This window comes from Bos indicus x Bos taurus, chromosome 16, assembly GCF_003369695.1.
Source record: "Bos indicus x Bos taurus breed Angus x Brahman F1 hybrid chromosome 16, Bos_hybrid_MaternalHap_v2.0, whole genome shotgun sequence".
Taxonomy (NCBI): Eukaryota; Metazoa; Chordata; class Mammalia; order Artiodactyla; family Bovidae; genus Bos; species Bos indicus x Bos taurus.
In genome coordinates this window covers 62,779,663-62,923,841 of record NC_040091.1, presented here as the reverse complement: position 1 = coordinate 62,923,841, position 144,179 = coordinate 62,779,663, and the positions used below count along the sequence as shown (strand labels likewise).

The 144,179-nt window shown below is 43.4% G+C and overlaps 3 protein-coding genes across 3 annotated transcripts in view; 2 read left to right on the top strand and 1 right to left on the bottom strand.

Moving 5' to 3' along the window:
* Positions 1-2,623, top strand: part of RGS16 (regulator of G protein signaling 16) — a 5,638-nt gene extending 3,015 nt beyond the window's left edge. The window contains exon 5 of the mRNA XM_027565514.1: positions 703-2,623. Coding sequence (XP_027421315.1) covers positions 703-924 — 222 coding nt within the window. The 3' untranslated portion in view covers positions 925-2,623. The remainder of the gene's footprint in view (positions 1-702) is intronic.
* A 12,838-nt stretch (positions 2,624-15,461) lies between these two features.
* Positions 15,462-35,618, top strand: RNASEL (ribonuclease L). Its single transcript, XM_027565513.1, has 7 exons — positions 15,462-15,584; positions 18,951-20,611; positions 27,199-27,284; positions 28,712-28,917; positions 29,801-29,930; positions 32,054-32,184; positions 32,830-35,618. The coding sequence occupies exons 2-7, from the start codon at positions 19,138-19,140 to the stop codon at positions 32,972-32,974; spliced, it is 2,172 nt and encodes a 723-aa protein (XP_027421314.1). The 5' UTR covers positions 15,462-15,584; positions 18,951-19,137; the 3' UTR covers positions 32,975-35,618.
* Positions 35,619-45,620: 10,002 nt separating this feature from the next.
* On the bottom strand, positions 45,621-106,072 carry RGSL1 (regulator of G protein signaling like 1). Its single transcript, XM_027564129.1, has 22 exons — positions 106,060-106,072; positions 102,629-102,711; positions 98,932-99,006; positions 97,376-97,505; positions 95,458-95,562; positions 94,263-94,424; positions 92,219-93,186; positions 83,716-83,778; positions 83,054-83,276; positions 78,741-78,848; positions 71,848-71,953; positions 67,978-68,171; positions 65,470-65,587; positions 64,963-65,077; positions 62,312-62,438; positions 60,578-60,749; positions 57,508-57,646; positions 57,142-57,266; positions 54,139-54,248; positions 48,676-48,768; positions 47,581-47,647; positions 45,621-46,358 (listed from the first exon to the last, which is right to left on the bottom strand). The coding sequence occupies exons 1-22, from the start codon at positions 106,070-106,072 to the stop codon at positions 46,322-46,324; spliced, it is 3,333 nt and encodes a 1,110-aa protein (XP_027419930.1). The 3' UTR covers positions 45,621-46,321.
* Positions 106,073-144,179: the final 38,107 nt, after the last annotated feature.

Sequence of the window (144,179 nt, the reverse complement as noted above, 5' to 3'; positions counted from 1 at the left end):
GTTAAATAAATATTTCCAGGGGGTGATCTGTGCTCTGATAAAAAGAAAGCAGGCTATGAGAGGGAGTACCAGGGTACAGGGTTGGAGGATGTAACACAGGAAACAGAAAATACAAAGATCAAAGAGTGCCTTTGTGATCACAGGCCAGCAAGTGGGCCCGTGTGGAGCAGGAAGTGAGAGAGAGTGGGAGGTGATGTCACACAGGTGGCAGGCGGCCAGGTGCTGGCCCAGGTAGCCTTGTGGGCTCAGCACCCGTGTCGGCCTTTTCTTGGAGTGATGGGGAACAACAGAACTGCCAGAAAACTGACTTGTGTTTTATAAGGCTCTCTTTGCTGCTGGGTGGAGAACAGACCCTGGGGTTCAGGGGAGGAGAGAGAGACCCAATAGCAGGTGCTGGCACTAGCCTAGGAGAGAGGTGGCAATGACTTGAACCTGGGTTGTCACAGAGAAACAGGTGAAAAGAGGGTGGATCTGTACCCATTCGTAACATCTCCTGGGTTGTTCTGAGAGACAGGAGGGTAGAAGGGAGGACAGGCCCAGAGCTGAAAAGCCCACTGATGGTCAACTCAGCAGAGCCCCAGTTCCTGGTTCAGAATCCAGTGCTTCTTCCACTGCCCCCTGCCAGTCCTCCCAGGCCTGCCAGCCCCCTCACCCTGGCTCTGAGCCCCCCATTCACCCACATGCTTGTCCTGCTTCCCACAGGTGAATATAGACCACGAGACCAGGGAGCTGACCAGGACGAACCTGCAGGCCGCCACAGCCGTGTGCTTCGACGCGGCGCAGTGGAAGGTGCGAGCCCTGATGGAGAAGGACTCCTACCCGCGCTTCCTGAAGTCCCCCGCTTACCGGGACCTGGCCACGCAAGCCACAGCCGCCTCTGCCTCCCCGTCCAGCAGCAGCCCAGCTGAGCCCTTGCACACCTGAGCCTCAGGGCCTGGAAGGAGCCAGCCGGGCAGAGAGATTGAGTCACCCACCCCCGAGGTGCTGTCCCCATGGGGAGGCAGGTTCTGCAAAGCAAGAGAGGACAGCGAAGGAAAAAGCTGACCCGGTGACACCCTCACTTCCAGATCCTTGGGACTGAATTCCATGCGTGAGAGGGTCACCCCACTTCTAGGACCTGTGGACCAGGGCTGAAGATAAGGGTTGTGTGGGGCTTTCAAGGGCGGGAAGAATGATGGTGCAAGAGTCATCATTGGCTCTGGCCATTCTCAACAGGACAAGGGATATTCCCAGGGGACTTTGCAAAATGCATGGATAAAGGGGAACTTGAAAATGAGGGAGAGAAAGACAACCAGGTTAGCCAGTTTTGCTTGTCGAACGGTTGACCTGTTTTCCTAATTTCCAGACTGTCCTGGGCATGAAGGGAGCCATGAATGTGGAGTCTTCCCATCTTGTCCTCCTCACCTGTCTCTGGGCTACTGGTGGTGGTGGGTGGTGGTGGGGGTCCCCTAGCTTGCACTTCTCAGCACTTCTGTGTCCAGCCTGGCAGTCTTGTCAAGGCCAGAAAACCAATGTGATGCTTACCCCGAATGAGATATTTACCTCAAAAACTGGCTTTCAAGCCCCTCTCCAAATCAGTAGAGAGGCCTGAAAACAGGCCATCTTGCCCATGCGAAATGAGCCTTGGTGCTCTTGGTGGGCTCTTGCGGGGGCCTCTGACTCCATGTGTGCTGCCGGGTCCCCCTGTGAGCAGGACCTGCTGAGAGCCTCTTGCTGGGATGTGCCCCATCCCAGAGCCTCTTAGCTCTCAGCTGCCTGGAGCAAGACGTGGGGCCTCTTGGTGAGCAGCTTTAGTCCAGCCCTTATGCTGGGCAGGGTGGAATGAGGGAGAAAGAGCTCCTGGGAGACAAACCTCATGGCAGTTCCAGAAAGTCCTGTTTAAATGAAGCTAATATTTTATTTTTGGGAGGAGAAGAACAGGGAAAAAGAGATTCCCCAGGATGGAAGGGGAACCTTGTGTTTCTTTCCTGTGGATTGCGGGGGTGTACTCACTGGGGGTGTCCATGGAAATGAGGCAGGGACCTTGATGAACTTGGACAGCCTGTAGAAGCTGGGAATGAAACTGGGGTGGAGAGAGGCTGCTGGCAAGAGCAGGACTAGGGGGAATCAGAACCTGCTTGTCACCCCAGGGCATCACCAAACACCCATTCCCTGGTGGGACTTCTGCCCCGGCTGGGCTGGGGAGGTGAATTAACCAGGCAGCCCCTCTTGCCCCCAGGGAATCCACACTGTTCTCTCTGCGCTAGGAGCTCCTCCAGGAGAAAAGTATTTAAGCCTAACATATTGTTGGTTTTGTGACAATGGTCATGGCACATTATTTTTTATTTCTGTTGTCGTGTTGTTGCTATTATTATTTATTGTCATTTGCGTGTCTGCCTCTCCTGGAGAATCCACAGGAGCTGGTAGCCTGGCTGTCTCCCTCTTTCCAGCAGATGCTACCTCTTGAAGTGCTGGGAACCTCTTGGCGCCTGCCAGGAACTCCTCGCCATTTAAATATTTATTTATTGTTGACCACGGGAGCTGGTTTCCTAAATGTGAATGATGTACTTATTCAACCCCCGTTTTCCTATTGCAGCATGTTATTTTATTGTGAAATAAAAATAAAACCCAAACACGAGATCGATCCTGTCTGCAAGGGCCGTATGGTCAGGGGAAGAGGGAAGGGAAGTGCTCAGGGTGGGGGGTGCCTTGTGGGAGAGCTTGTCTCCGGAAATGTCACAGGACACACGGGGAAGCTTGCCGGTGTGTGGGCAGAGGTGCACATCCAAGGCCTGAGTTTGCCTGGTGACTGGTTCTAACAGTGGCCTCCAGGATGGTAACTTCCTTCAGCTGGTGATGGCCCAGCTTGTTGGGGGCCGGCGTGAGGCACTCCGCCCGTGGCAAAGGTCATGAGGAAGGAGGCTCGACATACGCAAAGGCGGGATCGGGCCTCAGGAGTCCCCCTGGAAATCCTCGAGCATCTACCCCGATAACCAGAGCCTGCCTACTTTACTACTTTGTGCTCTCACCTACACCTCTGACTTTACCACCTCTTTCTGAGAAGGAATTAACTCAGAGCTCCAGTTAATAATAATTCCTGGGCGTGACAGGAGTGTTTCAACTTACAAACTCTTCTGAAGTTTCTCTACCCTGCCTGACAGGCTTGTCCGGCCACATGTGATTGCTCACAGCCTCCCAACCGTGAGAGGCACGAGATGCTTTAAACCTTCTAAAAACAGGTTCTTTAGAGAAGTTAGAAAATTATTAGTATAAGTATAGTGGGCTGATTAGAAATTGTATTTGTGAAGGGTTTTTCATTTGTTGAGCCAATGTTTGTTGCTAAGTCTCCACATCCCCTGCCCTTATACACATTAATGAATGTATAGAAGAAATAAGTATTAACCTTTGATATTAATCACGTTGGACCTTAGGCTAAGTAAATTCTTTCCTTAATTAAAACCCACTACACCCTCACCCTATAAGAATGTAACTTTATCTGGTACCTTCGGAAGGTGGAGTCTGTTTTAAGAATAATCACTCCTGGAGGAATAAGTGTTGACTAACCGCTGTCACAAGGAGAGGGTCATAAATTGTCAGCAGGCCCCCCTGGCCAGAAGATGATGTAACACCCCTAAGACCTCTGTATACATTTGTATGAAGCACCTGACTTTAATAAAAGTCAGGACTGCTATCCCCACGTGACTTTTGTATAACATCTCAGTGTATAAAAACAGACTCTGGAAAATAAAGAATTGGGATCAGTTCCTTGAAAGACTGGTCTCCCCATGTTGCTCTCTCTCTCAAACTCTGGTTGAGTCTCCATCTGGAGCGCGGAGCCTGCCATGCTTACTAATTATGCTTGGGCTTCTAAGATCCGACCGGGGAGGCCTCAGTGTCTCCTGTCCTTTGGGAGAATGGAAGGACGCCTGCGGCCTACGTAAGTGGTGCAAGCTTCTTGTCTTGAAGTTTTATTGGTTTCCCGCGTAAACCAAGCTACTCAGCCTCTTTTCTCCACTGAATTTTCCTGCTGAGCTATCCTCATTCTATTACTCTTTATATCTTTGATGAATATTTAAATTAAGTCACCGACGCCATCTCCCCTTATCAGGATACCCTGGATCAGCCGGGGCTGGACCCTGGCACCAGCTCATGTCAAGCTGTTGTGTCCTGTTGATGGTGAGCCTAGCCTGGGACCTGGGACGCTTTGCAGCAAGGCTGCAATGCTTGTACCTGGATACACGTTGAGCAACAAAACACAAAGGCACTGTGGGACTCAACCGTGTGCATGCACAGCTGGGGCAAATTCTGTACTCAAAAGATACAAAGAGACCAAAAAACACAACTGCCACTTTTGAGCAGCCTAGAGTAAAAATAGGGTACTGCACAGGCACCCTGCACACAACACCACCTAAGGGGTGGACAGAACACCTAGGCTACCCCTCCTGCCTAAGCCTCAACAACACTCCACCCTCCCCTCACAAAGGAACCAGCTCCCACTCCTCAGGGAGCGAGCAAGCAAGGGAACCTGCTGTTTGCTCTTGCTCCCCACTGCTGCAGCAGCGGCCTCAGTTGAGCCGTGCCTGAATTGTCTGGCTGCCAGTGAATTTCTATTGATTGGGGAAGGCCAAGAACCCTGGCTGGTAACAGTCGGACCCGGCTCAGCTGTCATTGCAGAGCCCATCTCCTCTGTCCACCTGACCCAACATGAGCTGTTCCCGGTTCTTGGAACAGCAAGGGGTGGCTTGCCCTGGCCAAGTCACCGCACATTATCAGTTGCAGGGGTTGGGGGGGCACTTCTGTGCCATTTTCACCTTTGCCCATTTCCAATTTGCATTAGTGTACTTTTGGGCTTCCTTCATAGCTCAGTTGGTAAAGAATCCAGCTACAATGCGGGAGACCTGGGTTCGATCCCTGGGTTGGGAAAATCCCCTGGAGAAGGGAAGAGCTACCCACTCCAGTACTCTGGTCTGGAGAATTCCATGGACTGTATAGTCCATGGGGTCACAAAGAGTTGACATGACTGAATGACTTTCACTTCACTATGAATTCAAGGAATCAGCATTCCTTATAATTTCATAGACATCTCTGAGATGAACTTTGGGAAGCAACGTGATGCTTGGGACTACTCCATTCCCGGGGAAGAGAATGAGCAGTTTGCACTGGGTTAGAAAGAACTTGGCCTTAGGCTTGCAAGGATCAAATCTGCTCTTCCTCTGCCAGTCACCTCCTTGTTCTCCCCAAATTCCTCTCTAAGTTGAATTATCTGTTTATATGCAAATCTAGGCTTTATATTGACTTTTATTTCTCCCTCATTGTTAGTCTTCAGAGAAAGCAATGGCACCCCACTCCAGTACTCTTGCCTGGAAAATCCCAGAGACGGGGGAGCCTGGTGGGCTGCTGTCTATGGGGTCACACAGAGTTGGACACGACTGAAGTGAGGGGGCAGCAGCAGTGTTGTTAGTCTGAGTAAAGTGACCAGACTTCAGGTACATTAAGTGGAAAAGCCCATGGAATCATATTTGAAGCCCAGATCTAAGGGGCAGTTGTGTGTGTGATGCCAGGAGGGATTCTGAGGTTAACAGTCAGAAAGGAAGATGGGAACAAACACCAGGGCCGGCCCTGATCTCGTTTAGTCCAATGACAGCTCTGTGAGGTAGGTGTGATAACCCTCTGATACAGACAGGGAAACTGAAGCTCCTAGGGGTGGGGTCTGGGGGAACATGCCCAGGGAAGCCAGTTTGAGAGAGGGGCAGAGATGAGATCTGAATACGATTAAACCAAGGGGGGTGGGGTGGGAAGTCCAGTCTGTGAGAGATGGTCAAGGGATATGATGCATGAGGGAAGAAAAAAGATGGTACCCAGAGAGTCAGGAACCTTGTCTCCATTACTTTTCTTCCACCTTTTTGTCTTTTTTTTTTTCTTTTTAGAACATGCATTTATTGTATCTAGTGCATCCTGCATGCCTGGCAGAAAACCAAAAATAGCTGTAACTGTAGGTGGCCTCAGTTAATGGTGGATGGGGATTCTGGGTAAGTTCAGACAAGGGCACAAATGTGTATTTTCTGATGCAGTATAGGCTTCCCAGTTGGCACAGTGGTAAAGAATCTGCCTGCCAATGCAGGAGACTCGGGTTGAGATCCTGGATTGGGAAGATCCAATGGAAGAGGAAATGGAAACCCACTCTAGTATTCTTGCCCGGGAAATCCCATGGACAGTGGAGATTTGTGGGCTACCATGCATGGCGTTGCAAAGTCAGACACGACTAAAATGACTGAGCATGCATGTATGGCTGCCAGTAGGAAATGGTGGGTGTGGTCGGCGAATGGTAGAGCAATGAATGGGAGGAGATGGACTTCCAGGGACTGAGGTGGGTACTAGCAGGCTCCTCATCCAGTAAGTCCATCCTCAAGGCTTGTTGCCCTCTCCTAGCCCTTCTTCACATACAGGATGGTCTTGAAGCCCATGGTGTAGCCTCAAGGTGGTAGATACTCATTAGAGATAAAGAAGACTCTTGGCTGACCTTGGAGACCAATGGCTCTTGGTCTTCCAGGTGTCAGGCATAGACCAAACACGGGACCCCTGTTGTATTGGTTCTCAGAGTGTTTAAGAGATTTCTTGAAAATCTTGCAGCCAGCAAGAAGTCTCCAGCATCTTTAAACTCACCAACTCAGTTCGTCCCCCCAGCACTTCAGGCTTTGGCTTAGCACCCAAAGCCCTTCTTGAGTGGGCCGCCCATGCTTCTCCGGCCTCTGCTCCCTCACCTGCCCCTTGAAAACAAATCGTACATGGCTCCCACACTCACCCTACTGTTCAAGCCTCCTGGCTTCTGCCTCCTGGCCCACCTCCCTGCTGGGTTGCCTACTCTCATCACAGCTACCTATGGCCTCCTTTATCAGCCCAGGGAAGCACCTTTCAACAGCTGGCCCAAGGGTCTTTCTGGGGCGCCGTCCCTGAGCCCTTGGGTCTGATCATGGACGCCTGTGCCTCACCTGTCCCCGCTGTGCCAGTCTTTAGCCATAAAGCAGTGATCAGAGCAGTCCGTGCCTGCATTCAAGCCCTTCAGTGGCTCTCCTTTGACCCTGAGAGAGTCCAGCTCTCAGGATGACATACAAGGCTCTCTGACCCGACACAAGTCCCTCTTATGACTTCCCCCCTGCTCAGGCGGCCCATACCCACCTGCTGTTTTTCTCTGCTTGGAATGTCTTTTTCCTTTTATTTGTTTTTAACAATTAGAGCTTGGGAGCTGTGGAGGAGAATGCCCTCCTCAAAAAGCCTCTCGAAAATCTAGCAAAACCATCACCTTCTTAAGTGAAGCCTTCCCAGACATCCATTTCCCAGAATCTCTCTGACACTTCAATGATTCTAGGACAGCCTTGCCAACTAAAAAAAAAAAAAAAGCTCATAACCTGAAAGTTGAGAATTGTGTTTATTTATTTGGTGGGGATTTTTAGGACTTCAAGCCCGGGAGGCAGCATCTCAGGTAGCCCTTGAGAAACTGCTCTGGGGGTGGGGGTGGGAGTGAGGGTGTGGTGGGGGGGAAAGGGAAGGAGGGGAGCTGGGGAGGAGGATGGGGAAGGGAGTCAGGTTATATAGAAGTTTGTAACAAAAGAGGCAGATAGTCTGAACATTGAAGATTATTGTTAATTAAGGAAAATCAGCTATCTCAGGGAATTTAGGGCTCCTCTATGTATGGGAAGATGAAAGAGTCAGGGCTCATTGAACTCATTCCTTTCATATGCATCTCAGCTATCTGGGGCCTGTATCCTTTTTTTTTTTTTTTTTTTATTTTGTTGCATCCTTAGTCACTGTAGGGAGTGGTGGGAGCTGACAGCTGCTGGATTGCAGGCATTGTTCTCCCTTCTGGGGGCCCTCGAGGCTCAGAAATTCATTTGGAGGGCAGAATCTCAAACCGATGCCTGTGACATCCTTGTTTATAGATGTGGCAGGAGATATTCCTTTTCACACCCTCTTCTTGCTGTGACTACTTCATGTAAGACATGACTCTGTCACTTACCTCTTCACAGCTCTTTTTTTCACTAAACCACTCTTCAAGATTGGGAGCCATATTATTTGATCCAATGGGACAGACAGACCATGGCAGAGTGCAACCCAGCCTGTAGAGTTGAAATGTTGGAGTAGAAACTGGTTCATTCATTGTATGACCTGGGGGAGTTATTAAACCTCTCCAAAGGCTTAGGTCTCTCATCTGTAAAGGAGGATAATAAGAGTGCATGCACCCTTCATAGAGCATGGAATGAAAACGTGTTTGGCACAACACTGATGTCTCATGAATATTAAACTGTAATTATTATCTGATTCCAGGTACTCAGCATGGTCAATAACTATTTATTGACTTTTGAAAAGAATGGAAGAGTCCCAATTCAAAGCCAGGATTCCAAGTCTACTTTTCTTTTTTTTCCTACTTTTCTTAGTACAGCTGTTTCCATACTATATTTTATTTGCTATGAAGGGCATTCCAGAATTCCAGCAGAGGGAATCAAGTGTTGAGACATTAATCCTGATAGTATTCACTTAAAGCCGGGTTGGCTGATGCTGTTTCCCCATCAGTCCTGTTGTTTCCTGTGACTGTGGAGGCCTGGCCCAGCCCGCACCAGGCCATCCCACACTCTCTGCTGCCTCCCTGTGGCTATGTCAAGTCGGGCTATACAAACTTTTTCCTTGGAATCGCCTGTTATTCAGTCATTAAGTCATGTCTGACTCTTTGCAACCTCATGGACTGGAGCACGCCAGGCTCCTCTGTCCTCCACTATCTCCTAGAGTTTTCTCAGTTTCACGACCATTGAGTCAGTGATGCTACCTAACCATTGTATCCTCTACCATCGCTTTCTTCTTTTGTCTTCAATCTTTCGCAGCCTCAGGGTCTTTTCCAATGAGTTGGTTCTTTGCAACACATGGCCAAAATATTGGAGCTTCAGCATTAGCAATAGTCCTTCCAATGAATATTCAGGGTTGATCTCCTTTAGGATTGACTGGTTTGATCTCCTTGTTGTCCAAGGGACTCTCAAGAGTCTTCTCCAGCACCACAGCACGAAAGCATCAGTTCTTTGGCACCCAGCCTACTTTACGGTCCAACTCTCACATCCATAGGTGACTTACTGGAAAAACCATAGTTTCGACTATATGGGCCTTTGTCGCCAAAGTGATGTCTCTACTTTTTAACACACTGTCTAGGTTTGTTATAGCTTTTTTTCCAAGGAGCAAGCATTTTTAATTTCATGACGGCAGTCACCATCCTCAGTGATTTTGGAGCCCAAGAAAATAAAATCTGTCACTGCTTCCACTTTTTCTTCTTCCATTTTCCATGAAGTGACAGGACCAGATGCCAGGATCTTAGTTTTTCTGAATGTTGAGTTTCAAGCCAACTTTTTCACTCTCCTCTTTCACCCTCATCAAAAGACTCCCTTGTTCTTCTTCACTTCCTGCCATTAGAGTCATATCATTTGTGTATCTGAGGTTGTTAATATTTCTCCCAGCAATCTTGATTCCAGCTTTTGATTCATCCAGCCTGGCATTTTCCATGATGTACTCTGCATATAAGTTAAGTAAGCAGGGTGACAATATACAGCCTTGACGTACTCCTTTTTTAATTTTGAGCCACTCAGTTGTTCCATGACCAGTTCTAACTATTGCTTCTTGACCTGCATACAGGTTTCTCAGAAGACAGGTAAGGTGGTCTGGTATTCCCATTTCTTTAAGACTTTTCCACAGTTTCTTATGATCCACACAGTCAAAGGCTTTAACATTGCCAATAAGGCAGAACTAGATATTTTTCTGGAATTCTCTAGCTTTCTCCTTAATTTAATGTCTATTGGCAGTTTGATCTCTGGTTCCTCAGCCTTTTCTAAACCCAGTTTGAACATATGGAAGTTCTTGATTCATGTACTGCTGAAGCCTAGCTTGAAAGATTTTGAGCATAACCTTGCTAGTGTGTGAAATAAGTGCAATTGTGTGGTAGTCTGAACACTCTTTGGTATTGCCCTTCTTTGGGACTGAACTTTTCCAGTCCTGTGGCCACTGCTAAGTTTTCCAAATTTTTGGCATATTGAGCACAGCACTTTCACAGCATCATTTTTTAGGATTTGAATAGCTCAGCTGGAACTCTGTCACCTCCACTCTCTTTGTTTATAGTAATGCTTCTTAAGGCACACTTAATGTTATACTCCAGGATGTCTGGCTCTAGGTGAGTGACCACACCACTGTGGTTATCTGAAGAAATCTCTAGTCTCTCCAACACCATTGTTTTCCTCTATTTCTTTGCACTATTCATTTAAGAAAGCCTTCTTATCTCTCCTTGCTATTCTCTGGAACTCTCTATTCAGTTCGGTATATCTTTTCCTTTCTTCCTTGCTTTTTGCTTCTCTTATTTCCTCAGCTATTTGTAAGGCCTCCTCAGACAACCATTTGGCCTTCTTGCACTTCTTCTCCTTTGGGGATAGTTTTGGTCACTGCCTCCTATACAACGTTACAAACCTCCATCCATAGTTCTTCAGACACTTTGTCTACCAGATCTAATCCTGTTTGTTACTTCCACTGTATAATCATAAGGGGTTTGATTTAGGTCATACCTGAATGCCCTAGTCAAGGCTATGGTTTTTCCAGTGGGCATGTATGGATGTGAAAGTTGGACTGTGAAGAAAGCTGAGTGCCGAAGAATTAATGCTTTTGAACTGTGGTGTTGGAGAAGACTCTTGAGAGTCCCTTGGACTGCAAGGAGATCCAACCAGTCCATTCTAAAGGAGATCAGCCCTGGGAGTTCTTTGGAAGGAATGATGCTAAAGCTGAAACTCCAGTACTTTGGCCACCTCATGTGAAGAGTTGACTCATTGGAAAATACTCTGATGCTGGGAGGGATTGGGGGCAGGAGGAGAAGGGGACGACAGAGGATGAGGTGGCTGGATGGCATAACTGACTTGATGGACATGAGTCTGAGTCAACTCTGGGAGTTGGTGATGGACAGGGAGGCCTGGCGTGCTGCAATTCATGGGGTTGCAAAGAGTCAGACACGACCGAGTGACTGAACTGAACTGAACTGAACTGAATGGCCTAGAAGTTTCCCCTACTTTCTTCAATTTAAGCCTGAAGTTTGCAATAAGGAGCTGATGATCTAAGCCACAGTCAGCTCCAGGTCTTGTTTTTGCTGATTGTACAGAGCTTCTTTATCTTTGTCTGCAAAGAACATAATCTGATTTTGGTATTGACCATCCATTGATATCCATGTGTAGAGTCATCTCTCATGTTGGAAGAAGGTGTTTGCTATGACCAGTGTGTTCTCTTGGCAAAATTCTGTCAGCCTTTTCTCTGCTTCATTTGGTACTCCATGGCCAAACTAGCTGGTTATTCTGGATATTTCTTGACTTCCTACTTTTGCATTTTGATCCTCTGTGATGAAAAGGACATCTTTTTTTGATGTTAGTTCTAGAAGGTGCCATCAGTTCAGTTCAGTTCAGTTGTGTCTAACTCTTTGCGACCCCATGAATCGCAGCACGCAGGCCTCCCTGTCCATCACCAACACCCAGAGTTCACTCAGACTCACGTCCATCAAGTCAGTTATGCCATCCAGCCATCTCATCCTCTGTCGTCCCCTTCTCCTCCTGCCCCCAATCCCTCCCAGCATCAGGGTCTTTTCCAATGAGTCAACTCTTCACATGAGGTGGCCAAAGTACTGGAGTTTCAGCTTTAGCATCATTCCTTCCAAAGAACTCCCAGGGCTGATCTCCTTTAGAATGAACTGGTTGGATCTCCTTGCAGTCCAAGGGACTCTCAAGAGTCTTCTCCAACACCACAGTTCAAAAGCATCAATTCTTCGGCACTCAGCCTTCTTCACAGTCCAACTTTCACATCCATACATGCCCACAGGAAAAACCATAGCCTTGACTAGACGAACCTTTGTTGGCAAAGTAATGTCTCTGCTTTTGAATATGCTATCTAGGTTGGTTCTAACTTTCCTTCCAAGGAGTAAGCATCTTTTAATTTCATGGCTGCAGTCACCATCTGCAGTGATTTTGGAGCCCAGAAAAATAAAGTCTGACACTGTTTCCACTGTTTCCCCATCTATTTTCCATGAAGTGATGGGACCAGATGCCATGATCTTAGTTTTCTGAATGTTGAGCTTTAAGCCAACTTTTTCACTGTCCTCTTTCACTTTCATCAAGAGGCTTTTTAGTTCCTCTTCACTTTCTGCTACCGCACAATTGCACTCATCTCACATGCTAGTAAAGTAATGCTCAAAATTCTCCAAGCCAGGATTCAGCAATATGTGAACCATGAACTTCCAGATGTTTAAGCTGGTTTTAGAAAAGGCAGAGGAACCAAAGATCAAATTGACAACATCCACTGGATCATCGAAAAAGCAAGAGAGTTCCAGAAAAACATCTATTTCTGCTTTATTGACTATGCCAAAGCCTTTGACTGTGTGGATCACAATAAACTGTGGAAAATTCTGAAAGAGATGGGAATACCAGAACACCTGACCTGCCTTTTGAGAAATCTGTATGCAGGTCAGGAAGCAACAGTTAGAACTGTATATGGAACAACAGACTGGTTCCAAATAGGAAAAGGAGTACGTCAAGGCTGTATATTGTCACCCTGCTTATTTAACTTATATGCAGAGTACATCATGAGAAATGCTGGGCTGGAAGAAGCACAAGCTGGAATCAAGATTGTCCGGAGAAATATCAATAACCTCAGATATGCAGATAACACCACCCTTATGGCAGAAGGTGCCATAGGTCTTCGTAAAACTGGTCAACTTCAGCTTCTTCAGCATCAGTGGTTGGGGCAAAAACTTGGATGACTGTGATATTGAATCGTTTGCCTTGGAAATGAATGAAAATTATTCTGTCATTTTTGAGACCGTGCCCAAGTACTGCATTCCAGACTCTTTTGTTGATGATGAGGGCTACGCCATTTCTTCTAAGGAACTGCCTAATTTTGCTCTTATCTAAGTTTGACTCTTTCCTTTGGAATTATATCCAAGAGATATAACCTTTAGTTTTGTTTATTAATGCAGTTTAATAATGATGTGAAACATTAATTGAATTGAAAATTATTAACATAATTGTTAAGATAGCTCAGTAGGTACAGGGGTTACAGTAAGATTTCTTTATTCAGCAGGGCTGAACTTAACTTAAAAAATTGAAGCTCTTGGTGTGGATGTGGAGAAAAGGGAACCCTTGTGCACAGTTTGTGAGATTGTAAATTGTAAATTTCTCAAGATAGAAAACAGTACGGAGCCTCCTCAGAAAATTAAAAATGGAACTGTCCTATGATCTATTAATTCGCCTTCTTTTCTTTTTATTGTAGCTATATGGGATAATGGGTGTTAACTAAACCTATTGTGGTAATTACTTCATAGTATATGTGAATCAATACATCGTGCTATGTAACTTTAATTTCTAGAATGACATATGTCAGCTATTTCTCAATAAAACTAGAGGGAATTCCCTGGCAGTTAGGACTTGGTGCTTTCACTGCCAAGGCCTGGGTTTGATTCCTGGTCATGTGTCATGGACAAAAAAAATCAAAATCAAAAAGTAAAATAAAACTAGAAAAAAATTTTTTAATGGAAGCTCTTAGGTAACAAGAACAAGGTGTTTGGGGCATATTAAGTGCTGATCACAAGGTAATTCACTGTTACTGAACCTTTTAAATTGGCCCAGCTGTTCAAATTACTTTCTGAGGAGAAGAAAGATTTAAAACTTAAATAATTGAGGAATGATCCTAAGGGTAAGGAATGTAATGTAGTTAGGTGCTAGATAATGGAGTTTCAGTTTTCATTATTTAGAAAATATCTCTCTTGACTCATAATTCCCATTCTGGTGTTTTCAACCTTCCTGATTCTACTTATTATTCTCTGTAGGATTTTCCCCATAAAGCACATTATACATAATTTACTTATTTTGTTCATTTTCTGGCTTCTCCAACAAGAATGAGGGTAGGCATCTTTCTCTGTGCTGTTCCTTGAGGTAGCTCAAATCTCTAGAACAATTGAATTCACTTAATCACTTTGTGCCTCATTTTCTCCATCTGTACAATGGAGTCAAAATAGCATCTATCTCAGGACTTAAGTGACTGAACAACAACAAAAATGTGTATTTTTTGTTCGCCCAGAACAGTTCCTACAGCATACTAAAGAGCTACATAAATGCTTGCTACTACCATCATTATTATTAGTTCAGATAGCAAAAGCAGCGTGTGCAGAGACACGGAGGTGGGAAGCAGCATGATGTGATGGGGGACTGGATGGTAGTGGTGATGATGCCCATAAGGAACTGGGATGGTCAGGGTCATGATATCATGACCTGAAATCATGTTCAGTTCAGTTCAGCTGCTCAGTCGTGTCCAACTCTTTGCAACCCCATGAATCCCAGCATGCCAGGCCTCCCTGTCCATCACCAACTCCCGGAGTTCGCTCAAACTCACGTCCATCGAGTCAGTGATGCCATCCAGCCATCTCATCCTCTGTTGTCCCCTTTTCCTCTTGTCCCCAATCCCTCCCAGCATCAGGGTCTTTTCCAATGAGTCAACTCTTCCCATGAGGTAGCCGAAGTACTGGAGTTTCAGCTTTAGCATCATTCCTTCCAAAGAACACCCAGGGCTGATCTCCTTCAGAATGGACTGGTTGGATCTCCTTGCAGTCCAAGGGACTCTTAAGAGTCTTCTCCAACACCACAGTTCAAAAGCATCAATTCTTTGGCACTCAGCTTTCTTCATAGTCCAACTCTCACATCCATACATGACTACTGGAAAAACCATAGCCTTGACTAGACGGACCTTGCATTTCTCAATGATTAATGGTCTATTTCTCCGTACTAAGATGCAAGCTCCAGGGAGACCCCCCACGAGGCATTTGTGTGATGAATCACTGTATCCCAACATCATTCAACTCCCTGCCTGAGGTCACCCAGCAGAACAGCCACAGCTCTGGACTGCCAGCCCTGTGCCCTTTCCAGAGTGCCCAGGTGAGTGAGGGAGCTTGGGCTTTGGGCTCACCCAGCTTTCCTGAGCCTCGGTTTCATCATCAGCAGTATTGTTAGGGGTTGACTGGGTGCATATCTCTTGTGAAGCAATGAACAAAGTGCCGGGGACCCAGTCAGTGCTTAAAATGTTTATTTACCGCTCATTTCCCTTAAGAAAATATGGGATTTGGAACAACATGATCGGGATGGAACTGGGTGTTGTGACCTGAAAGGCCGCAGGCCTAGCGGCAGGATGCATGCGGCCTCCCTGCCCCCTCCATGCCCCGGGCTCCTTGGTCCATGGGATTCTGCAGGCAAGGATGCTGGAGTGGGTTGCCATTTCTGCCTCCAGGGGATCTTCTCAATCCAGGGATCGAACCCAGGTCTCCTGCATTGCAGGCAGATTCCTTACTGTTTGAGCCGCCAGCGAAGCCCGAAGATGCTACTAGCTCAGGCCACCGCTGCCGAGTGTGGGCGTGGTCAGCGTTCCCTCCTCCTCCTGTCACTCTCCGGGCTCCGCCCCGCGAGCTCAGTTCTCAGGAAGGGCTGTTTTCCTGCCGGCAACAGTATTTGACGGTTAGATGCCGTCAGAGGAATGACTGAGGACGAGGCATCTACGTTTAGAAGGTAGGATACGCAGAAGGAGGAGAGCTGGGAAAGCTTGAGAAGGTGTTTTCTTTGAAGGATTCCTCGGGCTTTGGGGACTGGAAGTGAAGTGGGTGTGGAACTGGGGGAGAGGAAGGAGCACACGGAGCCAGTCCCAGGGGACCCTTTGCACCTAAGCCCTTCTGAGATTTCCAGGGTTCTGTCATAATTCACACATTATTTCTTCAAGGCGTCTCTGTTTATCAGGCTCCTCTGGTCGTGTGGGGAAAATGAAACTGAAAGCAGGACTCTCCTTTCGCAGGGTTTTTGTTGAGCTGTTTTTATTTTCTACTCTGATGTTTTACTCAGAGTTCTTTTATTATTGTTATTATTATTATTCCCTGGAGCAGGAAATGGCAACCCAGTACTCTTGCCTGGAAAATTCCACGGACAGAGAAGCCTGGTGGGCTAAAGGCCGTGGAGTCTTACTACTATCTTTTTTTTTTTTTTTGCATTTCCTCATAAGTTAGTCCAAGGTGTGGTGTTCTTAAATGATTGTATTACTTTGAAATTAGCAGTTGAAGGAAGCGCCTGAAATAAATAAAGGAGCAGAGAAGAAAAGAAGTTTGAACAAACCCTGAATCCTCCAGGTTTCTTTGAGCTTCTTTCTTTCCTTGATCTTTTCCAGCCCACCTCACATTCATTGTCGATAAAGTTGTTTACACAAACATTTGATCCAAAGAGTTCAGCTGGGTGACTGTGCTTCCGCTGCACATTTGGTTAGCTCTCTGAGGATAGAGGCTTTGAGACTGTCAGGCAGGTGGGACTGCTGAAAAATGGTTGCTTTGTGATTTTTGTAGCAGAAGCAGTTATAAACATTCAGGTAAGTTTGCTGCCCTCTGCTGTCTGAATTGTATCTAAATTGCTCAGATCTGATGGAGGGCTGCTGCTGCTAAGTCACTTCAGTCGTGTCCGACTCTTAGGGACCCCGACCCCATGGACTGCAGCCTACCAGGCTCCTCTGTCCATGGGATTTTCCAGGCAAGAGTACTGGAGTGGGGTGCCATTGCCTTCTCCGCTGATGGAGGGCAGTTGGACTAAATTGACCCCTCATAGGTTCCCTATTTGTGTAGCATGTAAAGCACTGGGTGGGAAGAACAGGGTGTGTTAAAGTTTTTTTTTTTCTTTTTTTCATAAAGTGATGTAATTAGCTCTACCATTTATTGAAGGCCTAATATTTTACCTTCTCCCTGCTTCAATGCACTTTATATGGGGGACTGTATTTTTTGTCCTCCCTATTTGAGGAAACAAAAAATTCAGACTCAATAATCTAAGGTTACACAATTAGGAAGAGTCTAGAGTTACACAGTGGCAACCCACTCCAGTACTCTTGCCTGGAAAATCCCATGGGCGGAGGAGCCTGGTAGGCTGCAGTCCGTGGGGTCGCTAAGAGTCAGACATGACTGAGCGACTTCACTTTTCACTTTCATGCATTGGAGAAGGAAATGGCAACCCACTTCAGTGTTCTTGCCTGGAGAATCCCAGGGATGGGGGAGACTGGTGGGCTGCCGTCTATGGGGTCGCACAGAATTGGACACGACTGAAACGACGCAGCAGCAGCAGAGTTACACAACCAAGGGCCAAACTTAGATCTTGCAGAGGTGGGAGTTCGAGTTCTTTCCCACCCCTGGGATCTAATGCCAGATGACTTGAGTTGGAGCTGATGTAATAATAATAGAAATAAAGTGCACAATAAATGTTATGCTCTGAATCATCTCCAAACCCACCCCTTCCCCACCCCCAGTCCGTGAAAAATTGTCTTCCACAAAACTGGTCCCTGGTGCCCAAAAGTTTGGGGACTTCTGCTTACTCTACACTACTTTGAATAGGAGTGCATACTTTTGCACTTGCAAAGAGCCAGGAATGGACTGAGCATGCTTAAATGCAGATTGATGAAAAACACATATTTTCTTATTAAACAAGGGTTCTGGTTTTTTAAAGAGGCCATTTATTTCTAATAAGAGCGTGTTTATATGGCATTGGAAAAAAATGTATTAATATAGGTTGAGAATCTTAAAAACAATCATAGCCTTTGGTCATTCAGTTCTTTGAAATCAATTGAAAGAAATCTATTATAAGATCTATCATAAGAAAACAAGATCAGTTCAGTTCAGTTCAGTCACTCGGTTGTGTCTGACTCTTTGCAACCCCATGAATCGCAGCACTCCAGGCCTCCCTGTCCATCACCATCTCCTGGAGTTCACTCAAACTCACGGCCAAAGTACTGGAGTTTTAGCTTTAGCATCATTCCTTCCAAAGAACACGCAGGGCTGATCTCCTTTAGAATGAACTGGTTGGATCTCCTTGCAGTCCAAGGGACTCTCAAGAGTCTTCTCCAACACCGCAGTTCAAAAGCATCAATTCTTTGGTGCTCAGCTTTCTTCACAGTCCAACTCTCGCATCTATACAGGACCACTGGAAAAACCATAGCCTTGACTCAACAGACCTTTGTTGGCAAAGTAATGTCTCTGATTTTGAATATGCTCTCTAGGTTGGTCATAACTTTTCTTCCAAGGAGTAAGAGTCTTTTAATTTCATAACAAGATAAAATAAGCTAAATTTGCTGCAACATTATTTAGAATTGTGAAAAAAAAAATCGAATTTTGAAACTCTTGTTTAAAAGTTACTTTAAAAATCTGCTCAGTAGTAGGGAACTGAAACACCTCTCTGATGTCTATTGCAGACATTAAAATATTTTAAAATACTTTATAATAACATAGGACATTATTTATAATTAAGGTGTTAAAAGAAAGGAAGCCAAATACAAAGTTACAGATCATGAGTCCAACTATTTTTAAAAATAATGTATAGACTATACTAAAATATTAACTATGCCTGTTTCTAAGCAGTGGGAGAATAGAGTAATACTTTTCTTGTTTACAATTTACATATATTTATGTTGTTGTTGCTGTTCAGTTGCTAAGTTGTGGCTGACTTTTTGTGACACCCTGGACTGCAGCACAGCAGGCTCCTCTGTCCTTCATTGTCTCCCGGAGCTTGCTCAAATTCATGTCCATTGAGTCGGTGATGCTGTCTAATCATCTCATCCTCTGTTGCCCCCTTCTCCTCCTGCCCTCAATCTTTCCCAACATCAGGGTCTTTCCCAATGAGCCGGCTCTTCACATCAGGTGGCCAAAGTATTGGAGCTTCAGCTTCAGCATCAGTCCTTCCAATGAATATTCAGGACTGAACCCCATGAACAGTATGAAAAGATATATATTTATAATATTCTATAATAAAAATTTCTATAATAGATGTATTTTGAAAACATTGCTAGTAAAGTTAATTTCTCTAATTCAAATGTTTTCTCACTCTTGTAACACTACAAATTACCTCTCTCATCTCCAGGTGAAAAGTCAGAAGACTGCAAGCGTATTGTGCCTCCTCATACTGGTGGTCTGTAGCCAGACAATTCCTATTTCCCCTGACAGGAGTTTCTAACAGTTCAATGTCTCTTTGATCAAATCCCAAGAAGATAAGTTTTCATTTTCTCAAAGAGAAGGCAAGAAAATTGTAACCAGTGGTATATACCATCATGGAGACTGAGAGCCATAACAACCCTCAGGAAAGACCCACACCCTCTAGTAATGGGAAGGCTTCAATGGGAGACAATCATTCGTTGATTAAAGCTGTTAGAGATGAAGACATTGAGTCGGTCCAGCAATTGCTAGAAAGAGGGGCTGATGTCAATTTCCAGGAAGAATGGGGCTGGTCACCTTTGCATAATGCAGTACAAGTTGACAGAGAGGACATTGTGGAACTTCTGCTTAGTCATGGTGCTGAGCCTTGTCTGCGGAAGAAGAATGGGGCCACTCCCTTCATCATTGCTGGGATTGTGGGAAACGTGAAGTTGCTCAAACTATTACTTCCTAAAGTAACAGATGTCAATGAGTGTGATGTTAATGGCTTCACAGCTTTCATGGAAGCTGCTGTGTATGGCAAAGTCGAAGCCTTAAGGTTCCTGTATAACAACGGAGCAGAGGTGAATTTGCACAGAAAGACAATAGAGGATCAAGAGAGGGTCAAGAAAGGAGGGGCCACTGCTCTCATGGATGCTGCTAGAAGAGGGCATGTAGATGTCGTAGAGATCCTCCTTCATGAGATGGGGGCAGATGTCAATGCTCGGGACAATAGGGGCAGAAATGCTTTAATCTATGCTCTTCTGAACTCTGATGATGAGAAGGTGAAAGCCATTACTCGCCTTCTGCTGGACTATAAGGTTGATGTCAATGTGAGGGGGGAAGGAAGGAAGACGCCGCTGATCTTGGCAGTGGAAAAGAAGAACCTGGATCTGGTGCAGATGCTTCTGGAACAAACAGCTATAGAGATTAATGACACAGACAGTGAGGGTAAAACAGCACTGCTGCTTGCTGTCGAGCTCAAGCTGAAGGAAATTGCCCAGTTGCTGTGTCGCAAAGGAGCCAGCACAAAATGCGGGGACCTCGTCGCAATAGCGAAGCGCAATTATGACTCTGACCTTGCAAAGTTCCTTCGCCAGCATGGAGCTGTAGAAGACGTTTGCCCTCCTGCTAAAGCCTGGAAGCCTCAGAGCTCACGTTGGGGGGAGGCCCTGAAACATCTTCACAGGATATACCGCCCTATGATAGGCAAACTCAAGATCTTTATTGATGAAGAATATAAAATCGCTGACACTTCCCAAGGGGGCATCTACCTGGGGTTATATGAGGAACAAGAGGTAGCTGTGAAGCGGTTCCCTAAAGGCAGCACACGGGGACAAAATGAAGTCTCTTGTTTGCAGAGCAACCGAGCCAATGGTCACGTGGTGACGTTCTATGGCAGTGAGAGCGACAGGACCTGTCTGTATGTGTGCCTTGCCCTGTGTGAGCACACGCTGGAGAAGCACTTGGACGACAGCAAAGGAGAGGCTGTGCAAAACAAGGAAGATGAATTTGCCCGCAACATCCTCTCATCTCTGTTTAAGGCTGTTGAGGAACTACACCGGTCTGGATACACTCATCAGGATCTGCAACCGCAGAACATCTTAATAGGTGAGTCCCCAGTCTTCTCCAGAAATGTAGGGTCTTTATTTATCAGAGGAACAGCTTTTCATGGCAGAATAGGAAAGAACTAGAGTCAGTGTGAGTTGTTCAATTTGAGGATGAATGTAGCAAATCCACAGATACAGTGCGGTTTCTCCTGCTGCCAGGTAGAACCTGTATTATTCCGTGTGGAGGTGAAGGAAGCTCATGGAATACCAGGCTAAGCTTATGCTGCCCTTAGCAAATACAAATATGAATGTAGGTCTTGGATGGAGCCAACTCCAAGTTCAAATTCTTAGAATAGTCTGCAAGTAAGAGAATCTAGAAAGTGTGTTCCTTCAGACAAGGTGGCAGCTAACAGTGAATGTTGTGTGTGTGCTCAGTTACTGTGAAACTTAACGGCAAAACTGAGGTCAAACTTGGGATCCAGGATAAGATGTGACACAAATGAAACACACTGCAAGGAGGCTGAACAAGTCAGTGTGCGCTCTTGTAAACCAAGACCATACACTAAAGCAATGTTCAAGGAAACAAGCATAGCTGAGTATAAAGTCCCAGGAGACAAGGTAGTGCAGTAGGTAGAGCCTCGGCTTGGACTTCCCTGGTGGTCCAGTGGTTGAGAACCTGCCTGCCAATGCAGGGACACATGTTCGATCCCTGGTCCAGGAAGATTCCACATGTCGCCAGGCAACTACGCCCATGCGCCACAACTACTGAAGCCCTTACTCTAGAGCCTGTACTCCACAGCAGGGGAAGTCACCGAAACGAGAAGCCCGTGAACCGAAACTAGGGAGTAACTGCTGCTGTCCACAGCTAGAGAAAGCCATCTTGCAGCAATGAAGACCCAATGCAGCCAAACATAAATAATAATTTAGAAAGATCCTCAGCTTCAGCCAGGTTTAGGGAGCCTTGCAGCCTAGTCCCACCACTTTGTAGTTTTGTAACCTCAAGCAAGTTGCTTAATTCTGTGAGTGTTGGTTTCCTCCCTTGGGACTGATAATACCTCCTTCATAAGGTTGTTACAAAGTCTAAGTGCCGTGTGTCAAATGGACAAGTCACCTGTACATGGTACGTGCCCAACAAAGGCCAGGTACTTGTCTAGAGGGCTAAAGCGGAAGTGGATACCTAACCTACAGACATGCACTAGTTTAACTTTGGTGTAAGGGACCAGGGCAAAAAGAAGGTGTGGGCATTTAGAGGCAGAGAGCAGTATATAAGGTACTGGAAGACAGAAATGAGTACACATAAGATCTGGCTGTAGTTTGAGGACACGTGCTCATGCCATTCCTTCCTGGTTTTAAGCAGCTTTGCTGGGGAGACGGACAAGGGCCAGAAGTATGTACAGCTCTACCTGGTGAGAAAGAGTCTTTGAGGTTCATTCAGGGGTGAGGACCTTCCCAATTCTACATGCCGATCTTGATGTGAAAGGGTCACACATCACATTCTAAAGAAAAATAGTCTCTGACTACCTATTCTTCAAATTTTGTAGCACCATTTCTTCCACTCCTAAGCGTGAACAATAAAGAATCGATTATATTTCTGCATCAAGGTGGTGAACCTAGCACATACTGCAGACTCTTCCCTGTATTAAATTCTTTAAATGATGGGAAAAGATTTTTAAGTGAATTTGTAATTAAAATCAACATTAAAAAAAGAATTCTTAGAGGACAAAATCCTTGAGGAATCATGGAGAGGCTAAACATAGATAGGATGGGATTGAAGAATAGCATAGGAGCCCAGGACAAAGTCAGAAAGCCACAGAAAAGCATTCCTCATGAAAGTGGGAAGAGTACAGAACAGCACCACTCAAAAGCGATGGAAGCCAGAAATGAGGGAACCAAGGACCAGAGAGCAGGCAGATTGCTACCTCAGTAGAAATTAGGAAGATCAAACCCTGGGCTTCCCCTCTCCCCTAGGGACCAAGCATCTATGACAGGCCTTTCTGCCTGCAGACAGGGGGACTGCTTGAGACATTGAGTCACTGATGATTTTAAGAGAAAGACTCAAATGTGTTCCTTTATATGGCTGGGAAATATTCCATCTATTACATATATATGTACCACAACTTCTTTATCCATTCATCTGTCGGTGGACATTAGGTTGCTTCCATGTCCAAGCTATTGTAAATAGTGCTGTGATGAACTTTGGGGTATATGTGTCTTTTTCAGTTATTGTTTCCTCAGGGTATGTGTCCTGTAGTGGGATTACTGGGTTATATGGTAGTTTTATTCCTAGTTTTTAAAGGAATCTCCATACTGTTCTCCATGGTTTGTGTATCAATTTACATTCCCACCAACAGTGCAAGAGGATTCGCTTTCCTCCACACGCTCTTCAGCATTTATTGCTTAAAGTGGGGGGTGGGGGGGGTGGCAGGGAGAGGGTGGGACGAATTGAGAGAGTAGCACATAACATTACCATGAATAAAATAGATAGCTAATGGGAAGTTTCTGTATAACACAGGGAGCTCAACACAGTGCTCTGTGACAAGCTAGAGGGGCAGATGAGGTAAGACTCAAGAGGAAGGGATATAGGTATACTTATGACTGATTCACATTGTTTTATGGCAGAAGCCAACACAATAGTGTAAAGCAATTATCTTCCAATTAATAATAAATTTAAAAAAACTCATAAGAATTCAGAAAAAAAGAGAAACAAAGAGCTGTTATATACACAGGATATCTGCCAAAGCAACTATTAAATGGCATGGCCCACTTACCCCAGAGCTTCACTGAGAAAAAAGCAAAGCAGAAGATCTGACAGTGCTCTCATCCCTCCTCTGTGTTGGATGGCATTAACAGTAGCAACTCAGGATGTCAGGGAGTCTCAACTGCAATGTAAAACATACAGTCAAAAATCACCTAAGAGTTGCTGGTAGACTTCCCTGGTGGTTCTAGTGGTTGGGACTCCCTGCTTCCAATGCAGGGGCCATGGGTTCCATTCCTGGTTGGGGAACTAAAATCCCACATGCCACACGATGTGGCAAAAAAAAAAAAAAAAAAAAAGTTATAAGAGTTGCTGATACTGAAAGGTTGTTGCTGAACCACAAAAGATGCCAGGATTCTTGGCCTCCGGAGGAGAAGAATTCAATCCGGGGCCAGTGACAAGGCTTGATCACTCAGAGCTTTTGTGTAATAAAGCTTTATTAAAGTATAAGAGATAGAGAAAGCTTCTGACATAGACATCAGCAGGGGGCAGAAGGAGTGCCCCCCTGCTAGTCTTTAGGCGGATGTTATATAGCTACTAGCATTCTGCTAATTAGAGAAAGGAAATGTCTCAAAACTCAGAGACTGGCACCAGGCCCCTCACCCACAACACACATTTTGAGATAACATTGGCATTAGGCGAGTCATCCCGGGTTATAAAACGATTGACATGAATCTTGAAGAAAGGCAGGTTTCCAAGTAAATATAGAGAGTTTCATTAACATAGATTAGGAGAATAATGTATGAGTAAAACATACTGGTTTGTCAAGTGGGTTCTGAGTCTGAGGCAGAACGGACTTGAAGACAGAGTCCAGGGTAAATACATGGTTCATTAACATAGCTTAAAACAAATATTTCCATAAGAAAAATGCATTGGTTAGCTAACGGTTTGAGAAAAGTTAAGTTCAGAAACGCTGGGCTGGATGAAGCACAAGCTGGAATCAAGATTGCCGGGAGAAATATCAATAACCTCAGACATGCAGATGACACCACCCTTATGGCAGAAAGTGAAGAAGAACTAAAGAGCCTCTTGATGAAAGTGAAAGAGCAGAGTGAAAAAGTGGGCTTAAAGCTCAACATTCAGAAAACTAAGATCACGGCATCCAGTCCCATCACTTCATAGCAAATAGATGGGGAAACAGTGGAAACGGTGGCTGACTTTATTTTTGGGGCTCCAAAATCACTGCAGGTGGTGACTGCAGCCATGAAATGAAAAGACACTTGCTCCTTGGAAGAAAAGTTACGACCAACCTAGACAGCATATTAAAAAGCAGAGACATTACTTTGCCAACAAAGATCCATCTAGTCAAGGCTATGGTTTTTCCAGTGGTCATGTATGGATGTGAGAGTTGGACTATAAAGAAAGCTGAGTGCTGAAGAATTGATGCTTTTGAACTATGGTGTTGGAGAAGACTCTTGAAAATCCCTTGGACTGCATGGAGATCCAATCAGTCCATCCTAAAGGAAATCAGTCCTGAATATTCATTAGATGGACTGATGCTGAAGCTGAAACTCCAATACTTTGGCCACCTGATGTGAAAAACTGACTCATCTGAAAAGTCCCTGATGCTGGGAAAGATTGAAGGTGGGAGGAGAAGGGGACGACAGAGGATGAGATGGTTGGATGGCATCACTGGCTTAATGGACATGAGTTTGAGTAAACTCTGGGAGTCGGTGATGGACAGGCCTGGTGTGCTGCAGTCCATGGGGTCTCAAAGAGTCAGACACGACTGAGCGACTGAACTGAACTGAACTGAACTGAACTTCAGGTGGAGCTAGGTGTCATCATGGCAACACAGAATTTTAAGAGAAACCTCTTTTTAAATTTGTATAGAGAAGGGGAGGAGAAAGCAATGGCACCCCATTCCAGTACTCTTGCCTGGAAAATCCCATGGACGGAGGAGCCTGGTGGGCTGCAGTCCATAGGGAGCTAAGAGTGGGATACGACTGAGCGCCTTCACTTTCACTTTTATGCATTGGAGAAGGAAATGGCAACCCACTCCAGTGTTCTTGCCTGGAGAATCCCAGGGATGGGGTAGCCTGGTGGGCTGCTGTCTATGGGGTCCCACAGAGTTGGCCACGGCTGAAGTGACTTAGCAGCAGCAGCAGCAGCAGAGAAGGGGAAAAAAAATCTTAACATTTGTAGTTTGTTTCCTCCTGCCACTTAAGAGAGAAAAAGGAGCCTTGATGGGCTACAATCTGTGGGATCACAAAGAGTCAGACAGGACTGAGTGACTAACACTTTCACTTTTCATGGGGAAAAAAATCAAATGCTAGAAGAGATGTGAAGTGTTCATTAAACGCTTTCAAATTTCTGTAGCAGAAAACACCAAGTGGCTTAAATAAGTGAAGGGAATTATTGAAATAATTGAAAACAGTCTGTGATTTATGATGTGCACCCCGTCTGCTCCTTAATCTCCATGCATTCCTATCTGGAATTCTCTCTTCCCTTTCTTCCCCATTCCACTCACCCATCCAATTTCTACTGATCTTTTCTCTCTAGGCATCTCTTCCTTTTTTTTTGGCCTCACCCTGAGGCTTGTGGGATCTTAGTTCCCTGACCAGGGATTGAACCCATGCCCCTTACACTGGAAGTGTGGGGTCCTAACCACTCGTCTCCAGGAAATTCCCTAGGCATCTCTTCCTTAATGAAAACTTCCCCCTCTCTATGCAGCCATGTAGTTCTTCTCATGGTACACTTTTAGGGCATCCTGAACTTTTGGCTAGCATTTTCAAAACTGCAATTAATGTTTAGCCATGTATTTATCCCTTTACTATCGGTCTCCTTGCCCAGAGACTCTAAACTCTGTAGAGCAAGGACTGTGTTCTCCTTCCTCGCCATCATTTTTTCTCTCATAAGACATTTGTTGAACAATTTGATGGGTTCATTTTTGTTAGACTCTGGATTTCCCTACAATGCTGAGGTCCAAATTCATAATGAAAGGGCTCTGAGTACACAGTTGCACTGGCTGGTATCTGCGGTTACCCAGCCTTCCTTCTCAGACTCCTTTAAGCCACCTCTTTGAGGACAAATCACCTTTCACTCTGTTCCCCACCTCTCTTATCCCTGTTTCTGAGGACTCAGTGGCTTCCTTCAAGGGAGGAAGATGCTGAAGGGGGGAGGGAGGCAACGACTCATTAGAAGCACGTGGTTGACTCATGGTCACAGATGACAATGTCATAGAGGGCAGTGGCGAGTGGGCTTGATTTGGTGGAATGCTACGCTAAGGTGGTGTTGGGTTTGGACCCTTCGGCTCTAAGGTCCAGTTGTTCTTCAGCTGTAGGACGTAACCTCAACTCTGGCCAGCAGCTTCTTTACAAGTCTGTGCTCTTTGACCCCAGGAATTGCATGAAGGGGGAGCTGGCTATACTTATCCTCTTGCTTCCCCAACCCGTGGCTTGGGATGTGTAAAATGTAAATCTTGCTCTTGGCAGATACCAGTAGGTCAAAGAACGCAGTGCACATGACTGTTTTGAAAAGTAAACAAGGCAGATATGAGCTCATCATTGTCTTCCTCAGTGATGATGGATTGTACATTGAGTTACAGATTTATGTAAATTAATTCTAACATGGGGATTGAGGATTTTCTTTTTTAAAAATGTATTTATATATTTTTTAATTGAAGGATAATTGCTTTACAGTATTGTGTTTGTTTCTGCCAAACGTCAACAAGAATCAGCCACAGTATACATGTCCCTTCCCTTTTGAACCTCCCACCCACCTCCCACCCTCTAGGTTGTTACAGAGCCCCAGTTTGAGTTCCCTGAGTCATACAGCAAATTCCCATTGGCTATCTATTTTACATATGGTAATGTAAGTTTCCATGTTACCCTCTCCATACATCCCGCCCAAGAATAAGCAATTTCAATGCATATCCACAAACTCTCCTTTAGATTCCAAGAATGGTGCTTGCCTGGCAGATTTTGATAAAAGCGTCAAGGGGACTGGAGATCCACAGGAAATCAAGAGAGATCTAGAGGTAATTTCTAGAAACAGTTTTCTTTTCCATCTCTCTACTTCCTTATTCGTTCATTATCTTACTTCCTGTGGCTGATTAAAGGACGTTCCTATTTTGCCTAGGAAAGAAAGAAGTTTCAAGGCATTTCCCTGGTATGATGGCCCTCACTCCCTTGCAGACAACAGCATGTCTCTGGGTGGGTGTGGAGTTGGTCCTTGCTGTGGCCGTTTCTGTGTCTCTTTGCATGTCTCTTTACCCTCACAGGCTAAATAGCAAATACATTGAGCATGCCACATTTCTTGAAGAATTACCTCCAGGAGATTTCTCCAGAATAATTCCACAATTCCTGTAGGAGGTATTTGCTGCCTGAAGACAAAGTAAATGAGATTTCTTTTCCCACTCTATTCAAATGCATGTGCTAAACTCCTAGGAGGGCCAGATACTAAGGCCCTCTGAAGCACATGGGAATGATGGGATTGATCCCCAGCTCAAAAGAGACTATACTTGGCCCCACAGGTTAAGATCCTAAATAACTGTTTCCCCAGAGAGGAGACAAAGCAGGAGACATATAGCCTCTGTAGACCACAGCTCCTGGATAGACTCTGAGCCGTTAGGGCAGCTGGCCTCTGGAGTTCTCCAGGGTGCTGAACTTCCAACCCAATTGGTAAGAGTTCTCCATCCATGCCTGGCCTTTCTGGCTCAGTGGCTCCAGATTTGAGCTCCTTCCCTGACTGGTGTCTTTCTTAATGCAGAAGTTCTTGTGCTGGTCTCCTCCCTAGTCTTTCTTCCCTGCTATGTCCTGACTCCTGGGGTGTTCACTGTGTTCTTCTGGACCTGGTCTGGCTCTTTAATGTCCTGCCTGACACAGGCCCAACCCAAAGTCCCTGTTCCTAGCCAGACTCTGAGCAACCAACCCCCTCCCCTTGTTTAAAACCCTCTCCCTTTCCCTGGTTTATCTAAAAATTCTATCTGTACTTTGAGGTCTAGCTCAAATTCCTCTTCCTCTACACAGTCTGCTCTGACAGCTCTGGCCTGGGATTATCTTTTGCTCCTTATAAACCTAAACTACACTTTCTTGAAGAGTTATCCATGCCCAAGCCCATACCCAACCTGTGGGCTCCTTGAGATTCTACCCATTTTCCATTTGCTCATAGCCTGTGCCCCACCCTCCAAAGTTCCCCAAATAGAGTGCTAATTCCTAAGCACTTTTGACTTGATTTATGGGCTTCCCTGGTGGCTTAGATAGTAAAGAATCTTCCTACAATGCAGGAGACCTGGGTTTGATCCCTGGGTGGGGAAGATCCCCTGGAGAAGGGAATGGCAACCCACTCCAGTATTCTTTCCTGGAGAATCCCATGGACAGAGGAGTCTGGTGGGCTACAGTGCATGGGGTTGCAAAGAGTCAGAAATGACTGAATGACTTTCATTTACTCATGGCTTCTGTGCAGGCCCTGGGACTGCTGGTCCTGTATGTGGTAAAAAAGGGAAACGATTCTTTTGAGATGTTGAAGAATCTAAGAACTGAAGAGTTGATTGAGCGTTCTCCAGATAAGGAAACTCGGGACCTCATTCAGCATCTGTTAGTCCCTGGGGACAATGTGAAGGGCCATCTGAGTGGCCTGCTGGCTCATCCCTTCTTTTGGAGTTGGGAGAGGTAAGGAAAACAGTGTATATTACAGGCCTCTAGGATGGAGATGGTGAGTGTATTAGTCAGGGCTCTTTATATTGGGTTGGCCAAAAAGTTCATTTGAGTTTTTCCATAAGATGTTACTATAGAAGAACCGCAAAGAACTTTTCAACCAACCTGATATATATACAAAATAAGGAAATGCCTCATGCAATACTGGGGCTGAGAAGTTCCACCATCTGCCCTCTTCAAGCTGGTGACCCAGGAAAGTCAGTTGTATAATTTAGTCTGAATTCAAAAGCATAGGAACCAGGAGAGCTAAAGATGCAGATTCCAGTAAAGGTCTGAGGGCCTGAGAACTTGGAGAACTGAGAGCAGGAGTAGAACCATGTCCCAGCCAAAGTGATCAGCAGGGAGGGGGCAAATTTCCCCTTTCATTCTGTTCAGGCCACCCATAGATTGGATGATGCCTACTTGCACTGGGAAGGGCTGTCTGCTTCACTGGTTCAAATGCTAATCTCCTCCGGAAACATCCTCACAGACACACCCAGAGTAATATTTAATCTAAGTGCTGTGTGTGTGGTTGGTGAAATTAACAGATGAAATTAACCATCACGGTGAGGTGGGCAGGAGTCAGACTGGGAATTAGCAGACCCAGGCTTTTCTCTCAGCTTGGAATTTCCTGGGAGGACATCATCAGAAGAGTGACTTAACTTCTCTGGATCTGATTTTCTCCATTGAAGAATAGAAAAATGATTTGGGCAAAGAGAGACAGCAAGTGCTCTCCTAATGTGCAGATTGTTTAGAGACATGCTTTTACTACTCTTATCAAATGCCAAAATCTAATAGTTTCCTCCTTCTGGGAAAAGTGGGAAGGGTGGAATGATCATGATCATTCTGTCATTCTCAGCCGCTACCGGACCCTCCGGGATGTGGGAAACGAATCTGACATCAAAACACGAAATACTAATGGCAAGATCCTCCAGCTTCTGCAACCTGAAACATCTGAACTTCCAAGTTTTGCCCAGTGGACAATTGAGGTATGAACAACTCCTATGGTCTGGGAGTTATTCCAGGGATAAGAATCTGTGTCATGTGTTATGTTGGTTTTCCTAACTTTTTTATACTATGAGCCTGGTTCAATCAAGGGGTAAGAGTGGTTTTCCTTGCCTTCTTCCCATCCCAGACCCCCTCAGCTCTTCTGGGTCTCTGCTGAAGGCGAGGTTCTCCTGAGATATTTATCTAGGCTCCTCTTTAGGATGGACTTGTCACAGCCCACAAGCCTTTTCCTTTTCTGTGACTCTTTCTCTCAAGCCTTATTTTCTGAGTGAGGTCTGACTAATAATTCTATTTCCACTGTGACACGAGCAGCTGATTAAATAGAGTTTAGTCCAAGGGAGGTACTTCCACAGGGGCATTTCCATCCAGGGAGCCTGGCTGCCTCTGATGCCAGTGAACAGCCCAGCATTGAGCATCCACACACCCATACCTGCTTTCTGGATGAGAAAACAGAGAAACAAAAAACAATCATCTTTCAAATTCCTTCTCTTCCAGAGAAGGTCCGCCCAACTTGAACTCAATATAGTGGAACATGGGCTTCCCAGGTGGCACTAATAGTAAAGAACCCGCTTGCCAATGCAGGAGACACAAGGGACGTGGGTTTGATCCCTGGGTTGGGAAGATCCTCTGAAGGAAGGCATGGCAACCCACTTCAATATTCTTGCCTGGAGAATCCCATGGACAGAGGAGCCTGGTGGGCTACAGTCCATAGGGTCGTACAGAGTCAGACATGACTGAAGCAACTTAGCACACAGGTACTTATGGTGGAGCATAGTAATTAATCACTCATTCAGTCTAATTGGCACCATTAGAACTTTCACTATTATTAGTTAGAAGACATCTGTCAAATACAAGTATGTGTTAGGACCACGCGAGGTCATGGATATACAAAGCAGAATATAGCATCCAAGTGGGGCTGAGAGACCTACAGAAGGGATGGCTGTGGGATACATGCTGGGTACCCCTGAGACATAAGCAGAGCATTATGGGAAAATCCATAACTCTCGTCTTTGAGTGGGACCAACATCTTTCATATCTTGGGCCTGATGTAGGGCTCTGCTTCTCCCATACCTCCTTGTTTCTGGGTCTCGTTTTGCTTTCCTTCCCTTGTCTGCCTCTAGATCACAGGTCACACTCATAATTGCTGGCTTAATCTGTCTTTCCCGCTGCCCAGTAAGTTCTGCAAGGAACTGATGGTACCACCCAGGCAGCCTTCTAGTCACCAGTTACTCTTCCTAAGGGACCCTCTGGCTTCATGGTTGTTGCATCTTATTCTCTTACTCCAAACTATTTCTAAATATCAGAACTATCTACAAAGAGTGTGAGCACAAATAGCCAGTGGGAATTTGCTGTATGATGCAGGGAGCTCAAACCAGGTGCTCTGTGACAACCTAAAGGGGTCGGAAGGGGTGGAGATGGGAGGGAGGTTCAAGAAGGAGGGGACATATGTATATACTTATGGCTGATTCATGTTGCTATATGGCAGAAACTAACACAATATTATAAAGCAATCATTCTCCAATTAAAAATTTAAAAAATAAATGAAAAAAAAAGTGAGAGCACAAAGAAGAAGGCATTACTGATATGAGAGCAGCTGCCCTGGGACACCTAGGGACAAGGAGAAACATGTAACCTTTGGAAGCATAACTACAAACAAAACAAAGAACAGCCACACTCACTACGGCAATGGCTGCAAGGCCTGGTCTCAGTCAGGACAACCCTCCTTAAAGAGGCGATGTAATCAGATTTGAATTTGGAAAGGTGGCCGCAGGATAGCAGTACTGTATAGTATAATGAGCCAATTTCCTTATGTAGTAGCCAACGATTTCCTAAACCGTGTTTTACTGTAGTTAATTTCTATGAAAATAATTCTCTTGGAAAATAGATACACAAATTTAAAGTTATTTATGGTCCCACATCCAAATACAACCACAATTAGCACTATGGTGCACCGTGTTTACTTCCATTCTTTTCTATTAATTTGCTTTATTAATTAGTGGTAATTTTGACCTATATTCAAATTTGTATTCTGCCTTTTTGTATTAACATTCTATCAGATTTATTTTGTATTGTTACCACATTTTTGTGTAATTTTTTTTTTTAGGTTGACAAATCTGTGATGAAAAAAATGAATGCATTTTATAAAAAAGGGAATACCTATCAGAACACTGTAGGTGACCTGCTGAAGTTCATCCGGAATGTGGGAGAGCACATTAATGAACAAAAGAATATAGAGTAAGAACTGTTTTCACTCTTATAAGTCATATATGAGATGAGAATAATTTAAAAATTCCGGTTCTAAGTTCACATCTGCTATTGGATGGAAAGAAGAAAACTTATTTGATGAAGGGAAAGTCATTCCTCCCTTCTGTTTGGAAAAGGCCCACCTCGAGGGTCTTATAGTCGATGATGGACGTTCCCATCAGGCTCTTGTCTTCCTTTTCCGTTTTTGTTGAGCCTGCTTCTAATGAGAAGGGACACAGGAGACTGGGTGGCTGCGTAAAACAAATGTACATTGTGAGTGTAGCCCCATGTTAATTCACTTAGCTTTTGCTTCCCAAAACCTCAGTTGCAGACTCACCCAAAGTCTGCAGTTTTCAGGGCTCTTTTGGATTTCAGCATTGTAGATAAGAGATTGTAGAACTGTATTATCTCCATTTTATGGATAGTAAAACTGAGGTGCAAAAAAACTTAAGTTGCCGAAATTTACTGTTAGATGAACAGTCAGGAGATGGATCTTGCTCTGTCAGATTCCAAAGTCTTTATTTATTCTGCTATAGACACCAGGGGAGCAAAAGAAAATCTCCAGGGCCATATGCTGTAAAAGGGAGGATGCAGAGTTTGAGGCAGGCATATCAAAATATTTCTGTTTCATTTCAGGATGAAGTCAAAAATTGGAGAACCTTCCCAGTATTTTCAGGAGAAATTTCCAGATCTGGTCATGTATGTCTATAAAAGACTACAGAACACAGAATATGCAAAGCATTTTCCAAAAAATCTCAACCTGAACAAAGCCGACGTGTGATGGAATTGGTGGTGGTGAGCAGGCTGGCCAGCCCTAGTGCCTTTTGAATTCAGGGAGGTACAATTTTGCTGTGCGAGTCACAACTCTCTGGGCCTCTTGATTTTTTATTTTTATTCTTTGGCCATGCCATGCAGCACGTGGGATCTTGTTTCCCCCATCAGGGACTGAACCTGGGCCCTCTGCAATGGAAGTGTGGAGTCCCAGCCGCTGGACCACCAGCGAATTCCCTGGGCCTCTTGACTAACCTGGTTGCTTGTGAGTGATGAATTGGATAGCCGATGTGTCAGTTCCTGGCGCAGTGCTCAACATTCTCCACATTCACCACAACAAAAAGCGTATGCTCAAACTACTTTGGTCCTTAGTAAAGCTTAGTGGCAGGAGCTGAGAGGGCATCCTGCTGAGATGGCATCCTCTTGCCAATTGCACCGAAGGAGTGAGTTCCTGGACCCCTAATGCTTTATTTTTACATCAATTATCTCATGTAATTCTTCCAACGACCTTGCAAGATAGGATTAATGTCCCCATTTAGGAACTGAAGAGCCCGACAGACTCAGGGAGGTTGAACAACTGGACGCAGCTTATGCAGCCTGCACAGAGTGCCGTATAAACGGACACGGAGCTATTAACTCTCACTCGGTCACCTTAGAACTCAGTGACTAGCTCAGAGCTCTTCTGCATGAGACCCAAAAAGAGTAGGTCAAAGGGACTCTAAGTGGTTCATTCGTTCCATTCATTCATTCATTAATATTTGTTGAGCACTAACTAGTATGTCTAAGCACCAATTATATGAGCCGCGTCCCTTCTAGAATCACCTGTGCTGGTTTCCTATGACCTAAGGTACTATTTTTGAACTGTTGACAATCTTGCCCTTCAGAGGCCATTTGGCAGTTGAAATGGCTTTCTGAGCAGAGGGTAGGGGGTGGTACTGGTGTTCTAATAGAGGTCAGGGATGCTGCTGAATGCTCTATGATATACGCAGGACAGCACCCCACAAACAGAATGATCCAGCCTAAAATATCAGTGGCTTGAGGATGAGAAACTCTGCCTTAAGAGGCTGTGACACCTCTGAGCTGGCTGGGAGCCCAGGACTGTGGAGTGTGTGGCCCACCTCACAAAGGAGTGACCAGAGTTTGATGTCTTGCTTTAGGATCTGTAATGAGACAGCACCAGGGTCACCTCCTCAGGAAGTCCCCTGAAGCCCCTCACTTTCCACACCCGAGTCTGAGTGTCCTATCTGCTCCCTAGCACCCATAGCCACCCCAGAGCATGCTTCTCTCCACCCAGAGCATGGTTCTTCCTCTCTGGAATCTAAGCTCCTTAGCGCCCATGATATATTGATGTGTGTTATTACAGCCTAGCAAAATGTCTGCCACATGGCAATGATCAATAATTATTCATTGAAAAATGAACGATCCATCTTATAGATGAGTAATATTTGTAGATGACATTTTGATGGTGTTTTACACCTGCATATTTTATCTTTTAGTTTTAAAAATAATCCTGTAAGCTAAGTGTTATGATCCTTATTTCGCAGATGAGGAAACTAAGGTTAGAGACAGATTGATTTACTCAATGCATAGGAAATGTGACTATCTCGATCTGAAAGGACTTTCTGGCATGAAGTCTGATTTCTTTCCATTTATCCTCACTGGCCTGACGTGCTGCGGTTCATGGGGTCACAAAGAGTTGGACACGACTGAGCGACTGAACTGAACTGAATCCTCACTGTGGTGGTGAAGATGAAGCTTTGTAATGAAAGGAGCTGGGGAAGAACATGTCTCTTAGGTTCTTTTTAAAAAAGGAGGTGGGGACTTCCCTGGTGGTCCAGTGGTTAAGAACTGCCTGCCAATGCTGGGAACAGGGGTTTGATCCCTGGGCCAGGAAGATTCCGCAAGCCGAGGGGCAGCTAAGCCCCTTGTTGTTGTGTGCCACAGCTACTACTGAGCCTGTGCTCCAAAGCCCATGCCATAACTAGAGAAAGCCCACAGCACTGACGATCCAGCACGGCCATGAATAAACAGATAAATAAAAATTTTAAAATACATACATAAAAAGAAGGTGGTCTCTGTATAGCTCAGGGACCTCTACGCAGTGCTCTGTGGTGATCTAAATGGGAAGGAAATCCAAGGAAGAGGGGGTGTATACATATAGCTGACCACTTTGCTGTATAGTAGAAACTAACACAACACTGTAAGGCAACTGTATGCCAATAAAAAGAAATAAAAAATAAAAAGGAGATGGTATCGACTTCCCTGGTTGTCCAGTGGTTAAAACTCTGTGCTTCCAATGCAGCGGGCACAGGTTTGATCCCTGGTCAGGGAACTAACTGGCACCTCAAGCAGAGGTTCCAGTTACACAGAGATGAGGGGAGCTTGCCTGCCTAGAATGCACTAAACAACTGTGCATGCCTCATGGCACAGCCAATGGATAAATTAAAAAATATTAAAAGGAGATGGTCTAAAACAGGTGTTATGGAATGAAATTAACAAGTGCTGAAAGAAACTTAAGACTTCTCTTTAAGGTTTCAGGAGCAGTAGTTTTAAGCTTTCAAAGTAAGATTTGATTTTCTGATTTGTAGTGAGTACCTAGATATGACAATCAAATGTCCATTAGTAAAATTCAGTAAAACTTTGAATTATCTGAATATCTGATTTTCTTTTCTTTTTTTGGGGGGTGCCATTGCCTTTTATTTTATTTATTTATTTATTTATTTTTTGTTCAGGATGGGGAACACATGTATACCTGTGGTGGATTCATTTTGAAAAAAAAAAATCTGAAAAAAAAAAATCTGATTTTCTGAGTGACATTTCCACTTTAGAGAGTGGTGATATCTATAGTAGGAAATGCTCAATGATTAACTCCTGGGTAAATTTTAAGAAAGGCATTCTGCTCTTTAGTAATGGGAAAAGGAACCTAATTTTAGCTCCCCATTAATCTGAGACACCCTGGGTGTCCTTGTAGAAAAAGATCTGATCATTTTTCTCCCTGCTTTAATTCTCTAAGGGTTTCTGTGCATATGCTACAAATATTTCTGATTCAGTTGCCATTATCACAAACATTTAATTGAGCTTGTAGTTCATGTTAGGTACTGTGTTAGGCACCGTGATTCTGTGCATGGATTTGTCAAGCAGAGGTGCCAGTTACACAGAGATGAGGGGAGCTTGCCTGCCTAGAATGCACTAAACAAGCAACATAAGAGAGAAAATTATGTTAAGAATAATCATTACCACTTCTTGAGCACCCACTGCCTTCTAGAGCCGAATACTTTTACATATGACATCCCAAAACACACATGACATTGCCATAAGATGCAATTATTCCCATTTTATAGAAGATACAACTAATGCCCAGAAAGGATTGCTAAGTATGGGTAGTAAGTGGAAGAGCCAAGGTGCAAACCCAGTTCTGCAAGTCCATAGAGTGTGGTTTTTCTGGACAGCCAAAGATGGCTTTTCATCATCCTTTTCATCATCTAGTCCTCAGCTACAGGAGTTCAGGTAGGCTGGGTGGTCACTATGTGGCTGTGTCTCGGGCTTTTCATCCATTCCTTCATTAAGCCTAGGAGGTCAGAATTACCCATGACCTGCAGAGCAACCAAATCCAGTGGTCCTTCTCTGTCTTCATTAAGCTCATACCACAGCTGATTCAGGTAACTGTTCTCTTGCCCATGCCTCTGTCTTCTTTAGCATCCTCACATCACACTCACCTGCTTTCCTTCCCCACTGGCTGTTCCTCCACACTGTCCTTTGCCAGCTAGCTCCTCCTCTGCTCAAACGCTAAACACTGAGTATCCCCCAAATTAATCCTCAAGCAAGTCACTCTTTTCTCTTTCCCCGTAGTGTTCTTTTCAAGAGCCGTGACTCGTATCATCATAAACAGGCAGATGATATCCATGTTCTGAAATTTATGCACCTAGTTGCCTACAAATTATCCGTCTTTTGCTTCTTTTTTCCCCGCGCCCCCACATCCAGTCTATTAACAAATCCAGTAGATTCTCGCACCAAAATAAATTCTAAATCTGTTCACAGCCATTTGTGTCTGCTGTGCTCTGACCATCATCATTTCTTGTTGGACTGAAACATGAGCCTTGAAATTGGCTACTGTGCTTTCGTGCTCATCCTCCAATAATCTTTTATCCACAAAGTGATCTTGAAAAAACATGGGTCACATCAGGTCACTTCCCTGAGGAAAATCCTTCAGTGACTTTCCATGGCAGTTAGGATAAAACCCAACTGTTGCCACCATATGCAGGGCCTTATGTGAGCGGACGGCATCTATATTATTGTGCCCATTGCTTTGCTGTCTTACCTGGCAGGCTCAACTCCTCCCATACTGGCCTTGTCTCTGTTCTTCGAGAATGCTGAGACCTTTGCCTCCTGGAGGTTGTGGCTCTTGTTCACCCCTCTGCCTGGAATTTGTATCTAGTTCCTTTTCATCATTTAGTTCTCAGCTACAGTGTCTGTACTTTGATGGGCCTTCCCCTATCCAAAGTTGTTCCTAACTGTCATTATTTTTGAGGACACCATAGCACTATCTGAATTTTATATGAGATTATAAAATTTTTTTCACATAAAAAAAACCTTTCTTCTTCATGATGATGAGAACATAAGCTCCGTGATAGCAGTAATGCTGTCATATTCACCATTATATTCCATCTCTGACACTTAGTACAGTGCCTGGAACAAAGCAAATTTTGATATATTTTTATTGAATGGAGAAGTAAATGCTTCTATGAGTGTAATATGTCACCATTAAGTTAGAATTATCTCATTATAAGCCTTTCTTTAATATATAAACATCTAGAAGGTCGAGATTTTTTTCTTGTTCATTGTGTTTGGCACTGAATAGGTGGTTTGGTAAAATTCATTGTTTGGCTGATCCTTTCGCCCCCAGGGGCTCTGTCATGTTAATATGGGTCTCTCAATGAATGCTGACGGCCTGAAAAATACACAATTGAAAAGTGTGACAGCAGGTGTCGTGTGGGAGGCAGCGAAGGACATTAGGACGCTTTCTGGTGTCTCTCAAATTATTTCAAGACATTTGCCTGTAAGAGAAGCAGACGTCAGGTCCCTAACTTCCCCTGGCCTGTGGAATAACCAAGTGGTGATAGAGTCAGGCCCATGGACTTGACTGTCTGTCGTCCCTCCCACCAGCCCAGCTTCCTCTGAAGTTTGTTTGCAGATGAAACTTTCTTTGGTATTAGCTTGCACACACTTAAGGCAACAACTCTACCCCATGTGCTGTATTCAGAAGTAGGTGGCGTTTATGCCTGTTTCCCTGGAGCCTGGTACAGTGTCTGAATGTTATAGGTGCATAGGAGATGCTTCTTAAATTCACTATAATTGATTTTTGAAGGGTCCCTCCTGCAGCATGGGAAAGTGGTAAGTCATGGGGCTCACGCCAAGGGCAGCTTCTTCTCATTGCCCACTCGCCTCCACTTTACGACAGTGGGGTTTCAAGATGCTTTGGATGAAGTGCAGCAGAACCTTCCTCCAGAGGAAATGTTGGGAAACCCAACTTTCCCTTTGGGCTCTCAGGGTTGCCAACATGGCCAGCGCAGTGCCTGACATATAGGAGGCACTTAATATCAGTTGCTGCTATTGTTAATCACCTAGCTCATGACAGGCTTGCAGCAAATCTTTTATGCTCCTTCTCTCTTCTCCTATTGCAGGAAATAGAAATATCAAGAGGGAAAAGTGTCACAATGTCTCATTTCTTCCACAGTGTTTTTCACCGGAGTCATGCTTTAATTGCTTTATGGACTGTTTGCTTAGCTTAAGAAAGGCTGATAACAAATAGAAGTGAGTGGAATAAAACAGGGGGATTGGATTTTCAGAGGCTGTAGAGAAACATTAACAGGATTAGACATTAATAATACTTATTGTTTTTAAAGATTAGTATGTGCCCATTACTATGTTTATCCCTAATAGAAGCCTATGAAAGCTTAACACAAGAATCCTAAAGTGATTTTGTGTTTCCAGGAAGGATGAACTCCAGTAGGGAAAACTATCAATGCAGAGACTTTCATTCTCTTTCTCTCCTGAAAATTCTCTCCTCTTCTGGAGTATTAGGTAGGATTCTGTTTTTGTGATTTTGTAAAATTGAGATAATCAAGTAGGATTTTACTTAGTAGCTCTTTTAATAAAGCTCAAATGAAAGTGACTGAAGTATGGTATTTCTTTCATGATAAAGCCTCAGTGGCCAGAAATCCAGGAAGGAGGTGATTATGCCCCATGAGTCATGGCGAGAACAGTGTTTTGCTATCTTCAGTGATTAACGAACAAGAAACACTACAGTGAACAAACCAAGATCTCTGTCCTCACAGAGAATTAGAGAGGTGGAAGATGGAATTAAGCATTAATATAGGTATGGGGTCACTAAGAGTCGGACACGACTGAGCAACTTCACTTTCACTTTTCACTTCCATCCATTGGAAAAGGAAATGGCAACCCACTCCAGTGTTCTTGCCCGGAGAATCCCAGGAACGGGGGTAACCCCAGTGGGCTGCCGTCCATGGGGTCGCACAGAGTCAGACACGACTGAAGCGACTTAGCAGCAGCAGCAGCAGCATAGGTATAGAGGGACTTCCCTGGTGGTCCAGTGGTTAAGACTCTGAACTCTCTATACAGAGTTTGATCCCTGGTTAGGGAACTAGATCTTGCATGTTACAACTAAGATTCAGTACCGTCAAATAAATAAAACAATAAAATGCAAAAAATGATATGGCACACTAAAAGGTGATAATGACCAGGGATGAAAGTGTGGTAGATTAAGAGGTTGGAAATTAGAAAAAGTGAAATTAAAATAGAGTGACCAGAAGAAAAAGCCCTCTGTACTCATTCTCATTATTATCTTCTTCTCTTCTTTGGGCTTCCTGGTGGCTCAGCTGCGATGTATCTGCCTGCAATGTGGGAGACCCCGGTTCGATCCCTGGGTTGGGAAGATCCGCTGGAGAAGGGATAGGCTACCCACTACAGTATTCTTGGGCTTCCCTGGTGGTTCATCTGGTAAAGAGCCCACCTGCAATGTGGGAGACCTGGGTTTGATTCCTGGGTTGGGAAAAACCCCTGGAGAAGGGAATGGCTACCCACTCCAGTATTCTGGCCTGGGGAATTCCATGGACTGTATGGTCCATGGGGTTGCAAAGAGTTGGACACAACTGAGTGACTTTCACTCACTCACTTTTCTTCTCTAGCAATAAACTATATATGGCACGTATCATTAGTTCTTGAAACTAGCTCTGTTAGAATCATTTGGGGCCCGTCCTAGACTAATTAAGTCAGAACCTTGGTGGGGCCCAGGCTTAAGCTTTTCAAAAAAAAAAAAGATATCTGGAAACTTCAGGCTTCTTTCTGATCCAACACATAAGGAGCTTAGAAATCATCCCTCTGTTCTCACGGTAAGTAAAAAGTTGAACTGAAGAATCAACTCCTCTTTGATCTGTCAGAGAAATGAAGTCACAGGACAAATGACTACTCCCCAAGCGAGAGAGATGAATACAGAGAATCCTAACTTCCAGAGCAGAAACCCACCTCGGCAAGAACCAGTAACAGGATAGTAAAACTTAAGTTGTCACGTCAGTTCAGTTCAGTCACTCAGTCGTGTCTGACTCTTTGTGACCCCACGGACCGCAACACGCCAGGTCTCCCTGTCCATCACCAACTCCTGGAGTTTACCCAAACTCATGTCCGTTGAGTCAGTGATGCCATCCAACCATCATCCTCTGTCATCCCCTTCTCCTCCTGCCCTCAATCTTTCCCAGCATCAGGGTCTTTTCAAATGAGTCAGCCCTTCGCATCAGGTGGCCAAAGTATTGGAGTTACAGCTTCAACATCAGTCCTTCCAATGAACACTCAGGACTGATCTCCTTTAGGATGGACTGGTTGGATCTCCTTGCAGTCCAAGAGACTTTCAAGAGTCTTCTCCAACACCACAGGTTCAAAAGCATCAGTTCTTCAGCACTCAGCTTTCTTTATAGTCCAACTCTCACATCCATACATGACTACTGGAAAAACCATAGTCTTGACTAGACGGACCTTTGTTGGCAAAGTAATGTCTCTGCTTTTTAATATGCTGTCTATGTTGGTCATAACTTTCCTTCCAAGGAGTAAGCGTCTTAATTTTATGGCTGCAGTCACCATCTGCAGTGATTTTGCTGCTGCTTCTGCTGCTAAGTTGCTTCAGTCGTGTCCTACTCTGTGCGACCCCACAGATGGCAGCCCACCAGGCTCTGCCATCCCTGGGATTCTCCAGGCAAGAACACTGGAGTGGGTTGCCATTTCCTTCTCCAATGCATGAAAGTGAAAAGTGAAAGTGAAGTCGCTCAGTCGTGTCCGACTCTTCGAGACCCCAAGGACTGCAGCCCACCAGGCTCCTCCATCCATTGGATTTTCCAGGCAAGAGTACTGGAGTGGGTTGCCGTTGCCTGAGCCCCCCAAAATAAAGTCTGTCACTGTTTCCACTGTTTCCCCATCTACTTGCCATGAAGTGATGGGGCTGGATGCCATGATCTTAGTTTTCTGAATGTTAAGCTTTAAGCCAACTTTTTCACTCTCCTCTTTCACTTTCATCCAGAGGCTCTTTAGTTCTTCTTCACTTTCTGCCATAAGGGTGGTGTCATCTGCATATCTGAGGTTATTGATATTTCTCCCGGCAATCTTGATTCTAGCTTGTGCTCCATCCAGCCCAGCATTTCTCATGATGTACTCTGCATATAAGTTAGATAGGCAGGGTAACTAATGAATTTCTGGAGGCTCAGTGTGGACAAGTCTGAGAGATGAAAACTCCAGAGGGACTCCGCTGTTAAAGGGATGGTAAAGGCTCACACCTCCATGGACCATGTATCTTACTGGAGGAAGTCCTTTTAGAATTTTCTCAGGATTCAGCTCTTCGGTTATACCACTCCTGGTCAATCACTTTCTTCATGTTCTGAGAGGTTAGGGGAAAAGATGGAAAGAGGGAACCAGCAACTGATGTCCCCGCCCCCAACTTGGTGCCTGGTCCCTGTGGAGTGCACTTGGCCTGCAAGACTTCAGGTTACTCTCCACACAGCCTATGAGGGTAGACACTGTCACCTCCATTTCACAAAGAAGGGTGTGGGGAATTCAGGGAGGTTGAGTAATTTGCTGGTGATCACAGAGTTCCTAAGGAATGGAGAGAAAACCAGCCTGCGTCAGGGGAAACTGGAACTCTGAAGGGAGGGCAGCAGGGCCTCCTGCTTGGGCTCTGCTGGCCAGGGGAGCGCCCATGTGCCAGAGACTCTGGATGACAATGGCTGGCGCGTGGTTTTGATCCAGAATAGGGAGTAGTATTTCTACTAACCTCTTCAATTGGAAGTGACCTTAGGAGTCTTCTGGGAAGTAACATCCCTGTGCCCTTTAATGAGACTATGGGAGGCCCACGATTATAAACATGGCTGTCTTCTATTCTGGTTAATGATATGCAGAGCTCGTTGAGGAGCAGGGGTGAGGACCGGCCCCCCGAGGTGCTGCACAGGAGAGCGCCTCTCTTCTGCAGTGACACCTGGGTCATTTGGAGCCACTCATGATGATGGACTACTGCTACAGAAAGAGGGCCGATTTATATCACTTCTAGGCCCACAGAACTGAAAAGCTTCCGGAAGGTGGAAGACAGATCTCTCTCGGGCTCTTTTGCTCTGTTTCTTTCTGTCAGCCTTTAGTCTGAATGGGTTATATGAGCTTCCTTTAAAAAACAGAAAGTTCTGAAAGCATCAAGCATTACTGGAATATGAAAATGTTTCATAAGGAAATTTGGATATTTCTTCTTTGTTGTGCTGGTCACAATTGTATTGATTACTAATTCGATTTTCTGGTCAACAGCACCATCTACTCTAATGGACTGTGAGGTCAGCGTAATTGGCTGGAAGGTCAGGGCAGCCATGAACTGCATATTCTGTTTTCTCCACTCCATTCTCAGTGCCCAGCACAGTTCGCTTACAAATGCTTTCAATGTGTATTGATGGTGCAGCTATTACATGCATTACTGTGCTAGGTGTTGGAGGTATGAAGAACAACAGGACATGGTCTCTGCCCTATAAAAGTATATAGTCTAGTAAGCGAGGCACAGACATGCATGTTAAGTCGCTTCAGTCATGTCTCACTCTGTGCGACCCCATGGACTGTAGCCCGCTTGGCTCCTCTGTCCATGGGATTCTCCAGGCAAGGATACTGGAGTGGGTTATCATCTCCTCCTCCAGGAGATCTTCCTGGCCCAGGGATTGAACCCACGTCTCTTACGTCTCCTGCATTTGCAGGTGGATTCTTTACCATTAGCGCCTCCTGGGAAGCCCATACACAAACAGGTATCTCTGAGAAGTGGGGGGAAACTGTTGCAGAAACAGAAGGGTAAAAGGAGAAAGGAGATAATCAGAAGATGTCAGCGCTGTGATGTCTCTTATCACCCAGTGGAGAAGAAAGGGAAGGTCATTTTAGATAATTGTGTTGCTGGAGGTTGGAGTTCATGAGCAGGAGGGGCAAGAGATGAATGTGGAAACCTAGCCTGTGGTCGAGTTGTCAACGGTCTTGTGTCTGCCACTAAGGAGCTGAGGCTTTTTCAACTGGGCAAAGAAAGCCTGACAGTCAGCAAGGAAACAAGACCTTAGTCTCCAATCACAGGGACTGGATTCTCCCAACAACCTGAACCAGCAAGGACATGGATCCATCCATAGAGCTTCTATAAAGGAATGCAGTCCTGCACACCTTGATATTAGCCCCACGAGTCCTAGGTCAGACTTGTTACCTTCACAACTGTAAGGTAATAATTTGATGTTGTGTTAAGCCACTAAGTTTCCAATCATTCATTATGGTAGCAACAGAAAACAAATACAAGGGATTTCCCTGATGGTCCAGTGGCTAAGACTCCACATTCCCAATGCAGGGGGTCCAGGCTCGATGCCTGGTCAGGGAACTAGACCTCACAAGCAATAACTAAAGTCTGCATGCCGCAACTAAAGATCCTGCCCGAGGCAACTAAGATTCAGCACAGTAAATTAATTAATTAAAAAGAAAAAGAATACAAGGGACAAGAGTAGGCCAGCTTCCTTACCTGTCTCTTCTGCCTCAGCCCTTTCCTTAGAGGTCCGTGGCCCCTGTAGGTCTATTGTGGGGACATCTCTTTCTCCATTCTGATGACCCAGGACCCAAACATAATTTCACAGAAAAAGCAATAGCTCAAAGCAAAAACTGCAGCTCACTGGGCTGTGGACCAAGCTTGCCCACATCCAGGTTTTGCTTACCCTGCACATGTTATAAAAATTCTAGACATCTCATTCTTTTTTATTTTTCTTTTTCCTTCCTTCCCCCTTTCTCCCCCTCTTCCTTCTCTCCCTCTTTCACTTTCTCCTTCCTTTTCTTTCTTTCATTTTTTCCCAAGTAAAGAAGTCTGACAGCACTGGGTTGGCAGCTCGAGCTGATTGTCAATGTCCCCTTTGAGCTCATCACAGGCTCTACCACCTTGTTATCCCTTGGGGGTCCCTTTTACATGACCCACCTGAATCCTACAGGTGATTGACTTTGGGACATTTACCTACTTCTGGTGTTATCTCTAACACCAGATCTCTGAGGATCTGAAGTTTCTTATTCTCTCACTTCAGGGATCTCTGAAGCAATCAGAAGCAATCAGTGAGACTCAATGAAAGAGTACAGTTTTTTCCTACTCAGACTGGTCCTCCTAAGTGCCATGCGGCCTTTTAAATAACATGTTTGCAGATGCTTGCACACCTGTGCATGAATACACCTATGAGTGAGCATGCAGAGAGAGAAAGAGAAGTGAAAAACAAGCAAAGATCACAGTTTTGAATGACCCACTGAACAACCTTTCTTTTCCTTCAGTGGGACCCACTTACTGCCAGCCTATGGATCCAGCCTTGCCTCAGGCCACTGCAAGGGTAGGCAGGCAACAGCCCTGAGTTGGTATTTTATTAGATCCTCATCCGTCACCTTTCTGCTGACCTGACATCTTCTCTGGTTCCACATTCTGATTCCTGTTCTTTTGGACCAAGCTCATTCCTGGCACCTCAGTTTCAGTAACAGGGCTCTTCATCCTTTTCCTGGCATCTTGCCTTAGTTTCTTGCCTGAGTTTTGGGAACTGGAATTCTGTCTCATGCCCTCTGCTGCTTCCGTTAACTAAAGTCCTTTTCTGGAGCCCTGGCTCTGTTTGGGGAGGAGGAGGCCTTACTCCCTTCCTCTGGATCCCCTTATGTTGGATGCTTGCTTTGCTGGACTTTGTCCCAGCGCCCAAGAGGCTCCCCACTCCTTGCCTCTATCCAGACCCGCCCTAGGCATATTCGCCTACAGTGTTCCTGGACCCGTCATAGTCACAGCCCCGCCCAGATGATTCTACAGTCCTGGGTGGGCATGAGCCCTGCTGTCCTCACATCTCAACACTTACCATCTTAAGAAAAGTCTAGGGAATAAAGGTCATCAGCATAGCAGGATACTTTGTTTGGAAATTAGACCAGATTCTCCAATAAGCTTTCTAGTTTTTCCTTGTCCCGCAACCCATGGAATCAAAGAGCCACGTGGAGGGCTTATTTAGGATATTCTGACCCATTTTGCTCCCAACTGTCTTCAAAGGACAGAAAATGGGCCTGGCCACTCTGATGACAGTAATTTGGCTTATAGGCTAGACATTTTCCTGAGTCTCTTTATTGATTAATTTGGCAAATGGACAGAATTCCAGGGAAGAACTCTTCCTTTGGTGTAGAAAGCTGTGCAGATGGTCACCATGCAATGAGAACTGGCCAGAGAATCGGAAGTGATGTGTTCTGGTCCAGACTCTGAATTCATTTACCGTCTCTGTGTGCCAGTTCTTCATCTATTTAAAAATTAATGATCTCAGACATGGTCACTCACAGGGTTGTGAGGATCTGCTGAGACAACAGGGGTGTGAGTCATTGTCCGAATGGGAGGATCCTTGCAACAAAAGATCTGATCTGATAAAACAGTACCTTGCTTCCTAGAGTGTTTAATGCCATCTGCACATAGGTCTCCTGGGATTCTTCAACCACCTTGCATCAAGGATTTGCTCAAGGCCATGTGGCTGCAGAGTGCAACAGGTGTCCAGACCCTGAGGGTAGGTGTTCTGTTGCACACCCACCATGGAAAGACTGTCTCTGACTCCAGGACGGGATGGGATTGGGGGCAGAGGTGCTTCTCTCCACTCCCATCTTAGCCACTGCAGTCTGGTCCCGCCATATCCGGGTCGCTCCCCCACTGATCTTTCCGGGGGCAGATGGCGTCAGGGCATTTCATTTCTGACCAGAAAAGGTTCTGTCAGTGGGAGGAGGCTTCTGAGAGATGATGTGCCTCTGTTGGGGTCTGACTTGATTACTTCCTCTCCTTTTTGGTGCTGGGTAATTTTGGTCTGAAGGAAGAGAGAAGAGTGGCCAGCTATCACAGTGGCATTGAGGTAACTAGCACTGTACTCTCTGCTGGTTGGTTGCTGTCCTCCCCTTTAAGTGAGGTGATGGCCAAAACCGATACCCTTTTACCCCCAGCATTCTTATCCTCATCTTCCTCTTCAAGAACTTGTAACTCTGAAGCAACCCATTGCCTTCCTGTGCAAAGAGCCCCCAAGTTTCTGGCTTGTCTTCCAGGCACCAGCAACCAGCAAATGATACGTGGGCAGCTCCAAGCCCCTGTTGGACTAGCAGCAGATCTGAGAAGGTGGGATGGCTGGTGAGAAGCCAGGCCTGCCATTCATAGAGCCTACTGTCTATAAACTTGACCTTCCAGTAGCTCTTTGGCACTGTTTCCATGACGCCCCTAGGGATTCTCCTATAGCCCTAACTTACCATAAGTCCTGCTCTGATGCTTGTACAGAACTGAATTAGGCTAAATCAGATTTTGACAGTCTCAAATCCTCTCCATCCTTATTGCAATATCTGGCCATGCAAAAGAATAGCTCTTCTTTCCTGTCTTATACATTGTACTCCGGAGGACTGGAGTATTAGTGTGCTATGTTGCTTCAGTCAAGTCCCACTCTTTGCGACCCTATGGACTGTAGCCTGCCAGGCTCCTCTGTCCATGGGAGTTCTTCAGGCAAGAATACTGGAGTAGGTTACCATGCCCTCCTCCATGGGATCTTCCCAATCCAGGGATCAAACTCATATCTCTTACCTCTCCTGCAAGGCAGGTGAGGGCTTTACCCACTAGTACCACCTGGGAAGCCCCCTCCTCCATGGGATCTTCCCAATCCAGGGATCAAACTCATGTCTCTTACCTCTCCTGCAAGGCAGGTGAGGGCTTTACCCACTAGTACCACCTGGGAAGCCCCCAGAGTATTAGGGCAGCCAGCAACAAAAGATCATGTGCGACACTTCCCCAACAATAGCATTCTACTGGGAGGTGGGTCAGGGGCTCCATTTTCTTAAAAGTGTCCGTTTTGATGGAGGTGGGCAACAACCCATAGAGAAACCCTTCCCTCACTAGCCTGACTATAAGCCTCTTGAGAGGCTCAGCTTCTTGGTTCTGTATGCCAAGGGGTGTCGGGATGTGGAGCTAGGTTTCTCCCCCCTCTCCCATCGTATACTTGGACAAAGCAACTTCTTCTGGACCAAAGAAGAGGACTTCCAGTTCATGCCTACCCTGGGACAGGACACAGCTGCATGGCAGAGATCGCATGTCTTGACTGAGTAAAGATGCTAGATGAAGCTAAAGACAAATACAGAGAAAAACACATCAGCACTAATGGCACAGGCACTCATCGGAAGGTCATTCCAGGACAGCCTCCAGGGAAGGAGTCGGGAAAGGGAGAGGGAAGCAGTGGTGCTCCAGGGACATTTAGGAGCCTCATTTCTGGGCTACGATATATATATTTTTTGTCTTAGGAGACATTTCATTTGGATGCAGAGGTCATGATGCCAACCTCATAGATCCAAGGAAGTAAAATAAGGAGATTAATCTGCCAGAGGAGCACTAGAATCACAAGACTTTAGGGCTGTTTGGATTTTACAGATCATGGGAATGTTCTGTAGCTGCCTCCCTCATTAAGCAACAAGGGGACATAAACGGACAAGTAGGTAGGGGAAGCTGGCACCTCATGCCTTTGGGAAGCAGAGAAGCAGTATCTCCCAACCTGGAAACAAATGCTGACAACTGGGATAGAAAGGAAAGGCTGGTTGGGAGAGACCATGTAGACCACAGAGGCAGGTTTAGTGCTTGGGGGTGGAATTGGCTCGAGGCTGAAGATGGGGAAGAAAAAAGGATATAACAAGGACCCCAAAATGTGAAGCTAGAGCCAGAGAGTTTATTACAGGGATAAGAAGATCAGTAGCAGGAGCCTCTGGAAAGTAGATGGTGTGGGGTGGAGGTCCTGTTTCAGTCAGCAGGTACTCTCAGTGGGACGAAAATGTTCCCATTGGGATGTTACTATTGTCTCTTAATAAAGATCACACACCACGCCTGGAAATGGTCGACAGCCAGGAGAGAGACAGAGAAGCTTAAGGCATTCCCCTTCAAGGGCCTATACCAGGAGACATCATCAGGAAGATATAATTATTCAAATGAGAGCTGTGCATGGAGCCCTGGAAGGGTGGTCAGGAGACCTGGTTCTCACCCCCATCCCTCGTGACTGGCAGTCACTTCCCATTTTGGGGGTCTTGGTCTCTTCCTGGTCAGTAAGGAGACTTGGCCTTCCCGTCACCCTCTAAATGAGCAGTGGACTTCCACCTCCAACTCACAGTTTTGGACCGAACTTCCTGCCGCATCCCGGGGTTGAGGCCGCAACCACTCAATGCCTCTGCACAGGGTGAATCTGAGGATGGCTTGGTCTCCTGGAAGGAAGAAGGGGCACACAGCACAGTGGTGCCCAACAGAGTAAGTCTGCATACGTCAGCAAGAGAGGCCCTGTGTGCCATTCTTCAGATTACAGGACGTGAGTCACAGAAAACCACCTCCACCTCCACCACCTCTGCAACGGAGATCGGGGGCGTGAGGCTGAGACAGGAAGCAGGATGGCCCAGGACTCTCCAGGCTGAGAACCCAGGGGGCCTGACCCTTAGCTCAAGGTGCCCTGCTGCCCTCTTCAGACTTCTGAAAAGATTTGGGCATTTGCTTCCTGGGAACTCAGCAGGAGGAAGGGAGCCAAAGGCTGGACGCTCTGGGGCCACTCCTAAGGGACACCTTCTGGCTCTTCCGAGTGAGCAGCATTTGCCCTTCCTGCCTGCCCCCTTCCCTCTCCTTTTTCTGTCACTGCTCCTCTCCTCTGCTACCCCCACTGGCATCCCCAATAAGCCCTTGCACCCCCAGGGACATTTTGCCCCACATCCTAAATAGATTGCTGATTTCCGTCTGCTGATGTGACACTTCCGTCTGCTGAGACAAGGATGATGAGCAATATTCATTGACCCTTGGGGTGACTGCAGCGGGAGAGGTAGATGGTGTGTTTCGGACTGAGGTGAGGACACTCTCAGAGGGGTAGGACACTCCACACCAGCCAGCCTTGCTTCCCTTACCATTTGGGGGGTCAGCCAGAGATGGACTGAGGTCTCAAGGACCCTTGTTTGCACTCCAGGAAGCAGGTGGGGTGCTTGTTTGTGGGGGATGGGATAGGGGCAGGGGTGGGTATCTGGGGAAGTGGACGTGAGAATGGGGCGGCTTTGAGCTGAAACGACAGGACACTCAGCTCCTGCTGTCTCAGGATGGTTAGCGGCCGTTTTTAAGTTTCTTGTCCTGTCTCTGTGTTTTGTCCTGATGCTGGTACAGTTCTCAGATCTGTTATCTTTGTTTCCCAAAATTTCTACTGCAGAGACATCCAGCCTTACCCTTCGCCAGGCACTTCCCTGTGAACCCTCCTCCCTCTCTTTAAAATTCCCTTTTTGGCTCAAGTACTGATCTCACAGTAGGTATCTGGGAAGGGGCTGAGTTTAACTGCTCTGCATTAAGAAAACATACATATGTATATATTTATTGATTAATATATGCTAATAATAACTGTATAAGCCTCTCATAATCACACTACCCAGAGATAATTCTATTGATACTGTATTTCTAAATTCTTTCCTGTGTTTCATAAAAATTATATAAATACATATTTATATATATTTACCATGCTAAAATCATACTCTGCCTCCACTTCCTAATTTTCTTACTTAACACTATGCCCCATGCCCGAGGTCAGGGGTGGCAGCCGAGTGGAACAACCCCACATCCAAGGAGCGGTGGCTGCACAGGTGCAGGAGGGCTGAGAGGAGCTACTCCACATTCAAGGTCAGGAGGGGCGGCGGTGAGGAGATACCCCTCATCCAAGGTAAGGAGCAGTGGCTGTGCTTTGCTGGAGCAGCCATGAAGAGATACCCCACGTCCAAGGTAAGAGAAACCCAAGTAAGATGGTAGGTGTTGCAAGAGGGCATCAGAGGGCAGACACACTGAAACCATACTCACAGAAAACTAGTCAATCTAATCACACTAGGACCACAGCCTTGTCTAACTCAATGAAACTAAGCCATACCGTGTGGGGCCACCCAAGATGTGCAGGTCATGGTGGAGAGGTCTGACAGAATGTGGTCCACTGGAGAAGGGAATACCACTTTAGTATTCTTGCTTTGAGAACCCCATGAACAGAATGAAAAAGGCAAAATGATAGGGTACTGAAAGAGGAACTCCCCAGGTCGGTAGGTGCCCAATATGCTACTGGAGATCAGTGGAGAAATAACTCCAGAAAGAATGAAGGGATGGAGCTAAAGCAAAAACAATACCCATCTGTGGATGTGACCGGTGATAGAAGCAAGGTCCAATGCTGTAAAGAGCAATATTGCATAGGAACCTGGAATGTCAGGTCCATGAATCAAGGCAAATTGGAAGTGGTCAAACAAGAGATGGCAACAGTGAACGTTGACATTCTAGGAATCAGCGAACTAAAATGGACTGGAATGGGTGAATTTAACTCAGATGACCATTATATCTACTACTGTGGGCAGGAATCCCTTAGAAGAAATGGAGTAGCCATCATGGTCAACAAAAGAGTCTGAAATGCAGTACTTGGATGCAATCTCAAAAACGACAGCATGATCTCTGTCCGTTTCCAAGGCAAATCATTCAATATCACAGTAATCCAAGTCTATGCCCCAACCAGTAACGCTGAAGAAGCTGAAGTTGAACGGTTCTATGAAGACCTACAAGACCTTTTAGAACTAACACCCAAAAAAGATGTCCTTTTCATTATAGAGGACTGGAATGCAAAAGTAGGAAGTCAAGAAACACCTAGAGTAATAGGCAAATTTGGCCTTGGAATATGGAATGAAGCAGGGCAAAGGCTAATAGAGTTTTGCCAAGAGAATGCATCGGTCATAGCAAACACCTTCTTCCAACAACACAAGAGAAGACTCTACACATGGACATCACCAGATGGTCAACACCGAAATCAGACTGATTATATTCTTTGCAGCCAAAGATGGAGAAGCTCTATACAGTCACCAAAAATAGACCAGGAGCTGACTGTGGCTCAGATCATGAGCTCCTTATTGCCAAATTCAGACTTAAATTGAAGAAAGTGGGGAAAACCACTAGACCATTCAGGAATGACCTAAATCAAATTCCTTATGATTATACACTGGAAGTAAGAAATAGATTTAAGAGATTAGATCTGATAGAGTGCCTGATGAACTATGGAATGAGGTTCGTGACATTGTACAAGAGACAGGGATCAAGACCATCCCCATTGAAAAGTAATACAAAAAAGCAAAATGGCTGTCTGGGGAGGCCTTACAAATAGCTGTGAAAAGACGAGAAGTGAAAAGCAAAGGAGAAAAGGAAAGATATAAGCATCTGAATGCAGAGTTCCAAAGAATAGCAAGAAGAGATAAGAAAGCCTTTCTCAGCCATCAGTGCAAAGAAATAGAGGAAAACAACAGAATGGGAAAGATTAGAGATATCTTCAAGAAAATTAGAGATACCAAGGGAACATTTCATGCAAAGATGGGCTTGATAAAGGACAGAAATGGTATGGACCTAACAGAAGCAGAAGATATTAAGAAGAGGTGGCAAGAATACACAGAAGAACTGTACAAAAAAGATCTTCACAACCAAGATAATCACAATGGTGTAATCACTGACCTAGAGCCAGACATCTTGGAATGTGAAGTCAAGTGGGCCTTAGAAATCATCACTACGAACAAAGCTAGTGGAGGTGATGGAATTCCAGTTGAGCTCTTTCAAATTCTGAAAGATGATGTGAAAGTGCTGCACTCAATATGTCAGCAAATTTGGAAAACTCAGCAGTGGCCACAGGACTGGAAAAGGTCAGTTTTCATTCCAATCCCAAAGAAAGGCAAAGAATGCTCAAACTACCACACAATTGTACTCATCTCACAGGCTAGTAAAGTAATGCTCAAAATTCTCCAAGCCAGGCTTAAACAATACGTGAACCATGAACTTCCAGATGTTTAAGCTGGTTTTAGAAAAGGCAGAGGAACCAGAGATCAAATTGCCAACATCCGCTGGATCATCAAAAAAGCAAGAGAGTTCCAAAAAAACATCTATTTCTGCTTTATTGACTATGCCAAAGCCTTTGCCTGTGTGGATCACATTGAACTGTGGAAAATTCTAAAGAGATGGGAATACCAGACCACCTTGACCTGCCTCTTGAGAAACCTGTATGCAGGTCAGGAAGCAACAGTTAGAACTGGACATGGAACAACAGACTGGTTCCAAATAGGAAAAGGAGTACGTCAAGGCTGTATACTGTCCCCCTGCTTATTTAACTTCCATGCAGAGTACATCATGAGAAACGCTGGGCTGAAAGAAGCACAAGCTGGAATCAAGATTGCCGGGAGAAATATCAGTAACCTCAGATATGCAGATGACACCACCCTTACGGCAGAAAGTGAAGAGGAACTAAAAAGCCTCTTGATGAAGGTGAAAGAGGAGAGTGAAAAAGTTGGCTTAAAGCTCAACATTCAGAAAACGAACATCATGGCATCCAGTCCCATCACTTCATGGGAAATAGATGGGGAAACAGTGGAAACAGTGTCAGACTTTATTTTTCTGGGCTCCAAAATCACTGCAGATGGTGATTGCAGCCATGAAATTAAAAGACGCTTACTCCTTGGGAGAAACGTTACGACTAACCTAGATAGCATATTCAAAAGCAGAGACATTACTTTGCAAACAAAGGTCCATCTAGTCAAGGCTATGGTTTTTCCAGTGGTCATATATGGATGTGAGAGTTGGACTGTGAAGAAAGCTGAGCGCCGAAGAATTGATGCTTTTGAACTGTGGTGTTGGAGAAGACTCTTGAGAGTCCCTTGGACTGCAAGGAGATCCAACCAGTCCATTCTAAAGGAGATCAGCCCTGGTGTTCTTTGGAAGGAATGATGCTAAAGCTGAAACTCCAGTACTTTGGCCACCTCATGAGGAGTTGATTCATTGGAAAAGACTCTGATGCTGGGAAGGACTGGGGGCAGGAGGAAAAGGGGATGACAGAGGATGAGATGGCTGGATGGCATCACCGACTCAATGAACGTGAGTTTGAGTGAACTCCGGGAGATGGTGATGGATAGGGAGGCCTGCCGTGCTGTGATTCATGGGGTCGCAAAGAGTTGGACACGACTGAGCGGCTGAACTGACTGAGCACTATAAAATAGATTTGCTTCCCTGGTGGCTCAGACAGTAAAAGATCTGCCAGCAATGTGGGAGACCCAGGTTTGATCCTTGGGTCAGGAAGATCCCCTAGGAGGGCATGGCAGTCCACTGAAGTATTCTTGCCTAGAGCATCCCATGGACAGAGGATCCAGGTGGGCTACAGTCCATGGGGTCACAAAGCATTGGACACAACTGAGTGACTAAGACTTTTGCTCTTTCAAATGGTAGGGCTGGATGGAGACAGTTGGAGGAGGAACCTTCATCCGTGGTAGTGAAGTAGCTTGCCACCTCTGTTACTGACCAGAGTCTGAGACCTATGTCCCCAGAGGCACCCCGGGAGATACTGCCGGGGAGCAGTGTGTGGGTGGGGTACCCTTTTGCTAGCACTGAGAGCCACAGATAAAATAAGGTGTTAATGCTTCTCTGAGGGCCAAGTTGATAAGATGGCTGCCCCCCAACAAATGCCCTTTGTGAAGTCTTAGAGCTGGTCCTTCTGGGCTTTGCTCTCCCTCCGTGAGTCTCGTCTGCTAGAGAACGGGGCTGCGGGTCACAGTGAAGCTTACCTCCACTCCAAGGAGGGCACTTGTACACAGGTTTGGGAGAAATTATTATGTCCTTGAACTTCTTTCCCATGTACTGGAAGTAAGACTGGATTGCCTTCCAGGCACAAAACCTGTGAGAAAAATGGCTTCGGGTCACAGAGAGAAAACTACCCACTGAAGGGGCTGGACCACTGAGCACAGAGGAAGTGGGTGGGGACCAGTCCTCACAGAGATGGGGTCATGTCCTACGGAGAGGAGGAGAGCCCTGGGCCTCAGAGTGCTGCCTGCCAGAGGCCCTCTGAGGCCGCCTCTTTGTCCAGGCCCGGCTCCAGGGAATGCCTGGCCTGGGTGGGATGTTAGGACTTCCTTCTGGAGTCACCAGTGAATGGAGTCTGTAAAGAATGTGCAGCACTGAGGCCTGGGTGGGGCTAACTGCTGGGATGCTGACTTCTGCCTTAGACTGGGGCGGGGGGGGGGGGGGGGGCAGCGGGGGCGAGGGGTGGATGCGGGTGGGGGCGGGGTGAAATCACTATCTATAACCCTACCTGGAACAGTCAGAATGTCTGACTGGCCTCCTCCAGGGGCCTGATTCTTAGTTTCCAACCTGTCCCTTAACTGGGGGCTGTGATCCCCTCAGCTCATTCCCCAGAGTCCTTTCCCTGGAGTAGACCCTGGTTCCTCATGTAGACTCACTGCAACCTGGGAACTCTCGGTCCCTAGAAACCCTGGAACATTCCCCACCCTTCCTCCATGGCCTCTAACCCTTTGCTGTCTGTCAGCCTGCCCTTGGATGGCGACCTCTTGGAGGTCGGTCTTGGTGTCTTGACCTCCACCCTTCCTCCTCCTCCCTGAATGGTACTCTGTTCATTCACAGTTGGTTTTTCCCATTCCGCTTACTGAACTGGGTGTCCCTTTCATCATGAACCACCCACTACGCCACAAATGCGTTCTTTATGGTGCTTAAGAGACCAAGAGACCTGGCTTCTAGTCCTGGTTTTACTTACCAAGTGATCCTGGGCGAGTCCCTTAATCACTCTGAACCTCAGTTTCCTCATCTATAAAATAGTGACAGTAAGACTTTGCCCCACCCACCTCACAGTGTTGATGAGAGGCTGTCTGGGGTAAAGTGCATGAACACAGTTTGCACAACATGAAACTCTTGTAAGTGCACAGGAAAGGAAGTAAAGAACCGGCTCCACGAGGATTAGGGATTCGAAGCCTGCCTGAAGCACCTCTGTCCTTCCTTAATAGGTCTGAGGAAGAGCTGAGCACGGACTCCAACCAGGAACAGCATGTATTTCTCAGGGGCTTCTAAATGTCTGGAAAGTTTCAGGATGAGTTTCCATTGAGTCCTGGTTTGGAGAACTAGAATCAAGTTTAGATTTAAGTGCTAGATAAAAATTGGTGTTCAAAAGGCTAACCTGGGAGCTTCGCTGTTGGTCTAATGGTTAAGACTCTGTGCTTTCACTGCAAGGGGTACAGGTTCGATCCCTGGTCGAGGAACTAAGTTCTGCATGCCACGTGGTGTGGACACACACAAATAATAATAATAAAAAATAAAACAAAAGGCTAAACTGATTATCTTGATCTTAGATTTTTGTATTTTTTTAATTCTACATTAAATAATTTATTATCTTGGTGATTTTAAAGTAAAGGCTAATGATGGGTAAACAACCTGTGGTTTAGTCGCTGAGTCATGTCCAACTATTATGACCCCATGGACTATAGCCTGCCAGGCTCCTCTGTCCATGGGATTCTCCAGGCAAGAATATTGAAGTGGAGCCATTCTCTTCTCCAGGGGATCTTCCTGACTCAGTGACTGAATCCAGGCCTCCTGCATTGCAGGCAGATTCTTTACTGACTGAGCTACAAGGGAAGTGTAAACAACCTTTACTTCTATTTTAATAAACAAAAAAAATTTTTTTTTGTAGGAGAGGGAAACCCTTAGGAGTCAGAATCACAAAATAGTCTAAATGTCCAAATCAGCCTGGTCTGGGAACATTTCAGCCAGCTGTCCTCTGGTCACTATCCCCTAGGGTACTGCCTGTCACTATGTTGATGGCATGAGCTGGAGCTGGAGTAGATCACAGGAGTTAATAACTGGCTGGGAAGACTGTGAGGACCTGGGCTAGTCTCTCAGCCCAAGCCGTGACAAGTAGGTTCTGAAAGCAGTGGGCCTCAAGTTGTATCTGTCACGCAGCCGTTTGGTTAGTTTAATGTTTGTATTTTGACCTTCACAGATTCCTCACCATGTTTTCACTTTGAGTTAATGGCCACATTTGCTACTTTAATCTTGAGAGATATGGCATGCAAATCTGATTGTCCATCTCCTTTGAAAATGGAAATATCTAATAGTCGTGCCCCTAGTGATAATTATGGGATTTCAGCCTAACAGAGCAAAGGTTTTCTGGTTACTGCCTCCATGAGACTCCTTAAGCACAAATACAATTGTGTTAGTCTTGACAGAATTTACCCCCCAAGTACTTGCAGTCCACTCTCATCCTTGGGGCTTTCCCAGGTGGGGATAATGGTAAAGAACCTGCTTGCCAATGCAGGAGATGTAAGAGACGCAAGTTCGACACCTGGGTCGGGCAGATCCCCTGGAGGAGGAAATGGCAATCTACTCCAGTATTCTTGCCTTGAGAATTCCCATGGACAGAGGAGCCTGATGGGCTGCAGTCCATGGGGTGGCAAAGAGTCAGACACGACTGAAGCAACTGAGCACACACGTACCCTCATCTTTAGGTGAGGAACCGAAACCCCGAAACCTAAGAAACCTAACACCTCTTCCAAGCAAGCCCAGAAGAGAGGGGGGAGCCAGTTACCCACCCCTTGCATGGCCTTCCACCCTCTGACTCAGTGTTCAGTGTGAGGGATAGAGTGGGTGAGCAGGAGAAGGATATACCACTGTAGTTCCCACGAAAGTAGAAACTGAAACAGAGGGCTAGAGGAAGACAGAAAGGTCTCTCAAAAGTCAAATGTGTTTTTCTGACCTCATGGTCCTCAGATGAAGGGAGAAATTACCTTTTCCAGAAGTACATAATGATGGGGAAGACAGACATAATAGCCCCATGGAAGATGCTCCGATCCAGGCGGCCGTCTGAAATGGCAGTAAGGATCGCGTCCTTCTGGGCATCAGAGATGTTCACCTACCCGCAGAGTGGGAGCCTGTCACTGGCAGAGGTTCCAGGGAAGGCAGGAAACCTCTTTTGGACCTCAGGACTTTTAAGACCATCCCCTCCCCAAAGGCAGAAGTTTTTAATGGGACTGCTAGGTAAAGGTCATCGGGTTGACCCAGACTTAGGAGGTGCCTTATGAAAGCTTTCAGGATTCTTGTAGGGGCCAATGCTTCTTGGCAAAAGGCCAGAGAGGAGTGGGGGTCCTCCTTACTCTCAGCCTTGGAGGGACATCTGCATGCAGGTACAGCTTTAGGATGATACTAATTTTGGACTTCATTAGGATCACATCATTTTCGTTGTATGCCCGATTGACTTGTAGCACACGAGCTGAACTCACCAAATCATTAAATCTAAAAAGAAGTAGTAAAGAGGAAATCAGCAAGGAAAAAAAGCAAAATTAAACAGTGTTTCTGGCCCAGATCTATTTCTGTCCTAAAAACATAAGAGCTAGTCCTGAGCCAGGTCATTCATTCAATCATAATTCATCCATTGGCAAATGTTGAGCACCTACCACATGTCACAGGTTATGCCAAGTGCTTCTTCAAGTATATTTCTTCACTGCAAGCTCCTTTATTTATCCCATCCTCCCTTCTTTACCCGTCCTGGAGCTTTCATCGGTTTTGCCTGCAACTATTTCAAGAGCTAAGTGTTATCTTGCTATTTTTTCCCCTCCTGTGCTGACCCTCTCACAATTACCACCGCTCTCTGAAGCAACATATTCCTTTCCTTAATTTTTTTTATTATAGTAAAATATGCAGGACATAAGATTTCCAGTTTAATCATTTTTAAGTGTAGAGGTCAGTGACATTAAGTACATCCATATAAACTGTGAAATCATCACCATCAACTGACTCCAGAACTGTTTTCATTTTCCCAAACTAAAACTCCATACACAACAAACACTAACTCCCATTTCGCCTTTCCTCCAGCCCCTGGCAGCAACTACTTTTTGTCTTCTAGCAGTATATTCTTTTACTAATCAAAATATCTGTCAGTTATACCTTAAGTACACAGCATACTTCTCTCAGGCCATTTTAAATCTTAACCATTTAAAATCTTCTTAAGAGTAGAGTACCATGGGCCTCCCATTATCAGCCTATTCTGCATGTCCATTCATATACTTGATCAGTGGGTAGTTATTAAGGTTTTACTCTGTGCTGGTGCAGTTCCAGGAGCAGGGGTTCAGCAGTGAACACAGTAAACAATATCCTGCTTTCCAGGAACTCATAATCAGTGAGAGGAAGAAGACACATTTAAGTAAACAGATGAATAATTCAATATGCAGTAGAATGCTAAGGAGACAACAAAAGGGGATGAGTGACAGGAAAGGGGGCAGGCACTGAGACTTGTACAACGAAAAAGAAAAAGACAGTCATCTGAAGATCCGAGGGCAGGGGTGCAAAGGCTCTGAGGCAGGCACCATCTTGGGAGGGCACTGGTAAGACACAGCAGAGACCCTCCTTGCTAGAGCTTGGGGTGAGTGGCAGGTAGCATGAGGTAAGCTCCAAGATACAGACAGGCTCTGTTCATCAAGGCTCTTTAGGCAGTGAGAGGATGTCTGGACTTCCTGCCAGCGGGAATGGGAAGCTGCTGGCACGCTTTAAACAGGAGAGTGATATAATCGTTCTACGCTGAGAAAAGGCTGCTCTGGTGGCTGTGTGGACAAGTTTGTAGAGGGCAAGTGAGAAAGCAGAGATGATGGTGGCAGGACTTGGAGCACCAGGGAGGGCTGTTTACGCTGGTATTATTTTTCTGCCCCTCACTCGCCTCCCCCTTGAACACTTAAAAAAAAAAACAACAAAAACCCTCACTAACCGCTACTCATCCTTCAAAGTTCAGCTTAGGTGACCTGTCTCCCAAGAAACCGCTCCTAAGCACTCAGTTGTCTACATGTACTTCCTGGGCTTGACTTGACAACTATCATCCTACTTCTTAACTTCCATTTGTGTTTTTTCTCTGCCATCCCATTAGTCGGTGGGGTCTTGGAGAACAGAGAACATGCCTTAGCAGGTTTTTTTTTTTTTTATATCTGCAATGCTAAATTCAGTGCCTAAGAAATAATAAACAAGCAATAAATATATGTGGAACTGAGCCAAACCCTTCCTTGGGGTACCAGTGGGAGATCTCTTAACCAAACACCCCTAACTGGTGTGCTGAGTTACCAGGTAGGTGCCCTGCACATCTAAAGAACACATTGCCTGATCCTGATGGCATACCACCATACGCACTGCTGGGACCTTTTCATGAACTTGCTCGCTTTTCTGTAACTAACTGAGGCAAATAGTTACAGAGAGCTGTTCATATCTCTTCCCAAATATTTTTGCCTGTTGTTACTTTAATTTGTAATTTATGAAAATTGACAAACTATGAACATGAAAAGAAAAGGAATTTGTTGTTTTTGTGAAAACAAATTTGAATGCTTTGGGATGTTTCAATAAAGGCAAGTTTCTATATAAAAAATTGCTCTTGGGACTTCCCTGAGGCCCAATGACTAAGACTACCCACTTTCAATGCAGTGCATGAGGGTTCAACCCCTGGTGGGGGAACTAAGATCCCACATGATAACATAAATTTTAAAAACTGTATTAAAAAATGGCTAATGAGATCAGCTAGACTCCAATTTTTAAAAATTAAAAAATTAAAAATTACTCCTGAGTTAGATAGGTGTGGAAGGCAATTTTAAATGTTGAAAAAGTAAGTATAAAAATCCAGAAGGATTAAATTGCTTTGCAGTAACTATAGTTTCTCCCTCCACTACAGAAGAGAAAAGTTAGAAATAGTAGATCACATTTTGGGTATGGTATACACAAGAAAAATATGTAGACCTCCAATTAGTGGAATGGTTTTGGCTTTACTTCAAGTTTTACAGGTAAATTTACATGAATATGTTTTAACTTAAAATTTATCTGCTTAATGTCATACATTCATACACACACATTTTATTGTTATACTTCCTTGCTTTAATGAAAGAACTATTGGTCCAGTTATGCAACATAGTGGACATCTATCATATTAACAAATAATAGGGAAAAACTGCTCCACTTTCTGGGTATAAATAAGTGCATTTCAATAGCGGGAACTGCAGAATATGGAGGAGCTTTTAAGATCGAGGGGAAAGAATGGTGGGCATGGATTCAGGGACCTTACATAGTGAGGTTTTCAGGTGGGGACTGCTGCCTGGCAGAGCTGAAGTCCTTGTGTCTCTTCCAGGCCACTGCAGTCTTTGCTGAGAGGAACTAAGTGTGGAAAGCCATGAGGGGAAGGAGAAATAGGAAACTTACTTTTCCATTTCAGAAAAGAAATAGAAATCATTGACGGCATAGTTGATGATGATAATCCTGTGACCAAATACCCGGCGCTTCATAAGGACTATGTCTCCATTTTCATGATCTGTGCTCCGGACACTGGGATTTGGCATTGGGCGTCCTGATATGTTTGGGGCTGTGGAGAAATCTGAGAGGGGGAGAGGGAGGAAGAGAGAGAGACAGAGGAATCAACATTTATCAATGGGATCATTGGTCACAATTCTATAAAAATAGCAAGAATACTGACTAAACCTTCTACATGTACATGCTGTGTGTTTGGAGTGGGTTGCCAGGCCCTCCTCCAGGCGAATCTTCCCCATCCAAGGATCAAACCCATGTCTCTTACATCTCCTGCAATGGCATGGGGGGTTCTTTACCACTAATGCCACCTGGGAAGCCCCTACCCTTTTATAGCACTTACTATTGCCAAGAATAGTTCTAAGAGGCTTTACATGTATTAACTCACTTAATTCTCACAACAACACAATTGTTATTTCCATTATACAGATGAGGCACAAAGTCACTTATGCAGGATCCTCCAGTTAGAAAGTGGCAGATTCAAATCTAGGCAATCTGGCTCCAATATCTGTGACTCTCATTTTATGTCTTGCCCTAAAAATGGGATGCCATAAGGGCAGATCATATGCTGCAAATTCACTACTGTATCTCCAGCACCTGGAAAAGTGCTGGCCACACTGTGGACTCTCAAAAAGTGCACTGAATGAACAAATGAACTAATGAATGAGGTAGTTGAATAAATCCATACAAACAACATGAGGAAGTAGTTTTGTAACATGTGAGAATTCAAAGTTCTTGAGACTGATCATTACCTGTCTTTTCTGGCTTCTGAAATAGAATGCACTGGGCTCACATCCTCACTATGTGGAACTAGGCTTGCTTTCATACCCAGGACCTGGAGTTCTTGCTAGACCCCAGGCTAATGCAAGCATTGAAAGCAAACAGGACCCTGCAGGGCCTTCCCAGGGACAGACACCTCCACCTCCACTCCCCATGTGCCCTGCCTCTTGTTTATAGAAAAGCTTTAGCCTCCTGGGCCTTCTCTGAGTTCCAAAGAACAAATTGAATCAGAGAAGTGAGAAAATGCAGCAGCAACTAAGGAAAAGAGTCAAGCAAGACAAAATAATAGTAGTTATCTGTAGTTTATCCAACCAAGGACGTTTGATTCCTCTTCAAAGGCTATAGATAATAATCTATATGAGCCATATCCTTGAGTTGTTTTTTGGACACTAAAACCCCAATCAGGTGAAAGAAGTTAATTGCATGCTGACCACCAGCATGTAGATCCCAGACCAATATGAACCAGAAGGTTGATGAGGTTGACCCGCAATTACCTCACTACCAACCAATCAGAAGAATATCAATGAGCTGATCAGGTACCCTGCAACCCTCTCCCTCATCTTGCCTTTAAAAATCCTTCCCTAAAAGGCAACAGGAGTTCGGGTCTTTTGAGCATGAGCTGCCCATGCTCCTTGCTTGGCTCTGTGTTGGATGCCTCGCAAAAAATGCTATACCTTTCTTCACCACAACTCAGTGTTAGAAGACTGGCTGTGCTGCAGGTAAGTGAGTGAACCCAGGTGTGGTTCTGCAGTAGCATGACATAAAGCAGTAAGCTCTGTAGCTTCTTACCTGGGTTAACCCTTGTAGCTAAAATATCAACAGGGAAGAGGAATAAATAGAGAAGTGACTTACTTTCCTTGTTGTGTACTTCCAGGTGAAGATAGTCTTCAAGTTCCTGGCGCTTATGGGGATGAGACATAAATCTGCGGTAATTACAAAAGCTCCTAATAAAGCTGATCATCTTCAGCCAACCTCTCTTCTGGGGAAAGAGAAAGGAGAGTCACATATTCATTAGCATAGCCTGCTGTTCACTGAGTCTACTATGTGCCAGAAACTTGACATTCATCACATTGAATCCTCACATCTCCTTTAAAAAGAGTAAGTTTTAGCCTCAATTTAAAAGTAAGGAAACTCAGGTCAAAGAACTTATATAACCTTCCCCAGAATAAGCCAGAATCACCCAGGCATGGTTGAGGCCACTGACAATGTTCTTTCTACCATAGTCTTCCTACAGTGAAGATTTGAGATGTCATGAATGGGAGAGGGCATGTGAGAGCTAAAAACAGAAAGAGACAGAGGACAGAGATAAGCATGACTCACAGGAAGGGGAATAATAGCTCAAGCAGATTTTGAAATGTTGAAGAAATAAGGAAATGAGTAAATCATTTCTAAGCATTATAAAAGGAAAATATAACTACACATGCAGACACTCATACACTACCCCCCCCCCCCAAAACACAGGGACACATTAAAAATACATGTTACATTTCCTCACCTATTTCTTAATAGATTACCAGTGACAATTCTCTAGTTTATTTACCCCTTGAAATGGCAACCCACTCCAGTGTTCTTGCCTGGAGAATCCCAGGGACTGGGGAGCCTGGCGGGCTGCTGTCTATGGGGTCGCACAGAGTCAGACACGACTGAAGTGACTTAGCAGCAGCAGCAGCAAGCTGATATTCAGAGCCAGAGAGAATCTTGATTAACTAGTTCAGTTGTCTCATTTCATAGAGAGGAAACCTCAGTGTAAGCTTGGCTTTGGAGAGCTAGTGAATGAATGAATTTTAGTTGCTAATTTGTGTCCGACTCTTTTATGACCCCATGGACTGTAGCCCACCAGGCTCCTCTGTCCATAGGATTTCCCAGGCAAGAATACTGGAGTGGCTTCATTTCCTTCTCCAGGGTACCCTCCTGGAGATCCCTCCAGGGATCAAACCCTCAGTCTTCTGCAGGTGGATTCTTTAATGCTGAGCCACTTGGGAAGCCCATAGTGAGTCAGTGGCAAAGCATATAAACTACTGGATTTAGTGTCAGAAGTTTTGAGTCTGGAGCCTATCTTCACCTTAATTGGGTAATTTGGGTCAACTTCCTTAATGTATGTCTCAATGTCTCCATGTGAAAGATAGAAACAATAGCCTTTAGGGTTATGGTGAAGGTTAGTCATAATATATGTATATCACTGTGTGCAGTGCTCAGCACAAAGCAGGAACAAGTACATGCTGAGTCCTTTTTACACCTTCTTAACTAACAGGAACTGACAAGACTTGAATTAAAACTCAGCATCCTGGTGTTGGATGCAGTATTCTTTTCACTCTCCCAAATGATTGAGTTGACCCACATATGGAGGAAATAAAAAGGAGAAAGAAGGGAGCAGCATGTTATCATACCTGGGGGTCTGCATCAGTGGGCATAGGCATTATTTTTTCACTATCCTAATATAATTGTTTTTATTTCACCCAGTGGGTATATAATTTGATATAGTTGTGACTATAATACATATATGATTTGGAGTTTGTTGGGTTAAAAAATTTCTTTGTCACATCTTTTTAAAAAAAATTGAATGAAAATTTCTTTAAACTGTACTCTACAATTTTCAAAAACTTCACACATATGATTTCATATAGTCCCATAATAACTCTTCCTTCCTGACCCTTATCTTGTCCCTCCCTACCTTTCTTTCCTCACTGGTAACCATAATTTCTTCCCTATATCTGTGAGTGGCATAGGCATTCTTTCCAGAGATTCTCTGGCATGATCTTTAGTGTCAAATAGAGTTGGGTGCAAATCTTTCTGATGACCAGTTCTACAACATGCTGATCAAGTGATTATTTAAGAGGAGTATGTACTTTTTTTCTCAAACCCTATGAAGAGACTTTCCTGAATCATATTCCTGTCTCCTCTTTCTTTCCTTCTTCTGTCCTCCCATGGGAGAAAGCGTGAGTTCGATAATTGATGAGCTTGGAAGCAGGACAGGGCAGGCTTTGTTCTTTAGCCTCCAGAGTTCTCTCTGGGAGCTGCTGGTCTGCAGACACCTGTGTTCAGGCCTGCCTTTTGTCATACAGCAGGGAGCTCACCCAGCTAAGTGGGGGTCTAACTGTTCCTCTTTGTTAGTGACTGGACATGTAAGAAAGTAAGGGTACAGAGAGGATTATTAAACCCACTTGACTTCACAGCCAATCCATGTCCCCCAAGTCAGCTTTCAGTAGTTAAAAACAAACCAACAAACCAACATTTTGATCTCCATATGACCAGCCTCTGTGCCTGCCATTCAACTGGTTCTAATCACAAATAGTGAAGACAGGGGTTTCTTGAAATTCCCTCTGGGTAACAATTGCTCTGAGCCTCAAATTCTTCCGTTGTAAATGGGGATTTGAAAACCTATCCCAAAGAGTAGCTGCTTTGGTGAATAAATAAGCTAACAGTGCAACTCTTCTGCGTGGTCGGCAATGCCTAGGCGTGGTTTCCTGGTCCCCAGTCTTGTCTTTGCTATCTTCCCCACTGACCTGGGATTCCTGCAGGTAAACTGCCGTCTTTGAGGGCTTCTTGGGTGAAGGTATTGGTATTTCAGCTTCCTTCTCCAAAGGTTGAGGTGGAAACAGTTCTTGGTAATCTTTAAACCTGCAGCAGGAGACCAGGAATATTAAAGAATGCAAAAACATGGTACTTGAAAGATAACAGTCCAGGCAAACCTCTCTCAGCTTTTGGAGGAAGGGGAATTTGGTGAATGGTGAGATATTTAAAAACACTCCTCTAACCATTCCAATCCCTTGCTCATGTCAGTCTGTTCTTCCTGACCAATACTGTAGTGTTCCTCGCTCAGGGAGGTGAACAGAAATGTGTGTGTGTGTGTGTGTATGTGTGTGCAGGTAGGCAGGTAAGAGGGCAAGTTCAGCTTTTATTTTGTAGGGACGCTTGGCAGTGAACCGTGAGAGTAGACTCTGACACTAATGTGACTTTCAGAAGTCAAAGAGCAGCTCAGAGAATCACTGCCTTCACCCAGCAACACTCACCACTTTTCCTCCAGAGACCTCATGACGAAGCCCTGGAGCATTAACAACGTTGTCGTGCTGACATGATGCATGAGAGAGACTTCCTTGATAAGAGGGGCATTACACTGCAGCATTTGCTCTAGAAAATGCAAGAGAGAAGAAAAGTCATCATTTTCTTATGCACCATTTCTGAGGTGGCTAGGACTTTTTTCATCCAAGAGCCTTATGGTTCCTTGTTCTCAGTCTGGCCAGATTCAGCTCTCCACAATTTGTTTGAAAATCTCAAAAGTACATTTGGAATGCTATGTGTACACGTATTTGTAGAGCAAATACTTCCTGGGTTAGTCCATTCCAAATTTCAAAGATAAGTGCTTAAGGGGAAAGCAATATTTTAAAGGACTCCATTTCTGCAGCTAGTTTGAAGTTTTCAGTTAAGGAAGAGAATAGAGGAATAAAGGATTAAAGTTAAGTGGCTGAGGCAGATGGGAAATCCAAGATTACCAATAAATATTCTAAGGGCAATATGATTCTCCAGGAGTTCAAAGACTACTGTGTTCATTAAAAAGATTTAAAAGCTTATTAAGGACAGGATCTGCATATTCTTCTTTCTCTTCTAGCTCATTCAAAATGATGCACAAAACTTAATATCCTGAGACTCAACAAATAAATATTACTTATAAGTAAAGACCTGCCCATTTTAGCTTCCCTGGTGGCTCAGATGGTAGAGTGTCTGCCTGCAATGTGGGAGACCTGGGTTCGATCCCTGGGTCAGGAAGATCCCCTGCAGAAGGAAATGGCAACCCACTCTAGTACTCTTGCCTGGAAAATTCCATGGACAGAGGAGCCTGGTAGGCTACAGTCCCTGGGGTTGCAAACAGTCAGACATGACTGAGCAACTTCACAAGTAAAGACCTGCCCATTTACTGCTTTTTCTTCTTTCCTAATTTATAACCTATCTTGGTTTAACACAAGCAAAACACACACACAAGCCTATCTGTTCATCTGTTCCAAAACAGGAGGCTTCTTCATTGCTTTGCAAGAAGATTTGTTTACCTCCAGGATGGGATCATGCTCATCCCCTTTGGTTTTCCTCTAGAATTATAGGTCAGTACTTTACTTGCAGTTTCTGCTTCTGGACAAGATGAATTTACATGGATCAGATTTACCCTCCTGGCCTTAGGCAAGAAAATAAGACAAAACTTACGCAACAAAGATTTTCAGGGAGACAGTTCTCCTTCTCAGCACCTTTCAGTACTCTTTTCATCCCATAGATGGTGGATACTCTAGCTTTGCATCCTGCTAACACATGATTTTGGATCTAACTCCAGTCTACTTGATGTGAAGGATCAAATGACTGGAGTTTAATTCAAGTTTCACTAATTGGACAAGTTAGTTAACTTCTCCATGTTTTACTTTCCTCATTAGAAAAATGGAGTTATTTATCCCTACCTTCTAAGTTATTTATACCTATCTCTTAAGGATTAAATTAAATCCTACTTTCAGGGTTGAGAGGATATATTTCACAAACAAGTATAAGTATCTTCTTTTACTTGTGGTATTATATTTTGGATTTATTATTGTATTATTATTTTAGTTTTTCTATAGCGATTTTCCTACTTATAAAAAAACTAAATACTAACACATGTTAAGAATTTAAATAAAACTCTTGCTTCAAGCACATTCTGATTTTAACCCACTATCCATTCTGTCTTATCAATATTATACTTCAGGATGGTTACATATAAAAGAACAACAATGAATGTAGTTTTTTGGGCCTGTGTGTCTTTCTTTCAGTTTTATCTTTAAGAAAAAGAATGATAGATTTGATTTGTTTTTTCTTCTTTGAAACACTGCATGTTATCACTTATATGTGGAATCTAAAAATTTTAAAAAAATGAATATAACAGAACATAAACAGATTCACGGATATAGAGAATAAGCTAGTGGTTATCAGTGGGAAGAGGGGAGGGAGGTAGCACAAGATAGGAGGAGGGGATGAAGAGATATGAACTATGTTTAAGATAAATAAGATATAAGGATATGTTGTTGGATAAAGAAATGGCAACACACTCTAGTAATCTTGCCTGGAAAAACTGCATGGACAGAGGAGCCTGGTGGGCTGGTGTTCATGGGGTTGCAAGAGTCGGACATGACTTTGTGACTTCACCACGACCACCAAGGATGTATTATATAGCACAGGGAATATAGTCTTATATTAACTTTATATAATATAATACATAATAATATATAATATAGTAATTTATAATAACTTTAAGTGGATTATACTCTATAAAAATATTGAATCACTATGCCCTATATCTGAGACAAATCTAATGGAAATTAACTATACTTCAATTTTTAAAAGTGGATTTATTATTATTCTCTGCTTTCACCGTCTTCAGCTTTGTCTCAATACTGCCCCATGTGGCCGCTGCTCTGTTCTGCTTTCTCAGGGAGAGAGCAGTCTCTTCCCCAAACCTAAGATTCCAAAGGGTAAAGGAAACGATTTCAGGAGAGGAGAATGCATACCAGGAGAGTTTTTGCCGTGGAAGAAAGTCTTGATTACGTTTTCAAAGAGAGAATTATAAATCTTTTCATTTGTCTCAACGCTGATCTTCTGTATGGCGACCAGGAACTGCAATGGGGTTTCAGCCCTCCGTTCTCTGAGGAACTCCCTGAAGAACTCCAAGTGCTGTGTGTTTAGGAGGACTTCTGTCAAGTTTCTGGAAAACAAGAAAGCATCATTGGCAGAGAGAGAGAGACGGTGACCCTGGATTCTGCTCCAGTTAGGGAATGGGGAAGGGCCTCTGCCAGACTTCAGGGCTTTGGACTGTGACTGAAGAGCAGAGTGGATAAATTGGTTACTCTGCTTGTTTCCTAGAGATTAACTTAATGTACCCATCCTAAGCTTGGTCTAATCATTTGACAACCCCAATGGAAGAAGAGAAGGAGTATTTTAAAGGGGGCTTTTTTCTTTTCCAAGGAAAACTTCTTCCATTATGGATTCATTGGCAGTCATTTCAGCAAGACAGAGCATGAGTGACCAGCAGTTGTTATAGATCAATATTTCTAAATTTCCACTGCTGATTTCTTCGTTCACTGTTTCTTGTGTACAGGTGTTGCCCTAATGTTTCAACTCAATTCTCTTGACTCTTGCCTTAGGATTTGTTTCTGCTAGGTAATCTCTACATCCTCTGTGGTTTCAGTTTTCATTGACATGAGGAAGGGACTTTCACTGTTACGGTGAAGCTATCTCTCCAGTTTCTGTGAATTCCACTTCACAGTTTCGGCTGCCCATTGAACCTTATCTTTATGTCATTTGTCATTGGTAGAACCTTTCCATACAAATTCACAAGTTGTCCAACTTGTTCTTCTCCTGTTAAATACTTGTCTTGTTAAGAATGATGTTAGCTATAAGTTTTTTCTTTTTATTTATTTATTTAATTGAAGGATGATTGCTTTACAATATTGGTTTGATTTCTCTCATTCATCAACATGAATTAGCCATGAATTAGGTTCCTCTGTGTATGGGATTCTCCCAGCAAGAACACTGGAGTAGTTGCCATTTCCTTCTCCAGGGGATCTTACAAAGCCAGGGATCAACCCCGGGGTTTCCTGCAACTCCTGCCTTGGCAGATTCTTTTACCAGTGAGCATTGTGGGAAGCCCATGAATTAGCCACAGGTGTACATATGATCTCTCCCTCTTGAACCTCCCTCACATTTCCCACCCTTTCCCACCCCTTCAGGTTGTTACAGAGCCCCAGTTTGAGTTCCCTGAGTCAAACAGCAAATTTCCATTGGCTATCTATTTAATATATGGTAATGTATATGCATTCTCTCCATTCAACTCACCCTCTCATAAATGTACTTTTAAAGAATGAGATGATTCCCTTCTAAGTTTATTGAGAATTTTTATCATAAATGGATGCTAGATTTTATAAAATGCTTTTAATGCATCAATCGAGATACTTGTGTGAAGTTTTTCCCTTATTTTATTAACATGATGCATTGTATTAATTTATTTTCAGATGCATTATTTGCATTCCTGGAATAAATCCCACTTGGTTATGGTATATAATCCTTTTTAAATGTGGTTGAATTTGGTTTGCTAATATTTTATTGAGGATTTTCATACCTAGGTTTGAGAGGGTTATTGGTCTGCAGTTTTCTTATGATAATTTTGTTTGGCTTTGGGATCAGGATAATACTTGCTGCCTCATAAACATATTAGAAGTGTTCCTTTTTCCTCTATTTCCTCAAAGAGTTTGTAGACTATTGGTAGCATTTATTCTTTAAATATTTCATAGCTTTTTCCAGTGAAGCCATCTGTCTAGACTTTTATCTGTGAGATTTTAAATTATTAATCCAATTTCTTCTCTTGATATAGAGATTTACTCACATTTTCTATTTCTTGAGTCAGTTTCAGAAATTTGGGTATTTCTAGAAATTGCTCTATTTCATCTAATTGTCATTGTCATACTCCTTGCATTTTCTTACAAACAGGTTAGTTTCTTTAGGGTCAGTGGTCCTCTCTTCTGGTCCAGGTTTTGGAAATCTGTGTCACTTCACTTTTTCCCTTTTGTCAGTATAGTTAATGGTTTATCAGTTTTGTTAATCTTTACAAAAAACTTATTTGTGCTTGGATTTTCTCATTTTTCTTCTCTTCATATTATTGATTTCCACTCGTTTATTATTTACTTCCTTCTACTTCCCCCAAGTTTAGTCTGAATATATCATTCCACCACCTTTAGTCTCCATTGTTTTATTATTGAAGTATGGCTGATTTATAATATTATATTAGTTTCAGATATATATAGTATTCACAGACTTGAAAATACTAAATTTTCAAATAGACTTGAAAATCTGTTAAAACACAGAATACACAGGGTAAAGGGACATAAAACATAATAGTAGAAAGCTAGATTGGGGGAATTCCTGGGTGGTCTAGTGGTTAGGATTCCACACTTTCACTGCCAAGGGTGCAGGTTCAATCCCTAGTCAGGGAATTAAGTTCCCACAGCTGCATGGAGTGATCAAAAAAAAAGAAAAAGAAAAAAGAGAGAGAGAGAAGGAAAAGAAAAGACTTCTTTTATATTCAACTAAACTGCTGCTGCTAAGTCGTTTTAGTCGTGTCCGACTCTATGCGATCCCATAGATGGAAGCCCACCAGGCTCCCCTGACTGTGGGATTCTCCAGGCAAGAGTACTGGAGTGGGTTGCCATTTCCTTCTCCAATAAATGAAAGTGAAAAGTGAAAGTGAAGTCGCTCAGTCGTGTCCAACTCTTAGCGACCCCATGGACTGCAGCCTACCAGGCTCCGCCATCCATGGGATTTTCCAGGCAAGAGTACTGGAGTGGGATGCCACTGCCTTCTCCATCAACTAAACTAGGAACTACATATTTTTGTAGACATAGTGGAGAGTGGTGAATAGTACAAACTGGAACAGCAAAAGGAATAAATGATTGAACTTCAGGGAATAATTTTAGTTCCTTGAAGAGGAGGAAGCTCCATCTAGAGAATTTAGAAGAGACAGAGGACTTATAACCCTCAATGAACATTATCAATAACTGAAAACATACTTCTGGAAGCTTTCTCTATACAAAATATTCTGCCAGTGACATTGACTAACAAATTTGTATGTGCTAATACATCTCTATCATCTATAAGAGAACTTATCATACAGCCAGTCATTAGTAGATAATACTAAATTAAAAAAATAAGTGCCTGAATGAATGGCATGCATAAGAAAATTATCATCAAGTTGAGAAGGTGGAAAACATACTTAAAAAATTAAAAAGTAGTAAAAAATAGAACATGGTAAGTTCTTGTATTTTAAAAGTTTATTACTTCAGAGGAGGTAGAAGTCATAGCAGATACACAACTGGAGAACTTTATTTTGTAGAGATGGAGCTTATGCTAAGGTGAATGGAAAGAAAGAGTGGGCATTTCTGAAAGAAAAGATCACAGACTCTTTGTCTAGCATTGGGAACTTAGAGGCTGAGACAAGAAGTAAGGAGCTAGTTAGGAGACTACTACAGCTGTATGCAATCCACAAAAACACAAACTGGCAAGGACATCCATACAAAAATGTTTCTTGGGGTACTAGTCATAGCAATGGAAAAGTAAAGATAATATACATGTCCATTAAAAATATATAGTTAAATAAACCATGCAACATCCATAGTATGGAAGAAGGTAAATCTATTTATATTGACATGAAAGGATATCCATGATAGCTTGTTAAGTTTTAAAAAGTTATTGTATAATATACATTGCATGGTGCAAATTTTAGAAAATAAATAGTGATTTAAAATAACAAAGTATCCCTGTGCATGTACAGTATGATTAAGGAAAGCGTGTGCCTGAACATATTGTTGTGACCAGATCCTATGTCTTACCTGGGTCTTATCGAAGGCTTCCTCACATTAGCCCTTTTAAAGAATGACATTCTCCTTTTTGAGGGTAAAACCATCTTTGGTTCTCTGAAAATTTCTACAGTAAAATCTAAAAATAAAATTACAAAAGTGAGGAACATCATATTATAAAGAACACTGCAGACAGTAAGAAAGAACAAAGTGCGAAGGACATTATCATATATTGAATGCATGTAGAAAAACCAAAGTCCCCAGTGGCCAGTGGCCTGAGATAGCAGCTGTTACGGGGACTTGCTCCCTAAAACTCCCGTTCATGGATCACAGTCTTGTCGTGGCAAAGGGACTTATGTAATTCTATGAAGCTATGAGCCATGCTGTGCAAGGCCACCCAAGATGGATGGGTCATAGTGAAGAGTTCTGACAAAACCTGGTCTACTGGAGAAGCAAATGGTAACCCACTCCAGTATTTTGACTGGACTAACCCATGAACAGTATAAAAAGGCAAAAAGATATGACACTGGAATATGAACCCCCCAGGTTGGAAGGTGTCCAGTACACTACTGAAGAAGAGCAGAGGACAATTACGAATAGCTCCAGTAAGAGTGAAGCAGCTGGGCCAATGGAAACAATGCTCAGTTGTGGACATGTCTGGTGGTAAAAGGCTGATGCTATAAAGAAAATATTGCATAGGAACCTGGAATGTTAGGTCCATGAATCAAGGTAAATAGGACATGGCCAAGAAGGAGATGGCAAGAGTGAACATTGACATCTTCAGTTCAGTTGAGTTCAGTGGCTCAGTTGTGTCCGACTCTTTGTGACCCCATGAATCACAGCACACCAGGCCTCCCTGTCTATCACCAATTCCCAGAGTTCACCCAAACTCATGTCCATCGAGTCGGTGATGCCATCCAGTCATCTCATCCTTTGCCATCCCCTTCTCCTCCTGCCCTTAATCCCTCCCAGTATCAGGGTCTTTTCCAATGAGTCAACTCTTCGCATGAGGTGGCCAAAATACTGGAGTTTCAGCTTTAGCATCATTCCTTCCAAAGAAATCCCAGGGCTGATCTCCTTCAGAATGGACTGGTTGGATCTCCTTGCAGTCCAAGGGACTCTCAAGAGTCTTCTCCAACACCACAGTTCAAAAGCATCAATTCTTTGGCACTTAGCTTTCTTCACAGTCCAACTCTCACATTCATACATGAACACTGGAAAAGCCATAGCCTTGACTAGATGGACCTTAGTTGGCAAAGTAATGTCTCTGCTTTTGAATATGCTATCTAGGTTGGTCATAACTTTCCTTCCAAGAAGTAAGTGTCTTTTAATTTCATGGCTGCAATCACCATCTGCAGTGATTTTGGAGCCCCCAAAAATAAAGTCTGACACTGTTTCCACTGTTTCCCCATCTATTTTCCATGAAGTGATGGGGCCAGATGCCATGATCTTCGTTTTCTGAATGTTGAGCTTTAAGCCAACTTTTTCACTCTCCTCTTTCACTTTCATCAAGAGGCTTTTGAGTTCCTCTTCACTTTCTGCCATAAGGGTGGTGTCATCTGCATATCTGAGGTTATTGATATTTCTCCTGGCATTCTTGATTCTAGCTTGTGCTTCTTCCAGCCCAGCGTTTCTCATGATGTACTCTGCATAGAAGTTAAATAAGCAGGGGGACAGTATACAGCCTTGATGTACTCCTTTTCCTATTTGGAACCAGTCTGTTGTTCCCTGTCCAGTTCTAACTGTTGCTTCCTGACCTGCATATAGATTTCTCAAGAGGCAGGTCAGGTGGTCTGGTATTCCCATCTCTTTCAGAAATTTCCACAGTTTATTGTGATCCACACAGTCAAAGGCTTTGGCATCTTAGGTATCAGTGAACTAAAATGGATGGGAATGGGCAAATTTAATTCAGAAGTTCATTATATCTACTACTGTGGGCAAGAATCCCTTAGAAGAAATGGAGTAGCCCTTACAGTCAACAAAAGAGTCTGAAATACAGTACTTGGGTGCATCTCAGAAACAACAGAATGATCTTGGTTCATTTCCAAGGCAAACCATTCAACATCACAGTCATCCAAGTCTATGCTCTTACCACTGAAGCAAAAGCAGCTTAAGTTGACCAGTTCTATGAAGACCTACAAGACTTTCCAGAACTAACACCAAAAAAGATGTAGTTTTCATCATAAGGGATTGGAACACAAAAGTAGGAAATTAAGAAATATGCAGAATAACAGGTAAGTTTGGCCCTGAAGTACAAAATGAAACAGGGCAAAGGCTAAGAGAATTTTGTCAAGAAAATAAGCTGGTCACAGCAAACATCCTTTTCCAACAATGCAAGAGATGACTTTACACATGGACAGCACCCAATGGTCAATACAGTAATCAGATTATGTTCTTTGCAGCCAAAGATGGAGAAGCTCCATACAGTCAGCAAACACAAGATCTGGAGCTGATGGTGGCTCATGAGTTCCTTAGTGTAAAATTCAGATTTAAATTGAAGAAAGTAGGGAAAACCAGTAGGCCATTCAGGTATGACCTAAATCAAATCCTTTGGGATTATACAGTGGAGGTGACGAAAAGATTCAAGGGGTTAGATCTGATAGACAGAGTGCCTGAAGAACTATGGACAGAGGTTCGTAACACTGTATAGGAGGCAGTGACCAAAACCATCCCAAAGAAAAAGACATGCAAGAAGGCAAAATGATTGTCTGAGGAAGCCTTACAAATAGCTGAAACAAAGAAGAGAGGTGAAAGGCAAAGGAGGAAGGGAAAGATACACACAACTGAAGGCAGAGTTCCAAAGAAGAGCAAGGAGGGATAAGAAAGCCTTCTTAAGTGAACAATGCAAAGAAATAGAGGAAAACAATAGAATGGGAAAGACCAGAGATCTCTTCAAGAAAATTGGAGATACCAAGGGTGCATTTCATGCAAAGATGGGCATAATAAAGGACAGAAATGGCAAGGACTAAACAGAAGCAGAAGATATTAAGAAGAGGTGGCAAGAATGCACAGAAGAATTGTACCAAATAGGTCTTAATGATCCGGATAACCATGATGGTGTGGTCACACCTAGAGCCAGACATCCTGGAGTGTGAAATCAAGTGGGGCCTAGGAAACGTACTACAAACAAAGCTAGTGGAGGTGATGAAATTCCAGCTGAGCCATTTCAAATCCTAAAAGATGATGCTGTTAAAGTGCTGCACTAAGTACTATATATTAGCTACTGAATATACTGACTTTACATATAAAAACACATATAGATTATAAGTATATGGATAGAGAAAAATATGCTATGCCAACACTAGTCAAAAGGAAGGAAGAGGACTTCCCTAGTAGTTCAATGGTTAAGAATCTGCTTGGCAATGCAGAGGACACAGGTTCTATTTCTGGTTGGGGAAGATTCCACATGCAACTAAGCCCATGCACCACAACCACTGAGCCCTCACTCTACAGCTCATGCTTTGCAATGAGAAGCCATGGCAATAAGAAGCCCACAGGCTGCGACTAGAGAGTAGCCCCCACTAGCCTCAACTAGAGAAAGCCCGTGCACAGCAATGAAGACCTAGCATAGCCAAAAGTAAGTTTTTTTTTTTTTTAAAGAAGAGTATTAATTTTATACAGAACAGTCTTCAGAGAAAGGAGAGATATACATAATGATAAAGGGGTCAACTCTCTAAGAAGATACAACAATTTTTAACATACACGTGCGTGAACAAAACAAGAGCTCTATGTGCGACAGAACTACAAGGAGGAAAATGTAAATCCACTTTCAAAGTTGGACACTTCAACACTCCTCTGTCACAGATGGAAAGATCCAGCAGGCAGAATATCAATAAGGATCTAGTTGAAATCAACAACACCATCAATCAACTGGAGCAATCAACTAGATAGCTACAAACCATTTTATCAAACAACAGTAGAACACACTTTTTGCTGAAGCTCATGTGAAACATTTACCGGTGCTGAACACATTCTGGGCCATACACATACCTTACAAAATTTAAATGAATAGAAACCATACGTCTGCTGTCAGACCACAAAGCACTTGACAGAAAGATAGCTGGAAAATCTCAAAACACATGGAGATTTAAAAACATACTTCTAATAACACATGGCTCAAAGAAGAAAATTTTAAAGTATTTTAAATTAAATAAAAATGAAAGCACAACTTATCAAAATTTGGGAGGTGAGAAAAATAGCAATGAGAGGAAAATGTATAGCATTTCATGCGTATATAAAAATAGAAAAAAGATCATCTAAATCAATCCTCTAAGTTTCTACCTTAGGAAAGTGAAAAAAGAAGAGCAAATAAAATCCAAAGTAAGCAGAAGAGAAGAAATAATAGAACTTAGAGCAGGATTCAATGAAATTGTAAGGAAATCAATAGAGAAAATCAATGAAGACAAACATGGTTCTTTGAAAAAATCAATAATATCAATAAGTCTCTGGCTAGACTAAGAAAAACAGAGAGAGGACACAGATTACTTGTATCAGAAATGAAAGCAAGACTATCACTACAGATACCATAGATATAAAAAGGGTAAGAAAAGAATACTAAGAACAACTCCATGTCACATTTTGAAAACATAGATGAAATGGATCAATTCCTTGAAAGGCACAATTTACCGAAAGTCATACAAAAAGAAACAGATGATCAGAATATATATATACATTTGAAATATGAAGATCTTTGTATTGTATCTCAAAGCCCATCAATAAACAACCACTAAGAAAGAGGCACTAAAGGACCAAGAAGATGGAGGGACTTAGCCAGTTGATGTCAGCAAGTCTGGTATCACAGTCCATCTGAAATCACTGTCTGTCACAGTCTACCCTAGCATTGGCACAAAGAGCTCATGAACAGAGTAGGTGGGTGAAACGGATGGAGGCTGTGTATGGACCCAGTAGTACGGGCCCCATACTCATTAAGGCTGATTTAGCTACCAATGTTGCCAAATGTTCAACTTGCCAGCAAGAGACAAACACTAAAACTAACATATTTCAACATCCTTCACGGAAAACTAGCTACTCACTTGGTGGCAATTTGATGACATTGGACCTTTTTATTCTGGAAGGGGCAGCTGTATTGGATTGGAACTGACATGTATTCCTAACTGTGAGGTTTCAGCTAGCATTGATATTTGGGGCTTAGAAGTGTTTGATCCCCTGAATAGGATCCCCCGTAACACTGCCTCTGATCAAGAGACACACTTACAGTAAAGCGGATTGGCAAAGGGCATACAGTAGTTGGATCCACTAGTTTTGTCACCTATGAGAGCTGCTGGCCTGGTAGAGTAACAAAGCCATTTTTTGAAGGTCTAGCTGTCTGTCACACCAGCTTGGAGATGATACTTTTTGAAAAATGAGGCATCATTCTCCAGGAAAAACCGAAGACCATAATATGAAGCTGTGGCCCCCAGTGAGTCAAATATTGAATATGAGAATCAAGGGATGACAGTAGAAGAGATCCATTTATCATCAGTTTTGGTGACCTACTTAGGGAAATGTTTAATCTTTACAACTTAAGGTTCTGTGGATCTGGACCAGCGCTGTCCAATAGAAATATAATGGGAGCCACATGTATTATATAAATTTAAAATTTCTAGCAGTCAAATTAAAAAAACTAAAAGGAAAAGAGTGAAATTAATTTTAGTAATGTGCTTTATTTAACCTATTGGTACCAGCTATATTTCAAGAGCTCAATGGCCACAATTGGACTAGTGGCTCCTGTATTGGACTGTGCCAGCTTGGAGGTCCAGGATCCCAGAGTGGGAATGCTATGACTAGGGACACAGTAGGAGCTCAGTCACTTCAAGTTCCTTATGCCAGAGGCTAGCAGGGAGGCAAAGGAGTCACTGCACTGGCGGGGCCATTGACTGTGGTCACCAGTTACGTAGCAGGGGCTGTGCAGAATGCACTTGGCCCTCTTGGTATTCCCGTGTCCAATTGTGATGGTAAAGCAACAGGTGAGCAGCCACAGCCTGAGAAGTCATGATGATCAAGGGCTCATGTCTCTCAGAAAGTCTAGGTTATCTTGCCAAGTAAGTCCCCTGAGACCAGCAGAACCACTAGCAGAACCATAGAAGGAATCTGTCACGAGCAGAAAAGCAAGGAGAAAAGGAGTATTTGTTGTGATCTCCAGACAAGCTGTAATAGTGTGTGTCAGCCTTTCTTACATAAGTTCCCTAGGAAGGGAAGCCACCAGACCCCTGGAAGAACTGTTACAAGATGGGGTAAAATTTCCTTACAAAGTAAGTGGACAATACTGAGTGCTCCGGTGCATGCCTTAGCTCATTTCTTTAGGAGCAAAGCACTCATTTTCCCAGCTGCCTGGAGTTACTGGCTGCTGCCACAGGTGAGGTCCTCTCTGGAAGTGTCTTTGGCCAAAGGGCACTGCCTGACCCAAGGTTATGTCCTCCCAAAGTCAGTCACATCCCATTTGAGTCAGTGAGGAGGTACAAGTTTCTTGCCTCAATGAGGGACAACTCTGAAGGGCTATCTTAGCTTTAGAGCTTCCTATAGGATCTGCTGATGTTTATCATAACTACCTCACAGTTCAGCATCTACCTCTGCCCAGTTCTGCTTTCCTCATGCCCATATGGGTGTTATTTCTAAGAACATACCCCCCAACAAATCTCCTTTCACAAAACTATGACCCCAGAAATCTTGGTAGGAGACAAATCTGTATTGTTGAAAACCCCAGAGTGATAAATAAGTAAGAAGGTAGGAATTAACAATTTCATCATCGTCTTCATTCATTTACAATTGCATCTGACTTTCATGATGCCCTTCTTTGGCTTTGTAGGAGAAAAGACAGACATGGTCATTCTCTGCTGACCATCCTTTTTTTGGTTTATGCCTCTTGTGGTTTTGAGATTCTCTCTTACCTGGTTGTCTCACATCCATCCTTGAGTTTAAACACTTACCTATATGAGGTACTTTTTCACAATATATTTTGTAGTCCTCACTGATCTTCTCTATGGCTACCTTTGGATACTTATAACAGAGTTCCTCAAAGGCCATTTTCTCTATGTCTATCAAATAGGGGAAAACAAAAATGGAGTCTTGTTGTCTACTGTGGTTTCAAAGATTCACGCACTTTTTTTCTTTTTTTTTGCAAGTATTGTCTTTAAAATGCTATTTAAGTAGGACAATAGTGTTTTACTGGAATGTCTATATAGGAAATACAAGTTTCCTAGGCCAAATCAGAAGCAAGAAAATACTGCCTCCCCTATCCTCTAGAATGGGGGCTTTTGCCCTTCTTGGGGAGACCTGACCCGTGGAAATTTTCTGCTTAAGGGTAACTGATATGACTTTGGAAGAGGCACTAAGTGTTAACATGTATACTAGAAGTAATCCATCCAAATGAATATGGACCCTTTCAAACCCCATCTGGTATAGGGAGGAGCTGCAAATGCATTCAAACATTCTGCTGTTGCGCCAAAAAATTTGATACAATTACCTTCAGAATTGACAACTCATATCTCTGAATATCAATAGTTGTGAATAATTGTCCTTTGAGAGTGAATTATTTTTTTCTAAAGGTAGTTATAGATCATGTCTAGTCATGCATGGTGAATTGGGAGGGAATGACTTTCTGTATTCAAAATGAGATGGGACTGTAAGGCTGAGGCAGCAAGAAAAGTTTTAATGAGGTATTGCTGCTGCTAAGCTGCTAAGTCACTTTAGTCATGTCCAACTCTGTGCGACCCCATAGACGGCAGCCCACCAGGCTCCCCATCCCTGGGATTCTCCAGGCAAGAACACTGGAGTGGGTTGCCATTTCCTTCTCCAATGCAGGAAAGTGAAAAGTGAAAGTGAAGTCACTCAGTCGTGTCTGACCCTCAGCGACCCCATGGACTGCAGCCTACCAGGCTCCTCTGCCCGTGGGATTTTCCAGGCAAGAGTACTGGAGTGGGGTGCCATTGCCCAGGCAACCCTAAAGGAAATCAGTCCTGAATATTCATTGGAAGGATGAATATGAACTGATGCTGAAGTTGAAACTCCAATATTTTGGCCACCTGATGCTAAGAACTGACTCACTTGGAAAAGACACTGATGCTGGGAAAGATAGAAGGTAGAAGGAGAAGGCGATGACAGAGGATGAGATGGTTGGATGGCATCACCGACTTGATGGACATGAGTTTGAGTAAGCTCCAGGAGTTGGTGATGGACAGGGAAGTCTGGCGTGCTGTATCCATGGGGTCGCAGAGAGTTGGACACAACTAAGCAACTTAACTGATACTGATAGGCAATGGCAGAATAGCAGCACTGTGCCTACCAAGGTCAAAACACTCATTTGTGTTATGAGTGCTGAGATTTAGGGTAAATCTCATCACCCACAGTTTCCCTGAAACTCTCTAGGGCAGTCCAGGACTTTTGCAGGTTATACTGGTGGGATATAAAAGGAATATGGGGTGTGGCCCTCTGAATGTCAGTGTCCTTAGGTCAGCATTGTCACTGTTACCATTACCATCTCTCAGTCAGAAGACTGCAGTGGTAAAAGCAGTGGATTATTGCCGCTATCGATTCAGTTTTCTAGTCTTTCATCAATCCCTCCCTTGCTGAGAAACCCTGGGCAAGACTCTTACCTCGGCTCAGTTTCTCTACAAGAAATATAAGAGTATTCTAGCTCTGATGCTCAGAGAGTTTATGGCATAGTCTGAGTGGAGGCATCAGCCTACTTGGGGAGCCAGGGCCCGGACTTGGACAAATGCACAGGAGGCCCTTCATTGGGGTAGATTTGCATTTCAAGAAAGCAATGGCAGAGGGTATGCTGGAGGGAGGGAGGGGGCATCTCCATGGAGGTGATTACCACTCTTCCTGATCCCTCCTGGCATTTCATGGCCATCAAGGGGAATGCCCCTGCCCAGCATGTGTAGGGTCAAATTTATCAGCCATCCTTTCTTTCACTTTTCTCTTGATTCCTGGGAGAGGATTTGGAATGTTTGGGATTTAGAGAAGGGGAAATCCTAAGGTAAACCAGATGGCCTGTTCATGCTAGCTTTTAATAATTCATGCCCAAGTATGTTCCAAAGGGCAAGCACCCAAACAACCTCTTTGTACACAGAGTGCACATCAAAGTTTTAAAAGAGGTGAGGGTTACATTTTTTAGTGGAATCTAACAAGTACTACTTGTTGAGGACCTACTTGCTGTGCAAATGCATTACCACCTATCCTTTCAACAATGCCATCATCCCCATTCTGTAGATGAGGAAATGAGACTCAGGGAGATACAGTGGCTGGCCAAGTAAGCTCACAGAGCAAAGGAGTGGTGGAAATGAATTTTCAAAGATCTTGATTACAAATTTCATGGCTGCAATCACCATCTGCAGTGATTTTGGAGCCCCAAAAAATAAAGTCAACCACTGTTTCCCCATCCATTTGCCATGAAGTGGGCTCCAAAATCACTGCAGATGGTGACTGCAGCCATGAAATTAAAAGACGCTTACTCCTTGGAAGGAAAGTTATGACCAACCTAGACAGCATATTCGGAGAAGGCAATGGCACCTCACTCCAGTACTTTGTCTGGAAAATCCCATGGATGGAGGAGCCTGGTAGGCTGCAGTCCGTGGGGTCGCTAAGAGTCAGACACGACTGAGCAACTTCACTTTCACGAATTGGAGAAGGAAATGGCAACCCACTGCAGTGTTCTTGCCTGGAGAATCCCAGGGATGGGGGAGCCTGGTGGCTGCCGTCTATGGGATCACACAGAGTCGGACACGACTGAAGTGACTTAGCAGCAGCAGCAGACAGCATATTAAAAATCAGAGACATTACTTTGCCAACAAAGGTCTGTCTAGTCAAGGCTCTGGTTTTTCCAGTAGTCATGTATGGATGTGAAAGTTGTACTATAAAGAAAGCTGAGCGCCAAATAATTGATGCTTTTGAACTGTGGTGTTGGAGAAGGCTCTCGAGAGTCCCTTGGACTGCAAGGAGATCCAACCAGTCCATCCTAAAGGAGATCAGTCCTGGGTGTTCATTGGAAGAACTGATGTTGAAGCTGAAACTCCAGTCCTTTGGCCACCTGATGCGAAGAGCTGACTCATTTGAAAAAGACCCTGATGCTGGGAAAGATTGAGGGCAGGAGGAGAAGAGGACAACAGAGGGTGAGATGGCTGGATGGCATCGCCAACTCGATGGACATGGGTTTGAGTGGACTCTGGGAGTTGGTGATGGACAGGGAGGCCTGGCGTGCTGCGATTCATGGGGTTGCAAAGAGTCAGACACGACTGAGTGACTGAACTGATTACTAATACATATGTCATAACTCAATAGAATGTCAAAAAACAGTTATTACCAGTTTTTACAAAATGAAATGGAATAACATAGAGAGTATGAGAGTATATAATCTTATGTAATAAGGACAGGTGTTGCTTTGTTAAAAAATTTTAATATATATTTATACACACACATACATATACAGGTATATGTTTCCCAAAATGAAGTCAAAAGTATTTATTGTGCTTTGAAGTTTGAGAAATATTGCAGTACTCTGACTGCCTCAGCACTGATAATTAAAGCAGTTTGTTCAATTTGAACAACAGTGGCTACTCTTACTATTGCCAAATGTTGTGTTAATAGCTTTCATGGATGGTCTTGGGTCATCTTCACAACAAGCCTATTATTCCCGTTTTACAGTTGAGAGAAACAGGGCTTGAAGATAGGTTAAATACATTGTTCAGGTTCACACAGTCACTAGCAGAGCTAGGATATAACCCAGATCTGTGGGACAGCAGAGCCTTGTGTTCCTAACCAAGGCTCTCCACTGCCTGGGTGGCTGGTGTGTTATGTTGGGGGAAGCGAGTGGCTGTTAAAAATATATTCACAGAAATGTCTTAGACCTGATTCTGGGGAGGAATGGCACATGTTTTTCAGATGCATGAAATGGAGTAATCACTATATAACTGTGATGATGTCTTGGTGGTCATGAGCCTGGTCAAACTTGAGTTCTCTGGTTCCCTTTCAGAGCCAGTGGGGGCCTCTGCAGTTAGTCAGTCTGGATTCAGATCTTGACTCTGCCACTTACTGTGTGACCTTGGAAATGTAACTTGTCCTTTCTATGCCTCAGTTATCCTGTACTTACCTCACATGTTATTTGGAAGATCAAATGAGGTCCTCTTTATCACCTTTGCATTGCATAGTGCTGACACATAGTAAATACTTAAAGTTAAAATACTAATACTTCACAGCTGCTTGTATGTAAGTATAAAAAAAAAATTATGGTGACTGACCTTACCTGCCAGAAACACTGGAGACTTCCTTTCTACCCGGAGGGACCCACCTTGCTTCAGATCCTCAGTAGCTATCTTTTGCCATTGCATAGATTCCATTTCTTCCATGTTAGCCAAACCCTGGCTTAACTCCAGTGATTCCTCAAATCTCTTGTAAAGAAGAATGATATCTTCTTTGCTTATAGATTCTTTTTTATGCCACTTGGTCCTGATGAGCCTGCTCTGAGTCTAAGAGAAGGAGATGGTAGCAGACAGCATTTGCTATAGAAACTAGGCCAGAAGCAAGATTTTTACAGCTCGGTCCTTCTTTGCCTCCCTGTCACATGGACTCTGATTATTTTCAGTTTGTTAAGAACTATTGTTTCTTTACAGACACACACACACACCCCCCCCCATATATACCACACATCTTCGAATCAAACTCTTTCTCTATAAGTGAGAAATTCTATATGAATGTGACTTCTTCAAAGTGAGCTTATGCACTTGGATCTTTTTCCTTGAGAGGTTTCTCTTTAGACCATCAGAGACCATCAACCCCAGATAGAAAAATTGATAGAAAAATACTTAACATTTCATTAACTTTAACAAAGAGCACTTCTGAAAGAGCAGTAACTCCCTTTTCTTCCCTCAACCTCATGATTCCTCCCCAACTCAAAGTCCCTCCTACTGTAAAAACGAGAAACCAGTAGTCCTCTTCATCCAGGAATTCAGTATACCAGGGGCTGAGGATCTGAAATCCAAATACAAATAAGCATTATGAAGAGATGCTTGCTGCCTCTGTCCTGCTAGTATTCACATGGGAGAAGAGAAGGCTGCAGATTCTGGATTCTCTAATTTGGAGATATGGAATAGCAAACATTAGCCATGACCAACCAGGAAGTATTCCTTTGCCTCTCTGAATATGACAGCTTCCGTCACAGCCTCTCTCTGAATCTCAGAGAACAGTGATTGATATTTACTTAAGAAGAGGCTTCCCTAGTAGCTCAGATGGTAAAAAGTTTGCCTATAGTGCAGGAGACCAGGGTTCAATCCCTGGGTCAGAAAGATCCCCTGGAGAAGGGAATGGCAATCCACTCCAGTATTCTTGCCTGGCAAATTCCATGGACAGAGGAATCTGGCAAGCTACAGTCCATGGGGTCGCAAAGAGTCGGACACGACTGAGCGACTAACATGTTCACTTTCACTTTGAGAAGAGAAACAACAAATCCTTTACTGAAGGGCAACTATTTGACATCTAATACTTATTTATTCATTTGTAAAGCACTATCTCATTGAATTCTTAAAAGGGTCCTGGTAACCAAGCGTCTCTTTTTGGTATGTCTATTCTTAATGTCTCCCACTTGAAGACCTTATCCACTTGAATACTTCATCAGATTAAAACAAACAAATAAACAACAACCAAAAAAATCCCACAAGTCAGTGCTTAGCTAGATTGATTTATCTGCGCTTACTTTCATTCATTTATTGATTTGATGACTATTTTCTGAGTGACTCCAGACACTGTGCACATGACTGAAAATACAGAGACCAATAAGCTACAAGCCTAGTTCTCAAGGAGTTCACTTTCTAGTATGACTCATGCTATGATAGAGGTGAGAACAAAGTTCTTTGGGAGCAGAGAAGAGGAAATAATTAGCTGTTTTGAGTTCAGAAAATCCAAGTAAAGTTCATAAAGGCAAGAAGAATTAAATCACAAATTTATACCTTGCAGTATAAGTAGGAGCTCACCATCCTGACATGGAGTAAAGAGCATTCAGCTAATTGGAAGAGATTAAGCAAAGAGACAGAGAAGGGAAAGAAAATGTATGAGAACAATGAGTATTCCAGGATGGCTGAGCTGTAGCTTTCTGGTAAAGAGTTCAGGGCTGGGGCAATGGCAAGGAATGAGGTAGAGAAGGCCGATTGGGACTATATATAAGGAACTTGAATGGTTTGATAAGTAGTCTGGACATTATTTTACGGGCAATAAGTTGCTTATAATAATTTAAAAGGAACGTAAGATTGTCTCCAGAAATTGCCCAAGGTGAGTTTAAGAGCATGAGTTTTAATAACTTTATCAGATCTCCTTGGCTTCTGAGGAAACCAAAGTGAAGTATATTCCTGAGAGAATTCAACTCAGTGATTGAATAATAGCAATCTATAATGTAACATAGTGATGGATAAGCTCTAAATATATATGTATCAAATATTAAAAATCAACATGTGAAATGAGTATTCCATGGATGTCTATTTAGGTTTCAAAGATTTATGAGTGGCGACATCAGCATCATGGTAGAAGATGCTCCCTTGTCTCTCTCCTTCAATTTACAACTAGTGAACACCCACAATTCAACAAATGCATCTCTGTCCAACACACCAGGATGCTCACGGGGTCCACCCATCTGTACACTAAAGATGGGTGGACTGGCAGAAGCATCCACAACTCCAGCTCATTCTCTCCCTTCCCTCCCGGCACCTGATCCAGGTGTTCCTGGACACAGTGGAGATGTCCATCATCCCAGTGCCCCAGGAAGTGATGCCAGTGACAGCAGTGGTACCACCAGCAGCAAGGCACCAGACACCCCGGAAGCGCAAGCAGCAACCATGAGGACACCAGTGGCAACTCTAGCGGAGGTGGTGGAGGATGGAAAGTGCCAGATCTCAAACACAGCCAGAGGCACTCAGGTAAGAGAAAGCGAAAACTTGTGCTGTATCACCTCCTACTAAGAAACAAAAGAAAAGCCTCTAAGTACCAACGTTTTGAATTGTTGTTGTTTCGTCGCTAAGTCATGTAACAGCTCTTTTGTGACCCCATGGACTGTAGCCTGCCAGACTGTAGCCTGGAATTCTCCAGGCAAGAGTACTGGAGAGGGTTGCCATTTCCTTCTCCAGGGTATCTTCCCAATTCAGGGATCGAACCCGTATCTCCTCCATTGACAGGTGGATTCTTTACCTCTGAGCCACCAGGGAAGCCCTTTGAATTGTTATAATCAAGTTTTAAACCTTTACCTAAATAAGGATGTTTGCTACTAATATTCAAATGCATTGGCAGAGGAACAACTTATCAAGCACTATGAAGAACACAGTCACACGGTATCATTAAAAGAAAATGATGGTTCTCCAGAAACCATGTCTCCACTGAAGTCATGAAATATTACAATCTGAGAATTCAAAATCGTATCATGAAGAAAATCAGTGAGCTGTAAGAAAAAATCAGAAAAGCAATTCAATGAGTTCAGGAATAACATTACTGAACAGAGGAATACTTTACCAAAGAGACTGAAACTCTAAAAAAAAAAATCAAACAAAAATTCTGAACCTGAAGAACTCGATAAATGAGATGACGAATGCATTAGAAAGCACTGGAGGGAATTCCCTGGCAGTCAAGTGGTTTAGGACTCCATGCTTTCCCTGCTGTGGGCCCAGTACAGTCCCTGGTTGGAGAGCTAAAGTCCTATAAGCCACATGGCATGGCTAAGGAAAAAAGGGAAAAAAGCACTGAAAATAGAGCAGACTCTATTGAAGAGAAGATTAGCACACTCAAAGATAGAAATCCAGAAATGATCCAGAGAGAAGAGAGAGAACTAAGAACTTAAAAAGAAGAAGAAAAAGGAGAAGAGGAGGAGGATGAGGTAGAAAAAGGACAAGAGTTTCTACAAGAGCTATGTGATTTCATTAGGAAGGGCAACATAAAGCATATCCCAGAAGGAGAAAAGAAGGGAAAGGGAGCAGTGAGTTTATTTAAAGAAATACTATAAACCTGGGGAAGGAACTGGATATACAAGTTCATGAAGCTAAGAGAATACCTAATCATCACGCCTCAGCACAAAAGGATATTCTCCAAAACACATTGTTTTAAAACTGTCCAAATTTGATGACAAAGAATTTTAAATGAAGCCAGAGGGAAAAATAATGGTAACCTACACAGGAACCCCCATTAGGCAGCCAGCAGATTTCTCCTATCAATTATCTAATAATAAGTAAAATAATATCTAAAAACACCATGATTGTTTTTTAAAATTTAACCTACTATTTTTATTTTTCTATAGTTCTTTTTAGTTAGAATGTTAAGAGTTTCCTTCAGAATTGAGTTTGTCCATCACTGGGTACTTTCTTGGCCTCTCCTCAGGACAGTGTGTAAGGAGTTAGATAGCAAATATTTTAGTCTGTGTGGGCCACAGACCAAACTGTCTATTGCAATGATTTAACTGTGTAGTTGTAGCACATGACAGCACATAAACAAATGGGCATCAGATCAGATCAGATCAGTCACTCAGTCATGTCCGACCCTTTGCGACCCCAAGAATCGCAGCACGCCAGGCCTCCCTGTTCATCACCAACTCCCGGAGTTCACTCAGATTCACTTCCATCGAGTCAGTGATGCCATCCAGCCATCTCATCCTCTGTCGTCCCCTTCTCCTCCTGTCCCCAGTCCCTCCCAGCATCAGAGTCTTTTCCAATGAGTCAACTCTTCGCATGAGGTGGCCAAAATACTGGAGTTTCAGCTTTAGCATCATTCCTTCCAAAGAAATCCCAGGGCTGATCTCCTTCAGAATGGACTGGTTGGATCTCCTTGCAGTCCAAGGGACTCTCAAGAGTCTTCTCCAACACCACAGTTCAAAAGCATCAATTCTTCAGCATTCAGCCTTCTTCACAGTCCAACTCTCACATCCATACATGACCACAGGAAAAAGCATAGCCTTGACTAGACGAACCTTTGTTGGCAAAGTAATATTTCTGCTTTTGAGTATGCTATCTAGGTTGGTCATAACTTTCCTTCCAAGGAGTAAGCGTCTTTTAATTTCATGGCTGCAGTCACCATCTGCAGTGATTTTGGAGCCCAGAAAAATAAAGTCTGACACTGTTTCCACTGTTTCCCCATCTATTTCCCATGAAGTGATGGGACCGGATGCCATGATCTTTGTTTTCTGAATGTTGAGCTTTAAGCCAACTTTTTCACTCTCCACTTTCACTTTCATCAAGAGGCTTTTGAGTTCCTCTTCACTTTCTGCCATAAGGGTGGTGTCATCTGCATATCTGAGGTTATTGATATTTCTCCTGGCAATCTTGATTCCAGCTTGTGTTTCTTCCAGTCCAGCGTTTCTCATGATGTACTCTGCATATAAGTTAAATAAACAGGGTGACAATATACAGCCTTGACGAACTCCTTTTCCTATTTGGAACCAGTCTATTGTTCCATGTCCAGTTCTAACTGTTGCTTCCTGACCTGCATACAAATTTCTCAAGAGGCAGGTCAGGTGGTCTGGTATTCCCATCTCTTTCAGAATTTTCCACAGTTTCTTGTGATCCACATAGTCAAAGGCTTTGGCATAGTCAATAAAGCAGAAACAGATGCTTTTCTGGAACTCTCTTGCTTTTTCTGTGATCCAGCGGATGTTGGCAATTTGATCTCTGGTTCCTCTGCCTTTTCTAAAACCAGCTTGAACATCAGGAAGATCACGGTTCACATATTGCTGAAGCCTGGCTTGGAGAATTTTGAGCATTACTTTACTAGCGTGTGAGATGAGTGCAATTGTGCGGTAGCTGAGCATTCTTTGGCATTGCCTTTCTTTGGGATTGGAATGAAAAGTGACCTTTTCCAGTCCTGTGGCCACTGCTGAGTTTTCCAAATTTGCTGGCATATTGAGTGCAGCACTTTCACAGCATCATCTTTCAGGATTTGGAATAGCATGGGTATGTTGTAATAAAACTTTATTTATGGACACAGAAATTTGAATTTTGTATAACACCCATGTGATCTGACGCATTTTTCTTTTGATGTTTTTTTCCTACTGTTACAAAATGTAAAACCAGGGAGTTCCCTGGCAGCCCAGTGGTTAAGGCTCCACATTTTCACTGCAGAAGGCAGGGGTTCAATCCCTGATCAGAGAAACTAAGATTCCACAAGGCTACAACAGCCCCAAAAAAACCATCCCCCAAAACCCACAGCAGCAACAACCTGTCTAGTAAAGATATTGGTGTAAAACCAGTCTTAGCTCGCTGGCTATGTAAATACATGAGGTAAGCTGGATTTGGCTCCAGGACTGGAGTTTGCTGGCTTTGCAGCAGACTAGGGGAATCTGGATGCTGGCTCTGCACTTGCCAGGAGACCACAGTGAGACCTTAGACCTTGCTCTGTCATCTGTACAATGAGAGTGGAAGCTGAGGGAACCTCCAGGGCTTCCTCTGATGCTAAGGTTCTATGGATCTGATTAAGGGGCGTTAAGAGGATGAACGTTTGTGAGCCACCACTTGTCAGACGCTGCGCACACAGTGCCTTTCTCTGAGGGGGCTGTTGCGATCCCCATTGTAATGTTGAGGAGGCAAGGACAAAGGGCCCCACAGCCCTCTACCTCAGATAAAACAATTTGAAAGTGGAGAAGTTGGCCTTCAAATCCACAGCTGTCTGCTCTCGTCACTAGAACTCAATGCCCTTTGTGTCTCCAATCTTACTTCTTCTCTTTGAAAAGGAAACGTTTTATTGTTGTAAAATATATATATAACATGAAATTTGCCATTTCAACCATTTTTTTACATGTACAATTCAGAGGCATTAATTACATGCATTATATATTATACAGCTATTACCACTGTCTATTTCCAAAACTTTTTCATAACCCCACATGGAAATCCTGTACTAATTAAGCAACAATTCCCCATTTTCTTTGCCCCCAGCCCCTGGTAACTGTGAATCTATTTTCCATTAGATTTTCTCTTAATTAAGGAACTTCCAGTTTAATTTCTTGTCATCATTGTTGGTCTCCTTGTCTATGAAATTCCATATCCCTGACATCTTCAGCACTGTCTCTCAATCTTCCTTTCTCTGGTTAGAAAACAAGAGCTGCTTTAAGGCTGATGCTGTCTTCCACATCTTTCCCTTTTCATTTATTTGCCTTTTACAGTATAGTATCCTCAACATTTCTATAAATTTATTGAATTCACAAATATAATAACAAAATATGATTTTATCCCAATTCTCATTTTACGTCTGAGGACAAAGAGACCTAGGAAAACTAAAGAATTTGGACTTCCTAGTTTGTTCAAGACCACCTAGCCAAATGGTGATAAAACCAGGATTTAAAACTTCCCCTATATTCCACATGGATTCTGTTTTCACGTAAGCGAATCAGAAGTTAGGAAATAGACGTATATTAGCTGGCATGCTATCAGTATTCAACAAAAGGTAACTGGATAATTGGAGGATGGTTGAACGGATGGATGAAAATGAGAGTTCTTACAGAAACAAGTGTCTCAAACCAGAAAATATTGCCCTGAGCAAAGCCCAAAGTAAGGATCATCTCCAGTTGGGATTAATTGATTCAACAAATGACTGCTGAAAGTACTATTGAGCACTCAACACTACACTGCCAGTAGCTTTCTAGATGCTTGGAGACTAGTGACAAAACATGAAAACCTCTGCCCTCATGAGGAGAAGGAAAAGAAGCAAGATAAGTTAAAAAAAATCTATCTCTATAACACACACGTATATAACATACATACATATTGTGCATTTATTTAAAATATAATACAAGTATATGTGTATATAACAGATGGACACTGTACACACAAATGCATACATGTACATTATAAGGATTATACATGCATACACACGAAGTGTGTGTATGTATGTGTGGAAGGATACATACATGGCTCCAGATCACGGTAAGTGCTAAGGAAAAAGTAAAATGGGGATAGGGCTGAAGTTTTATGTAAAGTGGGCAAGTAAGGCCTCACTGAGATGACTTGAGCAAAAACCTGAGGGAGGCAGGGACTCAGTCGTACGGGGATCCACACATTACACGCAGCGGGAGCAGCGCGGCTGAGCTGGCATGTGTCTGGCATGACCAAAGTGATGAGCATGGGGGCAGAGGAAGGTGAAGCCAGAGAGGAGAGGCAGAGGACAGACACTGCAGGCCTTGTTGGTTTTAGCAAGGACTTTGGCTTTTACTGGAGACAGCCATCTGTCTTCAATGTCCTCACTTTTATTTTCAGTTAAATCACACAACTTACGTTGCGGCCAGTGTGGAAATGGATCTGCTGAGGGTCAAGAGCAGATCCAGAGGCATCAGCCAGGAAGCCATTGCAGTGAACCAGGTGAGTTTGGACAGAGCTTGGATAAGAGTGGTTATAACAGGTGAAGGGAGGAATATCAGATTTTGCTTATTTTCAGGGTTGGACCAACTGAATTCACCCACAGACTAGACACAAGTGTGAGACAAAGAGGTGAGTCATAAATGATATCAAGATTTTTAATCTTAGAAACTGTGATAGCCCAGCATTGTCTAATAATATAAATACTTTTAATATCTTTGCAGCAGACCAAAGGCCAAGGGAGGGAGCTTTGCTGTGCGGATGTGCTGATGCAGAAACACAGCCTATCTAAGCCTCCATCTAGTTCCAAATGCCTCCACAAAGGGTGGGGCAGGTAGGGAGAGGGCTCTGGAACTTCTACTCGGGAACTGTGCAGACAGCTTTGACTGTGCACCCCCTGGACAGATCTCATCCAACATTGCCCAGATGTGCAATCCTGGATAATTAAGGTGCATTGGAAATTGTGCTGGACTTAGAGCCAAGAACTCCTGGGTTCTAACCCTGGTTCCTTTACTAGTCCAGCACAACTTCCAACGCACCTTAGTGGCCCTGTGGTTTCCCTACCCTTCTTTGTAAGTAGTCCCTTTTTATTGAGCTCTCTCCTCAATTTGGCTCAGCCACTTGTTTTCTGCCAAGGTTTTGAAAATAGTCAACCTATTACTTCCTGTGGGTGTCTAGGATAGCCCCATGCTTTTATCTAATGTTTTGGGATAAGAATAAATCCTCCCACTTGGCCATTTCCATGATGGCTAGTCTAGGAAAGGGAGACCCTGTATTTTGATTCATGACATTTGGCTCAGAGTTCTTAAAACATCCTTCAATAGAAGAGTCTGAGATTGGGAGACTCCATATCAGGGGGAATTGAAGAAGAAATAAAAGGTGGGTAGTGACTGTTCTTCCACCTTCATCCTACTTTGGGGTTCTGGCTACTTCTTGGGAATTTATATAACTTACTCATAAGCAATCAACCAACTCATTGATACGTATTGTGTGGGTAGTTAAATCATTAAGTTAGTCAGTACAGATGACCAGGTAGGATTTTTGGTAAGTCTTGACCTAATCTTCCAGATACCAACCCATTTCTGTGATGCATGGCCTACCTTGCATATCTCCTTCTGGGTTCTGGGAATCCAGGGGTTCACATCCCCAGAAGGCAGCATCTCCTTCAGGCCTTCAATGGTTTGGGATTTGAGCGGCAGGCATGGACCAATCTGCTCATTCAGGTAGAGCTCACAGATCCTGTTGCCCAGCATGTGCCGAAAGATGGCTTTCCCAGTCTTCCTGTTACTCATCAGGACACAGAGGAAATGGTGCAGGTCCTGCCAGAGGTCCAAGAGTTGGATCTCCACTTTCAAATTTAGCTTCTTCAGGTGGTCCCGGAAGGGACTCCCTGCACAGGCATCTGCACACAGGGCCCAGTGGGTGTACCCCAAGGAGAGGTTCTGCTTCACGGCCTTCTTGATGGTCACGTGGGAGGAGTAATTGATGATGGGGGTGACAGTCCTCAGGTGGGTTGAGAACGCTGTCTCAAAGAGGCCCTCCATGTGGAGGTGGCTCTTGGCTTTCTTCTTCACATTGGACTTCCTGGCATAGAGAACATCCTTTTCTGGGGAACTAATGATTCTGTCTTTTGAAGAGGCCTCTTTTGGGAAAGGCTTTTGTATGACCACCTTGTCTTGAGAATCCAGCTCCGGGGGGGGCACTGTGTTGGTATCTGGATTGGTATCCATTTCCAGGGACCACGAGCCACAGTCTATCAAGTGCCACATCTTCCTCTTGATCTTCCTGCTTGAGTAGTGCTTCTGGGGTTGGTGGGCCTTCTTGATGTTCATATTCAGAGGGAGCCCTCCTTCATGGGTATAGCAGATACTGTACAGGCGAGTCTCGTATTCCTGCATCAGAGCCTGGCACGATTCCTCCTTGGCCATGACTGTCTTGGCGTGGGTGTAGAAGTTGGGGAGCCAATAGCTCTGGAGTTTGAACAGGGCCACTTTTTGCATGTGGCTCAGGATCTCCCTTCTGGTGGTTGACTGGTTGGGATGCCAGATGGACAGGTTCAGGAGGGCCTCTGGAAAAAATAAAGAGAGAGAGAGGATGAAAATGATGTGGGGATAGTTAGGTTTTTTAATTTTTCCAAATGTTTTTGTGTTTCATTCATTCCTCATGCAACCCTAGACAGGTCAGAGATAAAGTGAACATGATTCTAGGGTTTGTTCAACACACAATGACCCCTTATTACTCTGATCACCTTGCTTCTTCCCCAGAGAAATAACCATTTTGTGGGATTCCTCAAGTTACTTTTTAGACTACTGAACATTATTGTAAAGAAAAGCAAGTGGTACCAGCAAATATGTTTAAGAACAAGAAACATGTACCTCTGAGTGGAATTTCTCAAAGTTAGATCTGACTAAAGGAAGGAGTTTGGTCTGGATAATTTGGTAAAGTCCTGACTAGCCCTGATTTTAATATCATCAATTCCCAAGTATCTATATAAATAGAGAGGAGTGTGACTAACCCCAAATACTGCAGCTTCTGGAGCACATCATTTGTATTGGGGTTAGGAATGCCTCCTCACTTAATAAATAAATACATTTGAATGAATTTGATGTTCTAGAGAAGGAGTTGGCAAACTTTTTTAATATAAAGAGTTAGTAAATATTTTAGGCTTTGTGAGCCATTTATAGTCTCTGTTGTACAGTCTTCTTTAAGCTTTTAAAAATAAAAAAAAACAGTCTTAGCTCATAGGCCACATGCACTGCATCTGGCCTGTGGACTATGGTTTGTTCTAGAGAACCCTAATTGAAAACAAAAGAAAACAACAACAACAACAACAACAAAACCCCACAAAACAAGCCATGCAGGCTTAGCAAGTGCAGGAACTGTTCAATTACCTTGTCCCAGTTCCCCTTCACTCTTTCCAGCTAACCTTCACTAACAAGCAACATCTCAGGAAGGGGCACATACCAGCTTACGGCCAACTGTCTCTCTCAACTGTTCACTGTTAAGGGTTGGGGTTCCCACTGGCATCCCTAATGGAGAGAGGAGCAGTCTGCAAGGCAAGGGACTGAGGACTATCAGACATTGGACTGATTTTTTCTTGCATCCCCCAGGGATTTCACCTCAGATATGCTTTATGATTCTTACTGATGTTCATGTTGCAGAGAGTCACCACCCGTGAGCTTTCCTGCAGATGGGTGGCCTTCAGCACAAAGAGGAGGGAAAGGTAGTGGTTTCTCACTTCCAGGTCCATCTCATCTATGCTCAGAATCTTCTCAACAAGAATCCAGAAATCCACCAGTTCTTCACCTATGGATCAGACAGGATCACCTATAGATCAGACTGAGCTGCACCCCAGGCTTGCCCCTCCAGTGGCTGTATCTGAGTGCGGCAGCTGACACCCCCACCCCACTTCCACCCCCACCTGCTTGCTCTACTGCCTCCAACATCACCTTGAGCCACTCCTTTGGCTTAAGGGATCATTTCCAGAAATGTCCTAATGCAGGAGCTGATGGGAGACATAGAGAAAAGGGACTTAATGGGTAGGACTCTTTCATGATTTTTTTTTTGGGGGGGGGAGTGTTAGAAAAACTGTCAGTTTAGGAAAAACCACATGAGAGTAGATCGTTAGACATTCAAGTTTTGTCCAAAAAATAAAGATCAGCGTAAAAAGAACATTTCTTAGATCATGGACCCGGAGCAGCCTGCAGAAGGATACTGGAGCCCAAAGGTGCCAAGGACTACATTCCCCACTTTACAGCTTTGCCAGGGCTGAAGTCTGAATGACAAACTATAAGACAATCTGTCTAATTCTTCCCTGCCTGACCCCTGGAAATCCAGAATTTCACCTTTATACTAAGATTTGTTCCTGTGTCAAATTTAATGATGCTGAACTGGAATGTCAGCTAGTATTCACTGCCAGCCTCCTAGACTCATCACCTACTGGACCCAGTAGAACAGAAAGCACTTTTGCTACAGGGATTTGTGTGTATACTTGTTCCTTGTCTGTCTCCCCACTGTCACGGCAGCTTCAGGAAGCAGGGACTTAGGGCTCTTGTTCACCTTTGTATCCCCACCTGCAAGCGCAGTGGCTGCCATACAGTGGTGCTCAATAAACATTGTTAAATGAATGAATGAATGAAAGGGACTCTGAGTGCTTTTGCCATAACCTACACGATAGACCCCAGTTTCCAAAGACTTCTACCCAAGCTGTGTTACAAAGCACTTTTTGTATTCACCATAGATACACAGAACTGTTAGTAGCAGCAGTAGAACTGCTCCAGGGTATCCTGGAAGCTGTTAAGAACTTGCAAAGGCCCCAGGAACAACTCTAAGAACCCACCTGCACTGCCCTTGAGGTAGGTATAGAAGCGCCACATCCCTCTGACCCCGCCAATGCATTTCTCGAGTAGCCACTGGTCTGCCTTTTGCCATCTCATCATCTTGGCTGCCAGGAAAAGTCCATGGTAAGAGATTGAGAATGAGCTCTTCCCCCAGCCCCTCTCTCAGCCTGGCACATGGCCAGACTCCCATTCACTCAACGGGAGTGAGGAGAAATGGTGGCCAGTGAGATGAGTAGGGCTCTGACTACGTGGTGCTTTTGAAGCCAGACCCAGGCCCTCTAGTGACACATATTGAGTGACATGGGGCGGGGGGAGGGGCGTACCTACAAGCATACGTACAATCCACAGATCAAAATCACCCTCCAGACAAGGCCCCTGGCCTTCCATGGTCCCCACCTGACAGCAGGTTTTCCAATACATGTGTTGAAGGAGGGAGATGAGTAAATGGGCGATTTGTTACAATATTTTACTCAATGGGATTTCCCAAATTGTCACTTTCCCTAGTTTGCTTTGGCTAGTTGAGCTGAGTCAAGTTATCAGTTCAACCCTAGGTGAAAATTTTATTCATTCATTCTTTCAACAAGCATTTATTATAGGCCTACTAAATGCTGGGTACCATTCTAGGTATTTGGGATACATCTGCAAACAGAACAAAAATCCCCATCCTCAATGAGCTTATATTCTAGCAAAGGAGACAGACAACAAACGATAAGCATAATAAATACATTTTCTAGTAAGGCTGAAGGTTATAAGCACTATAGGAAGAAATGAAGAAGGAAAGGAGGGTATAGGTAAAGCTGGGCAGGGGCTGGATGGGTGGGCCGTGGGCTCCCAGGCTAGCTTTCATTGAGGAGGTGAGAAGTGCACAGAAATTTAAGGTGAAGGAGGGGCACCAATGTGAATATATTGGAGGAGTATCGGCCCAGGCAGAGTGAACAGCCAGTGCAAAGCCTTGAAATGCAAATGTGCCCAGTATGTGTGAGGAACTGCAGAGGACAAAGTGGTTGGAATGGAATGAACCACGGAGAAGTAGGAAAAGATGAGATCAGAAAGGAAATGGGGCCAGGTCTCTAGGACCTGGAAAGGCATTTCAGGGGCTCTGGATTTCAGATTGAAATGGGAGCCATTGGTGGTGGTGGTGGTGGGAAGGGACAGCGAGCAGAGGAGTGACATGATCTAAAGGAAGTTTTAAAAGGCTCACCCTGGCTGCTGGGAGAAGAGAACAAGAGAGCGAGCTAGGAGACTGATTCAGAGATGATGTCAATAGCCAAGTGAGGCAGGCAGAAGGCAAACTTAGGGTTGCCAGTGGGGAAGGATGGAGGGAAGGGATAGTTACGGAGCTTGGGGCGGACATGCACACACTGCTATATTTAAAATGGATTACCAACAAGGACCTATTATACGGCACATGGAATTCTGTTTAATGTTATGTGGCAACCTAGATGGGAGGAGAGCTTGGAGGAGAATGGATACATGTATTTGTATGACTGAGGCCCTCTGCTGTCCACCCGAAACTATCACAACATTATTAATTGGCTATATCCCAAAATAAAATAAGAAGTAAAAAAAAAAAAAAAAAAAAACAGCCAGGTGAGAAATGACGGTGGCCTAGGCCAGGTGATAGCAATGAAGGTGGTGAGCTACCTTTGATTTTGAACGTATTATAGGCATTTTGGCCATCATTACCTCTCTCATTCTTAGCTGCAGTGAGACAAATAGCCCAGCCCAACTAACTCCTGTTTCTTGTTCTTGGTACCAATTTCTCAGCCTAAGATATCACCTATTGCCACAATGCAGGCTAAGCCACCCACACATCTCAGGCTGTAAAGGCAGCCAGTATTTGTAGGACTGAGAGACTTCGGATGGTTTGCACCCAGCTCCCCATGTGTCTATACACACATGCCCCCACATGCTTACCTCCTTCTGGGGACTTAATGAAACTGATGAACTCCTGACAGAGAATGTAATGGAAACATAAGTTGGCTTTACAGAAGAAAGGTAATCGATATTTTTCCAACCAGGTCAATAATCCTTTGTACTTTGCAATCTAGAGTCCAAACAAAATAGGAACAGAAAGGAGAAATGGAACTGAATTGCTAAGAAATGCAGCTTATTAAAAGGAGCAATTACATAACCTTATGCTTGTAATATTTGGCCCAGAGGCATGTTGATTAAAAATAGTATCTAAGAGGCTCTCAAAGGAGTGAATGGATTGGTAGGAAAGCAAAGACTTTTTCCTTCATCAAAAAAATCTTATTCCTGAGTGAGGTTAAGAAAAGACCTAAGTAAAAAACAAAAACAGGGCAATGACACAGTCTTAAGCTTTGCTTGATAGAGGAGAATCAGAAGAGATTTTGGTCTGTGGTATCAAGTCATAACTCTACTCAACTTGCTTCTTTGTAAGCACACTTCCAACTTTTCACAAGCTCCCAACCCATATCAACTGCACAACACGTACAAAAGCACACAAAGACTGACACATACCATATAAGTAAGAGAGGAATACCCAAAGGATCAAAAATCCCCAGGGATGGGATAAGAAGATAAAATTTTTAAGTGTTGGGATTCTCCTTGGGAAAACAAACACATGCATAAGAATCAGAGTGCAGTGTCTTCCTCAGCAATCCAGATCCCAGAGAAAAATAGAACTTTGCTGTGAGCATGGCTTAGTGCTTAGTGTGATCGTTCTGATCCCACCTGTCACAAAAAGGGCATGAGGGAGGCATTGCTGAGTCCAAGGTCTACAGAGTAGAAAAGGAGAACAGGAAGGGGGAGGAGAGAAAGACAGTGGACAAGGACAAGGAAAAAACGTATTAAAAAAAAAAAAGACTGGGGGAAAATATACGCCCCGTGGTCAAGTAGTCATTAGGAACTGTCAAGCATCATCTTGACTTGAGCTATACTCGTTGGGAAGATCCCCTGGAGGAACGAATGGCTACCCCCTCCAGTGTTCTTGCTTGGGAAATCCCAAGCACAGAGGAGCCTGGTGGGCTACAGTCCATGGGCTCGCAGAGTCAGACATGACTGAGTGACTAATGCTTACTTTACAACACAAATAATTGCTATGGGCCCATGGGCTACACTTCCTTTCCCACATCCATGCAGGTATTACTTATCAATTCCCAGACTCTTTCTGGCTTAGGTGTGGCCTGCAGAGTTCTTCTCAACACAGTGCTCCAAGCATCGACTACCCAACCATCACAGTGGACATGAGAGGTTAACTTCTTTTGCTAACCATGGACTAAAATACAGAGGAAAGAACTCAGCAGCAACGGCCTGCCTAAGCAATAAACATGCAAAAAGGAGAACTGTCTGCCTGGCTTGATTCTGTTTGTCCTACTCACCCGCTTTATAGTTTCTTCCATAGTCACCCTGTCATGAGCTCCTGTCGCTTCCCCTCCCCCGATCCACACTTCAAATCCATCTGCCTCTTCCCTATCCCAAACCATCCACCATTCGAGAATCATGCTCACCAAGTCGTGGGGTATTTCTGGCCACAAGCCCCATTGTGAATTTTCAACAGTGTAAAATGGTGTCTGGCCGAAGACCTGAAAAAGAAAGCTAAGAAACAGCCAAAGGGGTCTAGAGCATCTCTTTGTGGAAGTGTCATGGTCCATCTGTAGTCACAGGGGAAGAGAGGTTCCACTGCTTTCCTATTTCAAGGGACATTAATTCTTAAATTTATTCCAGTGAACCAACTTGCTTTGCGCAAAACAACAAAGAAAGATTAAATTACAAGATTCATTTATCTTTTGGCTCCATCCTGCCCCGACCTGGGAGTTATCTTGTCTGTGTGCAAAGGCCAAAGCTCATGACTTTGAAAGGTGTTTACTTTGTGTATTGCATTATTCATTTCTCCAGGACCTAGAAAGTTAGAGCAAAGGCTTAAAGCCTTTTCATAAAGAGAAATATCTTTGGATTTGCCTAACCTGTTGAACTGGAGAAAGTAGAGAGGACTGAGGAGGTGAGGAATAACAGTACAAATTATTGATACTTAGGGGGGCATTCAGTTCAGTTCAGTTCAGTTGCTCAGTCATGTCCGACCCTTTGCGACCCCATGAACTGCAGCACGCCAAGCCTCCCTGTCCATCACCAACTCCCAGAGTTCACTCAAATTCACATCCATCAAGTCAGTGATGCCATCTAGCCATCTCATACTCTGTCGTCCCCTCTCCTCCTGCCCCCAATCCCTCCCAGCATCAGAGTCTTTTCCAATGAGTCAACTCTTCGCATGAGGTGGCCAAAGTATTGGAGTTTCAGCTTTAGCATCAGTCCTTCCAAAGAACATCCAGGACAAATCTCCTTTAGAATGGACTGGTTGAATCTCCTTGCAGTCCAAGGGACTCTGAAGAGTCTTCTCCAACACCACAGTTCAAAAGCATCAATTCTTTGGCACTCAGCTTTCTCCACAGTCCAACTCTCACATCCATACATGACCACTGGAAAAACCATAGCCTTGACTAGATGGCTAAGTAATGTCTCTGGCTTTGAATATGCTTTCTAGGTTGGTCATAACTTTCCGTCCATGGAGTAAGCGTCTTTTAATTTCATGGCTGCAATCACCATCTGCAGTGATTTTGGAGCCCCAAAAAATAAAGTCTGACACTATTTCCACTGTTTCCCCATCTATTTCCCATGAAGTGATGGGACCAGATGCCGTGATCTTTGTTTTCTGAATATTGAGCTTTAAGCCAACTTTTCACTCTCCTCTTTCACTTTCATCAAGAGGCTTTTGAGTTCCTCTTCACTTTCTGCCATAAGGGTGGTGTCATCTGCATATCTGAGGTTATTGATATTTCTCCCAGCAATCTTGATTCCAGCTTGTGCTTCTTTCAGCCCAGCATTTCTCATGATGTACTCTGCATAGAAGTTAAATAAGCAGGGTGACAATATACAGCCTCAACACACTCCTTTTCCTATTTGGAACCAGTCTGTTGTTCCATGTCCAGTTCTAACTGTTGCTTCCTGACCTGCATATAGGTTTCTCAAGAGGCAGGTCAGGTGGGCTGGTATTCCCATCTCTTTCAGAATTTTCCAGAATTTATTGTGATCCACACAGTCAAAGGCTTTAGCATAGTCAATAAAGCAGAAATAGATGTTTTTCTTTTTTTTTCTCGGAGAAGGCAATGGCACCCCACTCCAGTACTCTTGCCTGGAAAATCCCATGGACGGAGGAGCCTGGTAGGTTGCAGTCCATGGGGTCGCTAAGAGTCAGATACGACTGAGCGACTTCACTTTCATTTTCAGTTTCATGCATTGGAGGAGGAAATGGCAACCCACTCCAGTATTCTTGCCTGGAGAATCCCAGGGACAGAGGAGCCTGGTGGGCTGCCGTCTATGGGGTCACACAGAGTTGGACACAACTGAAGTGACTTAGCAGTAGCAGATGTTTTTCTGGAACTCTCTTGCTTTTTCCATGATCCAGAGGGGCATTAAGAATATCCAAAATCATATAGAAAATTCTAGGCTACTGTCCTCTTTTGTCATGGAGAAGGGACTGAGACCTAGGCAACCAGCTTTGAGACTAACGGGAAATGGCTTCTATGTTTAAGGGTATCTATGCTTCTGTGTTTCCATGTTTACAGGTATCTATCTCACCATGGTCATCAAAATGTCTCAAAGTATTCCCAAAGTGGCAATGGCACCCCACTCCAGTACTCTTGCCTGGAAAATCCCATGGACGGAGGATCCTGGTAGGCTGCAGTCCGTGGGGTCTCAAAGAGTCAGACACGACTGAGTGACTTCCCTTTCACTTTTCACTTTCAGGCATGGGAGAAGGAAATGGCAACCCGCTCCAGTGTTCTTGCCTGGAGAATCCCAGGGATGGGGAGCCTGGTGGGCTGCCATCTATGGGGTCACACAGAGTCGGACACAACTGAAGCGACTTAGCAGCAGCAGCAGAGAGGCTAAAGCTCCAATTTCTGGCTGAACTCTTGGCGTATCACATTTCTAAGGCATCTTCTTCTTTTGCTACTCAGTCCTCCAGTCATTTCTTCTTGCTTCTTTATCCACCCTTCCCCCCCATCTTCATCCTCAGCCAGTTGTCAAATACCTAGTCATTTTTCAAGACTTGGTTTGTGTCACCTCTTCATTGGTTCCTTTCTGACTCTCCCAAGTAGGAATGGCCTGTTCTTCCAATGTTCTTCCATCTCACCTCCTAGAGATGTCAATCATGTCACACACAACCCTTTTTTGCACTCACCTTAAATACTGGTCTCCACATTAGACTGGGAATTCCTTGAAGACACAATGGTATATCCATGTCCCCAGTACTAAGCCTAGCATCTGGCACAAAATGACCACCCAATAGGTATTTGTGGAATAATAGTGTTTTTTCCTAGTTGTATGAAATTTCAACGAGGTAGCATCCCATGGAAAAAGGCGCACTGAGGTGAGCAACTATTTATAAGGCACCAGCATTCAGATGTAACCAAATATTCCAACCAAAAAAAAAAAAAAAATGCAGGATTGGTGTAGGCCTGGGTTTAAAAATATTTTGATGTATGAGGTCTGTTTTGATTGCATAGATTAAAAAGCTATATAGATTTGCTTCCAGTTAACAACTCAACAATTGCTATGTGTTGAACACCCAGTGAGGGGAGTAGAGCAGAGTGAATAATCCATGGTTCTTGTCCTGCAGGAATTCACAATTTCACAGTCCAGTGGAGAAAACACACACACACAACACAAGAGAGCAGCAAAGTGTCAAGGAGCACAGAGGCGGGGGAGACAAGTTCTGATTGGGAGGACCTAGGAACTCCTTAAGGAGAGCAGGATTTAAGTAGCTATCTGAACAATGATTAAGAGTTTGGTGGGTGAAAATATGGAAATTAAGAACCCAGGCAGGGAGAGGCATGGAGGGAGAGAATTCCAGGTGAATGCCCTCTGCAGGGTAGAGATGGATCACGGGAGCACTGGGTACCAGCAAAGGGTGTGATTGAGATAACCATGGACAGGTAAGAAGGCTGGCGATTTGGGATTTGATTGTATCAGTAATGGGAACTCCTGGAGATTTTAGAGGATTTTCTGATTCATATTTATTTGCTCAAATTGAAATAGTTTTGATTTGATATGAAGTTTTTATTTATTTTTTAAAAAGGCACTCAGCTCAGTGATATTCACTATTTGGCTGTTAATGAAACATTTGGATTTAGGTCTGAGAATGCTTACCGGGAGAGAGAGAAATGTGTTGAAAAAATCGGCAAAGATTTCATCCTCTAGCAGAATTATAAGATTTGTCGAACCAATTATCTCTATAGGGGAAAAAAAAAACTCTTATAAGCAAGATTGCATTTAGGATGAGAAAATGAAGCAGTTGAATGGATCATTTCACAAGGGCAAATTTCCACATGATGATGGCCTTTAAAGTCATCCAACTCAATTTCCCACCCTTTCCAGAACCCTCCTCAGCAACCCTGCTTAAGCACTCCCAGCTGTGGGAAGCTTGCCACCTTACAGGGCTGCCCATTCTATTTATGAAGAAATAAAATAGTTTTTTTCATTCTTTTCATGGGGTTCTCAAGGCAAGAATACTGAAGTGGTCTGCCATTCCCTTCTCCAGTGAAACCCTAATACTTTGGCCACCTGATGTGAAGAATTGACTGACTGGAAAAGACCCTGATGCTGGGAAATATTGAAGGCAGGAGAAGGGGATGATAGAGGATGAGATGGTTGGATGGCATCACTGACTTGATGGACGTGAGTATGAGCAAGCTCCAGGAGTTGGTTATGGACAGGGAAGTCTGGAGTGCTGCAGTCCATGGGGTCGCAAAGAGTCAGACATGACTGAGTGACTGAACTGAACTGAAAATAGTTTAGTAATATCTTTCCTATTGTGAACTGTCCTCCTTTATTTTCTTTCCATTTGTTGAAATTCTGCCCTCTGAAGCTTGACCAAATTCACCTAAGTTCTCTTTTAAAAGGCAATGGTCCCATATTTACAAAGACATCACAACATTTTGGTTACCTCCACCCACTCTGGCTAGTCACTAAGCATTTCTTCAGTACTTCCTTGCGTGGCCTTCTTTCCATTTGGCTCCCCTCTCATTGGCTGGAGGGGCACCCATAATTCAAGCATTTCACATTCTTCCCAAGGAAGAGCATAAGACAACTATTGCCCATCTTCTAAGTTATACTAGTTCTAAGTTATCCTAGTGTGGCCGGAAATGAGGTTAGCTCTGGGCACTCTCACATTACACTATTCACTCCACCATCTTTAATTTATGCAGTCACTTTACAGAAACCAAGTCAAATTTCAACTAGTTGGTTTTGGCCCAACATTAAAACCCCCAAAGAGCTTTTTTGGAAAAATATTGGTTATGTAACATATTTATCATTTCTCTCAAGCTTGATCATTGTGCTGCCCAAATTAATACAAGGAAAAAATGCTGACTGTCTCAAAGCCAAGCATAGAGACCACCAGTGGCTTCTCTAAGTTTACTCTAATTCATCCTCTATGCTTTTTAGTGTATAATGTTAACTAGCAAATAGTAAGTTAATCGTCCTGTTAATGGCCCAGCATTTTTCTATTCTATCTAAAATTTATAATGAAAGACTTATAAAATGAGAAACCTAAATATTAGACACTAGACCTATCTCTCAGTTTAGCTAAATGTGTGATGAGAAGAGTAAGTGTCACTCCACCAGGATGAAGTTACAATAACATAAGAAAACTAAGCAATTCCCTTCATTGCTTTTCCTAATGATACTTTGGTGGTTATTATTTTCTTGTAATAGAAAGAGAAACCCAGACAGTCAAACATTGTTATAATAGAACAGATGCCAATTTTTGCCCTCTGTTCCACAGATGTCTTTTTTGCTATCTAGTGTAAATTTTTATGTTTTTCTGTCTCTCTCTTCAGCCCTCTGCACATCTTTTTATAATTCCCTGATTTATTTAATCTATTCCACATGGATAACTTAAAAATCTATGTTCTCAGTCCAGACTTCTTTCTTTGACTCTAGGTTTCAGTATCAAATGAGCTATGGGATATCTCCACGTGACACCCATCAGACACTTTCATCTCAACATTTTCAAAGCTGATCTGATAGTTTTTCTTCCCAACCTGCTCATTTTCCTGTATTCCCAGTCTCAGTTACTGGAAGCACCATCCAACTGTCTGAACCAGAAACCTGAAAATCATCATTGATTTCTCGTTCTCTCTGTTTCTCTCTCAATACTCCCACACGCAATAGAGCGGCATGTGCTTTCTCCTTTTATGTATCTCTGTTATCTATTCTTACATCTCCATCCATAAAGTCACTTTCTTATTTCAGGCTTCTATCATTTCTCATCTAGACTGTTGCATCAGTTTCTTCAAATGTTCTTGCTATTTCTAATCACTGCCACCATATTATTGTTAAAACTCTTCAGCAATTCTTCATTGTCCTACGAGATAAAGGCTAAATTCCTTAGTACAGAATCTGAGGCTTCACCCAATCTGGTTTTTATGTTCCTTCCAAGCCTCACCTGGGAGGCTCCACTCCATGTTGCCTCCTGTTGACCAGCCAATACATTGCTCTTTCCTGCACAAGCTATGCACTCTCACATCCAACCTCTGTATCTTTGTTCCCACATTCCCATCCCCTGAAACACCCTCTCAACCCCAGGCTGCTTTGCAAATTGTTATCAAGAAATGGTTTACATGTAACCTCCCTGGTAAACCAAGAATGGCAGAATGTACCACAACAGTAAAACTGATCACTACTCCCCGTCACCTCACATGGTCATGTACAACGTCCATCACAACAATTAACAAGTCACTGTTTTCACTCACTGATGCATCTGTCTTCCTCACCAGACTGAGCTCCATGAGAGGAGAGGCTTTTGTCTGTTCATGGTTTTTCTTCTAGACACTATCAGTGTTTGCAAAGTGTTCTGTGTTTAGTGAGTTGTTCCTTCAAGAGAAGATCTTCAATCTTTTGGACTCTTGTTCATTTGTTTGTCATTCATAAAGCCTGGTAAGGATTTGTTGAACATATTATTGAGAGGATCTGACCGCAGGAAAGTGATGTTTGGAAGAAATTTCTCAATCGACTGTTTTTGTAGCCACACATACATTGATGGTGACAAGGGACTGGACTGTGACAGTGCTTGGCATTAACAATACAGTCTTCATGGGGTGTAGGAAAAAGGCTCTCCGTATACTCCCCTTCCCCATCATACTTCTGCATTCCTGTTTCTCCATTCTTACCTGTTCTGCCTTCAAACTTTAGAATAATCTGAGGCTTTCAACATTCATTCTATACAATAGTGATGTTGATTTGGTAATAAAGAAATTGTTGGATAACCCCCAACCTCATGCCAGCCTTCTCCCTGGAGGAGGTATGACATGCAATGGCCTATATGCATGTTAATTCTTCCCTCTTAGGTATTCCTCCTAGTGGCCTTGGTTGTGTTATCAGTGGGCCACTATCTGATCCTCAAGATCTGATGGCATGGGGTGGGGGGAGGGGAAAAGAGAGAAGGAAAACAACGGGCACGAATAACAGTCTACATGTGGTGTCCCTGATTGACTCATTCCTGTTAACACTGCGAAGGTGAGTGGTTTGCCTTATTTGAGGTGCTCAAAGCTGCTGAGACATCCCTTTCAGAGACTCACCAGCATTGCTCATGTCGCCTTGCTCTTCCTGCTACTGTGATTGTTTAGGAGTGGAATCAGCCCCCAGTCAACAGAACCCTGCCCCTTATGAATGCACAGTGACACCTCCTGCTAGGGGTTCCAGATTCCATACCTCTGGTATAGAACTCAATCTGATAAATCTTATGTTAACTGAGCTCCTAAATTCCCTTAACTATACAGACTCTTCCTATACCTAGGGCTTTAGTCCATACTATTTGGCGTGCATTGACAGTTTCCTTTTAATTGTTGTCTAACAATTCCTGAGTTGAAGTTCTGTCTCTTGAACTTGACTTCATTCTTTGAGGGAATAGGAATCTGTTAACTTCTGATGTGTCTTCTGGATCTAATATCCTTCTAGAAATTTAACCGGTATTCAATAAATATTTAATGACTTGACTCTCAGATAAGCTGGAAAATTCAACCTAATATCCATGCTGTTTTCTACCCCTTCTCTTCTTTTCCAGATAGTTTCCTCTGGTTGGTTGTGGGTTTGAAAAGAGATTGAACACACATTAGCTTTCATGTAGAAGAATTAGACTAGGTGTTTGTACTTTATTCTCATTCAACTCTTAGTCATGCAAAATAGGGGTTATCATCACCTCCTTTTCAATGCAAAATAGTAAATGCAACATTGAGATTGGGCTCTGCCTATCTGATTGGAGAGCTTGTGTTATTTCAAATATGCCAGTAAATCAAACCTTCCTTTCACATGAAAAACATACTTTAATGGGCTTAGAAATAACTCTCCTGGGACTTTCTCACAACAATGTATTTTTCTGTATAATTTCTTCCACTACTTCTTATGTATATCCTTATATGTTTAATTAGACTTTCCCACAGATGTTATAAAGTAAGATGTAAACAATATCTGTATGGAAAGGAGCTACTTAGAAAAAGGTATCCCACATATCTATGAAATTAACTATAAGACTGAAACAAAGCTATTCAACATTTTCATCCAATCACAGCATACAAATGAACTGGAGATTTTCTGTGACCAGTTTTGACCAAGAATGTATTCCTGATCAATTTCTCATTCATTTAGGCCAGTAACTCCAAGAAAACAGAGGTAAGCAAGAGGCAATATGGGAAAGAAGTTATAATTCTTTCATTTTAATTTTTCTCAGGATAGTATGTGCGTGTTTAGTCTCTCAGTCGTGTCCAACTCTTTGCGACCCCATGGATTGTAGCCCGCCAGGCTCCTCTGTCCATGGGGATTCTCCAGGCAAGAATACTGGAGTGGGTTGCCATGCCTTCTTCCGGGGGATCTTCCCAACACAGGGATCAAACCCAGGTCTCCTGCACTGCAGGCAGATTCTTTACCAACGAGACACCAGAAGCCCAAGGATGGTATAAATGGTATAATGTTTTTTCAATTGTAAACTGGGCCAGGCCTACTTCTGGGGTCATGAGCAACTCAAAGACAAGAGCAGAAAGTTTTCTGTCCACATGCAAAGAGTCTTAGAGATGAAGAACAATAATAAATGATGAGAAAATAGAAGTTTCTAACATATTCCCAATGTACCAAGGTCTAAAACATTTGTCACGAGTTGGAAATTTGGAACTCAGCATAAATTTACTCACAGAGAACGACTTGTTGTAAGACAAGTGTTCAGAATATTTTGATGTGGAAATTAACTTTTGTTACTCATTTTTTTATTGCCTTCAAATGGATTTGAAGACTAAGCTCATGTTTACTTGAAGGAAAGGCAAATCATTTTGGGTAGTCCCAGCTTTGGGTCCGGAGAAGGCAATGGCACCCCACTCCAGTACTTTTGCCTGGAAAATCCCATGGACAGAGGAGCCTGGTAGGCTGCAGTCCATAGGGTCGCGAAGAGTCAGACATGACTGAGAGACTTGACTTTCACTTTTCACTTTCATGCATTGGAGAAGGAAATGGCAACCCACTCCAGTATTCTTGCCTGGAGAATCCCAGGGATGGGGGAGCCTGGTTGGCTGCCATCTACAGGGTCGCACAGAGTGGGACACGACTGAAGCCACGCAGCAGCAGCAGCATTGGGTCTGATTTGCCACATTTAGATCCCTCCTCACACCGTCCTGGGATACACATAAATCAGCCCAAAGAGGATCTTGAACACCGAAGGGGTCAAGAATAAGTGCATTGATTAGGGTTTTGTGGAGTTTTGTTTTGGTTACTCAGTCTCTGACCATTCTGCTTATTTGAGATGAAAAGCTGTGAGTCTTGGAGAGACTGTCTCCCACTATAAATGCCTGAGGGACCAGACGGCCCCTCTGCTGTCCTGGCAGCAAAGACTTGGACACTTGTCCTAGATTCAGCAATCAGATCCTCCATCCAGACCTTTTTATTTTTAAGGGGTGACTCAAAAGCTCAGGGGCAAGGAGAGCTAATGCATGGCGGTGCCTATGACAGCAAATGCTCACTGGTGATGGTGCCAGCAGAAGTGGCAGACTGGAGATGGCCGCAAAGGCGGGAAGAAGATGCGGTGGTTGCAGATTAGCTTTGATTTTGTTGAAGCAAAACCATAAATGAGTGACTCGCCTTTGGCACATACCAACCAAACAGGCCTGCAAGAGTTAAATAATTTTGGTTATTCTTTAGCTGTTACTGCTAATAAACACTTGTAACTGGACATGTCCTTCACAAAGCTAATTACTCTCTGACTCCATATAGATTATACTCTGCACCTGGCATTCTTCTCCCCCTAGACTCTCTTCCAGCATTCTGCATTTCAGAAAGAAGGTCCAGGGCCGATAACTTCAGGAATAGCAGGCCTAGTTGCTGAGTTGCCTGATGCTAGCTGTGGTCATTTTGAAACTGCAGGAGAAAAAAAAATGCAAGACCTTCATAAGGGTATAAAACTTTTCCCTATTCCTGAGAGATGGTGGCACAGTTATTAAGCGAAACATAACAGGCTATGTTTCGCTTTTGCCTGGCAAAAATAATAAAGATACTCTTTTCTACTTCCTCCAAATTCTGTCTCTGTATTTCTATTTGGAATCAGTGGACTGGGAGCCAAGGTTTTGGCAACAATTTTAATGTGTGGTGCTGCTAACCACCAAAGATAAAGTATATGTTGATATCATAATAGTAACTATGGGGACTTCCCTGGTGGTCCCGTGGCTAAGACTCTGTGCTCCCAATATAGGGGCTCTAGTTCGACCCCTGGTCAGGGAACTAGATCCCACATGCCGAAACTAAGAGTTTGCATGCCAAAACTAAAGATCCTGTATGCTGCAACGAAGACTGAAGATTCTGTGTGCCACAACCAGAACCCAGCACAGCCAAATAAATAAATAAAATAGTAGTAGCTATGGCATGTGGGTATCAGAATGATCCAACATGCAGGTTCTTGGTGGTGGCTAATGATTATAGAGTCCCTTGGGAAAAAATATGTGGCAGCTTGCTCAGATTCTAGTTGAGAACATAAACTCCATGGTGGCAGGAATTTTTTTTATTGTTTTATTTAATGATGCATCCCAAACATCTAGAGCAGTTTCTTTCACATAGAAGTGCTCAAAAATTTGAGCGAAAGAATTAATATGAATACAAACCCAAAAATGAGCTGTCCTGTAGAATTCTAGACCCCTCATCCAATTTTCAATCCTGAGTCAGACCTAGAAGCTCTTAAATAAAAAGAAAGTATTTTGCGCTTTAGGAAGAACCTTGCATTATCTTTCCAAGAATTTACTGACTGTCTTCCAAACTTTCATCAGAGATTACTGGAGTAAAGTAGATGCCCAGAACTTTGGGAAATCATTGTTAAGCTGGATCTGACCCAACACACAACTGGGAAATGTTAGAGCTGAGATGTGAGCTCAAGGATAATTTTTAAAAAACAGTCTATTTTATATTTGCCTGATAATAATAACCATCTGGGAACTTGTAAAATATACAAAACCCTTGAACCTCACCCAGGGTTTTCTACCAGAGTAGGGACCTGGTAATGTGTCTAATGAACACCTTGGGTGATTCTTAGCATCACACAATGTGGGGAGACGTCTGGCACCCTTTTACTTTGGGAATTCTAAGGTCTTGAAAGGGTCAGGAATCTAACTGCACATAATTCACTGTTGGCTTTTAGTCCTTGCTGTTACTGGGGTGACAGCACTCCATTTGGTTGCTAACAGCTCCAGTACTCAGCATCCTTGAGCTGCGGGGGAAGACAGTAGGGCAGTGATTCAGAGCAGAGATTGGCTTTACATAGCTTTATTGAAGGCAAGTCTAAAAGCATAGTGTCTTCAGGAATGTGGGTATAGATCAGTGCTGAATAGGCCACTCTTTTAGAAAGAGAACTAAAAGAATTTCTTTTGCCCAGGTTATGCTAGCTCTTTTCCAAAGAAGTGATAATCTAAGGAATAAATTTGATTATTAAACTGTCAAGAGCTTCACCCTGAATTCTTTTGAGATGAGTGAGCATGTGTGTCTGTTACACTGATTAATGAATGAGGTAACTGATGATTGAAGAAACATGGTAGGCTACAAACATCTTGGAATATATTAAACATCGAGAAACACATGTAAACATACTTTTAAAAAATGTGTGCTATTTTGTGAATGCTGTTTTTTATATAATAAAATGCTTAATTTTTGTTTTGTATTTATTTTAAAGTCTGACATTAAATTTACAAGAGCCTTTTTAAGTTCTTAGGAGAATTTTATTTGTTAGGTTTGTAAACCTGCCTGCTATTTAAAGATATTTTGAAATCATATTTTCAACTCAAAATATGAAATGTCTAAGAAATTTTAGTTAACAAAATATGGAAGTGGTATCTGTTTAGGAAAATTTATCCAAAGTATTATAAAGCAATTTAAAGTAAAATTATATTTATAAGCAATTTTGTACGCTAAGTTTAAAAGTTTAATAATCAGTTTATTAAACTTTAGTTAACAAAATATGGAAGTGGTATCTGTTTAGGAAAATTTATCCAAAGTATTATTTTATTGAAAAATGAGGAACAAGTGAAAGCAATTTAAAGTAAAATTATATTTATAAGCAATTTTGTATGCTAAGTTTAAAAGTTTAATAATTAGTTTATTAAATATATACCATAATATATTGAATACAGATTATAACACAAGCAATACCAAACATTTTGTTGTTTTTGGCATCATGCTCCCTTGTAATAGCCTATTAACCTGAAAAGTAAATTATCAAGCATTCCATAAGACAATTTCCAGGGTTCTTCCTTAACTACCTTTCTTAGGTGGGGCAGGAACTCAGTAGTTTTCTCTGGTACTATCGGGCCATGAAATTCCATCCCTGGAACTGTACCACCAGGCTTATGAGTACAGGAATGTGCGACCTCAGCATGCCTGCCCTGAACTCCTCTAACAAACTCCTGCTTATCCCTCAAAACCCAGATTGGAACAAAACTGACATTTCATCCATGTTACACCTACACTAGATACTCTATTTACACATTCAGTCAACTATTCATTGTATGCCTATTCTGTGATGAGCTAAAAAAGCATTTTGATGATTTTTATAGAGTTGCTTAAAAAACAGTCATTTTAGCTCACATGTTTTGACACTGCTATATTTTTGAGACACACACACATATATCTATATATTTATATATATATCTACCTGTATCTATGTATGTCTACATAGATATTCATATGTCTATATATCTATCTACCTGTGTATCTAGGTATATAGACCTATACATATACACCCTACATCTATGTTGAATCTATGCTCATTCATGTCCACACGTCTAAGTTTCATAGGAAACAAATAGACCTTCATGATGCTTAAGCTTGCAAAACACTCGCTTATACATTTTTCTACCTTCTTCTTTACACCTCCCTCATTTCTTTTAAATTGATGTATGTGTTAGTCACTCAGTCGTGTCTGACTCTTTGCGACCCCATGGACTGTAGCCTGCCAGGCTCCTCTGTCCATGGGATTCTCCAGGCAATACTGGAGTGGGTGGCCATTACAGTACAAACAGAGAGCAAGTGCCCCTTTCCCAGCTCATGGAAAGATGGTGCCCTCCGGTAGACAATGGCAAAGATCACACCTTTCTCTCCAAAATTCTATTTGAGTCTTTTGTTTTTTTCCAGATCTCTTCAATCGATTTTGCATTCCGCCGTGATTAGGGTTACTATCAGAGTGCTCGTACCTACCACGATATGAGGAATACAGAAAGTTTCTTATCACCTGAACAGCAGGCCTGCCCATTCCATTTTATCAGGCCTCAGTAATAATCCTTTGTGGTTATTTAAACCTTCAAAATAATCCTTTGAAGGCCCCTACTAATATTTATTATTTCACCTCAGAGATACATGTTGTGAGACATAATAATATTTGAGGCATTAATTTACTATAAGAAATGAGCTCATCAGTATCTGACCTCAAAAGTACTCAGAAGAGAAACATCTGAGAAACTCAGAAGAGAGACATCAAAACGTGGCTTTGGTATCTCTCAACCTTTTACATTTATATAGACAAAAATTTTATATTTGTATAGAGAAAAATACCTTAACATATTAATATTTGGGCTTTTCTTGTCTGCCCTTATATATAACTTTTCTCTTAATTAGTGAAAGACATTACTGCAAGATGAGGTCATATTGTAATGGCCAAAAAAAATTAATTTTTAGGTTAAAAAAATCCAAAATACACTTGCAATATGAAGAAAAGAGCAGGCCTAAGTGAAGTAGAAAATGGAGTTTTGCCAAATCACCTTACCACCAACCAGGAAGGGGCGTAGATGAAAAGTAGACTCCCTACTACCGCCACCCCAAGGCACTGAAGGAGTATAAGCTAGGCCACGGGAAGGAGGAGCTGCAGGGCTGGACAAGGCCTGAAAAGATACCCAAGGTTGTGGGTGAAAAACAAAGGGAAGGGACCCAGAGGTGACAACCAGGAAGAGGGTAGAACCTCCAGGGGAAAGTGCAGAGCTCCATGGTCACCAGGAGCAAGGAGAAGCACAAAACTGGACTAATGCCTGGAGAATATTTTATCTCCACCTGGTGGGGGCAGGCAGGAATCATGGTTACCAGATCATCCCACCAGTGCAAGGTGTGAGCTTCAAAGGAGAGCTAATCCCTGCTTGCACAGTGGATGTTTAGCACATGGATACCATCCCTCCCCCTTATCCTGAGACAGCGCTGAGCCCCCTGTAAATAACACTGAAAGTACCCCCTTCCTTTGCAATTCTCAGAATGCTCACAAGCCCCTAAAAGCAGAGGGCAGAAGCTTGTAACAGCCAATTTACCCCTGCTACACCTCAACTTTTTTTTAAAGGCTTTATTGAATTTGTTACAATATTATTTCTGTTTTTTTTTTTTTTTTTCTTTTCTTTTTTTTGGTGGTAAGGCATGTGCAATTTGAGTTCCCTCACCAGGGATCGAACTGCATCCCCTACACTGGAAGGTGAATTTCTAACCACTGGGCTGCCAGGGAAGTTACACCTTAACTTTTGAACAAGAAAATTAACAAGGAAGAATAAGGCAGAGCCGAAGGAAAGAGGCTCCATCTAGTTTTCCTAGGAATTGGAAGCAAGGGGGAAACTGGGAGGATAATGACTCTCTAGAATCCTTGCGCCATCTAAGCATAGATATTTTAACTGTGACCACGAATGAGGGAAGCTTAGATTCTCCATACTCTGGGGACGGGAGGGAGAGATCCGGATGGGTGGGCTAAAGACATTCTTTTACAAGTTCCCAATAATTTAACTCTACTCCTCAGAATTCCATTCCCTTTGACATGCAGCTATTAGCATTATGTGAACATGGCTAAATGTCTAGCTACCTTAAGCCAGCTTGTTAAGACTTTTGAGTTTTAGGTTATCATCTATAAGCCTATCTCATACAATATTTGTGAGGATTAAAAAGAAAAGTGGGGGGAAAAAAGTGGGTAGAATAAACAAGCCATAGGATTTCATTTTATACGAGACGACCGAAAAAGGAATGGGTCCTGGTGAGTCTTACTTGGAAATCAGTTGAGGTATGTACGGAGCAATGGGTTGATCTACCCAGGTAGAAGAATCCAGCACACACTACACTGGGTGAGATGGGGGTGGAGAAATTCTGGAAGCAGGCGAACCCTTCTGAGGCCTCACTCTGTGCAGGCTTCTGCTCTGTTCTACTGGACCCTGCAGAGGAAACTGCCTTGGTGGACTTTGGTGATGGTGGTGGTAGTTTAATTGCTATGCCCAACTCTTGTGATCCCATGGACTACAGTCCTCCAGCCTCCTCTGTCCATGAGATTTCCCAGGCAAGGATACTGGAGTGGGTTGCCACTGGATGGTATCACAATATATTTATGCCAAACTCATCAAAATGTATACATTATGTCCAACTTTTTTTTTTCCGGTATATTAAGTACATCTCAACAAAGCTTTAAAAAAAAGCATCTGACTTTCTGTTTGATAAACCATAAAGTAATCAAAATAAAGGCCTCAATAACAGTTCTGTGAGTTCTAGATGGTCAAAATATCAGTTCAGATTTAGTATGAGTATTGAAGTGATCAAGAAAGAGAAAGGATGAGGGGGTAGTTTTATGACAGGTAAATTATTATGCTGCACTAAAGACTGTAAATCATTTTAATTACTAAATGTCAGTGACCTGCGGTAGGTATTCTATGTGGTAGGTGAGGAATGTTTATAAAAACCCCAAGGCAGGGTATAGTACATTTATTTTCACATTCTATTGGGTTGCGGGGGTGGGGGGTGAGGAACACAGAGAGGAGCACAGCAAGCAGATGCTTTGGCTGAAGCTGAGGTGAGATGGCGGAAATACTTGGGGAGTTGAAAGTGTAGGTCACAGCAACAGGCCTCTTGGGCTTCATTTGCCTTTTCTCTGCTCACTGCTTAGCAAACAAGACTGAGAGAAACCGAAAGAGGAGCGAGTCATATGTCCTTGGAACTTCTGAAGGAAAGACACCTGGTCTTCCTTTCTGACAGCTTCTCTTCCCTCAACTTCTCCTCCAGATGTTCCGGAATGTGCAGGTGACAGGAACCATTCCAGGCTCACCTGATCTGGGCATCAGCAAACTTATGGCAGAAAGTGACGAACTAAATAGCCTCTTGATGAAAGTGATGGCTTAAAGCTCAACATTCAGAAAACTAAGATCATAGCATCCAGTCCCATCACTTCATGGCAGATAGATGGGGAAACAGTGGCTGACTTTAGTTTTCTGGGCTCCAAAATCACTGCAGATGGTGACTGCAGCCATGAAATTAAAAGACTTGGAAGTAAAGTTATGACCAACCTAGACAGCATATTAAAAAGCAGAGACATTACTTTGCCAAAAAAGGTCCGTCTAGTCAAGGTTTTTCCAGTGGTCATGTATGGATGTGAGAGTTGGACTATAAAGAAAGCTGAGCACTGAAGAATTGATGCTTTTGAACTGTGGTGTTGGAGAAGACTCTTTAGAGTCCCTTGGACTGCAAGGAGATCCAACCAGTCCATCCTAAAGGAGATCAGTCCTGGGTGTTCATTGGAAGGACTGATGTTGAAGCTGAAACTCCAGTCCTTTGGCCACCTGATGCAAAGAGCTGGCTCATTGGAAAAGACTGATGCTGGGAGGGATTAGGGGCAGGAGGAGAAGGGGACGACAGAGGATGAGATGGCTGGATGGCATCACCGACTCGATGGACATGAGTTTGGGTGGACTCCAGGAGTTGGTGATAGACAGGGAGGCCTGGAGTGCTACGATTCATGGGGTCCCAAAGAGTTGGACACGACTGAGCAACTGAACTGAACAGAAACATAATGATACCACCAAAAGGAAAAGCCATAGATCCAGATCATCAGCATGGCAAGGGAAATTACGTGCCAGCAGAAGAAGGTGGTAACAAACAGAATATCATTTTTGTCATCATCCATCCATTTGTGGCCAGAGATTGGTTTGAACAGCATAAAACCTATCTGAATCAGCCAAGAGCCTGCAATCATATACAAAAGAGCCTTCATCACCCAGAACCTCAGTGAGTTGGGAGCCCACAGCTCTGCGATCACCACCAGCAGCAATAGGAACAAGACCTGGACAAACAGGATGTGACTATATAGCTCCACTCCTTCTGCGTCCTCCAAGTGAGACACCATTAGGGTTACAATCAGAAACACGCTCAGTGCCTGGGCACCTTGCTCCAGGGCAGGAGCCCTTTGGGGCAACACGTTCTGGCTCACCACGTCTACACATCCACTCAGGAAGAAGGTTGCGTAGAAAGTAAGATGCTGCCACTGTTTGTCGTAAATAAATTTTCTCTGATGAAATATCTTGCTGATAAGTACAAACTGCCCTTGAACGCTATGCAGTTCTTGGGCCACTAAAATAAAGCTGCTCAATATCTTCACCAGCCCCACATAGTATATTTGCTGCAGCTTTGCCCATCTTCCTTGGCTCCAGGGACGGCATGGTGGATACTGGACAAGGCGGTTGCTTATCAAGGCCTTAGAGATGAGTCGTGCGTGATAAAGTCCATAGAAGAAGATAGACAGTCCTGGGAACAGATGACCCTCAAAGCCTCCCATGAAACTGAAGGTAGGTCTGACCACAGGCAGAGACAAGAGGCTCAGGTGTGGTCACGTCAGGCGCTAGAGTCTGCAGGGAGCCTGTAGACTTTTTGAAGTCTATTTATATTCTCTATTCAGCTCACAGCATCCACATACAGAAGGGAAATGATCTTGGAAAAAACCCAGTATCATAGTGGGGTGGGTGTCATGGTTTCCGTTCTTGTCTTCTGCTCTGGTTCACTGATAGCTAATCAACCATTGCCAGATGAAGAAATAAACACATTATCCAGCACAGTGCTTGGGCAACTTCCCTTCTCAGAGACTGTGCTTCAGATTTCTCATTTCTACCTTCCTTACTTCCTTCCCCAATTCACAGAATGTCAGATAGTACTCAGAGAAAGCAGGGAGAACACACAATATAGGTAAGCATCCTCATATATAACTTCATACAAATACTAGGAACAAATGTGCTCTTCTGGGTATAAATAGTTAAGACTCACAAGTAAACATATACAGCCCAATTACTCTGATATTATTTGAGGATGACCAGAAAAATGCTCACTCCTGAGAATCTCTTCTGCTCATCTCCAGATAGACCTAAAGTGCCACCACTTGAGGTTCCTTCCTTTGACTTTGAGTGTTTTTTCAAATTATATAGGCAAATAGGTTCTATGCAGAGGTTTTGTTGTTGCTCAGTCATGTCCGACTCCTTGCAAACCCTACAGCATGCCAGGTGGCTTCCCTGTCCTTCACCATCTCCCAGAACTTGCTCAAACTCATGTCCATTGAGTCGGTGATGCCATCCAACCATCTCATCCTCTGTCAACCCCTTCTCTTCCTGCCTTCAATCATTACCACCATCGGGGGCTTTTCCAATGATTTGGCTCTTTGCATCAGGTGGCCAAAGTATTGGAGCTTCAGCTTCAGCATCAATCCTTCCAAAGAATATTCAGGGTTGATTTCCTTTAGGATTGACTGGTTTGGTCTCCTTGCTGTCCAAGGGACTCTCAAGAGTCTTCCCCAGCACCACAGTTTGAAGGCATCAATTCTTCAGCGCTCAGTATTTTTTATTGTCCAGCTCTCACATCCGTACATGACTACTGGAAAAACCATAGCTTTGACTATACGAACCTTTGCAGGCAAAGTGATGTCTCTGCTCTTTAATATGCCATCTAGGTTTGTCATTGCTTTTCTTCCAAGGAGCAAGTGTCTTTTAATTTCATGGTTGTAGTCACCACCCACAGCAATTTTGGAGCCCAAGAAAATAAAGTCTCTCATTGTTTTCATTGTTTCCCCATCTATTTGCCATGAAGAGATGGGACTGGATGCCGCGATCATAGTTTTTTGAAGGTCGAGTTTTAAGCCAGCTTTTTCACTTTTCTTTTTCACTTTCATCAAGAGGGTCTTCAGTTCCTCTTCACTTTCCGCCATAAGAGCAGTGTCATCTGTGTATCTGAGGTTAATATTTCTCCCTGCATGCTTGATTCCAGCCTGTGCTTCATCCAACCTGGCAGTTCACATGATGTACTCTGCATACAACTAAATAAGCAGGGTGACAATACACAGCTTTGACATACTCCTTTCCCAATTTTGAACCAGTCTGTTATTCCATGTCTGGTTCTAACTGTTGCTTCTAGACATGCATACAGGTTTCACAGGAGGCAGGTGAGGTGGTCTCGTATTCCCATCTCTTTAAGAATTTTCCACAATTTGTTGTGATCTACACAGTCAAAAGCTTTAGTGTAGTCAATGAAGCAGAAGTAGATGTTTTTCTGGAATTCTCTAGCTTTTCCTATGATCCAACTGATGTTTGCAATTTGATCTCTGGTGCCTCTGCCTCTTCTAAATCCAGCTTGTATATCTGGCAATCCTCAGTTCACACACTGTTGAAGCCTAGCTTGATGGATTTTGAGCATCACTTTGCTAGCGTGTGAGATGAGTGAAATTGTGCAGTAGTTTGAGCATTCTTTGGTATTGCCCTTCTTTGCGATTGGAATGAAAACTGACCTTTTCCAGTCCTGTGGCCATGGCTGAGTTTTCCAAATTTGCTGGCATACTGAGTGCAGCATTTAACTATGCAGAGGTACTGATTTGAAATCTCTTGCAAAAAGCATTTCAGTAAAAATTCCTAGGTAATTTTATTTTTCAAAATAATTTTTATTCATTTATTTGCTTTTGGCTGGGCTGGGTTTTCGTTGCCATGCAGGCTTTTTTCTAGTAGGAGAGAGCAGGGACTACTCTCTAGCTGCGCACTCTCTAGTGCACACACTTCTCACTGAAATGACTTGTGGAGCCGGCTCTGGAGCATGCAGGCTTCAGTGTTGCAGCACATGTGCTCAGCAGTTGAGGCTCCTGTGCTCCTGTGGTGCATGGGCTTAGTTGCTCCATGGCATCTTCCCAGACCAGGGATCAAACCCATGTCTCCTGCACTGGCAGCTGGATTCTTTCCACTGAGCCACCAAGGAAGCCCAGGTAATTTTCTTATGCATACTAAATTTTGAGAATCACTGAGTAAAACATAAGTACTTATAACAAAGAAGATCCTATTAAGTTAGTAACCTTCGTGTGAATTAATCATCAAATATTTTCTCTCATAGGGAATCCTCCTACGCTGTTGGTGGGAATGTAAATTGGCGCAGCCACTATGGAGAGCTGTATGGAGGTTCCTTAAAAAACTAAAAATAGAGCTACCATAAGACCCCGCAATTCCTCTTGTGGGCATATATCCGGAGGAAAACATGATCTGAAAGGATACATGCACCCCAGTGTTCACTGGAACATTGTTTGCAATAGCCAAGACATGGAAGCAACCTAAATGTCATCGACAGAGGAATGGATAAAGAAGATGTGGTACATATATACAGTGGAATATTATTCAGCCATTTAAAAGAATGAAGTAATAACATTTGCAGCAACACGGATGGACCTATAGAGTGTCATACTGAATGAAGTAAGACAGAGAAGGAGAAATATCATGTGAGATCCTTTAAATGTGGAATCCAAAAAGAAATGACACAAATGAATTTACTTACAAAACAGAGACTCAGACTTAGAAGATGACTTATGGTTGCCAAGGGGAAGGGACAGGGAGATTGGTATGGTCATGTGCACATTGCTATATTTAAAATGGATAACCAACAAGGACCTATTGTATAGCACATTCAACTCTGATCAATGTTATGTGGCAGCCCGGATGTAAGAGATATTTTGGGGGAAATGGATACACGTATATTTATGGCTGAGTCCCTTCACTGTTCACCTGAAACTATCATAGCATTGATGACGTGTGCATACTAAGTCACTTTAGTCTGTCCGACTCTTGTCAACCTGATGGATTGTTGCCCATCAGGCTCCTCTGCCCGTGGGATTCTCCAGGCAAGAATATGGAGTGGGTTTCCATGCCCTCCTCCAGGGGATCTTCCCAACCTAGGGATTGAACCCATGTCTTCTATGTCTCCTGCATTGGCAGGTGGGGTCTTTACCACTAGTGCCACCTGATATGGAGAAGGCAATGGCACCCCACTCCAGCACTCTTGCCTGGAAAATCCCATGGACGGAGGAGCCTGGTGGGCCGCAGTCCATGGGGTCGAGAAGAGTCGGACAGGACTGAGCGACTTCACTTTCACTTTTCACTTCTATGCATTGGAGAAGGAAATGGCAACCCACTCCAGTACTCTTGCCTGGAGAATCCTAGGGACAGGGGAGCCTTGAGGGCTGCCATCTATGGGGTTGCACAGAGTCGGACACGACTGAAGCGACTTAGCAGCAGCAGCAGCCACCTGAGAAGCCCATGTTAATTGGCTATGCTGCTACTGCTAATTGGCTATACCCTGATACAAAATAAAAAGTTCAAAAAACATATTTTCTCTCATGAAATAGCATTCATTTAGAGTGGTGATGGTCATATTATCCTTCATAACAGTCAATCAAGTACAAGGAATGTCTCAAATTAATAATACTTTATGTTAATCCTGTAGATTTCCATATTGGTTTATTTATCTTTTGTTGCTACTACGAATAGATCTTCCATTTTACTTTTACTATATAAGAAACTATAATATTATATTGATATTTATATTAATCATTTTGTTGCATTTACATACTGTTCTTACTAATTTCCAAATGCTCTTAGTCATATCTGTAAATAATGAAAAACTTATGCCCTTTTAGATATATTTTTATCTTTTCTAAATGCCTTTCCTAATTGAGTTGGCATGGTATAAATCTATTGCTGTTTTGTTTATGAAAGCTTCCTTCTTCTGAGAAGTGTGCCTCTCATACCATCTCGGTTAAGTGGGAGCTGTCATCTATTAATAGATTCTGCTTTCCTAGTAACAGGTCAGTCAAGGAATGGGCACTTGATCCAGGGGTCATGGGTTTGATCCCTGGTCTAGGAAGATTCCATATGCCATGGAGCCAACTAGGCCCACGGCCCACAACTACCAAGGCCGTAAGCCACAACTGCTGAACCGCAGCTACTGAAGCCTGGGTGCCCTAGGGCATGTGCTCCGCAACAAGAGAAGCCACTGTAATGAGAAGCCTGTGCGCCTCAACTAGAGAGTAGCTCTTGCTTGCTGCAACTAGAGAAAGTCCATGTGCACCTACAAAGACCCAGTACAGCCCCAGATTAACTAATTTATTTTAAAAAAACACATAATGCTGAGAAGCTATTTTTCTTTAGGGTAGATAACCATAAATGACTTTCTGAGTCATAGACAAGTATTCCCTTTCTTGGTTTTAATAGTGATAAACGTCCCTTCAAAGTGGTGGTATCAATTTTCATTCAACCCAAATTAATCAACAAGTTCTCTAGATTCTCCTTCCTAAGTAACTTTTCCTGTGGTCATGTATGGATGTGAGAGTTGGACTGTGAAGAAGGCTGAGCGCCGAAGAATTGATGCTTTTGAACTGTGGTGTTGGAGAAGACTCTTGAGAGTCCCTTGGACTGCAAGGAGATCCAACCAGTCCATTCTGAAGGAGATCAGCCCTGGGATTTCTTTGGAAGGAATGATGCTAAAGCTGAAACTCCAGTACTTTGGCTACCTCATTGGAAGAGTTGACTCATTGGAAAAGACTCTGATGCTGGTAGGGATTGGGGGCAAGAGGAGAAGGGGACGACAGAGGATGAGATGGCTGGATGGCATCACTGACTCGATGGACGTGAGTCTGAGTGAACTCCGGGAGATGGTGATGGACAGGAAGGCCTGGTGTGGTGTGATTCATGGGGTCGCAAAGAGTCAGACACGACTGAGTGACTGATCTGATCTGATCTGATCTGAAGTAACTTTTCCGGTCCTTCTAGTCCAAACCTACCCACGGCATTTGTTCAGGGATCACCAACCCTGCATTGTTTCAGTATCTCTTGAGCAGGTTCCAATCCTCATCAATTTCTATCTACATTGCAACTATAGTGAGGCTTGGGGAGTAAAGACCAAATCATGCATTGGTTACTTTGAATTCTCTAGTGGCATCCCATGACTTGTGGATAAAATCCATGCCCTTAGAATGGGCTTCAAGGCCCCTCATGTTTTGCCTTGGCCTAATTTCCAGTCTCTTTCCACATGCACCATTGTCTCCAGGCATATCAGAAGATTCCAGGTCAGTCTAGAATGGACTTCCTATTACATATTTTTTCTCTACCTGAGAAACTCTGCCTTTCCTTCAAGGTTCAACTCAAACACTGCCTCCTCTCAGCTGGGGAGGATTCCACTAACGCAACATCTTCTCATCTCTATAGTTACACTTGTCACCCTGTTTCACCAGTCCTTATTTCCTGGGAAGTCTTTGAAGCCAGAAACCATGTTCTGTTTTGTCTCTTTATTTTTTTAAATTTTTATTATGTATTTACTCATCTTTGGTTGTGCTGGGTCTTCCCTGTTGCACACATGCTTTCTCCAGTCGTGGCGAGTGGGGGCTACTCTCTACTCGCGGTGCACGGGCTTCTCACTGCAGTGGCTTCTCTTGATGCAGAGCACGGGCTCTAGGTGTGCAGACTTCAGTACTTTCAGCTCACAAGTTCAGAAGTTTCAGTGTGCAGACTTGTGTGTGTCTGAGTTGCCCCTCAGAAAGTGGGATCTTCCTAGGCCAGGAAGAGTCCCCTGCGTTGGCAGGTGGATTCTTTAACCACTGGACCACCTGGGAAGTCCTGTTTTGTCTTTTAGAATCTAGCTCCATGCCTGAAGATACTCAATGGTTGTTTGATGGGTGAATAAATTATCACATAAACACATGGTCTCTACCATAAAATGCTTATAATTTAGTTATAAAGACAGAATGAATACATACAAATGATACATACTAGGTCACTAATGCTAAGAGTGAAATACCAAATGAGTGAACAAATGACCAGAATATGCAATTAGAAGAGAGAGCTCACTCCAGCTGTAGAAGTCAGGGCAAATGGGATCATTCCCAATGATTTTTGTGAGTTCCATTTGTCCTTAAACACAGAAGAGGCAGAATGAAGGTACGCGGATGACATGGCATAATTATAACTTCTCAGAGACACAGACTCCTTTTGTATAAACCGATGTTTTTCAACCCTTTTCTTTTTTTTGTCCTCCCTAAGAAAGCTTTTCAACATACGTTCCCTTATAATCCCTTCATGAAAACTTAATACCTAGATATACTGTCTATATTTTTATGTCCTATGGCCCTTTGGAAAGCCACAAACCATTGTAACATCTAAAATCACACATTTTTAATTCCTCTGGGGTGACAGTGCATCCTTTGAGAGCACATGGTGTAAACCAAGGGCGGAGTATGATCCAGCAAAGAATCTGTACTCTATACTCTGATGCAGTACAGAGCTCACCTTCAAAAAATGTTTATCTTCCAAAAAGGTTTTTCTTTCAATAGTAGGCAGTAAGGGCTCCTTAGTGAGAGGTAGACAAGATGGCCTCAAAGATTCTTCCCAATTCTGGCTGTCAGAACCTAGAGATCTCAGGGGGAATGTCCTGGTATTTAATTAGAAAACTAATTTAATTAGTAAACTAACTAAACCCATTAGGAAACTCATGTTCTATTAGAGGGATGTGAGTGAAAATTGCTTTCCTCTTATTCCTCTCTAGTCAATAACAGGGTAACAACTGTAAGAGAGAAGGAAGTGTCATCAAAAAGTACATCTCTGGTTTGGGCGTTTTTTAGCCAAAAATAGATGAAATGCAAATCAGGAGACTTAGTTTGTCCAAGTGTGGTAGAAACCATGAGCTCCCCTCTATTAAGCCAGACATAGCACTGATGGGGTACCCATCAACGATGGGGAAAGAGCAAGTGCAAGACTTACTTGCTGATGCCCTGTGACCCACAAGCAAAGGCCTCCGCCTGAGGCAACACTCCTGGAACTACTGTGGACGCTTGGCTACTCGATGGTTTGCTCCCAGGGACAGAGTCTAATGGGCACAGGTCGCAACAGTAGAGCACGCATCTTGCTACACATCAGAATCACTAAAGAAGAACTTCACTGAAACGTAGAGTATTACGCTTTTAAAAATAGAGAGAGAGTATTCAGGGCTTCCCTAGTGGCTCAGAGGTAAAGAATCCGCCTGTCAATGCAGGAGAAACATGAGTTCAATCCCTGGTCTGGGAAGATACCATATGCCATGGAGCAACTACGCCTGTGTGCCACAGCTATTGAACCTGTACTCTAAGAATTCAGGAGCCACAATTACTGAAGCCGTCATGCTCTAGAGCCCATGCGCTGCAACAAGAGAAGCCACTGCAATGAGAAGCCTGTGTACCACAACTAGAGAATAGCCTCTGCTTGCCACAACTAGATAAAAGCCCACACAGCCACAAAGACCCAGCACAGTCTTTGTGGTTTTTAATGCAGGGTATGACTCTACTGAATAGTCTTTAAGTCGGGGTCCAGGAATCCGCACTTTGAGTCACATGCCCTCTCCCGACACTGGCGATCCCAGTGCAGGCTATCTTTTACCTGATGCTTGGAAACTGTTGCCCTAGATTAGAAAACACCACTCTGGTCATCAGGTCACACCTGGAAGCTATCTTCCTGCCCTCACTGACCCACAGATTCCCACAGGAGTGTTGGTAACATCTTTATAAAAGCATAATCCAAAAATATCTTACCAAGAAAGGCTGGCATGCAGGAGAAAAAGGGACAGGGGAGGAAAGCGGCTAAGAGGGGGATGGGTTGGGGAGGGAGGGGGAAGGGAGGGTGGAGGAGAGGAGGGGAGGTGGAGAAGGTGAGGGAGAACACAGAGAACTCTGCAGAAAGAAGACAAAGAAGGTGAACACAGCCCAGCCCCTGGGAGCGAGAGGTGATGAAAGGGGGAAACAAGGGAGCTAGAAGGCTGTGCCTTCTCTTTCCAGGTAGGAGAGAAGAAAGAAGTCCTCCTTGTTCAGGCTCAGGAGACAGTATCTGTTGGTGATTAAGAAAATGGATGTATGAGACCTAGTTTGGCTAATTGCTGGGCAGATGTTTTATCTTCTCTAAGACTTATTCTCCTCATGATTAGATGTGGAATTGTAATTGTGAGGATTCCATGAATTAGTGCATTTGAAAGCAAGTTATAAACATAAGGTACTTTAAACTGTTAATCTCAGAGCTGGATGAGACCACAGGGTCTATTTCCTCCATGTCCCTTTTTTCTTATAGGAAGAAATTGAAGCCCAGAGAGAAGTGACCCACAGGATGTCACATGGTGACTGGTGAGTGGGTAACAGTATATGCTGAGATACTCAGTCACAAACTTTCAAGAAGTTCAAGAGAACCCCCAGGCCAGCATCAGGCAAAAGGGGCAGGAAGCAGGGGAAGGCTCTTTCCCAGTCAGCCCCCTCAACTGATGGCCCCGAGGCCACAGGAGAGCCAAGTACTCTGGCTGGTCCACAAGTTGGATCTTGGTCTACCCCACCCCGCCCAACCCCTCAGCCATCTCGTTAAGAGGAAAGGCCAAGTGAGGCATCCTCAGAATTGGGGGACAGTGAGAGCCAGCATCAAATGAGCAGAAGCATCCCACCCCCACATGGACAATATAATCCAGGTGGAATATGACTATTCCACCATTAAAACTCAGCTGGAAATGTAGCTGGAGAAGGTTCTAATGAGATCAGGCTGGGCTTCCTGGTAGAAGGATGTGTTGGCTGAAGTTTGCTGGAGTGGCTAGTCAATATGGACTCCAGAACACAGATACTTAAAAGCAGGAATGTATCTGTCTTTATCCAGTGCTAACCAAGGAGAAAGACTCGATCAGGGAGGAAATCTGTACTATATTAAAGAAGTGAAATCTTTTTGGAGAAGGGACAATTTATCAAGCCTTTCCTTTACCTGCTTTATTTTCTCCATGAGTACATTTAGTTATCTGTGTCCTGAGTCAACGTTCTGAACTAACTTATTCCTTCCTACTGTGATCTCAGGTGAGGAGCAGGGTGGGGGTGGAGCGTGGATGGGTGGTGGGGGGCATGGGGTGTCTCATAGGCAGGCACAAGTAATTCAGTCCCTGGAAAGACATATCCTTTAATGTTAATGAACACACTTGGCCTTCTGGTTTGTAAATGTCCATTAGTCTTTCAGAACCTAAACAGACTGATAAAAGTGAACTTCTGGATCTGTAAAGCTGAGGTATTGGTCCCACTCAGGATTTATCCTGCCTTCCTGTGAGCCCCAAGCCCTGCCCCAGCCTACTTTCTACCATCTCAGCTAAACAATACTCTAATACTGCCCAGATCACATACTTACACTTAAGAGAAACACCCCAGAAATACCAATGCCTTAATCCATTTCAACAAGTGTGTATTAACCAGCTACAATCAGCCAGACACTATACCAAAAGCTAGTATTACAAAGATAAGTAAGACATAGCACCTGCCTTCAAGGAACTCAGAGGCAGTACCTTGTGTGATCCATAGACCACCAGTGTCAGCATCACTGCGGAGCTTGTTAGGAATGCAGACTCCCAGGCCCCAGGCCACACTTACTGAATCTGAATCTGTATTTTGCTAGGATCTCCAGGTAATTTGTATGCATATAAAGTTTGAGAAGTACTGATCTAGTAGAAAAGATCCAACTAAAACTATCTTGAATTAAACTTTGTGGAGGTGAAATAAACCAAGTATGGTGGGAATAGCAAGAAGGGTCTGGTTAATTCTGAGGGAGGAGTAGCCATTTGCACTGAAACTGAGCTGGCCAACAACTTGGGGCTGGGAACAACTGAGAGTAGGTAGGAGCACTCATTCATGGAACAGGGCATGAATAAAACTGAATGTGTGTGGTGTGTGGGATGCAGGTGGGGGTGGAGGTGAGGGTGAGGCTAGGCCACATACAGAGTCAGACTGGGACAGACTGGAACAAAGGTCTTTCAGGAGCTCCTAAATCATGGATGGCTGCCCAGCCCATATGTGCTGTGTTCTTTGCACGGCCCTTGTTACCAGCCTTCCACACTAGGATCCGACCAATGCGTGGACAGCGACAAGCTTCTTCCCAATTCCTGGCCCTCGGTGACCCCTGGAGGATGAGGGGCTGATGTTTGCAGACGGACAGCAAAGGATGCCGAGTCTCAGATCTCATGCCAGGCCACCTGGTCGCTGGCAATGACTCTGCAGAATGACCTTGGTAGGAAGTGGATGCACAGATTCCCACGGATTCCCACAGATTCCTGGCAGCCCAAACAGCCTCTGGGGAGAAGGCTTCTCCCTTATTCAGCTTGTAAGAGAAGCTGACTCTGGAGAAAGTCGAGAAACTAGTGACATACAATGGAAGGGGATTGAGGCAGAGTCTGGGCTGTCCTGATCCAGCCTCTAGCTGTATGACCATAAGGAAGTCTCTGGGTCTCAGTCGTAAAATGAAGAAGATGGGCCAGGTGATTCCTAGGTCCTTTCCAGCCCTGACAGCCTGTGATTCTGGAGACTTCTAGTTTTAGAAAGGTCTGCCATGTTCCCCTTTTTTCCAAATTACTTAGATTCTTTAGGAATTTACTGCCTAGTAGCAAAATAAAACATCCTGGGGGAAAAAAAAAAAGACATCTTGGGAACAGGATCTCCACCCAACTAACAAGAGCACTTGGATTATATTGTCCATCAGGGTTACAGTTAGAGGACTAGATACATAGATAGATTATAAAACAGACATTAGACATCTACTATGTCTTGTGTTTGGCAACCGAGCACCAAAAATGCAGTCTTTGATTCTGGCCAAAATGTTGTCATATATATTTGGAGAAATATGACACATATTAGTAAAGAAGAAGTGAAGTGAAGTGAAGTCACTCAGTCATGTCCGACTCTTTGTGACCCCATGGACTGTAGCCTACCAGGCTCCTCCGTCCCTGGGATTCTCCAGGCAGGAATACTGGCATGGGTCACCATTTCCTTCTCCAGGAGATCTTCCCAACCCAGGGATGGATCGAACCTGGGTCTCCTGTATTACAGGCAGACGCTTTACCATCTGAGCCACTAGGGAAGCTCAGTAAAGAAGAAAGCAGTATATAATTCCATAATAAAGTGTTCTGTCAATGGTCATTGTTAACATTTCACAGTGCTAAACATTTTATAGGAAATACCACATTTACCTCACTCAAACCTATGAAGTAATAAATCATTTAACACATTTTTGCCTGTAAATAATAGAAAACCCTGCTGCTGCTGGCTTAAGCATTAAGAAATTTACTCTCTCACTGAACGAGAAACCCAGAGGTAGTGTGGCTTCAGAGCTGATTAATATGATGGCTGAATGAAATCATCAAGGGTCCAGTTTATCTCTAGTTTTCTTCTCTGACATTCTCTTTGGCCTTGTGCTCAGTTTAGCAACCATCATGGCTTCAAGATGCTGCCACACTTAGAGACACCATATCCTCATAGAATGTCTAGTGGCAGGAGAAGACAGCTCTATTGTGTATATAAAATATTCCTTTATGATGGAATTGTTTACCAGAAGAACTAGAACAGGCTTCCCCTCCCATCTCTCTGCCCAGACTTAGATTTCATTCCACCCCTAAACCCACCAGCAGCAAGGGAATCACCACTGGGCTCAGACTGCTCTACTCCACTTTACTCCTTGCCCATGGCTGGTAAGCAGGCCCACCTCTCTCTGAGAGCGAGGAGGGAGCTAGTGAAGAAAAAGGGAGAGGGGAGTGTTCTATAGGAAGAATAGAGAGGCAAGTGGTTGTTAAGGCAAAAAAAAAAAAAAAAAAATGTTTTTTTACAGTTTTAGAAATGGAAATTTCAAGAATTAAGTAACTTGTTCAAGGTCATACAACTTGTGAGTAGCAGAGCTGGGATTCAGAAGAGAGCCCGTACCCTGACATGTTCCAAACCAGGTCAAAGTCACCTGCCTTCTGCAGCCTCCCCTGCCTTCCTGACCTCAGCCTCCAGGGGTCAGAGGCTTCTTGCCCTCTCAAGGCTGCAGTACACAGATGCTATTACTCTCCACGCCTCCTCCAGGGCCAGGACTCATCCATCATTTTATTTCTCTTTTTCCCTCCTTTTCCCCAGGCTTAGTTTTAAAATAAACCTCCATCTACGCTCCTCATTTTCCTTCTCAGTATAAAACATACCTCTTTTCTTTTGCCTCTTCCTCAGTCTTACCACTGCCCAGACCTCAGTCCTAATACCAGGAAATGTTTAGAATAAGCCAAGGCTCAGACTTTGGACCCTGCCAAGCCAAAGTTCCAGTTCTGGCTCTGCCATGTACTAGCCACGTGACTTCAGGTTACTGACTGAACGTCTCCATGCCTCAGTCTCCTTACCCGTAAAAGGAGGATATTTACCAAATGAGGTTATAGTAAGACTTGAATGAGACAGAGTTTACCATTGCCCTCAATAAATGGGAGTTATTAGCTGCTCGGCAGGCTCCACTGTCCATGGAAGTCTCCAGGCAAGAATACTGGAGTGGTAGCCATTCCCTTCTCAAGAGGACCTGCCCAATCAAGGGATTGAACCTAGGTCTCCCACACTGCAGGCAGATTCTTTACTGTTTGAGTCACCAGGAAACCCTATTTTTCTTAATTAGTATGATAACAATGAAAACTCATGTTACCGCAGTTTGTGGAGCTTTCTCCACATTATCTGGCTTAATCCTCATAACAGCCATGCCAGGGGGAGGATGCTCCCTCTCTGAGATGCTGAGGAGACCGTGTCTGAGAGAGGTGAAGAGCTCTGTTTCATTCAGATTCTTCTAGTACATTCTATGGTCCATCCTTGGGGTGCTAGCCCCTCACTAGGCATGTCAGCTCACCCTCCTTGTTGTGGATTATCTGTTATGGGCTGGAATGTGTCTATTTCCCACTCCTAAACTCATATGTTGGAGTCCTAACCGCCAATGCTTCAGAATGTGACCTGATTTGGAAACAGGTATATTGTAGATGTAACTGTATGAGTGAAGATGAGATCAGAAGGAAGCAGGATGACCTAATACTAATGGGACTGGTGTCCTTACAAAAAGAAGAAATTTGGAGCACGCCCCTGGTGGCCCAGTGGTTAAGAAGACGCCTTGCAATGCAGGGGGATGAGGGTTCGATCCCTGATTGGGAAACTAAGATCCCACATGCTGCAGAGCAACGAAGCCTGCAAGCTGACCAAGCCCACATGCCACAACTAGACAGTCTGTGCGCTGCAACAAAGATCCCTCGTGCTGCGACTAAGACCCAGTGCAGCAAATAAATAAATACAGTTAAAAAAAGAAAGAGGAAATTTGGACACACACACGGAGAACACCATGTAAAATGAGGGCAGAAATGGGGTGATGTTTCCACACCACGAGGAACACCAAAGATTGTCAGTAAACCACCAGAAGCCTCAGAAGGAACCAACTCTGCTGACATCTTTGTGCAGAAATCTGTGTTTCAGTTCCCCCTCATCCATACTTTTGGCACGAACATCCTAGCTGGTAGGGTTTCTCTACGGGTTCAACCCCACTGCCTGCCCCAGGGTTAACTCATGAGCCTGGCATCTAGCTCTGTGTTACAACTTATATTTTATCACCTGGGGATTTGGGGCTTCTTTAGAGCTTGGATAACAATTGATAATCTTCTGTACCATTTTTCTAGGTTCCTCATAGATGCATTAATATACAATATTTGCTTCAGGAAACTCAACTCAATGCTCCATAGTGACCTAAATGGGAAGGAAATACAAAAAAGAGGTGATCTATCTATCTATCTATATGATTTCCTTTGCTATACAACAGAAAATAACACAACATTGTAAAGTAACTATACGCCAAGAAAAATGAAAATATAATAATCTCGTTTGCTACTTCTTATTTATTTTATCCAGCATTGTTGTTGTTTAATCACTAAGTCATGTCTGACTCTTTGTAAATCTACAGACTGTAGCCCGCCAGGCTCCTCTGTCCATGGGACTTTCCAGGCAAGAATACTGGAGTGGGTTGCCATTTTCTTCTCCAGGGGATCTTTCCAATCCAGGAATAGAACTTGGGTCTCCTGCATTGCAGGTGGATTCTTTAGCATCTGAGCCACCAGAAGCCTGGAATGGAGGTGGGTGGGATATGGGATTAAATCAATCTGTTATGTTGCAAAAAAATGGAAGTCCTTGGAGTAGATATAAAGAGAAGCTCATTTTCTAATCCATTTATGCAAACAAATTACTTTTTTTTAACAAATTACTTTTTAATGACAATGAAACCTAAGCTTATTTGTCATCAAATTGTCCAGGAAACAAATTAAATAGGGTGTTTATTTTCAGTTTTTAAAATAATTTTAGACATTAATATCACTAAAATGTGTTGAAACATCTCTGGTTCCTTTAATATGGTGTGGTGAATATAGTTTAATTTGTTATTTTTAATGGCTCAGTTAGTTATCTAGTTGTGCCATCATATAGTCAGGGACATCATAAGGCAGGGAGTAGGATACACAGGGGGCGCTGTGATTATTCACACTTCAACTCAAACTGTTAATGTCATTTAAGTTTTGTTTTGCTTGTCAAGAGTTCCCCCCCCACCCCTTAGGCTACCAGTTAGTTCTTATCTGCTGTCAATATGTCAATTTTCCCTTCAATTAATATGCTGTTTTTAATCTATGACCTAGTCAATGAGTTAGGGAGATACACTTATTAACATTATATATAAAAGATCGACTTGGTGCTGAGTGAGGTTTCTAGATACCTCTCAGCAAGGCTGAGGTCCACTACTTGAATTTTAGAAAGTTGATTTCAGTTGAACCGTGTGTGTGTGTGTGTGTGTGTGTGTGTGTGTGTGTTTAATATTTATTTACTTGTTTGGCTGCACCAGGTCTTAGTCGCGGCATGTGGGATCTTCAGTCTTCACTGTAGTATGCAAACTGTTAGTTGCGGCATGTGGGATCTAGTTCCCTGACCAGAGGCTGAACCAGGGCCCCTGCACTGGGAGTGCAAAGGCTTAGTCACTGGACCACCAGGGAAGCCCCAGCTAAAGTTTTTAAGAGTGCTGTTTTCTCTTACACCTTCTCTATGTTCCAGATACTTGAGGTTTTCTATTTATAATCTTCCAAAAGTAAGAGAAGTGTAACTATGGATATTATTCTCAGAGATTCCTCTTCAACACTTAACTCCATGCATAAAAATGTGGATTTGAATGCTCTTTCAGTTTTCCTTCTGTGTGCCCTCCCTCTCCCAGCTAATACTGCTCTGTCCTCCTCTCTAAGCGTGCATGCAAGCAGCATATTGTTATGAAATAAAATTGGCTTCATAAAACAATGATGAAATAATAAAATTGGATCCCCCAGTCAAATTCCTAATTTTTCTTATGACGTAAACTTGGAAAGTCATATAGCTGCTCTGAACCTCAATCATCTAATTAAAAAGAGTGATAATTCTTCTTAGTTGTGAAAACTGAAAAGTGGTAATGCTTGTGAAAGCATTTTCTAAAAATATTGTCATTAACCAGTGTAACCTTCTCACATATCCTTGCTAACAACTATTGAGAACTATTCTGTGACAGACACTGAGTTAGGCTTTATAATTTTTTTCTCATTTTGTTGTTCTGTCCAACTCTTTGTGACCCCATGAACTGAAGCACGTCAGGCTTCCCTGTCCTTCACCATCTCCTGGAGCTTGCTCAAACTCATGTCCATTGAGTCAGTGATGCCATCAAACCATCTCATACTCTGTCATCCCCTTCTCCTCCTGCCCTCAACCTTTCCCAGCATCAAGGTGTTTTCCAGTGTGTTGGCCCTTTGCATCAGGTGGCCAAAGTATTGAAGCTTCAGCTTCAGCATCAGTCCTTCCAATGAATATTCAGGATTGAATTCCTTTAGGATTGACTGGTTTGATCTCCTTGCAGTCCAAGGAACTCTCAAGGCTTTTCTCCAATACCATAGCTCAAAACATCAATTCCTCAGCGCTAAGCCTTCCTTATGATCCAACTCTTACATCCATATATGACTACTGGAAAAACCATAGCTTTGACTATATGGACCTTTTTCTCATTTAATAGTCACCAAAAAAATCCTAATTTATGCTAACAATAACGCTAATTTTATCCTCATTCTGAGAATGAGAAAACTGATGCTTAGAAGGGCTAAGTACTTAACCCAAGTTCACGCAGGTAATAAGTGTTACAGTTAGAGGGTTTTAAGCTCAGGCAGGAGGATGCCAGGCCTGAGCTCTGAATCTCTATACAATGACAGAATTCAGATATTTTGCTGGTGGCGTCAGGGAAGGAGGAAGGGGAGCAGGTTAGTGAAGGCCCCTCAGATCACATCCCCGTGCATGGCTGTCTCTCCACCATTCTCTTCAGGCACAGAAGCAGTCCTGCCCCAATATTCCCACAGCCAGCTTTCAGAGTGACACTTCAAGAATAAGTCAAACTCCCTTCCAGGTAGAGAGGACAAACCCACCTCCCCACTGGCCATGTTGAATTTTTATGGATCCCTGTATGCAGCTGCCACTGCAACGTTCCCATGGAGCTATGAGTCAAGCAAGGCCCTAACACCCATGGAGATACTTCTGGTTGTTTCTATCACCCCAGCCAGCAGCTGATGATCTAATAGAAAGCTAGATTTCTACAGACTTGTATATGGCTCCAAGCTGTTGTCAGTGCCCAACGTCACAGGTTTACAAACACTTTTTTTGCCTGCTCTTTCCTTCTAGCTATGCATCTGACTAATCTCTCTATGTGAAAAGCCCCAGGATCAAAAGAGGATATTGAGTTATAATCTAATAATCTAACAATCTAAAGAATTCAGCAATGACTGCAATCTCCTGTGAGAGTTTTCCTTACAACTTGGGCCATGTGAAAAAATAAGATTACTGAAGAAGGACTATAATCTGAAGCTAAGTGGGGTTTAACTAGATGGAGCTGTCACCTTCTGGCCAAATAGTATTGCTGCTCTCTCTCATGGTTCTCCATTACTCCATCATTTATTGACTCCTCAGAACTGGATGGCATTTAAACATAAACTAATGGCACTAATAAACCTTCTATGCAACACACTCTGTGGATAGCAGATCCTTACAATAAGCATCCTCCCTGTTTGACAGATAAAGTAATTAAGGTTCAGGGACTTGTCAGAGGTCACATAGGCAGGAGGTGGAAGACTGGGATTTAAACCCAGGTTGAGTTGGGACCATAGCCTGGTACTTGTTCCTGGGCCACACTGACTCTTGGACTGACTCTCATCACTCATTCTCTGGGTAACAGGACTGTGTCCATCTTGCCTGATTAGAATCTCAATACCGTACATGACAAGATGAATAACGCTACTTCTAAAATACCAGCTGGGTTGCAGTTTTCTCACCCTGATTCACAGAAATGAAGAGGCATTGTTAAGGCATCTAGGCCCCTGTCTGAGAAACCAGTGCCTGCTGCTAACTACCAGCTGACAGCAGTGCCTGGCTTCCTGCAGAAACAGTCTGTTTTAAAGCCAGCATCCAATGTACTCACTTGGAAAAACTCCTTCTCCCCACCCCTCCTTAGATCCCTGGTGAGTTTCTATTTCCCATTAATCTTTATCCCCAGAATTGTATTCCCAGAATGGACCTAACTCAGGGAAAAAGCCAAAGGTTGGATTCGCATAAAAATATGTGCTTTTCATTAGATTGTCAGCAGCACAAGTTATAACTTGCCCAACTTCAACACTTGGAATAGAAACATAACACATAGTCTGAGAAACACAATTAATGCTATACTCCCACTATGTCCCTGACTGCTCAAGATCTCTGGCTCCCTACTGATTCATCAGACCCAAAATAAATGCTACAGTCTGGCATCCAAGGTCTTCTGTTATCTCCAGTTCTCTCTAGTCAAACCTAGCTATTCCTCCAAAGCTCCCTAGGTTGGCAGGCAGTCCCCTCCCCTGCCCAACTCTTCCTCTCTGGGTGCCTTGGCTCATGCCTGAAATGCCTTCTCACCTCTATCCTCCCCTCTAACCCCATCATTTCTTTTAAGACTCACAAGGCTCCAGGAAGCCTTTCCTGACCAGCCTCTATGTCTGCATTTCTTTTCATGAGCTCTTATTCAGTAAACTGTTACTGAGTCCAAGCTCACTCTGCTCACTGCACAACAGGCTAGTAAGGCTATAGACAAGGTGTTGCGGCAAGGAATATGACTTCATTTGGAAAGCTGGCGGAGGAGAAGGTGGTGGACTAATGTCTCAAAATAACCATCTTGTTGGGGTCTGGATGCCAGGTTCTTTTATAGGACAGGGAGGGGGAGGTGAGGAAGTAAAATTTTAAAAAGCCATTAACCTTACAAATATCTCCTAGAATGGCCAGTCTGGAGGAGGGAATGTGTTAATTTCTCCCTTCCTCCTCTCCCTGTACACCTCCACAGGTGTACAGGGTTCTGAACAAAGGCATTTTAGTTTAACAATTAAGTAGAGGGGCAGTGTTCCCCAAGCAGGACATTATGTATGATTATAATAACAAAAGCAATGAGAAGCAAAGATTAACGTCAAAGAAACGATCCAACATGTAGTCAAAATTGGCTCTTCCCTATAACAAACCAACAAATACTGAGCGCTTCCATTAAGTCATCATGCCCTTCTTTGCCCAACATTTTTTAAAGCCTTTTCTGTGTGCCAGGCACTGAGATATGCATGTTGCAAATCATCCTCTTGCTCTGGTCTCCTTTATAGGAAACCTCCTCAAAGAAGTTGTTTGTACTCGTGTCTCAATTCCTGTCCTCTCATGCTCTTTTGAACTAACTTCAAACAGATTCTTGCCCCCACCTCTCCACTGAAATTGTTCTTTTCAAGGCCACTAATGATTTCTATGATGCTAAATCCAATGGTCACTTTCCAGTCCTCTTCTTTGTTGACCTTTCAACAGGATTTGATACAAGCATCTGACTCTATCATGTCCTCTTAAAAAGAGTAAGTTTTACTTAAGAGAAGTTAGATAATATTCCAAAAAAATATCTGTTTCATCCTCTTTGACATTATGAAATAAAGGCTGAGTACACACACACACACTTAAAATTACTATAATTGTTTTAGCTGCAACTGTAATCTGATACAAGGATGGATACTCAAATAATGGGTCTTGCTTCTAACAATGTATTTTCTCCCCAAATAGTAACTTTTGATAAAATCTTGCACAAGGCAAAAGTACAATGTTCCTTTGACTTAAATAATTAAATATTAAATGCATATTATCATACTAAAAAGAATATTTTGTAAAGCAGAGAGTCTAGTTTCAAATAATTCAAATAATTCAAATTTTTCACGTAAATGAATGCCTGACAAGACAGTAACGGTTGTGTGGGACCTGAGATCATTCTCTTTGTGTGATATTGGTCCACACACAGGACCAATATTGAATGGTCCTTGATTCTGCTTAGGAAAAGCCAGTAGCACCCCCAATCATTTTTAAAAACCAGAAGTGCCCCATAAGAATTCCGCAATGCTCCTTTGGGAGTGACACTATGTGGGAGAATTCTCTGTGGTCCTCTGCATGTCTGAACAGCTCATGAACAGAGACGTGGACTGTCTTTCCAAGGACACTGGTGTAGCAAACAGCTTTGGAACATACAGATAGGGTCTGTCTCAGAGCAGAGGATAGGCACTCTTATTGCTTATTACAAAAGCTTCAGGCTTCCTCAGCCTGGGGTTGTTTTCCTGTCATGCAACCCACTGTGTGTGTGCATGACCCTCTGGCCCTCTCCACATTGCCTTAGGGAACTGAGATTCAGGGAACAGGGCAGGGAAAGGCGGGTACTCTGTCTACTGCTATTACTGAGAGTAATAAGGTCTTGTCTGTGACCCCAGGAACTCATGTCTTCTGTCAGCAACCATTAGGCTGTGGTAAGCTGATTTTAAAACTCACATCCTTCACAGTTCCTGAGAATCATTTCACTGAAAATCAGTAGAATTCTATGCTCGCTCCCATTTCTATATTCTAGTCCTGACTTCTCCCTGAGCTCCCGATACTTATAACCAATTGCCATCAGTACTTGATTGGAGTAGGAAATGGCAACCCACTCCAGTATTCTTCCCTGGAGAATTCCATGGACAGAGGAGCCTGGACGGCTGAAGTCCATGGGGTCGCAAAGAGTGGGACATGACTGAGCACGATATCAATACATCAACATCCAACAAGCATCTCAAATTTAAAGTGTCCCCAAATAAACTCCTTGTCTTTCCCCCAAATCCTTTTTCCCGAAGCCTTTGTATCACAATAGAAGGAAATTAATCTTTCCAGTTCCTCTGGCTAAAAAATTTTAGTGCTAGCTTTTTTTCTTTTAAATGCTTTCTTTCTGTTATGCTACACATCTAGTCAATCTCTTAATCCTCTTGACACTACCTTCAAATATCATACAAACTCTGACCACTTCTCACCATCTTCACCTCTCTTATCCTGGTCCACACCAGTATCAATTCCCATCTGGATAACTATTATCTTCTTAACTGGTCCCTTCCCCAGCAGAGACATTACTTTGCCAACAAAGCTCCATCTAGTCAAAGCTATGGTTATTCCAGTAGTCATGTGTAGATGTGAGAGTTAGGCTATAAGGAAAGCTGAGCGCTGAAGAATTGATGCTTTTGAACTGTGGTGTTGGAGAAGACTCTTGAGAGTCCCTTGGACTGCAAGGAGATCCAACCAGTCCATCCTAAAGGAGATCAGTCCTGAATATTCATTGGAATATTCATTGGAAGGATTGATGTTAAAGCTGAAACTCCAATACTTTGGTCACCTGATGTGAAGAGCTGACTCATTTGAAAAGACCCTGATGCTGGGAAAGATTGAAGGTGGGAGGAGAAGGGGATGACAGAGGATGAGATGGTTGGATGGCATCACTGACTCAATGAACATGAGTTTGAGTAAACTCTGGGAGTTGGTGATTGACAGGGAGGCCTGGTGTGCTGCAGTCCATGGGGTTGCAAAGAGTTGGACACGACTGAGCAACTGAACTGAACCAGGTTTCTGAAGGATTCACTAGCTCACACACTTCTTTTACATCTCTGCTCAAATGTCACCATTATCACATAAGTCTTCACTAATTACCCTAATTAAAACAACAACCTCTCACAGGCCTGGTGAATCCTGTTCCCTTTCTCTGCTTTATTTCTCTCTCTAGACTTTACCAGCGTTCAGTATATACATACATTGCTTGCTTATCTTTTATTATCTATCTCCTCCCATTAAAATGTAATTATGTATTGAATGAGTGAATCAATGCAATCTTCAAAACACACCTCTATAATTGCAGAAGTAGAATTTGAAATAGTTGCTAGAACTGAACTGCTCATACCATGTGTGGAGGGAGAGGATAAAATGCCATGAAACAACTAACAAATAAAACCTGAAACCAGGAAGCCTCGGGTTAGATCCTAGTTATATCGTCAACTAGTCCTGAACTACTGGGTAAGAGAATAACATTGACCAACAGTTATTTCATTTGTTAAACAAGTACATTCCCTGCCTATCCCACGGGTTCTAGTAATTGTCAAACTTAGTAAGATATCCCCAAAAGCTCTGCAAACTGTAAAGAATTTGTTTTCTGGTTTTTATCTTTAAAATATACCACATTTTTCATTTATTCCCACTGACACAGTTACAGCCTTAATGATCTTGATCTCCAAGCATTCCTGTGCTTTCTTGTACACCTGTCTTGTCTCAAGCAGTCCTGTGTGTATTAAATGCCTTTGCTCCACCTGTGCCACTTGCCCTGGCTCAGATCCCCTACTACAAAAGCTCCAGATCATAAGAGAATCTCCTTCCCATTTCCCTACGTGACACTGGAATATCACTGTCAGGCTTTTCAGGGTGTGCGTGTTATTAAAGGTGTTACTGTTCCCTAGCAGCTCCCAGGTTACAGGTATTGGGCCAATTCACCTTTGCGACTTCCACAGCTCCTAACACAGCATGGTGATAGCACAGTCTCTAGTTGGCTGAGTGAGCTCAACATGTCAGGGAGCAAGCTAGAAGGACTTTATGCTTTCTCACTGATATTCTCTGCAAAGAAATCCCCACTTTCCAATCTCTCACCAATCTTAACTTCTTACATGGGTTACAGCTGCGTGATGGGCAAAAGGCAGCAGTGTGACTCCAAATCTTCCCTTTGAAAGTCTTGCGTAGAGGTTCCCGCACCTCCCCTTGGAAGGACAATGGGATTTCCCAACATGGTTGTATTACTGGCCTTTGAAGTCTCTGTTGAAGCTTACAGAGGCAAAAGTGTGAGCTACAGTTAAGATCTTATTTCAAGTGTTTGTTGAATTGAATACCAAAAATGGAAAATGACACGACACAGCTCCAAATGAGGTCTATTACTCTTGAGACAAGTCCAGATGACCAACTCTGCTAGGAACACAATGGCTGATGGATTCTTAAGCTCCTTTCTGGAAAAGTCTTTAACGAGAAGACTGGGGAAACAGTGAAGAGAATGTCTTTGAAAGAAGTGATGATGTAGATGTGATGATACACTTGGAAAAAATACTCATGATATCCTGGAGTTTGTAACAAGATGGGAACAGTTCTAACCTGGACACAAGGGTCCTTTGATGAAAGGAGGGAACTGCCTCTGCTGGGGACTGCCTGTGGCAATCCTATACCTCCTTATTTAAAATCAGTATATACCTGCAGATCCCTCCCTTTCTTGCCCTCAAAATCCCATGTCCCAGTAGAAATTCCTGGGAATCTGTTTTTCACCAGCTTAGGGCCTGGAATGAAGGGGAGAAACAGAAACAGGCATGAGGGACACAAATTACCATTATTCAAGCATATACAATGATTTACACACTTGCCTATTACAAGCCATTTAATCTATTTTTTAAAACAATATTTATTGACTTATTTAGCTACACTGGGACTTAGTTGTAGCATGTGGGATCTTTAGTTGTAGCATGTGGGACCTAATTCCCCTGCATTGGGAGCACAGAGTCTTAGCCACTGGACTACCAGGGAATTCCCACAAGCCCTCTAATCTTTACAATTATTTTGAGAAATATACAGAACTAGCCCCATGGGGAAACTGAGCTCAAATTATTCAGATTTCCCCATGAAAACATAGCTAGAAGAAACAGGGTAGGTATAACTTGGCTTTCCCAGAACACTCCCTGGACTGCCCTGTCAGTGCTCATCCTGTGCATGCCACCGGGAAGACCACTGCTCATTCCTACTGGTCCAGACCCCACTAGTCTTAAAAGGATAGCTCCCATCTAACAACCTGCTCACAGCAGTTCTTGGTTCCTTCCAAAGTGGAAATAGTTGCTTCTTCCTCAATCAGATGGAACTTTGTACCTCTTTTCTGGCATGTCACAATCCCCCTGTAACATGGCCATTTGTGTACATCTTATTTCCTCTGCTAGAACAAAAGAATCCTTGTGGGCTGTGACAGTGTCTTATTCACCTTGGTACTACTTACAACATGTAATAAAAGCATTAGAGCAAATTTCTTGCTCGTAGTAGGTTTTCAACACATGTTTGTTGAATGAGGAACACAGAGGCATTGCAAAAGGTGAAATCTCAGGTGTGCTGGTACCAGAACTCCTTGTATTCAGCTCAAATGAACAAGATCTGAGGGTTCGCTGTCATCAAAAGCAAACGCTGGCCCATTTCCAGAGGGCATCTACCCCTTCCTGGCTTCTGCTTCAAAGTTTCCCCTAAGTCCCAGTCGCAGCCCTCTTGATCTTTCCCTGTTTGCTCATTAATGTTAATTTGGGACATGAAAAGATCCAGGACTGAATATTTCATTCAGGCTAGGTCTTCTTCATCCAGCAGCTGCAGACAAAACGTACAGAGAGGGCAGAGGTTATCAGGATGAGGCCAGTGCATGTAGCATTTGTTTAAACCCTGGCCCCTTCTGTTCATGGATATACATCTTCAGTCAGCGTTGGGATGCTAAGATCAGGAGGAGTAGATTATATCTCTTCACAGAGATGCCATGAGTCTTCAAGAAGTTCCACAGTTCTCCTTCAGGGAGGGAGTCAGAAAATACCAATTTGTGTGAAAATAGCTTTGTTTTGAGTCCTGGCTGCTGCTGCTAAGCTGCTAAGTCACTTCAATCATGTCCGACTCTGTGCGACCCCATAGATGGCAGCCCACCAGGCTCCCCCGTCCCTGGGATTCTCCAGGCAAGAACACTGGAGTGGGCTGCCATTTCCTTCTCCAAAGGCTATGGACTACGATCACTCTTAAGAATATCCATTATTGGGACTTACCTGGCGGTCCAGCAGTTTAGACTCCCAGCTTCCATTGCAGGGGGTACAGGTTTGATCCCTATCCAGGGAACTAAGATCCCACATGCTGCATAGTGAGGCCAAAAATATATATATATAATTTATCATTATCTGAGTTCTTACTATATGCTAAGTATTGTGCTGAATGTTTTCACATGGATTACCTCTTTTAATCCTCACAGTAATCCTCAGGGAGATACTATAATTGACATTATTTCGTATGATGAAAGCTAGAGAAGTTAACTTACTGGACTGATATCTTATAACTACTGGACAACAGAGAAGGTAACAAAGCTGAGATTCCAGCCACGGCAGAGCAGGCCCAGGGTCCGGACTACTACCTACCTCATCTTATTGTTTCTTAGGATGTCTCAAAATGTTTTCTTAGCAGACAAAAAAGATACTAACCAATAATGGCTACCTTAGATGCTACTGCTCTGAATGAAGTACCGGTGGGGTAAGGCCCTGGTTTTTATTAAATTCGATATATAAAAATTCATTTATTTGAGAAATGAAAGAACAGAAGTCGTCACATAAACAATTGGTGCCATGAGAAAGCAAGGACAACTCTGCCTATCTGACATGCCTGTATGTCAATCATGTCCAGGTTCCAAGATTCAGCAGGACGGTTTGCAAAGTTTTACAGAGCTGGAGCCAGAGGGGTGAGCAAGGTTAGAGAATGTAGAAGCACAGTAAAGTGTTACCAATAACAACACTTATTGTTAATAAATGTTGTTTAATAACAACAAATAGTGTTGTTCTAATAAATGTAAGTTACTCAGTCCTATGGAAATCTTCTTAAAGGAGGAACAGAAGTTAGGACGAAAATAAGAAATAACACAAACATAAGATAAAATTCTAAAAATAAGTCCAACTACATCAACGATCACAATAAATGTATCTTAAATTCCTCTGTCAAAGTAACAGATTTTCAGAACGTGTTAAAATACAAAGTCAAGCAATATGGTGATTATAAGACATATGCTTAAAAAACTGGGCACAAAGGTTGAAAACATAGGCATTAAAGTAGATTAGAAGATAATAAAAGAAAGTAGATGTTATAATACTAACATCAGACAAAACAAAACAAAAGATGAAAATCACTAACAATTAAAAGGGATAAATATATTTTCTCTTTTCTATTCAATTCACAAAGAAGATAAAATAATTATCAATTTTAATGTATGAATATTAACACTGTTGCATCTGTATGCATAAAATAAAAACTGATAGAAATAAAAAGAAAAATGAACAAATCTGGAGTCATAGTCAAATAGTCAAAGAATACAACATGCTCATCTCAGAAATCATCATATATATATCATATAAAAATTAACAGGAATATAGAATATTTCAATACTTCCCGTGGAACATTTATGAAGGAAAAACAACATATTTTTAAGAAGCATAATAACATCAACATAAAAAAGATAACAAAAGAAAAAAGAAACAATCTCTTTGGAAATTAAAATATGGTCTTCTAGATAACTTTTAGGTTCAAGAAAAAATATAATTAAATTAAAATGTAAATGAAAAATTATCCAGAATTGAATGACAATGAAAGCACTCCATGATTCAAAGCCCATGGGATGCAACCAGAATGGATTCAGATAAAGAAGGAAGTCTTGAGAATTCCCTGGCAGTCCAGTGATTAGGGCTCAGTGCTTTCACTGTTGAGGACCTGGGTTCAGTCCCTGGCTGGGAAACTAAGATCCCACAAGCTGTGTAGTGTGGCCAAAAAGAAAAAAAAAAAAAAAGTCTCATGGACATTTTCTGAGCTTTCAGTTTCTTTACACTACAGCTGCACCATTCAATACAATGTCCACTATCCACATCTGACTAGTTAGATTTAGACTCATTACAATTAAAAATTCAGTTTCCAAGGTTCCTTGGTGGCTCAGTTGTAAAGAATCTGCCTGCCAATGCAGGAGATATGGGTTCAATCCCTGATCCAGGAAGACCTTACATGCCATAGAGCAACTCAGCCCAGGTGCCACAACCATTGAGCCTGTACTCTAGAGCCTGGAACCGCAACTACTGAGCCCATGTGCCACAACTACGGAAGCCCATGTGCCCTAGAGCCCGTGCTCCAAAACAAGGGAAACCACCACAGTGAGAAGCCCATGCCCGCCAACTAGAGAGTAGCCCCTGCTGCTAAGTCACCTCAGTCGTGTCCGACTCTGTGTGACCCCATAGACGGTAGCCTACCAGACTCCCCTGTCCTGGGATTCTCCAGGCAAGAACACTGGAGTGGGTTGCCATTTCCTTTTCCAATGTATGAAAGTGAAAAGTGAAAGTGAAGTCGCTCAGTCATATCCGACTCTTAGAGACTCCATGGACTGCAGCCTACCAGGCTCCTCCATCCATGGGATTTTCCAGGCAAGAGTACTAGAGTGGGGTGCCATTACCTTCTCCCCAGATCACTGCAACTAGACAAAAGCCCACACAGCAACAAAGACCCAGAACAGCCAAAAAGAAATAAAAAATTAATTTAAAATTTTAAAAATTCAGTTCCCTAGTTGTACTGGCCACATTTCAAGTACTCAATAGCCATAAGTGGCTAGAAGTTATCATACTGGACAGCACAGATTATGGAAAATTCCCATCTTAACAGAATGTTCTACTGGGCACTACTTCTTAGAGTTTGCCAGGGCAGTTCCAATATACCAACTTAGCTTGACTATAGGCCACCATTGGCCCAGGTTTCAACTGGCCAACCCGGCCAACTATTTATACCATTCCCAGATGCTCAAGGCACATATTGAGCCTAGAATCTCAGGAAAGTAAACCACATATTGATAAATGTGGCCCTATCGACTCTTCAGTTTCACTTTACATGTCAAACACCTTTAGAATTCATCCACGTTCACATTTCCCACACTCTGGCCAGGGCTGATTGGTGAGCTTTTATGATTCTTTTGGTGTCTTGATTTCCTCTCTCACCCCAGACCAGGTCTTGTACATTCTTGTCTGGCCTGTATTAGGATCTACTCTTGTTATGGACACAAAGGTAATAAGAGTGGTGGGAGTAGGTCCTACGAAGACTGGCATCCATTGATGACGGATCCCTCCTGGATAT

Excerpts from the sequence above, each read along its gene's own strand:
- RGSL1 (XM_027564129.1), bottom strand. Across the intron at positions 95,563-97,375 it reads CATTAAGTCCCCAGAAGGAG|CCAAGATGATGAGATGGCAA; the intron begins GTAAGCATGTGG and ends TTTTCCTGGCAG. Across the intron at positions 94,425-95,457 it reads CTACCTCAAGGGCAGTGCAG|GTGAAGAACTGGTGGATTTC; the intron begins GTGGGTTCTTAG and ends TCTGATCCATAG.
- RNASEL (XM_027565513.1), top strand. The coding sequence starts at position 19,138 with ATGGAGACTGAGAGCCATAACAACCCTCAGGAAAGACCCACACCCTCT. Across the intron at positions 28,918-29,800 it reads TTCTTTTGGAGTTGGGAGAG|CCGCTACCGGACCCTCCGGG; the intron begins GTAAGGAAAACA and ends TGTCATTCTCAG. Across the intron at positions 29,931-32,053 it reads TTGCCCAGTGGACAATTGAG|GTTGACAAATCTGTGATGAA; the intron begins GTATGAACAACT and ends TTTTTTTTTTAG.